Source organism: Hemicordylus capensis, chromosome 5 (genome assembly GCF_027244095.1).
Source record: "Hemicordylus capensis ecotype Gifberg chromosome 5, rHemCap1.1.pri, whole genome shotgun sequence".
In the NCBI taxonomy this organism is placed as follows: Eukaryota; Metazoa; Chordata; class Lepidosauria; order Squamata; family Cordylidae; genus Hemicordylus; species Hemicordylus capensis.
This window is the reverse complement of record NC_069661.1, coordinates 121385760-121529938: the sequence shown is the minus strand read 5'-3', so window position 1 is coordinate 121529938 and position 144179 is coordinate 121385760. Positions and strand designations below refer to the sequence as shown.

The window sequence follows — 144179 nt, the reverse complement described above, 5'->3', positions numbered from 1 at the left end:
CAACATAGATATAAAACTTCATTTTTCCTTTCAGTTGTGGATGTGATAATCAATTCTTTAATTGAAAGATTCAATCTTTTGACAAGTCATAAACAAAAATTTGAGTTCCTCTCAAATTTCAATGAAATTTACAATCTAGATGATGAATCTTTAAAAGAAAAGTGCAACAATTTACAATTTGCTTTGAGTGATGGTGAAGAAATGGATATCAGTGGTCAAGAGTTATACAATGAACTAAGGATATTCAAAGATACCATTAAAGAATTGAAGGATTATGACACAGTGCAGTTATTGCAATATATATACCCAAACGATTTAATAAGTCTATTTTTAAGTTTAGCAATTTCATTAGGGATACTATTGATGCTTCCAGTATCAGTAGCAAGTGGTGAAAGATCTTTTTTGAGACTAAAACTAATTAAAACGTATCTCTGGTCTAGTATTTCTCATAAATATTAATTGGATTGTCAATGATAGCTATCGAAAGTGATATCTGCGAAAAAATTGAAATAGACAACATTCTAAATGAATTTGCATCAATCAAATCAAGAAAAGTAAAATTTAAACTTTAAAATTATAAATTCTCTCCAGGGTGATCTGTCTTCAGCTTGGCCTTTAAGGTATCTTGGTGGTGCATTCATTGTTGTCACAATTGAGTTGATCCACCTTGATGCTGTTTGTCCTCTTCTTCTCTTTCCTTCAACTTTCCCCAGCATTATGGACTTCTCAAGGGAGCTGGATCTTTGCAAAATGTGTCCGAAGTAGGATCATTTGAGCCTGATCATTTGTGTCTCTAGTGAACATTCTGGCTTGATCTGTTCTGTGATCCATTTGTTTGTTTTTCCTGGCTGTCCATGGTATCCTCAAAAGTCTTCTCCAGCACCAAAGTTCAAAAGCGTCAATGCTTTTTCTATCTTGATTCTTCAGGAGTATAATGAACCTATGGTGGTTTGTTGTGGCCATGAATATTCATTTACATGCATTTGTACTAAACAATTAGCACTCTGAAATTTACTCACTCAACTAAGTTTACTTCAAATAAGGTTGAAATCTTAGTATAATTATCCCAACCAAATCCAGTATAATTAACGCAACCTGATCCATTTATTTGTTTTCCTGGCTGTCCATGGTATCCTCAAAAATCTTCTCCAGGCCCAAATTTCAAAAGCATCAATGCTTTTTCTATCTTGCTTCTTCAAAATCCATATATTATATACATTATTATGTGATATACAATTATATAAAATCTTTGTATATTAAATTTTGAATACACACTAATTGTATTTCAAATTTTTATTTCTCACGATAACTAAGGGCGCTCAACAGAATGTTGCATCTGGGTGCCAGATCCCCCAGAGCCAGCCCTGGTTATGGCATAAGATAAAAACACAAAGAATATTATTTCGATTCACAAACAATCATAATCCCCAAAGAAGCCAATAATGACTGTATATAAATAGTATAAAAAATAATCAAACTTCCAAAAAATATATACAATGGCACATTTAATATAGATCATGTAAACACCATTGTAGTGGCATGAACAAAAAAACCAAATTGGCCCCACTAACTTCAGACTTCACCAGCTGTTACTGAGTATAAAGAGTATAAAGAGTCTGTGAGTTTAAACAAAAAGGTTGGAGGCACTGTCAGTGATCGTGTATTAACCAGCAGCCGAGTTGGAAGGCTCCCTCCTACCTCGCAGCTGTACCCAGGTTTTTAACTCAACTGCTGTTTCACACACCATCACTGCTGACGCCTCTAATTTTGTTTTTAAGTCACAGACAATCATAAATTAGGAGTGCGCACAGCTCCTGAGCTAGAGTCAGAGGCTTCTCCTACTCTATCCTCAATTGTGTGAACTGCCCTATTGTGCAGTATGTATATAGAATTTGTTAATAGACTATTGTAGGATAATGATGCAGGGGCGTAGCTAGGGGAGAGGGGGCCTGTGTTCATCCCTCTCTTTGGCAGCCCCCCAGAGTGAGGGAGATAATGAAGAAAATAGGGAGGGGTGGAGCTGGAGGGCCCTCAGGAGCTGGGGGCCTGTGTTCTTTGAACCCTTTCGCTCAGTTATCGCCACGCCCCTGTAATGATGCTTTTCTAGTATATCTTTATCAAAATGATAATTGCCATGGACAACATCCTGACTAGAAATTCCATCACTGGAAGATGTTCCATTCAAACAAAATTTTTGAGGATTCAAAAGGCAGCAGAAGGAAGAGGGAATTAGCAAGAATCACCTCTCTCCCCTTGTGTGAGCGCAATAGCTTCCACTCACGAAACTACTGGTCAAGATGCTACCCAGTGTGCAATAAATAAGGGGATGTGACTCATGAAGTGATCCACATAATAGAGATGTTATGAACATGTCCCTATTTCCATTGCTCAAATGTTTTCACATTTGCATTCTTATAGCCTTATGAGGCAAGGCTACAACACGTGGGGCCTTTTAGTTTAGAAAAAAGACGACTGTGGGGAGACATGATAGAGGTCTATAAAATCATGCACAGTGTGGAGAAAGTGGATAGAGAGAATTTTTTCTCCCTCTCACATAACACTAGAACCAGGGGTCATCCCATGAAATTGATTGCCAGGAAATTTAGGACCAACAAACGGAAGTTCTTTTCCACACAACTCATAATCAACTTGTGGAATTATCTGCCACAAGATGTGGTGACTTCATGGAGGAGAGGTCTATCAAGGGCTACTAATCTGAGGGCTATAGGCCACCTCCAGCCTCAGAGGCAAGATGCCTCTGAATACCAATTGCAGGGGAGTAACAGCAGGAGAGAGGGCATGCCTTCAACTCCTGCCTGTAGGCTTCCAGTGGCATCTGGTGGGCCACTGTGTGAAACAGTGCACTGCACTAGATGGGCCTGGGGCCTGATCCAGCAGGGCTGTTCTTATGTTCTCACCTACACTTTCTCAGTTCATCTTAGAAAAAGTAAGGAGAAGGTAGCCCATCCTGTTTTATGGCTCAAACATAGATCAGGGCATATCCTATGATGCAGTCCAAATCTTTTCCCTGTTCGCTTGGAAGTAAGTCTCAGGTTGATCTGGATAACATAGTTAACCAAGGAAGCTTTAGGAAACATTTATAAATAACATATTTAACAGCAACAAACTAACACTCTCAATATATATATGTATAACTTACTTTTCTGCTAAAGGATAGCATCAAAGCGGCAAACAATTTAAAAGCAAAATGTAATACAACCAAATACAACAGAAACAATAATTAAAATAGAACCAACAACAGTGGAGAGAACAAAACAACAACAAAAAAACCAACGAGGGAGAGCAGCAACAGAATTATAACCCTTTAACCTTCCAAAGTTCTCTGAAATTAAAGAAAGGTTTAATGTAACATAGAAGGCCAGGAGAGATGGAGGTAGAAAAACCTTCCATGGAGGTGGGGTACTTTTAAGACCTGACTGTAGAACTTTATAACAGTATGTAATGGCTGTAATGGTACAGGAAAGTTCCATACTGTATACTCACCTGCCTAATCGCTGAATGTGAGGGATACAGATGATGCAGGGATCATCTGAACCAGGATGCAGATGACAACCTTAAAAAGTAGGCAGGTTCATATGAGAAGAGACTGTCTAAGACATTTTGGTCCCATGGTGTTTAAGGTGTTAACATTTCCTACCAGTGCTTGAATTGGGCCCCAAAGCAAATTGGGAACCAATGCAGTGTGTGTTATGATCACAGTGGTGGCCTTCAATAGGAACTCTTGTACCTTCAAAATGCTTTTCAAGGCAGCCTCACAATCACATAGAGCATGAAACAGCTGTCTAACCTGAATATTACTAAGGCATACATGACGGTGGGCAGGTCAGATCTCATCGGAAAAGTGTGCAGCTGGTGTACCAGCCTAAGGCTAACAGCCTCCACTGTCTGGGACTCCAGGACTCATTCCTTCTAGACTCATTCCTTCAGGAAGAGTGCAACTACATGCTAAAAAAATTGAACACCAATACCTGGATCAATTCCATCTCCAGCCAAAGGTTTTCTATCTTTTTGTTTGTGCACACATGTAGTTCTCTAGTGACATCTAATCCTTTAGTGATGGCGAATGGTACCATATCATGTGGGAAACCCATATGCATATAGCTGTATCTGCATGGGTAATTCTTTTTAGCAATCCCAAAAAATGTCTGTAGGTCAGGAACTGGGTGCTAAACTGGTGGGTGAGTTGATCTCAGGGAAAGTGGCAATGGATGTGGGCCTACTCCTTCCTCAATAACAGCCCTGCTGGATCAGTCCCAAGGGCTTTCTAGCCCAGAATCTTGTTTCCAACAGTGGACCACCAGATGCCTCTGGGAAGTCCACAGGCAAGAGATGAAGGTGTGGCCTCTCTCTTGCTGTTGCTCTCCCTGCAACTGGTATTCAGAGGCATCCTGCCTCTGAGGCTGGAGGTGGCCTATAGCCCTCAGACTAGTATGCATGCCTGCAGGGCAACCCAATGCATTATTTCGCTCCCAAACGTGGCCATGCGGCCCTGTTCGGGACTGAAATCGGCATGTGCTTCATTGGCATGTGTGGCCAGAGTAACTCTCCCTGCCTTTTTTTACACTTTCAACAGCCGGCCAGTATGGGCATCAAGAGAGGCCTGCAGGGGGGCCTCTGTGGTCCCCCCCCGCTGCCTCCAACAACTCCCCTGGAGGGGGGAAGTAAACAACTCCCCCCTAAAAAATCCCCCTGGACCGAACTGAACTGGGGTGGGGGTCTAAGGGGGTGCCGGCCTGAACCGGCCCGGTCCAGGTCTGGTCCAGACTCGAACCAAATCAGACCAGCCAGTTCCGTGCACACGCGGCTTCCTATGTTCCTATGGTCCATCTAGCTCAATATTATCTAGGGGTGTTCATGGAACGGGCTGGTCCAGTTCGGTTTGAGTCTGGACCAGACCTGAATTGGACAGGGCCGGTTCGGTCTGCACCCCCTCGAACCCGCCCCCCAGTTTGGTTCAGTCCGGGGGGGGGTAACAAACTAAAAAAAAAAAAAATTCACTTACCCCCTCCGAGGCAGTTGTTGGAGGCGGCAGGGGGTCTGCAGAGGTTCCGCCTCCCCCTGCTTCACGCCTATAGCGGCCACTCAGCAGGCTGCCCCCTCCGGTGCTGTGGCCATTTTGGAGGCTGCTGCGCCTGCGCAATTGGCCTCTGCGTGACCCAAGCCTGCCTTGATGGTGCCTGCCTTATCAGTAATGTTGATTGTTTATTTAGAAAGAGATTATTCTGCAGATTGCATCAATTTTCTGTGTAATCATAGGTTTCTCTGTGCAGTACAGTACATGAGCTTTAAATGACTAATTAGTGCTATCTAACCCTAACCACCAGTTCATTTGGTGGCAACTCAGAGGGGAGCCTTCTCTGTAGCTGCTCCTGGGCTGTGGAATGTACTCCCGGCAGAAATCCACAATCTGAATTCTTTATTGACCTTCAGGAGAGCCCTTAAAACTTATCTGTTTGTCCTGGCCTTCCAGCGTTTTTAATTAGTGTTATTTGTTTTAATGGTATAACCAGGTTTCCAGGATTGTTTTAATTGTTTTGGTTGTTTAATTGCTTTTAATGATGTTTTAATTGTTAATTGATGTTTTATATTGTTTATATTTCTGTTTTAACTGTTATTGGTTTTAATGGTTTTGCTTTAATTGTAAACTGCCCTGAGCCACTTTGGAAGGGTGGTATAAAAATCGAATGAATGAATGAATGAATATAGACACTACTCTATAGTGTCTATAGACAGACACTAGTATATGGGTCATTTTTGGGCCAATTTGGACAATACTTCCTTGGTTCTCACAATTTAAAGGGGGTATATGCCATGCACACCCATTATGATGTCTTTTGCACATGTCCCAATGTTGGCGTGTGTGTGTGAGGTGGGCGTTCATATGAATGCCGGCTCTTCAGATGACCCATATGCTAGTTTAACTTAGTATTTTGGTCGCGTGTACAGCTGCCATTCAGATAAACAGCCCATGGCCTCTCCCCTAAACATGTTCAGACTTTTAAATTACTCCTTTATAGAAGCACTGATCATAATGATTGCACACAGTTTAATTGAGTGTCTATTTAAAATTTTTGAGGAGACATTATGCACAATCTCAAATATTTCATAGCCTGAAACCTCAATAAACTTTCTCTCTGAACAATTCCTCAGAGGCACCATTATCAGATAGTGCATTACTTAGACAATCACAGCAGTTGCTTATATACATGGAGCTTCACATGTGGAACATACAAGGACTATTTTGTTGTATGGAGTTAAAAGGTGTAATGGAGGACCCAGCATCCCATGACCTGCTAGCAGTACACAAAATGCCAGCAAATTGTTCCCTACTCTCGTACTAGAACTATTGAAGAAATAAATAGAGCTCAAAATGTTTGCTCAGATACAGACTTTATAGATAGCACTAATTGGTCATTTAAAGGTCATGTGCTTTACTGCACAGAGAAACCTATGATTACACAGAAAATTGATGCAATCTGCAGAATAATCTCTTTCTAAATAAACAATCAACATTACTGATAAGGCTGGCACCACCAAATGATACTATAAAACTTCTGTAACAAAAGGTGGAAATGAAGGGGATTTACTGCAATTTGGCAAATGACAGCAAGGAATTCATTTGCTGACCTAAAATAGCTTCATAATTTTATACAGGGTATGTAGTAGGCATGCCCCCCACCAGCAAAGCATTTTGACCATTTACATGTCAATAACTTGCCCTATGGTGCTCTTTCAAAGGAAATGTTTTATAGCGTATGTGAGAACAGTGGCACATAGACCTCTTCTAATAACTCAACTATTTATTGCTAACAACTTACTGGAAAAGCCCAGAGCTAAAAACTTAGGTTGATGGTGGGTGGGAGAAAAACATCGCATAACTTATTTGCAGATTGTTTCTAATTTCGACACCTGTTTTCAGTGCCAAAGAATATGTGAAATGGTACATAAGAATATACATAACACAAGCCCTGTTGGATCAGGTCCAAACCTGTCTAATCCACATCCTGTTTCCCACAGTGGCTCACCAGATGCCACTAAAAAGCCCATAAGTGGGAGATGAAGAAATACCCCTTCTCCCACTGTTGCTTCCCTACAACTCGTGTTTAGAGACATATTGCCTTCTTCGAATAGTTACCATCGTAACTATTGGTAGACTTGCCCTCCATTGAGTTGTTCAAAAGCCATCTGTGCTAGTGGCCATTATCACACCAAAGCCATGTGATGATGGCTCTTCTTCCTGCAGGGTGTGAAGAAGTACTTTCCAAGGGCGGAGCGACTATTGGGCCAGCGGGTCCAAAGAACCCAGGCCATGCCTAATCAGGGGCCGCGCCTCAAGGCTCCATTCCGGAGCCAGACCACATCCCCCACGTCAGATGTCAGATGCGGGGGTGGGGTCAGCAGGGCTGGTGCCACGGCCACACACAGGCTGCCAGCAGTCAGGCTCCACCAGTGGTACTTTCTTTTGCCTGTCTTGAATCTGCAGTCAGTCAGTTTCACTGGAAGATCCCAGTTGGTATAAACTATTATCATGTCTTCTCAGTCAACTTTCCCCCCTAAATTAAAAAGCCCCAGATGTTGTTGTATTTCATCCTAGGTAAGGCGCTCCCATTGCTCACCCTTCTTTTGTGTCTCTTTTCCAGCTCTACAATGTTGTTTTGGTGATAAATTGGCCAGAACTATACACAATATTCCAAGTGTGGCTGCACCACTTTGTAGAAGGGCATTACCATTTCATACCAAACTCATGTCTTTGGCAATTTACAACACACATAAAGCAAATTAAAACAGAAATTAAAACATTAAAACAGTTTAAAACCACAATCCTAGTTAAAAAGCTTGGGGGAATAAATGCATCTTAAGAGGCTTTTGAAAAACTGTCAGAGATGGGGAGGCTCTTATTTTGGCAGGGAGCTCTCCTTTTTCACAAATGCCACACCCTGGGTCATTGTTTTGGTTGAGCTATCTTTCATTACCTCAGGATCTCTTTCATGATTAGTCCCTGATACTTAGACCCACTCAGTGTATGTGTGAAGTGATGGGCAGGGCTGAGACCCCATGGGACTTGGTCAAGGCCAATCTTGGATAGACCTTTCCAGCCATGGGCATCAGATAGCAGGTATACTATGGCAGGTAACAGTGTCTAGGTATCAGAAGGCTTAGGTTCTGAAGGATCTCTTATGCAAGGCAGATCTTAATGTCAACAATGGTTGGGCCTCTGCTGAACTCTGCACCCTCCTGTGTGTCCAAGCCCAACCCTTCAACTGAGACTAACAAGAATTTAGAGGTGTAGAGTCAGACCCTGACACTTCAGAATAAGTGGAGGAAATGTGTTGTTGCCAAAACTTGCTGTTCCAGCCACATCTTATCTGCCCAAATATTCACAAATATTAAAGATGTTTAGCTATTGCCAAAGACTGAGATAACATATCAAGAGGCAATAAATAAGATTCATGCATTAAAACACAAATGGAAACAATCTTATCTCATAATGAATGGCAGAGATGGCATTACAAATTGCTTGAATAAGATGTAGATTCCATTGGTATGAATCCACAAACACCACCAGCATTCTTCCTTGTGTACTAACCTTAGAAATTTTCTTTTCTGGAAATGGGATCAACTAAAGATGCAACTAGATGAGAGAATAAGTGTGTCTTTGGATGGATGGGGGTTTGGTTTAATTCTAAAGTAGCAGTTATGGGGGGCTACAATGCAGACCAAATGATTAAATTAGGAGGTGTTTAATTCTTTACATGCATTTTGGGTGTGTGTGTGTGTGTTTTGCCCCAAATCCCATCTTTAACATACTATTTAACTGTAAAAGTGCCACTGTCGCAAATGGCATATTTGGGGTTGAATAGCTGCTTTTTAAAAGCAGCAAAATGGCGTATAAGGAAGAAGTTGAAAATTCCCTACCTCTGCACCATGGCCCAGAGACCACGGGGAACCCTGCGCTTTGTATATATTAATGTATTTTATATATACTGATCAAGGATAATAAATGACAGCTTTCTGAATATGTAATAAGTGCTTTTCCTTGAAGTTACCACAGGGGTCCAGCAATGGAGGGTAATGTGGGCTGAAGCTACCTGTCCAGGAGGCACTTGCCCTCCTCCTCATCTTCTGGTGCTGCCTATGCATGCAAGATGGACTTGTTTTCACTATATGGTTTTGCATGGATAAATGTTGGCATGAATTGGGCAGTACATGGAGACAGCTCCAGCAATCTCTGTGACAGCTATTGGAAAATGTTCAGCTGTAATAAGGGAAAATGCTGCCAACAGTCTTTGTGGATCCTCCATTTCACAATAATGTTTCCATATGTCCATGCACGAACTGGAAAGTGTACAAGTAGTAGGTGCAGAGCAGAATAGGTGAAAGGGCAGGAATCCTCAGTGTATTTTGAGCATATGATCTTTTTCAGTGTCCTATAATATAAATATACATTAAGAAGATTGACTGATTCAGATATCTCCCCAAACTGGTCCATATGATTAAAAAGATGGAACACAATGAGATTGCGCACACATTGACAACTTTTCCCAGACATCCTAGTGTTCTTCCAGTGTGTTCCTTTATTACATGGGGTGGGGGCAATTTGAACTACTATTTGGGCTATGTGTAAAGTGGTAGTTCAGAAAAACTATGCTAAAGAAACATGCTGAGAGGATGTCAGGACTCAGGATGTCCAGGAAAGACGTACCAGATCTGTGCGTTCTTGATACATTCCCTCCTTTCAATCATTTGGGCCAGTTCAGGCAGGAAAAATATTGTCCGAACCAACCCCTTTTCAACTCCTAGTATTTAACTTCTCGTAATTACGTTTTCTAAACTTGATTAGAATGCATGTGTCAGGGCTTCCTGCTGGCCACAGAGAGGCCCGAGTACACACCTGATCAGGAGGCCAAGAAGATGGAGGCAATACAGCTCCTGGGTACAGGCAAAGCCAGCTGGGACCTTACATGGTTGTCAGGGAGATCCAGGACACCCAGGAACCCACAGACTGTGGATGGGCCAGCATGGCCCAACAGGTTGCCTCCTGGTGGCAAAGAAGGGAAGGCAGGGCCTCAACAGCTGGCAAGACAGGCAGCAGCTGAAGGAGGAAGGATGCAGGCAGCTACATTGGAGAGCGCGGAGTCAGGAGAGGGTGGTTGGGATTTATTTAAGGCTTGGATGGCCGGTGATGAGGGGGGACTGGAGAGAGAGAGTGATTTGGACCTAGAGACTCCCAGTGAGGAGCAGTCTTACCCCTCTCCCTGACAGCTAGTGGAGGAATAGAGTGACAATTAACCCTCTCCAGTGGGGAAATGACGAGCAAGCCAGAGGTTACCAATTCCAATCCCCGCTGGTATGTTTCCCAGACGATGGGAAACACCTATATCGGGCAGCAGCGATATAGGAGGATGCTGAAAGGCCCTGAAAGGCGGAAAGACTTTATGAGCCCCTGGTGGCGCAGTGGTAAAACTGCCGCCCTGTAACCAGAAGGTTGCAAGTTGGATCTTGACCAGGGGCTCAAGGTTGACTCAGCCTTCCATCCTTCCGAGGTCGGTAAAATGAGTACCCAGAATGTTGGGGGGCAATATGCTAAATCATTGTAAACCGCTTAGAGAGCTTCCAGCTACAGAGAGGTATATAAATGTAAGTGCTATTGCTATTGCTATCGTCTCATACTGCACGGGAGATGGCAATGGTAAACCCCTCCTGTATTCTACCAAGGACAACCACAGGACTCTGGGCCAGGAGTCGACACCAAATCGACGGCACACTTTACCTTTACCAGCACTTTTGAGGCCATTTCCACAGCCTATGAATAGGATCAGAGGAGGGGAGGCGGTTGGAGACAGTGATCCCAGGCCAATGTGTGTCAGCATGTAACCCTTTCAAAAACCACCAGAAATCAAACCATGCAAAAGTATAGATAATGGCCAACATGATGTGCAGTTCCAATGGAGATGATTTGACTTGCTGTGCTGCTGCTTCAGACCTGAAGGCAACAGTGTCATTGCAGGGAACTGGTGGTAGTGCTACCAGCATTGCTGCAGTTTCCCCCTTCTCTGCAATGGGAATCAATACAATGATGCTGGCAGAGCTACTGCCAGTTCTCTACAGTGGCACCACTGCCTCTGGGTCTTCAACAGCAATATCACAAGTTGTACTGTCTCCATTGGAACTGCACATCATGTCAGCCTTTGGAACTAGTATATTACCTAAGTATATTGGCTGATATGAACAGTTCTCAGAGGCATATTTTTAGGTGACACAGAGGATTTCCCCAGGAAGAGGAGGGTGTCAAAAATGACCATTTCCCTGCTGCACTGGTGTAGTTTGTTGGGAAGTGCTGTTAGGCTGCTTTGTTGCATCCTTGCTCTCTATGTCAGCCAATATCTTTACAGATAAAATACAAATGGAATACAAAGCTTAACTAGCAGTTCTTTATAATGCATACAATTAAAATGTTATAAAATAAATATTACTAGTATGATTTTCCTACAATTATTATATATATCTGGTGGGCCACTGTGCGAAACAGGATGCTGGACTAAATGGGCCTTGGGCCTGATACAGCAGGGCTGTTCTTATGTTCTTAAATTAAAAAGCACCTGTCCCAGTACAGATCCCTGGGGGACACCACTTCTTACTTCTCTCCATTGTGAAAATTCTCCATTTATACCTACCCTCTGTTTCCTGTCTTTCAACCAGTTAGCAATCCACACATGTACTTGTCCCCTTATCCCATGACTGCTAAGTTTCCTCAGGAGTCTTTGATGAGGAACATTGTCAAAAGCTTTTTGGAAGTCCAGGTAGACTATGTCAACTGGATCACCTTGATCCACACACTCGTTGACACTCTCAAAGAACTCCAAAAGGTTGTTGAGGCAAGATTTACCTTTGTGGAAGCCATGCTGGTTCTCTACAATTTTATCCTTGAGGATGCTTTCCATCAATTTGCCTGGAATGGACATTAAGCTAACTGGCCTGTAATTTCCCGGATCGCCCCTGGATCCCTTTTTGAAAATCGGTGTTACATTTGCCACTCTCCAGTCCTCTGGTACAGAGCCCTATTTCAGGGATAAGTTATATATTTTGGCAAGGAGGTTGGCAATTTCACATCTGAGTTATTTGAGGACTCTTGGATGGATGCCATCCGGCCCTGGTGATTTGTTAGCTTTCAGTTTTTCCAGACAGTTTAGAACATCATCTCTTGTCACTTCTATCTGACTCAGCTCTCTAGCCTCCATCCCTAAAAAGCCTGGTTCAGGAACAAGTTTATGCTCAGTATCGTCTGCTGTGAAGACAGATGCAAAGAACTCATTCAGCTTCTCTGCAACCTCCATATCCTCCTTAATAATCCCTTTCACTCCCTCACTGTCTAATGGCCCAACCGCCTCCCTGGCAGGTTTCCTGCTTCTGATGTATTTAAAGAAGTTTTTGTTATTCCCCTTGATACTTTTGGCTAAATGTTCCTCAAACTCTCTTTTTGCCTCCCTTATTGTCACCTTGCATTTCTTTTGCCAGAGTTTGTGTTCATTTCTGTTCTCTTCATTTGGACAGGCCTTCCAATTTCAGAAGGAAGTCTTCTTCCCTTTTATGGCTTCCTTGACGGTACCCATTAGCCATGTTGGCATCCTCCTGGACTTAGTGGTACCTTTCCTCCTTTTGGGCATGCAATCTAACTGGGCTTCTAGTATTGTGGTTTTGAGTAACCTCCATGCACTCTGGAGCAAAGTGACTCTCCTGATTTTCCCTTTCAGCTTTCTTTTCACCAAACTCCTCATTTTGGAGAAGTTTCCTCTTCTGGAATTCAAAATGTCCGTGTTAGACGACCTTGGTGATTCTCTCCCTGCATGTATGCTGAATTTGATGGCACTATGGTCACTGTTCCCTAAAGGGTTGATGACACTGACATCACTCACCAGGTCCTGGGTGTCACTCAGAATTAGGTCAAAGGTCACCTTCTCTCTAGTTGGTTCCAAGACCAACTGTTCTAGGGCACAGTCATTTAGTGTATCTAGAAATCTGACCTCTTTGTCCTGACCTGACTGTGAATTTACCCAGTCTATATGTGGGTAATTGCAGTCACCCATAATTACAGCCCTGCCTCTCCTTGACGCCTCTCTGATTTCCTCCTGCAGCTCCTAGTCACTGTCGGCGTTTTGATCCGGAGGGCAATAGCACATCCCCAGTAGCACGTTCCCTTTCCGGCCTTGTATTGTCACCCACGGGGTTTCTGTGGAGGACTCCAGTCCACCTAGGTTTTCTAGCTTGTTAGATTCTATCCCTTCTTTAACATACAGTGCTACCCCTCCGCCAAGGAGGGGTAGTTTATTTATTATGGGTTTGTTTGTTTGTTTGTTTGTTTGTTTGATTTCTATACCATCCTGATCTTGTGGTAGCAAGCATGACTTGTCCCCATAGCTAAGCAGGGTCTGCCCTGGTTGCGTCTGAATGGGAGACTTGATGTGTGAGCACTGCAAGATATTCCCCTCAGGGGATGAAGCCGCTCTGGGAAGAGCAGAAGGTTCCAAGTTCCCTCTCTGGCTTCTCCAAGACAGGGCTGAGAGAGATTCCTGCCTGCAACCTTGGAGAAGCCACTGCCAGTCTGTGAAGACAATACTCAGCTAGATAGACCAATGGTCTGACTCAGTATATGGCAGTTTCCTATGTTCACCTATGTTCCAAAAATGGCTCAAGGCAGTTTACACAGAGAAATAATAAATAAACAAAATGGATCCCTGTCCCCAAAGGGCTCACAATCTGAAAAGAAACATGAATCTAAAAAGAAATCTAAAGAATCTAAAGAGAAACATGAGATAGACACCAGCAACAGTCACTGGAAGTACTGTGCTGGGGATGGATAGGGCCAGTTACTCTCCCCCTGCAAAATAAATAGAATCACCACAAAAGGTGCCTCTTTGCCCAGTTAGCAGGGGCTAGTTTAACTGCATTTAAAGCTAACCGTAACAGCGGTATGCCCGAATGCGGAAAACCGCAGTTAAGCCTCAAAAGTTAACTCCAATCTGCCCCTATGAACTCCCATTTGCACCCGAAATTGTTCCTGTTGTGTGCCACCAACAACTGTTTTGCCGCCGAAGCATAACACCTGAACCCAGACCCATCCCTAACTGCAGCTAAGCACCCAGTTCCTAACACCAATCATAGAAGTGGCAGTGCAGACCTGCCGTAGGATGCAGCTACTCCACGCTTTCTGCACTTCTCGCTGGTAGCGGCTCGTGAAATCAGCCCCGCCCCTCCTGTTAGCCCAGCGATAGGAATTCCAACATGCACTATCCTGGCCCGGCCAGCCTGTCAAGCCACTCAGCTGCTCAGGGCACACAGTCGTGGGTATCCACAAGCACAGACACCCCAAGTGGAAGCACAAGCAGGGGAACAAGAGGGGGAAGGCTGAGCAGCAGACCGAAGCAGGGAAGCTGCAGCAGCCAAGTTCTATTCTTCACACAGAAAGGGTGGGGAAGTGGGGCCAGCCCAGCCCCTTCCCTGTGGTGTGGGGGTTTGCTCCCTAGGTCTTACTCATGAGAAGAGCAGCCAGCCCAAGTCTACATAGATTGCAATCTCATATCAATGGCAGACTAAGGGGAGCGAAGAAGGATGTTCCATGCAGGCAATCTGCGGGAACGAGCACTCAGGCAAGTGCTTCCCCGGTCTCAGTGAATGCCACAAAGCCAATGCCAAACCCACAGCCCCCAATGTATGTATCAGCCATTCTGGGGTTGCAGGTTACTGGGGCTCTCTACTCCCGGGCACCATTGTGCCTCCAGATCTACATATGCAGCAACTCAGGCCCTGGCCTGATAGTTTCAGATGTCTTGAAGGGTCTGCTCTGCAGCCCACCTCCCTCACCATCCATGCAAATGGCTTGCACTGGGGTGCTATTGCCAGGGTCTGAAAGGCAGGCCCCCAGAGGGATTCCAGAGCAGCCAAGTTCTATTTTTCAACAAATTAGGGTGTTGAAGGGTGCCCCAGCCCCTTCCACTTTTGGGGGTGGGTGCCCACAGAGGCCTGCTCATGAGCAGGACAGTCTTAGGCAAGCAGAGATCCTTCTTCAAAGAAATGTCCATCCGACCCAGGGCTAAGTGTCCAGGCATGAAAGTGGCAGGCCACAGGGACAACCCCGGACAGCTCATGAGAAGGTCTGTCAAAGTGGAGAGAAGTGAGCTGGCCTGACAAATCTGCCATGATGCCAGAGAGCAAAACATCCCCTTCTCCACCTAACACCTCTGTCATGAGAGTGTCAGGCCATGGGTGCTTTGAATAGAGTGAGGATGGGTTCCGTCTCACGGGAATAGAGAGTAATATCCTGGGGGACACATTCCTGGTCTTAGTGACAATGGGTAAGCTGCCACAATCCCATGCCCCTTGCCTGCTCACATGAACATGTGCACAGGTGTGCCTTTTCCAGCACTACAAAGCAGCAGCCCCACTCTCCAGTCATGTCCAGAGAGCAGGTGTGCTTCCCTCTCCTTTGCATCTCCTTGCCCATGGAACTACATATGACAATTATTCTCTGACAATTTAAAAAAATATATTTAAAAACCCATCTTTTTACTCAGGCTTTTTCAGCTTCTTAATAATGTATAGGTTTTTAATTCTGAGATTGATTTTTAAATTGTTAGTTTTTAATTGTTTTTATGTGCTTTTATATATGTTTTAACTGTTTTATCATTGTAAACCGCCCAGAGACACGTGCGGGGCGGTATAAAAGTGTAATAAACAAACAAACAAACAAATAAATAAAATGGCAGTTGGGAGGGTTGGTAAGTGTGAGCCCTGAGGGGTGGACAGGACCCTCAAGCAGCACGGGGTGACGGGCATCTAGGATGTCCTCTGGGAGATTTCAGGCATGCACATAGGAAACATGTGTGTGGAGCTTTGGTGGGATCTGCTCAATTTTTTAGTATAAAGAAAGGGTGGGGAAGTGGGCCCAGCCACATCCCGGTCTGTTGGGGTGGGCTCACAGTGCCCCATCACTCATGAACAAGGCCAGGTCTACTCAGAGTCAGGCAAAGTATGATGATGAGTGTGGAACTGTCCATGCGGACTACGCCTGCTCATGAGAGAGACAGTCTCTGGGTATTGTAAGTTGAGCTGTGTTGGGATCCAGTGGGTGGGGTGTCTTTGAGACTGTTTTCCTGCTCCTGGTGATGGTGGCCGAGGCGCCAAGGAAGCCAGCCCCCTGCCTGGCCATCCACACCTGTGCACAGGTGCACCATCAGCAGCAGCCCCTGCAGTCGACCCAGCTGCCCGGGCTAAAGGAAGCTAAGGAAAGTACCCTCTCCCTAGATTCCCTGTGCCTGCTCATAAATTGCACAGACGGACTGAACCTGGGAACTTTTAAACTCTGTTCTGTTCTGTTGCACCTTCCCATGGCTGTGCACGTGGATGGGCTATTGATGTCCTCCGTGGGGATGTCCTCGGGGGTGAGCGCAATGCAGAGTAAGGATGAGGGGAGAGGGATTTTTTTTCCCTTATTCTGTTTTTAAACAAGGATAGTTGGGTGCCCCACAAGTGTGGGAGCCCCTTGGATTCCCTGGTGGTAAAGTGGCCAGCTCAACTTGTGAGCTTGCAGTCCACGGGTGGGAATAGTGCCTTAGTGGACACAGGCATGTTCCCAATAGACTGACCCTCTCATAAGAGTGATAGCCTACTGGGCAGCAAGCTGCTTGCAGCGGCTTTTGGATGGCTCTCGCTGAAGTGCTCTAATGGGGGGTCTTCCCTCATGACACCTTCCCTGGTCATTGTGGGGAAGACCCGCCCCAGCATGCTTTGCTCTACTCTATCTTTTTCGGAGAGCCTAGCCCTCCTCAGCAGGGGGAAGTGCATCGAAAGCCCTTTAAATGCCCCACAATACTAGCACCGCTTCTGCCTGCCATGGCACCCCCACCCCCACAAGTGGCCCTGCACCCTGAAAGCACTACTCAAACATCCATCCCTGGGGGGAGTTAAACATATAATTTGCCACTGCAATATATTTTTTTTAAAAAATAGCAGCAATATGGGGGGCAATCAAGATCAGGATCATAGTGTGGGGAGAAGAGGCATGGTCTTGATGAATATTACCCCACAAACTGCTATTTGCCTCTTGATGGAATCTGCCAGTTTCCCTGTTTACATTAACATAATAATCTATAATCTGAAAAGGATCTTTGAGAGTGTAAAGGATCTTTGTTCCTTTTTGACTGCCAAGCCAAGAAGCTTGCATGGAATGTGGCCAAGCTTTGACATTTTGACAAAACTGTTATTGTTATTGTAAGTTAATTGTTAAAGAAAGAAAGGGAGGTCAGTATCTCTCAAGAATATACCTAGTTACCGCGCAACGTTTTATAGCACAGCCACTCTGGGCTGGTCCTGGGAAAAGAGTATAAAGCAGGGATTCATCACATTTAAAGGATGACAAAGATATTGTATTGTACTGAAAACAGGCTACTGAAGTGTAGCTATAAAGTTAACCTATAAAGTCTGCTCGTTTAAAAATAAAAATGGTCACAACATATTTTTGTTCTTCTAACCTTACTGTGATATTATTGGTTCATCATCTTCTAAGATGACTCAAGAGGGCACATCGGTCAAACTAAATTGGTATCTGCCTGAGTATGTTTGATGCAATCATTTGTGTGTCATTTAGGGTCAAACTAGGTGTGTCCTTAAAGAAAAGTTTTTTTTAAAAGTGTGCATCCAATAGGAAGCATCTTTTCCCCGCCCCGTCCCCAAATCCATGGGTGGTGGTAATCAGATGCATAGAATGTGAGGAATGGGAGGTTAGTTCTCCCCGCTTGTGCCATTTCCCCCACCGACAATCACCCTCTAATGTGGCTATTTGCCCTCTATTTACCACAAAGAGCTGCTCCAGGGGTAAAGAGCTGCTTTGCGAGGGAGGTTTCAGTGAGAAAATAGCAAGAGGGGAAAGAATTAACCTCTCTTTCCCTACACATTGAAGTCTTAGGATTCCCCCCACCAGGGGTGTAACTTCAATTGACCAAGAGTGTGTGTGTGTGGGGGGGACAAATGCCCCTCGCCCCTGAGGGAAAGGGGCCCAATGGCTGAATGACAGCTTTGTCTTTGTTCTCCGCCTTGTGTCTCTCTGAAGAAAAATGTAAGGCATGAAGCCAGGGACCCATCATTACTTTTTTGTCCCAGGGCCTAATCCCACCCTCACCTGCTCTCCTACATGACTAGTTTTTGTCTATTTAGTCTCGAACTCAGTGTTAGATAAAAGGCACAGGAGACACTCTGGTGAGCCATTTTTTGTTATTCTTTCAGGCACTTTTTCCTACAGTTTCTTACCTGGCCATGCAGGGGCCCATTGTCATTACCCAGCCACACAGGGACCCATTGCGCATGTGTGGCAGCCTCCAAAATGGCTGCTGCAGTGGGGGAAAGTCCTGGAATGGGCCACACCAAACCCAGTTTTTGTCATAAGGAAGGCCGGAGGGGGAGGGGGGACCTCCGCAGACCACCCCATGGCCTCGAAGTCCCCTGGAGGGAGTAAGTACAAAACCTTACTTCCTTGACTATACTCCCTCAGCCCTGAACCAGTTCGACGTTGAGTCTGTTCAATGTTGAACTGGTTTGCACATCCCTAATGGAAGGTCAGTAGGAAGGGGAAGGAGACAGAGGAAGAGAAGCTGCTCATGAGAACAAAGTGTTCTAAGCAAACAAAAAGTTCCAGCTGCTTCCCAGAACTTCGGACACCACAACACATGGGGGAAAAAGTCATTTGGTCCCCAAAAATAGTCTCTTCTAGTGAAGCAGGAGGAGGAGGAGAAAGGCATTTGGTCCCCCAAATAGTTGCATGTTTATAAAAGTCACTAGCTGGCAACTCTCATGGTAGACAGACCCCAAAGGGCTTGATGGAACTTCAATTTTTGCTGCCATTAGAACTGCATAAAACATGGTGGTGGTTATCAAGCACCGGCAGGCCCACAACACATGGCTATGGCCATGTTTGGCTTGTGGGCCACAAGCTGCGGAGGCCCTATACTTCAGGGCTAAATGCCATGTTAAAGTAGCCCTTTAAAGGGGCTTATGGGCTTGTGTTTTCCTAAGTAAATAGCAGCCAACCTGGGACCGGTTAAATAGCAGCCAAATGTACACACCAATATGTAGGCAACAAAATGCAGACTAGGAGAGGAAACAAAGCATTAATGAAACCATTACAAGTTAGACATTGTCTATGACAACATCATTTCCAGATGGCATTATTAGGTGGAAAAAACCACAATTTCTCTCCACCCACACAGCACAGAACAAAAGCTGTAATTAAGAATGTACCCTATATCACACGCATGAGGTATGATGCCGGGAAATTACTAAAGGGACAAATGGAATCACATCAGCAAGGACACATGATCCGACTGAACAACTGGAAGAGCAAACAATCTATTGCCATTAAGTACCAAGGCAAAATCGCATGTTTTATAGGGATCACTTAATCAGGATCACTTAATCAGGATGTAGGCAATTATATGATATTTACAGGGCAGGTATAACATGGCTGGGTACTGAATGAAACTAGCTGGTGAGGCAACAAAATGCACACTTAAAAACACTGTAATAGGATTGCTAAGATGGAGAGCTGTGTTTTTACTTCAGTGAAATATTGTGCAACTGGGTGTTTCTGGCACAAGGGTCAGCTGCTGTCCGCCCCTGAGCTGCAATGTCCTGGGGTAATGCTTTCTCACTATTGTCTTTGGGTCTCTTCATTCAAGCCATCCTATCAGGAGGTTTTATACTAGATGGAAGCAATGCACCATCTAGTGGTAGGATGAGAGCCATGCATGCAAGCCTCTTCGTGTCTCTCCTGGGTGTTTTTCACACAGGGCTTTTACCTCGTATCTCCTCCGGAGTGGAGGGTGTGTGTTCACATATAGGCCAAATTTACCCCGAGGTCCCTATGAGTTATTGGGGAGCACTTCACATACGATTTGGGTTTTTCATTGCGCATTCGAGTGCAGCCTGATTTATCCAGGTTGGTAAAATCTACTGTGTGAAAAACACCCCGGGCATTAAATTAAAAGTCAAATTACACTTGATAGGAAGTTCTGTGATTTTCTCTCTCGATTCAAAGACACTCACAACAACAGATATGGAGGGCTGAAAACAGCTGAGGGATTATTTTGAGTGGAACAGATAGTTTCTCCTCTGCATCCCCAATGACAATGCTCCACTCCCAATTTCAGGCTCCTTGATGATGCTGTTTATTTTGAAAGAGAGAAATTGTCAGGAGGAAAAAATCATAGAACTTCCTATCATGCGAAGTTTGGCCCTAAAGCTAATTATCTACACCAAACTCTTTAAAAATATTTTTTCAAGGGACAGGATGACCATTACTACTGGATTAAGGTTATGAGGGGCTTTAGCCTCATCGGCGAAGGCTGCATTCAGCAGACATTGATTGATGGGTATATGCATGAAAATTATTTTTTGAGAGGGTTTTTTAAAAAAAAAACATGTCCATATTTGTACTAAGTTTGATGCTTTGGTCCTTGTAAACATTTCTTTAAAAACTTCCTGTACTCCTGTACTGAGAACAATATATGGACCAAGCAACATGATTTCAATATTTTCTTAATAAAAATACCCACTATAGGGAGAAATAGCAGCCTGAGGGGGTAATTTTTTTTTAACAAGAAAAAGGTACAAGGAGAAAGGGTGCCATTGCCCTTCCTCGTTTTCTTGTTGCAGTCCCAATAAAAATCCACCTCTTCCATGGTTGCTTTTGGTTAAATAAGAGGTTTTCCTGCTTTTAAGCATGCCTCTTAAAAACAAGCAAGCTGGAAGTTGGGCTGAACCCTTAATATGATACAATTTGCACACATTTGAGTTATTAAACCCTCTCCCCATATGCCAATTCCGTTTGCTGAATGGTCAAACTGACCAGCCAGTTCAATCTGTTTGATTGAACCAGTTCAGTGGTTCAGGTGGCTAATACCTGTAAAGGGAAATCTGGTGAGGATTCCCGTTTACAAATACAGGGGTGGAGGCCCTGGCAATACTAAGGGGCAGCTGGGCGGGGGCGGTGAGAGAGATAGAAAGCTGCTTACCTGGCTAGTGCAGCTGTTGGCATGGTTCGCCCTCTCTGGCTCGCTTGCCACTTGCTGCTCACCCTTCCTTCCTTGTTTAGTAAGCCACCCACGTGGTGGTGGAGTGGTTCCAGCCTCTGCAGATGTACAGAGGCCATTTGCATGGTGTCCGTGTATGTGCAGATGCCAGAACCTCTTGGTTGCCATGTGGGCAGATTCCTAAATAAGGAAGGGAAGGGGAGCAGCGGGCAAGCCAGGGAGGGTGAGCGGTGGTGCCGGCAGCTGCGCCAGCCTGGTATGGAGCTTTCTACTTCCCTTGCTGCCCCCTCCCACCACCCGTTGATTGCCAAACTGGTTTGCCCGAACCGGGCCTGGTTCAGCTCAATCATGGACCAAACTGCTCCCAGTCTGGTCCGTGATCAAACCTCTGAACCAGACTGGTACAAGGCGAACCGGTTTGGCAACAAACGATTTGTGCACATCCCTGCTTTCAGTACTATTGACCATAGTATTCTTCTGGAGTGTCCGAGGGGGTTGGGAGTAGGAGGCACTGCTTTGCAGTCAGGACATCCCGGTGGGTGCACACACTTCCTGTTCACGCATACAACTGCCAGGCATTATTGTTTGAACTGGCCCATTATCCTTTGAGAAAGAACTTTGTTAATAAGCATATATAAACATTCATAGTGGTAGAGGTAGGGGTGCAGTGACTAAACTGTATGCGGTAGGGCTGCATCATTGATTTTTGATTCCTTTCCTCATGATCCTTCCCATGGAGCTTGCCTTTTTCACAGTTACTGCCGAGTGGCTCAATGTTTTCATTTACATTTGAGTTCTTTAAGAATGATGGACACTCACCAGACCCAGTGATTATTTTTCACTTGTCAATAAGTCCTCTTATTAACTTAAATTAGTCTTTCCTTAAAATACAGTTTACATAAACATGTGAAGTGTGAATGTGACATACTGTGTTAAGGAAGGTGTTTACTGAACTAAGGATACAAACTCTGCCATGAAAATTCCTTGATGGGAGGCACCTCCAAAGACCTCTGATAGCCGCAAACTGTATTTGTGGGAGTGCAGCCATTGAGGATATTTTGCATTATTTGTTACACTGTAGGCTATATTTACTGTAGCATTGTACTTTTGACCCCCGAAAGAAAAGGTCTCATTTGATTAGGCACTTGAGTGGTCTTATGCTGGATAAGATGGTTATTAAATGCTTGGCAAATGACAATTCTTCTGTTGCCCCCAAATGTTGCCATGTTTACTGTGGCTGCTAGGGAATTTCATGTTTGTTCTCTGACTCAAATCACAGTGGGCCGCAAGATGATGAGCATATTTGATGTCTTGTAGTCCTCTATGTCAGCATTCCCCAAACAGTGTGTGATGGAACAGGAAAGACACTGGCTGGTGTACACCCTGGCTCACATTTAATCCATGTCCTTATACATTGATTATCGGCAAAGTCAGCTCCAAGAGGAATGGCTATGCATAAGGAAAAGATAATATAACACTAAAGAGGAAGAAAGCAAAAATGAATAAAAACTAGCTGGGCCGGTCACAGAACATCTGTACCTCCAGGTTGCCACTGCTGCTTCTCCAATTCCCCCCCACTCCACCTGCCTTCTTCCCTGCCCACCAGCCATCTTTTCCCCCCAGCTGCCCACCATCTTCTTCCCTGGACGTCGTCATTGTAGTCTTCTTTTTCTCTCCCCCCCCCAATTGTTTTCTTTGGCCAGCCAGCCACCAGTCACCACTGTTATTTTTGCCCACTGGCTGGCCAGCTAACTACCCCCACCACCATTTTCTCCCCCATCCCCGTCGCTATCCAGGCAGCTTCTCGTGAGAGCTGCCATGCATGGTATTAGCGACAGGTATACCTTAGAGAAATATATATAGAGAAGATGATGTGTAGCTTTGCTACTGCAAAAAACCCCACCAAGTGTGTCAGGGAGGTAGCATGCCTCCCCCGCCCCGCCTTCCCCCCTTCAATGCAAGTGTGCTCCAGGATGAAAAAGACTGGAACACACTGCTCTACGCTGTGCCTGTGTTTCATGTGTTATAATACGACGTGGCATTTAATAGCTTGAGGCACCCTAAATAAAAGATTTTTTATGTACAGCCTTTTCTTCTGTATCTCCTGAGATGTATATTATAATTATGTTACAATTGCTATGGCCTTTGGTTTTATGCAATTCATTAATGCCTGACTGACTAGTCCTGAAGAGGGATTTGGGACTCTGTAGCTGTTGCTAGACCTCAACTCCCATCATCTCTAGATGCAATACATTATGACTAGGGATAAAGGGAACCATAGCCCAACAGCAGTTGGAGAGCCTTAGGTTGACCACTCCTGGATTGGTGTGTGTGGAAATGTGTATCATTTTATACTTCTCAGGAAGGCATTGTATGAAATGCAGAATTTAGACAGCTGCATCATTGATAGCTAGCCACACAGTCTTAACCCTGAAGGCCAAGGTATGAAAGACAAAGTTACAAAACAATATGTATAGTGGAACTACAGATATTGGTAGTACTGTATCTTGAAATGAGCAACAAATTGATGCAAATTGCTCTTCTTTTTAAGTGGCAAGGGAGAATCTCAAGCCCGGGACTTTCACTTGGTGTATACCGGTTGCTTTTATCCAGTGGTTCCCAAACTGGGAGCCTCCAGATGTTGCTGAACTACAACTCCTCCCCGTGCTGGATTTTCCCAGCCGTGGTTTGATTATGAATGCCTTGCAGCAAAAACAGATCTTATTAACTCTTACAAACTCTATCGATCTAACTCTAACCAGGTCACTTCTCAAGATCTGATTGTTAAAAAAAGATTTTATAAAACTTTACTTGCCAAAAAAAAAAAAAAAAGGGAGGCTAAAAGGTTAGATTGGCAGTGTCTTATCTTTGCCGCACAGGGTAAAAACATGTCTTTGTTCTGGTCTCTGGTATCATTTTCTTCTAAATTTAGACCTTCCCCACCATCTTTTTATATACCTGTTACAGAATGGACTGAATATTTCCATGCTCTATATGCTAGAGAGGGAGCAACTACAACATTTTTACAAATAGAACAAGAACTGGACCCTAATTTATTACCTGAGTGGACTCCAGTAACATGTACAGAGATTGCTTCAATAGTGAATCAGTTTAAAACTGGTAAGGCCCCCGGTTCAGATAATTTGCCGGTTGAGGCCATCAAGAATAACATGGACTGGTGGCTGCCGGTATTAGCTTCTTTGTTTACAGCTATTGACCAGTCGACCTCGCCCCCTAGTGAATGGGGACTGGCAATTGTAATCCCAATATACAAGAGAGGCCAAAGACATTTACCATCTAACTATCGCCCTATCAGCCTTCTTAATGTTATTGGCAAAATGTATGCATTCCACCTACTTAATAAACTCCAGGACTGGATGGACAAAGAGCAGGTGCTGGCTGATGAGCAGGCAGGCTTTAGGGCCAATCATTCTACTACTGAGCATGCTTTAGTCTTACAACATCTAGCGGAAAAATATTCTAATCTATCCCGTTCCACTCTTTTTGCTGCCTTTGTGGATTTTAAATCGGCATTTGATTCCATATCCAGAGATTCCAGCTGGAATCCTTACTAAGGAAATCCCTACCTTTCGAGGAGTGAGGCAAGGCTGTATACTTGCTCCAGCTCTTTTCAAGTATTATATTAACCCCATTGTGGATATTATCACTAATCCATCCTTCCATCCACCTAAATTGGACAATAGACAGGTTAATATTCTGCTTTATGCAGATGATGCAGTGATTTTATCTCGGACTCCTGTTGTTCTCCGTAGAGCACTTTGCTCTCTGGCTAATTTTTGCCACAAATACACTCTGGAAATCAATTATAGCAAGACCAAAATTCTGGCCTTTGCTAAACACCCGAAGACCTTGAACTGGTCTCTGGCTGGACACAAACTAGAACAGGTTAAGACCTTTAAATATCTAGGGGTTGTTTTCCAGGCCTCTACGAAACGCCAAGCACATCTGCAATATGGTACCCAAAATGCATGTAAATCGGCATTGGCCATCCAATCATATTTCCATCAAGATGGGGCTCAATTTGTACCAGCTGCCCTTAAGCTATTTACAGCTAAAGCCTGCTCTCAGTTGCTCTATGGGTCGCAGTTGGGTCCGTATGCTAACTGAACACCTCTAGAGGTAGTTCAGACAAAGTTCTTAAGATCTATTTTACAGATCCCTAGATGTGTTTCCAATGTAATATTGAGGGTTGAAACTGGTATGCCTAAGATGGAAGCCCGGATGTGGTTTTCCATTCTCAGCTTCTGGTTAAGATTGTCTTTCTTTTCTACAGGCCTTGCTCACCTAATTTTTATTGATAAATTTAATTCTAGTTGGAAGCAGTCAATATCTCGCCAAATAAGTTTATATGGCTTTAGTCTGGATGGTTTATTAGAAATGGGTTTTTTTCACGCAAGACTGATATTAAAGCAGCGGATCTATGACATGGAAATGCAGACTGATCAATCTTTAATCTCTAAAGAAGTTTTCCTAGGTCTACAAATGTATAATACCAAACCTGTGAATTACCTGGGTAAGATCACCATTACTAAGTATCGCAGGATGTTCACACTGGCCAGATTTAATGTGCTACCTTCAGCTGAACTAGAAGGTAAATTCAGAGGGATACCAAAAGAGCAGAGACTATGCCCTTGTGGCTCTGGAGAACAGGAGTCTATCTTTCATATTTTTCTCTGCTGTCTCTTTTATAGGGACTTTCGAACTTGTTATATTTCCTCATTATTGACTGATTTCCCAGGACATACAGATGCATTTTACGTCAACTATCTGCTTTCAGATTAGAAGGAGGAAGTAACATTTAAAATTGCTAAGTTCTGTGAGGCAGCTAAGAATGCTAGAGGACAGATGGTAAACCAGATTATGCAAACAGGAAACTGCTGATTAGGATGAGTCCATGTTCCTGATTATATTATGTATATATTATTACTATATCATGTGTATTATTATGTATGTTTTAAATTTTGGTCTATGACCGTAAATAAACATGATTGATTGAACTACAACTCCCATCAGCTGCAGCCGTCAGTGGTCCCAAGCACAGTGTGGGAGAGGGAATGGCAGAATTTGCTTTCTTTCTTACCATCTGGTTACTTCTTGCCAATTACAAGCATGGAGATGCGACCTTACATTTGATACTTACAAGAGGGCCATGCCTATTTCCTACAATGCAAACTAAAGACCTGTAATTTGGGACACAAGCTATCCCTTATGGTGTGGGTAGCATGGCTGCTTTAGCCCCACCCAAGAGTCTAGAATACATCCATCCCCTCCCCCAGAAGTAAAGAACTGCCACTCTCCCTACAGAGGAAGAGTAGAATGTTGCACTTTAAACACAAAGATGGCAGTAGGATTAAAAATCTGGCCACACCGGCCAACACCAGGGAGCCCTGTTACAAGACACATAAGTGCATCACTGTTCCCTGGAGGAACCTGAAATATGAAGGCACTTCCCATGCTCCACCCACAGATAGCCCATCACAACAGGCATTTTACTTTCTAGGGAGAAAATAAAAATGCACCCAAACCCTTATAAAACTGAGCCATTCAGTTCCCAAATAAATCAAGAACTGCTTCTGCCAATGCTACCTAATCCATAGTTTCAGGGTTACAGAGTGATAATGACCCTAGTAGTTTGGAGCAATTCCCTCCCCACACCACCTCCAAGTACTAACTGTATTATATATTTATATATGCATTTTGCAACTGTAAATTCATATAGTGTTAACTAAAATCTTCTGTTTAAGCTATCAGAAAATCTAAAACCCTGAACTGAAATGACTGGAGCTTTTTGGATCTTAACAGTTTGAACAAACTGCAGAATAAAGCTGGAAGGCATAGAGGTCATGATGTGATCTCATGATCTTAGATAACAGAGTTTCTAAACTTTTAGTACAGGGGAATTACCTATAAATGTGTGCGCTTTGTTAGGATGTCAGCCACTGTCTTAAGGAAAAATTCCAAATTCTTCAAGTTGGAAGTAGAAGCAAGTGTACTGATGCAAGGTCTATACAGCCCTGAATATCACCTTTCCAGTCACTAAAAATACTGGCTATCAGGTCACACAAGTGAGGGGCAAAGCAGTGCCAAAGTTCTTTGTGGAAGCAAGGGTTTATAGAGCACAAAGTGTTTCACTGTTTCTAGAAGTGTTTAGGGTTGCTGTTCGTTGCAATGATCAGCTCAACTCACAATAATGCTTAATTTTACTTTAATTTCTGTACTGAAAAAAGGCGTTTTTATAATTACTGCAAATTCTTACATCAACATATTTCTCCTTAGGAAACAGGTATTTAAAGCAGATTAGAAGCAGCCTTTTCCTGACAGCATAACCATGATCAAATATTCTCATTTGTTCAAAAAGATAACAAAGGTATATCTGGAAAAAATGCCGTAACATTTCTCTGTAAACTTTAAATTCTGAAGAACAGCAAAGTACATCAAAACCCCACATTTCTATCTTAAAAATAACCACAAATCTGGACAGGAAATACAGAAAAAGTTTATTATTATGGATGTACCCCATTTCATTATCTGGTGAAGGAAATCCAAGCCAACGGTTTGGTGCATTACAGACAAGCAAAGTAATAATATACAGTAGCTGCACACCACTTGATTCATTTTTGGATCACAACTAGTATTCTTACTATGACTGTTAGTACAGAAATGTTCTGCAATTAGAAAAAATGAGAATTCTCTCATGCTGTACAATACCACGTGCAAGAGTGTATGTAAGTGTGTGCTAGAGAAAGAGAGAGAGAGATTAAAGAGAAGCCAAATCAGTTTTACTTCTTCTATACCGACCTGCTAGGATGCAGACTCTGGAATGTTCAGCACACAAAAGGTTTTGCAAGCTCCAGACATAATTTAAGTGCTTCTCATGTGCAAAACGTTACTGACTAAAGCTTTTCAAAGGTCGTTTAGTTACAGATATGAACACCTCTGCAAAGATATGAGAATGCGCTATAAGACCCCAGAGGTCATTACAGATTTATTCGTTGATTAAGAAAGAGAAATGCTATTGTTCACTCCAGTAGTTCTAGTCCCTGATGAGGTTCTCCCAATTGAAGGCATTTCATTTGTAGGAAATAGACCACTCTTTGACAGATGCGTCGTGTGATGTCGTTACCAAGGTATGTTCATCCAGCCATGCCAAGCTGCTCACATGATGTAATCTGTGGGCATCTGGCAAAAGGAAGGCAACAAATATGAATGGCTGCAACCATCTTACCTCGTTAAGATTTACTCTGAAGAAAAGTTCAGCACAAGTGTACCTGTCAGTCTTCAACACCCATATGTGCACTCCTCTCATCTGATCACCTAGTACACCTACACCATCATTGTACCCCAGGCACTAGAACACTGCTAGATCTTGTACTCTTATACAACTCATCCACACAACTTCCCTCCAGGTTGCCGCACTGTTTCCGTCAAGAGTTGCCTGCACACCAGAACTGAAGGAAAGAGCCAGCTAGTAGAAATAAATGTCCATTCTGTGTGGCAGCACATCAGGCGAGGTTGACTGCACAGTGGAGGAGATGTGGTTATGTCAAAGGCCTGTGGCACCCACTCTGTAACCTTTTCTTTATGTCTAGAATGAACAGAATTGTGGCTTTACATCATATCAAGGCCACAGGCAAAGAACCAGATGGCTCCAGTTACCTTGCAGCTATATTTTCAGAGCTATAATGGTTGTTCAAATCTATTTTTGTTTCTGACTCAATAAACATGATACTTTATATAGCTATAAACATGATACTTTATATACTGGAGTGAATTTTCTTTTCCAGTGAGACCAACAATACTTTTTCAAAAATAAAATTCTCCGTCACAAAGAGATAAATAATTACCTGGTAGCTTGACTCTGGTCTCTGGGTCACTCAGTGTCCAAACATACACCATCATGTCCATGCCCCCAGAAGCAAAGTGTTCATTGTCTGGTGACCAGGCAATGCAAACAATTTTTGCATGGTGTCCATAGAATATATTGTGTTCCTATTTAGAAAGGGCAAACAAAAGAAGAGTGTAAGGATGACAAGACATCATATTACAAGCTATTCTGAGTTTCAGATCTGAAAGTGATTCAGTGGTCAACATTTTATGAATCCAATTCTACAGTACACTCAGAAGCTGGAAGATTTAACAAGATCCTATGAAGGAACAACTGTAGTATAAATAAAATTGCATTTTAATGTCAATTTTGCCCCACCAATGTTATTATAACCTGGTAAACCTATTCCTGAGGAATATGCAATATGAATGCCTTGCCTTCACAACACATGTTCTAGAAACAAAAGCAGAACTCTATGTATGGAAGGAGTTGTGTGGTCCTTACCGCATAGCCATCAGCAACACTAAACACAGTGACAGCCTTGCTTGCATCTGTCACAGCAAGGAAGGCACCGTCATGAGAGTAGGCCAGGTCAGTCACAGGACCTTTTGCTTCCAAAGTCTTTTCATCTCTTTTTAAAGACGTTCCCTGGATTGCATACAGGTATACTTTTCCATCCTGGAAGTCAGAATATTACAAGGTCAAGCTCTATTCAGGGGACATGAAAAAAAAGCACCACATCTGGTGCTGCCAGCACTGAGAAATACTTCAAAGCATGTAGCCAAAAATATAGTTTGTACCTTATTACCTTGTCAGAAAGAGACTGCTTTTAGGGACAACTTATTAAAGCACATAAATCTGTTGCCTTTACAGGAGATGAAAGCAAGAACAAAAACCGAGATAACCTATGTTCTTGTCCCTTAGTCAGATTAAGAGAGCATCTGAAATTACTTCATTAGAAAGAGAATGTTTCCACATTTATTGCAATGCTGCTGCCGTAGCTGCCAAGTGCTTAAACATCAGAAAATGCTACTTTTATGAAGAATATAAAATCCTTACTGTGCTTCCAATGGCTGCCATACCACCTCCTGGATGAACTGCTACAACTTCTGGTTCAAAACCAGGATCATCAATTGTAAAGCACTTTTTCTTATCCTTCATCAAGACAATCTGTAATCAGAACATATGCAGTTCATGTTGAGCCATGGGCTAGAGAATGAAATTAAATTTGCTATGCTAGGGCTTCCTACTTTATTTGCCCCAAAGACTTGCAACTTGGGTCCCCTTACAACCATTTGGCATTCCTGCCCCAGACAGGCAAGCTAGATATGTATATGTATAAAATACATCTGAGCAAGCATGCCAACAGCCTTTATATATTATATCCATGCACAACTGCATAGGAGCCATTTCCACATGGGTAGCAACGGTCACTTCTGTCTTTCCCACTCATTTATCATCCTGTGGGGTGGGGGAAGAGGATAGGCTGGAGAAGATCCAAACAACTGGTTCAGCTCACATAGCTGTGATAACCACAAATCTATTCACAGCCATGTGAGATTAGCCAAAGAGAGGCAAAGTGCAAGTATGCACATGTGCATGCAGGAACATCTGGAAGTTCATCTTCACTAAAAGCTTTACTACTACTTATATACTGCTTTTCAGGAGAAGTTTTCAAGGCAGCTTACATAGAAAAAGTAAATAAAATAAGATGGTCCTCTGTCCCCAAAGAGCTCACAATCTAAAAAGAAATATAAGGTAGACAGCAGCAATAGCCACTGGAGGGACACTGTTTGGGGCTGGATAGGGCCAGTTGCTCTTCCCCTAAAAGATATAAGAGAATCACCACTTTTAAAAGGTGCCTCTTTGTCCAGTTAGCAGGGGATACTGCATCAATGGCTCACCAATTGGACGATGTTAGAGGCATGGTGGGTACCCAACCCACAAAACGTAATTCAGCTTATCAAGAGACATGGCCATACAAGAATAACAGAAGTCAAAACATCCCGCTATCTCAAATGTGGCCACTTCATGATCTGAGTTATGCCAATAAAAGAAGGGTCAGGACCCCGAGTTCAGTATCAAGAGCCTCAAGAGAGCTCTAGTATGACCCTAGAGCATGGTATATTTTTAGGTATGTATGAAAATGGCATGCAAAACTGGTAATCATAAATGGCTGGTTCAAATTACAGTGGATAGATATGGTACCCCACTCTCCTTCACAATTTCTTCATAAAATGCTGCTTTATGTTACGACAGCCTCTACATGAAGGCAAATTGTGTTTGTTAAGGATTGTAATGAACAGGAATTGCATTAGAAGATGTTGCAGTTCCTGCTAATGTCAATGAGGCCTGTGCAGAAGGGCTTCTCAGTGGACTGCACCTCATCTGAGAACAAATATATGCATACCATTTGGAGTGTCTGCTCCAGGCACCAACATGCCTTGGGCTGCCTGTGGCTTCAAGTGTCAAGGTTGCAGGCAACCAACTTGAGCCCCCATTTAGCCATGTTCTGAGCATGGCTAAATAAGCATGGGAATGCAATCAACATGATTTGGCCTTCATAGTGCTCCAGGAAAAGAAGAAGAAGAAGAAAGATGACTTGCCAAGGACTAAGAATGACCAGAAGGGCAGCTGATAAGGGCATTGGCATAGATTTGGCTTTCCTGCTTTAGGGAGCATCCAGATTTGACAACAATGCAAATTGCAGATGTCTCCAGGGAGTATTCAAGGTCAGCATACCTTCCTCCCTTCTTAGACGCTAAAGCACACACTAGATTGTCTGAGAATTGCCAGTTGTGAGAGGGAGAGAGAGCACTGCCTGTCTGTTCAACTAACCGAATGGAGCAATAGGGCATCACTGGCCCTAACTCAATCAAGCCTTCTGTTACCAGCTATTGAGGGCCGTTTCAACACGGGCATCCGCCTAACCCTGTGTCTAGGACAAAGAATTCCTATAAAGAATGCCCTTTTCCTCCTCATGGTGGCTGGGTAAGGATGCATGTGTGTGTATGTGTGCACACACACCAACCTGCATAATGTACATGCTTTCCCCCCAATTCCATTGACACCCACATGTTCCAAGATCAGCAAAATACTCTGGTTAGAGTTTTCACCCTTGAATCTGCTTGTTGGGGACTAGTAGCCCTAAGTTGCCTTTCCATTGCACCAGAGATTGCCAACTTCCCTCTGCACAGCTTCCACCAGGGTTGTGGTCCTCAGGTCCCCCTGAAGTGGGTCATTGTGAATACTGTGCTTTCATCTGGACTGCCCTGCCCAGGTTCCTCAAGATCTGCAGGTTACTTCATCATGGCCAGAGACCAGATGGATTTTTTTCTGAAAACCTTTCAAAATACAGTGAGGATAAATTAATATAGTGGATGGTTTTTATTTGTTTTGTTTTTACATGCCTAAGTGGGTAAACATACCAAATGAGATCATAAGCTATTTAGGGCATCAGGAAAGTTTATATAGTAGTTTATCTTAAAAAAAAAATTAATGCAAAGGGGGAAATTTGCATGGGAGAGTTTCTGAAAAATTTCTTAAATCAAAAATTTCCAGAAAACCCACAAGTCTGCTTGTGGCAAAGCCTATCCTCCTTCAAACCAGAGAAGGATTAACCACCCCACCCCATTCTCTCTACCCCTTCCATCTTTGCTGGGTTCCCCTCAAACTTGCATGTATTGCAATCCAATGCTCTGCTTAGGGACTAGCATCTTGTAGTTAGGTACTTCTTTTCAGGCCCTCCAAAATGTGGCCAACTACACCCCTCATTATCCACGGGGCTTCTCTTTCTGGCCTACAACTGTGGCTAATGAAACCTTGAGTCAATGGGAATTGGGAGACTGGCGTTAAAAAGGGGCTTAAAGAGCAGGGAGGAGGCAGAAATAAGTGAAATAAAGTACTGTACCATGTACCATGCTCTCCAGCAATGCCCCCTCAAACCCCCAATTCTTTTGCAAAACATCACAGGAGATTTTTTTTTTAAAAAAATTATAAGCCATCCTGCAAAATAGTGGCCAGAAATGACATCTGAAGTCATTTCTGGCCACCCAGGAACCACAGAGGAACGTTTTGCTATTGGGTCTACATTGCCCAACTACAAATACACAAAACCATGGGTGCTGGGACCATGAACAAGGACCAACTGTACCAATTTTTACTTGTATGCTGCTGCCTCGAATAAACTTGATGCTTGTTTTTGAAGCAGCATGGTCTTGACTCCATTACTCCTTTTGGGTATCTTCTGCCTTTACCCACATCAACTATCCCCAAAACCTATTATTGCTATAAGCATGTTTGCACCCAATATGCGCTAATTCCCCCATAGAGATCAAAAACATAGGCACAGGGCATTATAGCTACCACATGCCTGAGCAAACATGGTAACATCAGTTCTTGAATTATCATGGCTAAGAAAAAATAGTAATTAAATAAGGTTCGAGTGCAGAATTCTTTCCAATCCTTCCTTCCCCCCCCTTTTTTTTTTTTGCACTTTCATGCCTCTAGAACTGCCACATTGATTAGAAACTGCTTTGCATTTTTCAGTCAAGTAAGGATGCTTGTTTGGAAGCAAACAAGAGAAACATCACAGCACTCCAATTCACCAAATCTCTCATGTTACCAGTGAAACAGTCTGGGTGGAAAGCCAGACGATTGCTTCAAAACAAGATTTAACATTCAAAAGATTAATTAGGGATAAGAAATGCAACAGTTATTTTGCACTACTTTGCAATCACTTATTTTTATACGCACCGCTCCAATGCATATGATCACGGCATAACCACCTGGTCCAACTGCTAAACATTTTGGCTGAATATCCATTTTTACAACATCTTGGCCACTGAGAAAGGGGAAAAAAGATTTTATCATGCCACACTTGTATATCTCAGTTTTAAAGTAACCAGGTTCAGAGTTAAATTGAAGAGGTTAAAAAAAAAAAAAACATTAAAAACTGGACATCTAGCATAGCACCTGAAATAATATTTTATCTTGTTTTTAGAGTAGGCGTTTTCATAGTATACTTTGTCCGAGGCTGAAAAAGAGTGAACATAAGGAAGCCCCTGGGGTAGTTTTGAAATATTAGAAGAACCAATAGAATCTTTACTTTATTTATCAAACTTGTACACCACTCCAAACTTTCGTCTCTGCGTGGTTAACAATAGCATAAAACAAGTTTAAAACATATACAAAAACTTAAAACAGTTTAAAAATAAACCAGAGATTAAAACCCAATTTTTTTTTTAGGAAGCTGAGGAAGCTTGGACGAAAAGATGGGTTTTCAGGTGTTTTTTGAAAATTGCCAGAGATGGGGAGGATCATATCTCAGCAGGGAACGCATTCCACAATCTTGAGGCAGCGACCGAGAAGGCCCATCTCTGTGTAGCCACCAAACAGGTCGGGGGCAACTGGAGACGGATCTCCTCAGATGACCTCAATGGGCAGTGGAGCTTGTAATGAAGAAGACAATCTCTTAGATACCCAGGGCCTAAGCCGTTTAGGGCTTTGTAAGTTATAACTAGCACTTTGTATTTTGTCCAGGAACCTATTGGCAGCCAGTGTAACTCCATCAGTAAAGTAGTAACATGGTCTCTCTGAGATGACCCAGAGACCAACCTGGCTGCCACGTTCTGAACCAACTGAAGTTTCTGGAATACACACAGAGGCAGCCCCACGTAGAGCGCATTACAAAAGTCAAGTCTGGAGGTCATCAACAGATGTACCACTGTTTTGAGGTCATTGATCTCGAGAAACGGGCGCAGCTGGCATATCAGCCGGAGCGGATAGAAAGCACCCCTGACCACTGCCTTGACCTGAAAAACCTGCGAGAGGTGTGAATCCAGAAGTACTCCCAGACTGCAAACCTGTTCCTTTTGGGGAAGTGTGACCCCATCTAGAACAGGTAGATCAAAATCATCTTTAGAGTTCTGACCCCGCACAATAAGTACCTCCGTCTTATCTGGATTCACCTTCAGTTTATTCTCCTTCATCCAGCCCATTACTGCTTAACAGCATTACTGTATTTAACACAATACATCTTAATGTCACCATTAGCTTTTATGAGGAGTCTATATTGAAATCTTAGTTTGTGCTCATTCCCTCCCTTGCCTATCAAAACAGAAACTAATCTGGTCAATGTTGACAACACATCACATTGCATTGTTAGGTCATGTAAAATGCTCTGTGTTAAAGTGAACAGCAGGGCCTTTGGTTTGTTGTAGGAACATATTGCTTGATGTCAGTGGCTCACATATTGCACATGCTTCTGTTTATTTTGTGTCAAAGCATGAGCACTGTTGCACAAATGCCCAAAGATACACAAATGCAGTCGCATGATGGATGGCCACTGGAAATAATGGCTGTCTGTAGCGAATAGCGAATTTAAGCCCAGCCTTTGTCTCAAGGCAAGCTCACATAGGGGGAAGAAAAATGCTGATTCATTCCCTCCATGTTTGCTCAAAAAAGGCTGTTCCTTTTTACAACTTAAACTGCTTCCTCAGTAGCTGATTCGCTGCCACCACACCCACTTTTTAACAGAGTTTATTCCCCACCCCCGGAGTGGGTGAAATTCCAGGGAAACTCTCCTCCTTTTTTCATTGGTAAATACAGAAAACTTTCCACGTGCAGCCTACGTGTGATATGAAAGCTTGGTAGTGTGAGTTGCTGAGCAATCAAACCTGAGACGTGTTTGTACCAGAGTAAAACCCCTTTTCCTGAGTTTAAAAAAAAACCACTCAGAAGCAGGTGAAAGTACAAAGAACAAAAACAGAAAAACTTGTATTTCCAAAATACTTAAGACTGCTTCAGTCTAAGGCTCTCTCAGCTTTTAGTTACAAGTAAAAAGAAACACTCAGTATTTTACAAGATTACTTCCAAAGATCGCTTTAGCTTGTGTTTGGAGTGGCCCACTTTAAAATCGTGGTTACCCAGTTGCAAGGATAATTCAAAAAGCACCCGCCAGATGCAAGAAACCTTTAAAAGCACCTTTACAGGGTACAGAGACTTCTACAGATCCCTGGCTAGACAAAAGGGTTCAGGCTCAGTTCCTCTTAGTTATGCTACAGTTAAACACACAAATCAATTGTAAGGCGTTGCAGAAGCACAAAATCAAAAGAAATCTAATGCAGGATACCTAACACATGGTCCCCTGGTTAAATGTTACCTTTCCCTGAAGCCAAAGTCCCTCCTGAACTCACCAAATCCATGGTAGAGATGCCAGGCCCCTGTAGAGCTCCTGGTTGCCACCACTGCCTGGCCAGACAACCTCTTGTCCACCCTGCCTGGTTCCAACCAAGAACAAAGAACCCCCTTCACTTCCTGCTGCCAAGTCCTCCAGGAGCCACCTACCGTGTGCTCATTGGCTGATCCCTAGAGGTCACTGCCTGATAGACAGGACAGGGTTCACTTGTTAGGGGAGGGGAAGGGAGGGCAGATCACCACACTGTCCACCATGCAACTGTGCGTGCACAATATCATGTTTTTGACCAATTGTGCTCATGCCTCATAAGGCACATGGAAGATCGCGTAGTATGACAGCCAGAATCCTGTGGTTGCTTGGTTGCCAGTGAGCAGCAGCCTCACAGCTGAATTTCAAGGAAAAGTGTAGGATGTGATTTGCTGCTGCACCTTCACCTCAGAATTGCATATAAACAAGGCATGTCCCAATATGAACCTGACTTGTTTTCTATATGTTTTTCCTGGGGCACAATGCCGGTCTTTGCAATCTGTCCAACTGTTGTTCTATGTTAGTAGCTGAGGGTCAAGAAAGCTTATCTAAGACATTCCAAGGTCCCTTGGATACACAGTTCTATCTCCTTGCTTGGTTGCATATTATGAACCTCATGATCACTTACAGACTCCCAACTAAGATTATCGCTCATCTAAAAGGGCACCAACATTAAGGAATGTGTCTCTGTACCAAACTAGTGTGTCATTATCCCCTTTAACACAGAACACTGCTACATGGCCAACACCACAGATCACTTTCAGTGTTCTTTACACAGGCAACTTTGTATTGTCTTTCTCAAAAGAACAGGAATACCAATACAGATGTGGGTGAGCACTTTAGTTTCCTGGCCGTTCCAGCAAGGATCTCAAAGTGGCTCTCAAAACACATCAATTCAGTTGGAATGAGAAGAAGCAGAAGGGGAGGGGGGAGTTCCAGAAAGTCAGGCTTTCAAGGCCTGAAAACCAATACAAACATTAATTTGTATGAAGTATAAACCATTATAAAGAGCAATTAAAAGGAATTGCTTCAGTGAAATATTAATGCACCCTTTTAAATGCAACCCCCCCCTTAAATGCTGCTTATGTTCCTCAATCCACTTAAACAACTGACAAAGACTATGACACTCATGCTCTTAAAACAAGGTATTACAAAGACCAGTCTTATTCTCAGAAAGGTATCAAAGTAGTGTACCATTGTCTTGGCAACATGGAAAGATTTTAAATTCAGTATACACATAGCACCACCATCCATATTGAAGGACTCCATTGTGAATGTATAAAGCTATTCAACAGGAGTCTATGATCCAGAGTAGTTTATAGGCAGATGGACTTACTTTGGCTTGACGGATTCCCCCTGTGCTACACTTTTATCCTTCTAGGAAATTGCTAAGAGCATCAAAAGCAGTTCTGCAAGATGGTAGAGAACTAGGTGGGAGGTAGAAAAGGCCCCAGGGCATAGAAGTAAAAAGGTTCCACGGACTGGAGCTTAAACCTAATGTTCTAAAAGCCAAAGCATCTGATGAGATTCTTCCATCTATTTTCTTGAAAAATACAGGTTTACTATTTTTTTGAGGGGGAAATTCTAGGTCTTAGCACTTGTTTCTCTCTAGTACAGTAATTAACTTTCCCAGTCTATTCAGAGTATAACACACGTTACAAGAGACTGACAGGAAGGAGAAAGAACACAGTCACGCTGTCTAATTCAAGGATCATTCCTTTCACTGTACATACAAATGCAGCTGGATAACATTAAAAAAAAGACAGGACAGACTTTTGAGAACTACCACCTTATCGTTTTTATTTTATATTTGAATATATTTGCTATGAACCACACCGCCCAATGAGATAGAGAGGTTCGTCTGCAGTTGCCACCGGCTCGTCTGGTGGCTACTCAGGGACAGGCCTTCTCCATTGCTGCCCTGAGGCTTTGGAAAATACTTCCTGCTGAAATAAGAGCCTCCCCATCTCTTACAACTTTTAAAAAGGCAGCCAAGACACATTTGTTCACCCAGGCTTTTAATTAGATAGTGTTTTAATAGTTTTAACCCTTTAAATTTTAATTGTTGAAATGTTTTAATCTTTTTATTGGTTTTTTTGTTTTTTTATAAACCACCCAGAGAACTTGCGTTTTGGGCAGTATAAAATTGTGTTAAATAAATAAGACAAATACATGACATTTTCAAAACTGAAACTAATGTCTGTAACAAAGGAGGCAGAGAAGACTGGCCAAGCTTCTTTTTCACTCAGTATTGCATGAAAAAAGCTGCAGCTGTGCAAGCTGACCTGTCAAATACACACTGCCAGTACCCCATTTAAAATGATCAACAAAAATCAAGCAAGTGCTGATACTTAAATATCTATGTAATCATGCCTCAATATGCTGGGGCTTAGGAAAGTAACAGGGGCTGATAAAGCAACCAGGTAGATAACTTCTCAAATTACAATTATGATTCATTTAAAGCTGTGGAAGCCATTTCCTCCCATATAAAATTCCCCTCTAGATTTCCATTCCTCACTCTACCTCCCCTGCCAACCCCATGGATGAGGCCGTGGCTTTGCATGCAGCAGGTCCAAGGTCCAATCCCTGGCATCTCCAGGTAGAGCTGAAAGAGACTCCAGAAACCTTGGGTAGCCACTGCCATCTCTGTGTAGACAATACTGAGCTAATACACTGTTGTGGCTTGGTATAAGACAGCTCCCTAGGCTCCTTTGCTAAAAGGCTGCAGTTCAAATCAAAGAATAGCTGAAGAAGCTGGAGTTTTAAATTTGAAGGCTGTACTCTTATCCACCTTTTTATTCTCAACAAATATATGCACAGGATGAAACTGCAAGATGTGCTGGACCTTAAGATTTCAAACTTTCTATTCTGAAGTTGCAGGAGGGAAATTAAAAGCAACAAAATAAGAACTATGCATGCAGATGGCAACATTGTTATACTCTATTAAGAAGTAACTTGCTGGGAGTGCTTCTGGATCCAAACCTCTCGCTGGTATCCCAGGTTGAGGCGGTGGCCAGGAGGTGCTTTCTATCAGCTTCAGCTGATACATTAGCTGCATCTGTTTGAGATAAATGACCTCAGAACAGTGGCAAATATGCTGGTAACCTCCAGACATGACTACTGCAAAATGCTCTATGTGGGGCTGCCTTTGTACATGGTCCAGAACTGCAGTTAGTATTGAATGCAGAAGCCAGGTTGGTCTCTGGGTCCTCTTGGAGAGACCATAGTACTCCTATATTAAAATAACTATACTGGCTGCCAATAGGTTTTCGGGCAAAATACAAGGTGCTGGTTATAACCTATAAAGCTCTGAACAGCTTAGGCCCTGGGTATATATGAGAACATCTTCTGCACTATGAATATGAGCCCCATTGCCCATTGAAATCATCCAGAGAGTTTATCTGCAGTTGCCACCAGCTCATCTATTGCTACGCCAAGGCTCTGGAACGTACTTCCTAAAGAAACAACAGCCTTCCCCATCTCTGACGGCTTTTTAAAAAGTCCTTAAAGATTTTTTTTCCCCACCCAAGCTTTTTAACTTGATTGTGGTATTAAATGCAAAATCAAATCCAGATTAATATTTGGAACTAAGAGAAAGGCATAGTTTGACATAAGAACAAAGGAGAGAGCATGTTCCCACCCTCTAGAACCTTTTAAGAGCAATTTAACCATTTACTATTATTTCGATGACCTATTAATGTTTTATTCTCAATTGGTTTAAGATGCTCTGGATCTCTATTTCATTTCTAGTTTTTCCTTTGCACTCAAGTTTCAGCAAACTATATAAAAGTATACAAAGAAGATGGTTCGCATGCAACTAAATAGCCAATGTAGCACTTGCATGTTTCATATTAATAATATAACAGAATTAACTTGTCTAAAGAGTTATATAAGGTCATTTTAATTTCAGATTGATACTACATGATTTGGGAAAAGATTTAACAAACATACCTGTAGTCTTTTTTGCTAAGACTGGTGTAACGTACAGTATCATCCATGCTACAGCTGACCAGCTGCTCCGATTCATCCACAGCCATTCGTGAAACCTGGTTTGTGTGCCCTTTCCCAGAAAAGCTATCGTTTTCCCCAGTCTCAGAATCCCAGTAATGTGAGCAAAATATTAAGGAAATTCTTTATGAACAGGAAGATTCAGTACTTATTTCATTTAATAATCAAATTGTCTCAATTCCAAGTAGTAGTATTAGTAGAAGTAACAGTGGTAAAAGAAGAAGAAAATGAACCATCTGTGGTTAACGTCCTAGTCCCAAACACAGATATTTGCAGTTAAGTCTCACAGATTGCAAACTGAATATAATTTCAAGTAAACATGCTTGGAACTAGCCTGTTGGAGAGCAAAGGTAAGATACTTGGGGCCAATCTAAACAAGGTGCCAGAAGATGTATGAAGAGTCTCCCAACACCTTAGAAAACACATGTAAGTGTATTTGCTGGCATTTGTGAACCTGATTGGATCACTACAGGGGGAGTATTTAGTCCCCCACCCCACCCTCGGCCATTTTTCTACTCAAAATTGCTTCTCTCCCCCCCCCCCCGCCGCCTTTAAAAAAAATTGTCAAATTTATATACTGTCTCATTTAAAAATCCCAAGGTGGTTGTTTTTCCATTCACAAAAGGAAGCAGTAGTGTACTGGGGGGGAGGGTGTAAGTATTTTAAATAAAGCATCCCTTGCCCGCACTGCTCTGATCAGACACAAAGTTCAAGTGGCAGCATTTCAGTAAACCCAACACACACTGCTGGAAGACTGATTATACCTCTCTGGCATCCAGTCGAGTCCTCAGTGTGGATTGCAAAACACAGACTATAATTACAATTTTGGCTTTCAAAGTAAATCAAAGTGATTTTATAGGCAGAGATGTTACTAGAAGGTTACGAAGCTGCACTTCGATTTGGAACTTAGCAAGCCCTCAAGCACATCAAAATACCCAGTGCAGAATCTTTGTTGATGATTAAGCCACCTGAAACAGATTACTACTAAAAGCAGCATATTCCAGAAGACGATAGGAAAGATAGGAGAGACTTGTACAGGACTTGAAGTTTTTATCTGCAAAAATGGCTATTTGGGTACCCAAAGGATATTAATATGCCCATCATGGCTCCCAGAGTAGATATAGGATTTCCCCCCGTTTTTATGCACTGTAAGACACTGTATTGATTTACTGTGACCCTAAAAAAACAAAGACACAAAGTTATTGAAAACCATTACGTACGTCAAATAAACTAGGGTATGCATGTCTGTCGATCTCTATCTCCACAAGCACACAAATAATATATATCTCAACATAGGCTTAAATCTATCATACCGTAGCATGAGGTTGTTTCCCTAATATAGTAGCATGAAGTTTTGGGGGCTTTTCTGAACCTCTTGTCTAGCAGAAGCCTACCATGCCTGCTGAAAAGTACCTTCTGAAGATTAGGGACTTGGCTTTGCAGGGGCAAAACAGGCTACAGCCAGAGGGAAAAACTGGCACAATCCATCTGTAAGTGCTTACTGCATAGGGGGTAGAGTAGGGGCTGGATCTAGTGTTCTAATTTTTTTCATCTGTGTGTGGAATGAGTTTTGTTCTGAGCAGCAGCATCAAGACAGTGTGTGTGCCGTGCATGTGCCTTCAATGTGGGGCCTTCCTGATTCAGCCAGAGCAGGATCGAAAATTAACTGAGCGAACAAAAAACCGTGCGAGCACTTGCGCGCGCACACACACACACACACACACACCACTTAGAGGGAACACTGGTTGAATCCAAGCCACCATCGTATTTCCGTCTATAAACTGTTTAACTAAATGTTACACTAACAGCTGTAGGTCTGCTTTTTGCCATTGAAACTTCACAATACAAGCAAATAACCTGAAAAGCCAGAAGCACTTCCAAGTTCCTTTTATAAAGCATGGACTTATTTCATTTCACTTAAAGAAAAAAAGTTTTGCTTTGCTAAGCTACTGCCCCTTTAAGGTGATAGCTGTACTGTTCTGTTTTTTTATCATTACCGGAGTTATCAATAGCCTATTTCAAGCAGCCTTTAAGTTAGCAAATTAATATTCCAAGCCACACTATCAGAAGATCCTGATAATACCAAAAATATCAATGAACTAGAAACCTCATGCTCAATGAGCCAACAGACCTTTATCACGCGAAGGGGTTTATCTGGGTTGTTCTTATCCAGATAGTTGATGTAGCCAGAAAGAGAAAGAGTCAACAAGTGGTCCTTTTGCCACAGGCAGCCCAACTGTTGATCCAGAACATCTGATCCCATGTTAAATGTATTCACTATGCTATTGGCACCAACGTCCCAAATCTTCGCCGTTTTATCTCCAGAAGCAGAAAGTAAGTGACTGCCATCTGGACTCCAACTAATCTGTTAAGAGAGAACAAGTGACTTAGAAGTCCAGGCCTATTCCATATATAAGGAAATGTAACTTCAGAAGTTTCCTTCCTGGTGCTTACTGTCCCTGGGTTTTACAAATACATGCATTTGTATTTAAATGCAAGTATTTAAGTGTGATTTAAATTTAAATACAAACTTAAAAAAAGAATTGGGACAATTTTCACCAATAATGTCTTAATCTGTAAATCTGATTAACACAGATAAAATGCTGCAGCCCTAAAAAGGAAACCAAGCTTTTAAGAAGCCTAGAGCATCGCCCAGGAATCAGATCTTGTACAGTTCAAGGCATTCTGCAGGCAACGAAACTCAGCTGCAGTCCCCAACAGCACGACTGCAACAGCTCTAGACGCAGCTGAAGGTAGATACGTTTATCCCAGAAGCAATAAGATATTGATATAGGCCACTTTAATTCTTCCTGCAGCAATATCTTTCATGCCTGACAAGCCACTGAACAGCTCTGCCACACTTGCCCAAGCACAATGTGCAGTTTTACCTGCTATGGAGCAAAGCACTATTTGTGCTGTTGTAACAGAGGCAGATTTATAGGACGGAGACATCTACAAATTAATACAGCGTTATAATCTATGGGGGATGGGGAAGGAATCATACTTACTGCATAAATGCCCCCATCATGAGCCTTGTTTCCACCTAGACAACCAACTTTCTCTCCAGTTTTCCCATCATAAATAAGAATCTTAAAAAACAAAAACAAACACCACCTGTTGAAACATCACAAGTAAACTCCAAGGTCATTCACACAAAAACTGTTGTACTACCAATTTTTGGTTGTGTGGAAGCAAGGTAGAAGGAAAAGCTGCCCAGGTTTTCCTCTTACCTTGCTTCCACATAACTGAAAATTGGGAGCACACACAGCTCACAAACCAGGGAAGAACACAGTTTGATTGTGTGAATGACCTCACTGAATAATTTAAAGGAACTGCTAAGATTTCCATATGCGGGGAAAAGCCAAGTATCAATAGAGATGTTGACAATGCATCCTTGACCAGATAAACCTTTAACACACATTACTTTAATAAAAAGCAGTGGTTTTTCTAAACATTTGAAATATAGAAAGGTTATCATTGGGTGTAAGAGGTTATATTTGTAACTCTTGCTGCAGTAGGAATTGCCACCTTCCCATAATCACAGCAACCCACTACACCTGAGATTAGACACCACATCTCTTAATTCAAGGAAGCAGCTTACAATCATGTCTGCTGTTTTGGCTAACAAAAGCACTGATGCCAGACCAGTCAAAGAGTTGTGCCTTTAAAGGTCCATTTTGAAAAAATGGCTATCACCTTGCTATTAGCAATGTTGAGAGGCATTATCATTGCCCTCTAGTGTGATCAGCAGGGAGAAAATCTCAGCCAAGACCAAGTTCTATAACACAAATGGCTCCAGCCACTGTATTGGGCAACCATCTCATCCCATGTCTTTTGGAGAGCACCAAATTGAATGTAGCAGTAGTGAACCTACTGATCTCCAAAGATCAGCAGCAAGAGGTGCCACCCCTCTTTTCAAATCTCATTTTTTCAGCAAGAGCTTTAGTTTAACCCTTTAGTCACCATTCACAACAGTAATCAAGCTCAAATAAGTGTAACTGAATATGGTCTCATTCATCCCTTTTCTCTTCCACCGTTCCCTTTGTATTCTTCCTCACTGTCAACTTTAGACCACTGGTTCTTTGGAGGCAGGGATTCATTTTTGTTTTACTTAGAAAAAAGTCCCAGACAACACAATAACCATCTAAGCTACCACAAGAACATATACAGTTGCCTTATTCAGTGTCAGACCATTGGTTCATCTGACCTAGTATATTCTTCTATGACAGGCAGCAACTTCTGAGATCTGGTCCTCCCCAGCCCTCAGATCCTTTAAAATGAAGATCCTAGAAACTGAACTTGAGATTCCCTGCATCCAAAGTATGTGCTCCACAACTGAATGACAGACCTTTCTTTCACCATTCCACTCTTGTGCATTTTGTTAGAAATACGAAAAAAGCTCAGTTTTACCTGGCCATCTGCACTGGCTGTAGCAAACCTATTTCCATCAGGAGAAAAACGAACACAGTTGACAAAACGGCCATGGTCCTGCAGAAAAGAAGTACACCAGAACTTTAGTTCTCAAAGCCAACTCCAGATGATCTCCATTGCCAGTCTGTCGTTCTGCCCCTTGCATTTGACAGTATTAAGAACATACTGAGGGCTTAGAAGGCATCTCACAGAGTTGCACGAGAGAAAACCCAATGTAATTAGCAGCAAGCTAGGCTATACAGTAGGCCAGGAGATTGCGGGGAGGGGGTCTAAGAGCAGCACCCTACATTTCTGTAGTATACATATAAACAAAGTGGATACAGTTGAAAACATAGCACTCAACTCCACCTAGAGTTGAGCTGGCAGGAGGATACAGATAAATAACTAGTTGTCAACTGCTTACACGTCCAACATGGTTAAGTAGCCTGCATCCATCTTCTGTCTCAGACATCACTTGCAAAAAGACTGCATGGTCTGAAGGCCATGTGTTACTCTTCTGGTGCTATACATGAATGTTTCTCTCTTTCTAACATGAATGAGATAGATTTTCCAGGAATACCATCACGTATCTGCTCCAAGTTCTCAAAAACATGCAGATATAGGCCATCTGTAGATAAAGTTACTGTAAGTACATCGTCTTTTGCAAATGTGGCTTGGGCCTCTGCATAGCAGGGCCTCCAAATTGAATCTGCTTGCTCCATCCCTGGGCCTGCCTAACACCCACACAGTGAAATTCACACTGGAACAGGGCCCTAAAGCAGTTGGGAGCGCTGCTTGTGGAACTTCATGCGAACCGGACTTCCAGGGCACAAATCCCAAGTGGGTCTGGGCAGACAGAAACATCTAACACAGACTTTACACAGTTTAGAGCCACATCTGGTTTAGTCAGCTATAGGAGTCCAAGTAACCATAAAGTCATCTTTGATGGTGCAAGTTCTGTTGACGTGAGCAGCTGAAGTGGTCCAAATTTAAATTTAATAAGTTCCAGACAAACACAGAAGTTCTGAGCATCAAAATGCACTGCAACATCACTACTTGCAAGGATGAAAATCCTTCTCATTAACTTACCAAATAATCTTGATTTAACTGTAATAAGAGGCAGAATCCAAAGACTTTAGATCTGTACAATGCTTAGGTGGGTTCCAAACTGGCAAGGGCAGTCTTGCTTCTGCTTGGGGATTTTCAAACCCTCATTTTTAACAGCAGCCAGCCCATACTTGCTCTCCCCTCTCCTCTGATGCAGCACACCATGAGAGGCAAAGGGCTGCCACTGGAAGGAAGTGTCACTCCTTCCCATATGTGCATGAGAAAATTGGTTTCGGCTTGTTCATGGGAGTGCGTGGAGGAAGAAAATATTCCAGCCAATAAAGCTTGCATGCAGGTAACAAAGAATACCAACTCACGCTTATTGTAAACTTGAATTTGAATGGTGGTCCCTCAAAGAAAGCAGCACAATTATCATCACTGCCGGTTGCTAGGCGGTAGGGTCTTGTCTGTTTAATATCCACACTATTAATCACTTTGTTATGGCCAGTGATCTCGCCTACTGAAGAACCAGTATCCCACAGAAACACTGCTCCAAATCTATTTAAAAGATAAACAAATGCAAGTCATCTAAAGTGAAGGTGATGTGCACGCGCACGAATGCATCTTAACTCCTTCAGCATGGTCAGCATGTTGAGCATACTTAGACAATAGAAATTAGGTCACCCAGTTAATCTCATGCGATTTCAGCCTTGCTCCCTAGGGCAGTCGAATGCTCTGTCCATTAGGTAGAAACTACACTAATGAAGTAGGATACTTTCTCCAGAGATGAATGAGCAGTGTCTGTAATATTTTCAATATTACACCAATATTTTTCTCTAGCTACTAGCCACTGAAATCTGTCCTGCCATTTCAACATCCACTCCCACCTGCTGCCACAGAACACAGAAGTGTCAAGAGGTGAACAAGCAGCAAGCATTTTATTTAGTCCTAAATAAGCAAGAAACACTTCAGGATTCACTTTCAAGGGCTTAGTCAGCAAAAGGAAAACAAATTTTCTGTCGCTATATTAACTGATGTAACTACTTTAAAAAAAAAAACCTCTCAGGTCAACATTCATAACATTCATGGAACTGTATCACTTGTGAAAGCATATTGTTAGGAAAACACGCATTGTACTTCATCCCAAAAGGCTCCACAGAAGGCGAGCAAAGAAACATACAAGGCATAGAACAAAACACAAAACATAGAACAAAACACAAGGCATAGAACAAACATGTTCTGCAGTGTAACATGGGTGGTTTCAAGCCATCTATATTGCTGTGAGCTTCTAAGGAATGGCCGGCAGTCTTGTGCAAGCGCACACATTCATAAAGTAGTGTGCCCACACCCCAGGAAAGCTGTTTAGATTGTTTTAGCACTCATGTTACACTGCAATGCATGTCTGTCAGTATTAAAAATAAATGTACCTCAGACCATTTATCTGAGCTGCAACTGACCTGACTTTCAGATATTTCACTTTCTGAAATGGCACAGGTTCTAAAATGATCTTGTCAAACAGCAGCATTTAAAGATCATATATGGCTTAAAATGAGGTGGCAAATTTAAAGACAACAGAGTCAATTCAGAGGTACACACTCCTGACTCCCATCTGCAAATGCCATGTTATTTGGAATAATTTCCTCCTTGGAACACTCCCCCCCACCGCTTTGAAGAGTTCTTTAAAAGCCATTTAGTTTGTGGTACAGAAGTGTTAACAACATGGAACATATGCCCCAAGTAAAGGTTATCTTAAGTATTCTTTTAACAACCTTTTCCCAGTCCCTCACCCCTCTCTGCATTTTAAGCTCGAGGAAAAATTTTTAAAGCACTTGGGGAGCTCAGATGGACACACTACTTCAAGGGCATCTCTTAGGTTGTGGACCCCTTTACCAAGATAAATACTAGAAGACCATCATTAGACATGCAAACACTTGCTATCACGGCTTGATGCCATTAAAGAACATGTGCTTTGCCTACACAGTCTGAGCTTCCCCAAGATGTATGCTATTACAAGATCTCCAGCTGTTAAACAATCAGCTGTCAACTGTGAATCCAGAAATTAACACAGAAGAAAGAGTTGTCTTGCAAGAATTTAAGATACTGTTAATCATGCCTGTGTTTCGTACTCACTTCTCCCTTCCTTCCCCAACAGCAGCAAGCCTCTTGCTGTCTTCAGTCCATGCGATGTCTTTTATTCTTCCTGCAAATGGCTGATATTCATACTTCAATAGATGTTCCTTCTGTGTGGTATCCCAGATTCTAAGTTTTCCAGAGACATCTGTCATAGCACAGCAATACATACAGACACTGTTTCAGCAAGATCCATGACCAGTCTCCAGCATGCTAGCTCTAAGAAGCTTACTATCATGCCAGTCAGGGATGATTGTATCACCCATTGTTTGCTAGAATAGCAAATTATGCTAACAGATGTTAAGATGCTAACAGATCCAGAAACCTCAATATTACAACAATGTACATGGTACAGTTAATCACACATTACAAGCAATTTGCCACTCCACAACCACAGAATATGCATCAAGTTTTGAACAGGCTCTCAGATACACAAAATACCTTGGAAAAGACCAAGTGGAGTATTTAGAGGTGACTCTTTGTAGATGTTAGATCATGTGGCCAAAGCAAAAAGACAGAGAGGAGATTCTCACGATCGGCAAAAAGCGGGCTAAGGGAGCCTAGCTCGCTTTTTGCCGACTGTCTGCAGCCATGGGAGCCGTGTGGCTCCCGGCAGCAAACCTCCCAAAGTACCCCTCCACTTAGCCGAGGTTAACAGAGTGAGTGCTCTGTTAACCTTGTCTTTCTGATTACGTATTGCTGCGGCGAGGCTGAAACAAGCCTCCTGGCCCTGGGGGTGTGTGTGTCTCCCCAGGATGCCCCACGCACTTGCGGCAGTCATGTGCGCAGCCAGTAGTAGTGTGGAGCTGGCACTCGTGTGGGCGGCTGATCCGGCCGCCCAGGGCTGCCAGCGTACTCGTCTGCGGGGGAGAGTGGGCTAAGCCACTCTCCCCACTAACCCGATTCAGGCGATCATGAGACTCACCTCATAGACTACTGGCTAAGTTCGAACACAACATGAAACCATCGTTTGGCTAAACACAGTGGGGCTGTTTACATGACTGCTTGCACGTGGGGTGGGGGGGAGGGTTTAATCTACCTTCCTCCAGGTGACCACTTGCAGCCCTGAAGGCACACAAGCAGTGTGCCCATATGACCAGTGCTGCCAGGAGCAGCATGGATGAGTCTCCACGCTGCCCTTGGCAGCACAGAGGCCAGGACTCATTGTCTGGCCTCCAGGGAGATCCCACAACGCACCGCTCAACACATTTGGAGATTCCCCCGGGAGACAGGCGCTATAGGTGCCTGTCTCTGTGCATGGCCAGACTGGAAGCAGCCTGGCTTGCACACAAGCAAGTAGCCTGGGTTAAGGGAGCACTTGCTCCCTTAACATCAGCTAGCAGCCAAGCTAAAAAACAGGGCTGGGTGGTGCTGGCCTGATCCCAGCCGTTCTCAAGTGCAGCCTAACGCAGGCTGGGTGTCCTTAGCCTTGGTTAGACTGTGCGTGAGAACAGCCTCAGTCTCTTATGTCTCAGCCCAAACCTGCCAACTGTGGCTTGTTTGCCACCAAAAGGCTAGGATCTAAAGAGCTAGGACACTATGCTCTGTGAGGTCTGCATATGTCCATGAATTGTGGGATCTCCCTGGAGGCCAGTACAATGAGTCCTGGCCTCTGTGCTGCCAAGGGCAGCATGGAGACTCATCCATGCTGCTCCTGGCAACACTGGTCATATGGGCACACTGCTTGTGTGCCTTCAGGGCTGCAAGTGGTCACCTGGAGGAAGGTAGATTGAACCCTCCCCCCCCACCCCACGTGCAAGCAGTCATGTAAACAGCCCCACTGTGTTTAGCCAAACAATGGTTTCATGTTGTGTTTGAACTTAGCCAGTAGTCTATGAGGTGAGTCTCATGATCGCCTGAATCAGGTTAGTGGGGAGAGTGGCTTAGCCCACTCTCCCCGCAGACGAGCACGCTGGTAGCCCTGGTCGGCCGGATCAGCCGCCCACACGACTGCCAGCCCCACACTACTACTGGCCGCGCACATGACTGCCGCAAGTGCGCGGGGCATCCTGGGGAGACACACCCCCCCCCCAGGGCCAGGAGGCTTGTTTCAGCCTCGCCGCAGCAATACACAATCAGAAAGATAAGGTTAACAGTGCGCTCACTCTGTTAACCTCGGCTAAGTGGAGGGGTACTTTGGGAGGTTTGCTGCCGGGAGCCACGTGTCCAGGAATGCCCCCAGAGGATGAAATGCTTCCCCATATTATGGGGGAAAGTCCATTCCCCCCCAGAAATGACCCATAAAATGGCTCCTTTAGACAAAATGGCTGGTGGAAGTGAGCTCCATGGTCACTTCCGGCCCTCTAGGAACCACAGGTTTTAACCCTTCCGTATCCATGGATACTGGAAATGGGAGTATATTAGACATCCTGCGGATACGCAGAACCTCAAATAGTGGTTGCTAATAACGAGGTTCTCCTGTATCTCTTTCTCTAGGAAGACACTAATGCTAGTTTGATAGCCTGGCTTGTTTCGAGTGCTGAAACCAGTTTCCTGGTTCAAATGTCACAGGAAACTGTGGTTTAAGAAACTAGAAAATGATGAGATTCAGCTAGAACATGGGTAAGAGGAAGAATGTAGTATGTGGGCTTCTTAGCACATTCACAATCCATGATTTGCTGGAGCATCTCAACAGGGTCAAATGGCTCAGCAAGTAGTAGAAAGAACAAGCCCAGATAGCCCTTATTTCAATGTGTTAAATTAGACATACAATCTATGTATTAGTCTGGGTGTAGGGCCCAGTAAGAGATTTTGAAAAATTTGAACAGTTGGTAAGAATGAAGGAACAGGGAACCCATCAGCAAAAAATATTGCATACTGCTGACCCCACCCCTCCATGCCCAAGCTAACAGTTTTCAAAATAAGTCACTGAAAATCATTCCTCCCCTCTGTATGTAGATATGTTCTCCACATAACTCTTACTCAATATGATGGGCAGCAATCTGCAGCAGAATTTTGAAAGTTTCAATATCAAATATTATTTAAGACCTCAGCGTATCTCTAACTTACATGCTGATAGTAGCTGGCATTGTAAATCCCTTTGTGGCAATTTCAGGCATGTTTTCTAGAAGTGTGTTAAGATTAAATTCTTTAAAGTGTTTGATTTTGAAGTACATCGGAAGTGACAAGATTTGCCAGCAAATCTATTATATATTTTCAAGAATTTGTGGGTGTCTTTGTGTGACAGAGTCATACCTCCCAATTACCTACCGATACCAAATTCACACAATCCTGCCACTGGAAATAGCTGAATGAACTACTTTTTACACTCGAATATACTGAGGAAAGCTTTTAATTTTAAAAGGTTTTTGTTAAACTTCCTTCTCCATTTTCCTGATCTATTTAAACTTAGTCTACTTGAATGGAGGCTGTGGCAAATTACTTGTTTGTGAAACCTAGGCTATCATTACCATAACACTGAGCAGTTTGAAGTCTCATAAGGAGCTGGTCACTCCTTAAGGAGCTTGCAAGGATACTGTATAAACACAGTGGTATCAGTTCTACTTCTGTCTCTCCTATTTGGCACTCAGTCTGGAAAACCAAGTGCCAAGAACACCCACATCCACTACGAGTCTGTCTCTAACTTTTGGCGCATAGGTTCATGCTATCAAAGAACAATCCTTTGTGTTCTAAAGCATTCTAGTCAAAGATGTACTGTAATTAACAGGAGATTAGTAGACTACCTAGATGTCCAGCACCCTTGAAATTACTCCATTTTTTTAAGTTCAAATGTTTTTATTGGCACCAGCTATTCCCTAGAAGTGCAAAATAAATGTGGTGTTGGTTGTATAGAACAGCTTCAGAGGGTTCTCTGAACCCTGAAAAGAATTTTTCTAGTCCTCACGGTTGCATATCTCGACTATATCTGGTTGCATAACAGAAGCCAGAAGGGTGGCAAATTAAACAGCACCAATTGGAAGGTCAGTTGCAGTTTGACAGCAAATACACAGCCTCCAACAGTGATGCAGACCACAATACAAAACAAAGACAGGCACACTGAAGGTTATATTTTAACAGGGTGAGTATATATAACTATGCAAAGGATTTCAGCCACAGGTTGTAACTACTAGACTCTACCCTAATTCACATGTCAGTAATTCACACATTAATGCAGACACAGTAGCATACTTTCTATCTGTACCATGCACCGAGAGAGACCTTCACTAAGGTTCACTTTGAGAATGAATGTATATACAGTCATTCACACAAAAACATACGTGCAGAGACATCTACACGCACATATAGCACAATGTCTGAATAAAACTATTAGTTTTGGTAAAACAATAAATAGCAATATTGCATTAAGCCATGTTATAAAAACATGCATACTGGTATTATACTATACCTCCAGATGCAATGTAGAAGCCACTGGGAGCATATTTGGCAACCACAACTTGATGGGCATGTTCAGTGTAGATGTCGGCAATTGCTGGATTCTATGGAAGAATTTTAATTTTAAAATGCAGTCTTGCAAATAAATATTCAGGGCTGTTTCCCCATCTGCTGCCCACAGCCCTTCCTAGCAGGCAGAGCTAGTGAGAAGTTCTGTGTCACTACCATTTCTCGGATAAGTTGAAATAAGATGGACTTTTGGAGAAATACACATGTAGAAATCCCAAGGAAACTTTGGCAGTTAACTTTTCACCCTTTGGAAGCAACCTGCCAAGCAGAAGCCAAATTATTGGTGTATAGTTCTACAGATGGCTGCCAGGATCTTTAGCCATGTAGTTTTGAATGGTACCAAAGATTGCCTGAAGAGATCATGTGTGCAATACTACTTCTACTATGGGTCTCTTGGTCAATGCTTAAGTCTCAGTGCCATACAGAAACTAAAAGCAACTGGCAAGTCTGGAAGATCATCATCATATGGGTGTGTCTGAAACATCTATGAACTACAGGTCACCTTTCTAGAATTAGAAATCTGACAGAGTACTGTGTACAATTCTGGTCGCCACATCTAAAAAAGGACATTGTAGAACTGGAAAGGGTGCAGAGGAGAGCAACCAAGATGATCAGGGGCCTAGAGCACCTTCCTTATGAGACAAGGCTACAACACCTGGAGCTATTTAGTTTAGGGGGAAAAAGACGACTGCGGGGAGACATGATAGAGGTCTATAAAATCATGCATGGTGTGGAGAATGTGGAGAGAGAGAAATTTTTCTCCCTCTAACATAACACTAGGACCAGGGGTCATCCCATGAAATTGATTGCCAGGAAATTTAGGATTAACAAACGGAAGTACTTTTTCACACAACACATTATCAACTTGTGGAATTATCTGCCACAAGATGTGGTGACAGCCAACAACCTGCATGGCTTTAAGAGGGGTTTGGATGACTTCATGGAGGAGAGATCAACAGCTCTATCAACGGCTAGTAGTTGGAGGGCTATAGGCTACCTCCAGCCCAGAGGCAGGATGCCTCTGAATACCAGTTGCAGCAAGCCTATATCACAGAATGTAGACGTACACAAGCATCTGCATCAGGTACAAAATATTTGCACAGTTGAGTCTCACTGTGAAAAGATTTTCTAATTGTAATAGATCTATTGTTTTCATTGTCAAAGTTATTTTGGTATAGTACCTAACTTTTTGAAATCCCCACAAACAGAAATAGAGAAGTAGCTCTAGCCAGACAGAGGTCACATGAAGAGGTCACACCTAGAACAGAGTCACCACTGAGATAACTCCAAGATATTCACATTCCTGAAGTTTAGCAGAACTGATTCTGAAACTTGATGAATCAGCAGTACAAATACTAAGGCTCCCAACACCCACACATTATGACAAATGTAATGTACTCAACAGTTAAGTCAAGAAAGATTCATCAGTTTAGGCAAAGGGGACAAGTATTATGATGATACAAAATGACAGTCACATGTATTGCTACTACCATGCCAATAAAGGCCGTTTGATTTTGTCATTAAATCACACAAAACAGCCAATGTTGTTTCCCCCCATATAAGAATGCTTAACCAAGAGACGATGCAATGGTAAACCCCTCCTGTATTCTACCAAAGACAACCAGAGGGCTCTGTGGTTGCCAGGAGTTGACAGCGACTCGACGGAACTACTTAAAAAAAAACCCCAAACCTGAAACTTACCGTGTGGGCGTGCTGCTGCGCGCCCCCACCAGAGAGGTTCCCCCTCCCCCAACCAGCCTCCCCTGGAACCTCCAGATATCCCCCGTGAGGCCACACCCCCGGAGGCAGAAAGTTTAAGTAAAAATAAAATAATGTTTTAAAAGAGGGTAGAACCCCCGAACTGGCGCCATTATGTAACTGAAGGGAGGGGCAGAAACAACCACCTAGGAGAGAACCAGTTTGAGAAGGCAGCAGCAAAGCACAGTGATGGGGTTAGGAAAGGATTAGAACAGGGGATATTCTAGACAATTGAGGGTAGGGGCAAAAGGCCAGAGGGGAGAGCCTAACGGGGGTAGGGACAGTGGAAATACAATGAGCAGAGAAGAGAAGTGCAATCACATGTAAGTTGCCCCCAAAAAAGTAACAAAGGCTTAAAGTCATTTAGACCTCAGGATCTAGTTATGCTTGACCCAAGTAGCAGGCATTGCTATTATGTAATAGACTGAATATTTGTGAACTGGTTGATGTGCTCCCAACCTTGGTTAGTCATCCTATTGCTCATTACAGAGTGACTCCATCTCAGGCATTTTCCATTCAGTTAGGTCATGGAATGCCCAGCCAGTTCTTTTGCAGAAGAAAGCACTGTATTTTGCTTCTGCTGTAGGACCTAACCCTAACACTAAAATGACTTTCTTGCAAGTGAGCCTCAAGTAAATCAATGAGAGCGACTTCTGAATATGCATATTGAGAATCAGTCTCTGTAGATGGGGGATTAAAGAATACTTAACTATCCTTGTTGCTACCAGAAGAAGAAGAGAATTATAGCCAATTAAGTCAAGAATTCCACTGAAAGGTCAGACACCTTCTTTGCTGTTTAAGTCATACACCTTTTAAAAGACTGAAGGTTAACACTGGAATGCAAAGCATACAATCGTTTCTATTTCAATACTATATACTATAGCTCCTTTCTGAGCAAGTGGCAAGCAAACAAGGTAATCTCACTTTTGAAAGAGTCAGTGAAGCCAAAAGACTATAGGAAAATTCTGAAGAAAACCTAATTTTAGAGACTTTCAAAACACACACACTCATGTTTTTCTCCAATTTACAGTGTCCTTTCCGAGCACTGAAACTAGAGATACTTGCAACAGCTTGCAACTGACTAACACTGCACTGGTTGAGGGAGACACAAAGGTAAAATATTCATGCAACTGGGTAATCCAGCCTTACAGATGGCCTTATGGTGCTTTCTAGAACTTTACCGTTATGCATAGCAGTGGTGCTTCTTTGACTGCCAATAACGGATAGCAAGAGGTCAGCAGCATGATGTACTTAAGGAATACATTCAAGGCTGAAAAATTGCAGCATTTTTATGGCACCTAATAATCTATGCCCCCCCCCATGGATTGCTCATGATTCAAAGGTTTCATGAATGGTTTACTTTATGGTCCTACATTAGTTTGTATTACATGACTCTGGCAGAGGAAATGGCTGTTTGCTGGGAAGCATTTCCAGACAGATGCTTTTGTTGGGATCACATAGTAATAAGAATATTTATAAAGACTACACTCTTACAAACAGTCGATTCTGCATAACTGGTTCACATTCACTCTTGAAGTCATCCCCCCACCCATGAAGTGTCTGGGAAAGGTATATCACATTGTCATATGTAATTAAGACTTTTGCACCCTGTGTAGCCTTCTTTCTGGACATTGTCTAGCTTCCGAAAGCCTACTACCATATTGGGGCACATTTTTGGGTGAGGCAGGTTGACAGTACTGGACATATTCTTCCCCAAAGGCGCTGGAAATCTTGTTTAGGAATTGCAGATCCAGATCATGAGGTTCTGGAAGTTAGGCTGCTTTCCCTCCAGCCCCTAAACCTAAACTACAGTTTACAAGCATGGGGCATGATTAAGAAGTTGCTTGGAATTCCCAAACTAAAATTATAGACCCCAGATCCAGAGGAGCTCCTCCATTTGGACAAGCCCTTGCACAATACTTTGCATAAACTTTTCTCAAAGCCTTTTTACAGCCTACTGGAGTAGGCTGTAAATGTATGCTAAAGCTATATGCCACAACTAGGGATGTGCATGAAGGTTCGAAGGCAGGGGTGGGGGTGTCTGCCTTAAAGGGCGGTGGAGGGTGCATGCGCAGGCACGTCGAGTACTTCCAGTTACATCTGGTAAGAGGGGCAATCGGGAGACAGAGAGGTACGCTGCCACCCTGATGGACTTTGAGGAAACCAAGCACCAGTGGGGGGAAAGCGGAAGGAGGGGTAAGTGTACCTTCTTCCAGCCTTAAAGGCAGACAGACAGACAGACAGACACACACACGCGCGCCTTCAAACGGGGCCTGCCCAGTTCCACACACATCCCTAGCTACAATGTGTGTTTTCTCTTTCCCCCATGTTTTGCATACTCTAGTGCAGTCCATGATAACATTGTGGTTCTGAACAGAGAAGCCTTCCACTAGTGTTTGAATAAGAGCACCAAGTCATTTTTTCCTTCCGCTCACTTCTTTGGACTGAAGCCATTGTTTCAAAGCATGGTGAGCCTTCCTGGTTTTAGTCCACTGATCTAGAGAATAGATCACAGTGCACGTCTAGAGAAAGGAACAGAGGTCCTGTGGACCTAACTATTCCACAGCCAGGCTCACAGGCCTTCCTGCTCCTGTACAAGCATACCAGAACAAGTCTTTATTACAGTTAGTTACCAGTAACCAGAAAAATATAACATACATACTTCACTACACTAAGACAGACACTAAACATCTGACTATCATTCTAAGAATTGTTGCAACTGTGAGGTCCTGCCAAATTTTATGCACTGCCACACAAAATTTGGTGACATTCTATGTAATATTGGAATTCTTATCAGATAGCAAGAGGGAGATAATTGACCTGACTGCCCTGGCAACTTTGCTAAAAAGGAATAATAAGGGCATTACGTAGATCATCATAAAATCTGCAATATAGCAGAACATGCCCTGTTGTCTCAACAGCACCCATATTGCAAGGACATTTCACTCTGAAAGGGGGTTTTCTCTAACCCTTCCTTCTACTGGGCATACCAGAAGCTTCTGCTACCAGAGTTATAGGCCAGTCACCCATACATTATATAGCTGACACCCAGGTCCACAGTTTTTAGCTTGCCATGATAGCTAGAGTAGCTACTCTGTGGATAATCAAGTCTCAAGTGTCACATCAAGCTTTTGAGGCCCTCAAAGTGCTTCCAAAGCACAGCCCAATTTTCTCCCCAATGATATAGTGAGGAGGAAAGCTGGGGCTTGTCAGGGTCATACAATAAGGAGGAATGCTTGCCCTTAAATCAGTGATTCTCAAACTTGGGTCCTCAGGTGTTATTGGACTTCAACTCCCATAATCCCCAACCAAAGGCCACTGAGGCTGGGGATTATGGGAGTTGAAGTCCAATAACACCTGAGGACCCAAGTTTGAGAATCCCTGCCTTAAATGCACATTTTAGAACCAGGTTTTCCAGATTTGCATGATGGTTTTGCAAGACTATTTGAGCTACTCCAGATATTCTAGTTTCTATGTAACATCTAAAGTAAAAGGCAAAGTGTGCCATCAAGTCAGTGTTGACTCCTGGAGACCACAGAGCCCTGTGATTGTCTTTGGTAGAATACAGGAAGGATTTGCCATTATGCATTTCAGCATCTTCCTGTATCACTGCTGCCCAATATAGGTGTTTCCCATAGCCTTTCCATAGTCTGGGAAATATACCAGCGGGGATTTGAACCGGTAACCTCTGACTTGCTAGTCAAGTCATTTTCCTGCTGAGCCATTAGGCGGCTTCATGTAGCATCTAGTTCTATTTAAACAATATCACCAGCACTACAACATTCCTATAACCAGCACTTAAGAAGTGATAGAGTACATGTTTTTATGCCAACCCCCCCCTACACACCCAGACAAATTACAACACATATGGTTTTCAGGAGTAATTTCAAATAAAAGCATTTCAATTTCACCTCTTTCAAGATAGATGCCACACACACGTAAAGACATGTACCTTTTACATATCTCAGTAGACCAACAAGTTCTAAGGAAAGCTTATAATTATTACTATCAATACCAAATTATAGATCCCCCCACTATCACACCATAGGTTTAAGGCAACCAGAACTACCGACTATATTCCCATGGCATGAAACAAGAAAAAGTGAGAATCTTTGGTAACTACAACCCTTGAGCCACTGTGCAATAAGGGGAAAATTATTTATGACTACTAATTAGGATTCAGATATGAGAATATACCAGATTGACTCTAAAATACAGATGTTGCTATAAAACAGGAGAAACACACTGGACTCCAGCTGTGCTGTTTACAAGATTAGACAAAACACAGCAGAAGAAAGGAAGGAAAACTGCTTTAATTGTTGTAGGATGACTTATTAACTTAATACTGTTCCATATCTCCCTGAGGCTTTAAGTATTTACAGCAGCATTGAAATATGCCCATAAATAGCCATTTTTTATCTCACTGAGCAATTCTTTATATTTCTGCCTGCAATCTCATCCACTCATTAGTCTCAGCTCTTGCAAGTCATTCATTGGAATGTTTTCAACCGAATGCTCTCCAAAACTGTCACAGATCTGTGACCTCAATACTGTAGTAAAAAAGCAGCCATTAATGCATGAGACTTAACATTTAAAAAGCATCACGGTTAAAAAGAAAAAGATGATACATTACATCAATATTTCGAATGATGACGCATTTCCCGTTTGTATAGAGAAAGTTGTTGCCCTTTGGGTCTCCCCCAATTATTTTGGATACACCTCTTTCAACCTGTGGGAGGCTGGCAAACACTTTTTCTACAAAAGAAAAAAAACATATCAGCAATGCATTAACATCAGCCTCTGTAGGGATAAAAACATAGGCAACACAGCTGTGTATGTGTTTTTAAACTTGTTGCTGGCAAGAAATGGAAGGCAACCCAGAATACTTCAGACAGTCACATTGCTGATCTTTCCACTCTCCGATTAAGAAGAAGAGCAGATTCGAAGAAGTGGACAAATAAAACCAATAAAATAAAACCTCTTTTGGCAATTGCGACATGCAAATAGGAAGAGGAAGTCCTTGCTGCAATCTTTCAGCTCCCCAAACGTGCACACCTTAAGAAGAGTGGCTAGAGGAGTTTAACTCTTTCAAGACGATGGGCGCATTACAGCTATCTTTCTCTACAATAAACTCTCCCGCCTCCCCAAGCCCCACAAAACCCACGAGCAACCCCCATCTATGCTAGACTGGGGTGGGGAGGGGAGGGAAAGGGCACGGCAACGTTCCCTAGAATGACAGCAGCAGCACGAGCAAAGCATCAATGTGGCAACTGCAATGGGCGACGCTTCTCTTCCTCCTCCACCTTTTTCTTGTAATGGAAGAAGCTGCAGTGCTACATACATGCAACCAGGTTTCTCCCCCACCCTCCGGTCCTTCACCAGCAAAACACCACTAGGCATACTTACTCAGCTCATAAGGCATCTTCACCTCCACTTGTTACTACTACTGCTGCTGCTGCTGCTGAGCTATTCGTCCTGCGAAAGGGACTGCCGTGGAGTGGAGAGGGAGGTGGGGAGGAAACAATCCAACAGACAGGGTTACAAATCCCCTCCCGCCGCAGCAGCAGCGACGTCGACTCCCAACTGCACAAACCAGGAAGCGCCCGCTCGCACCGCTTTTCCTTCTCTCCCCCTGGCTTTGACCATATATAGTCAACTCTGCTCGAGCCGCGCGCGCAGAACGAGCACCTTCGAGGCCAGTGAGAGTAGCGCTGTCTCTTAGAGCGACTAGAACCCGCCCGTCCCGGAAATGCCGCCAAGTAGAAGAGCAAAGCTAAGGAAGCCCCGCCTCCGAATACAAACAGGGAAAGGTTGTGGTGGGACGCGCGCGCGCTACAGCAACCCACCCCTGCCTGTCGGCACGCGCTTCTACGTGCGCGCATTCCCTGGGCGGGTAAGGAAGAGAGGCCGGTGTAGTCTGCGTGCTCGCCTTGTTGCCGCTAGGGGCGCATGCGCACGTGCTCAATAGTATAAGCTTTGGCAGTTCGGCTTGCCGAAGCTGCTTCCCTTGCCGGCGCTTGTAGGGGAAGCTGAGTTTTGAAAATCTGTTTTTAAAAAAGCAGCACTTAAAGCAAAAAAAGATTTGATTCAGTGGTCGTTTCATATTTACGTGAGTAAATCAACGCACGAGAGAGCAGAGCTTTAAAGAACAAGAAATGGATGAGAGTGAGGACTCGGAGCTAGTTTTGTTAAATGACAGTCACTCAGGGCAGAGCCAAGTCTTGCAGAGGAACTGGGCTGGGCACTCCTATGCGTCAGTCAAGCCAGCAGTCTGGATCTTATACCAGTCCAGCGCAGGAAGAGAAGACAAGACACCCGCAAAAGCCAGATAGATGCATGCAGTCTTGCCAGCCACTCCCCCAGCATCCATGGCAACACCACCAACACACTCCAGTCACCAGTGGCATGCTGTTGGTGCTCCCACGTGGGCCAGGCATGGAAGGAGCCAGTCCATGCATAGGGACATGCCTGTATGACGTCAGCACACCCAGAAGTGCTCTTACCCCTGGACTTCAGGGCTGAAGTCCAGGCCCTCCACAGCCCCTGGAGCTCCCCAAATCCTCTTTATTCTGTCCTGGGTCACTGGGTGATGTGGTTGCTGGGTGGAGCATGATGAAGCTTAATTTGCAGAGGAGGGGGGCCTCTCCAAAGGCTCTTAGGTCCAGGCTCCAAAGTTATCTAGGTGCACCTCAGAGTACACCACACACACACACAACACACCTGACAAAAGGAAGCTAAAGCACCTTCCACTGCATGTAGTGCCGGCAGCAAGAGGTCAAAAACAGAGCTTGCAAGACCCCAGCACAGGGAGGGACATTCAGATCGGCCTATACCATACGCACACTGCTGGCGACCATCTTTTTGACCACCCAACACAAAGGGAAGGAAGATACCTTCCTTGGGAGAAGGAAAGCAGGCATATGATGTGTTTGTGTAACAAGTACATAGGCCTCCCAAGAGCAAGAGTCAAGGCTCTCTAGGACAGAGTTGCCATGTCCCCCGAAATTCTGGGTTTCACCTGGATTTTAAGCATCTCACCCAGCTTGCATAGCCCACCCAGATTCTCCCAGATTTCAGCTTTCTTTCTTTTCTTTTTTTTAAAGCAAAATAAACAAATTTTTAAAAAGCTAAGTTCTAGCCCTTGTGGAAGCGGAGTTATGGAGCAAAACGTGCAGTCACTATTCTCAGAAATTATTTTCCAGCTAATTTACATAATATGCAAATTAGGCACCTGGATTTGGAAAGCCAGAATATGGTAACCATGCAGAGAAATGCTCGACTAACAAGCAGAAGGTTGCCGGTTCAAATCCCCGCTGGTACCATATCAGGCAGCAGCGATATAGGAAGGTGCTGAAAGGCATCATCTCATACTGCATGGGAGGAGGCAATGGTATACCCCTCCTGTATTATACCAAAGAAAACCACAGGGCTCTATGGGTACCAGGAGTCAAAATCAACTTGACAGCACACTTTAGGGCAGGGCTGCTCAAATTAGGCCTTCCTGCAGCTGTTGGCCTACAACTCCCATAATCCCTGGCTATTGGCCACTGTGACTAGGGTTTATGGGAGTTGTAGTCCAAAAACAGATGGGACTAAGTTGAGCAAGCCTGCTCTAGGGGAACAAATGCTCATTTGCAGGAAAGCCTTTTCTCCCCCATCCCTTAATTTAAAAAAACAAAACAAACAAACAAACAAACAAAAAACACCAGAGGAGGAACTGAGACAAGCCACAAGGGGAGCCCCAACTGCACTCAAACAGGTGAGAATGTTGCCAGCTTGCTCCGCATAGAGACCCTGGATGGGAACCAAGCAAGTGAGGTTTGAGCCTAGCCCAGGGGATGGAAAAACCAAGGCCAGACAACTGTTGTATGACTTGGCCAGAAACACCCATATCAGAAACAGACACCTACCTCAGACTCACATGGCCTGATCCACAGAGCAGTTGCTTAACCATCAGGCTGTAAAATACATATCTTGGGCATATGTCATTACCTTGAAGCCTGTCCCCCACATGACCTAGCTGTATGCACCAAAAGCCACAACAGAGATCCCTGAAACAGGGGATTCCCAGATGTTGTTGACTACAACTCTCATCATTGCCAGCTCTCAGCCAATCAGAGGGAGCACTGGAGGGGCTGGTCAGGGGAGTCTAACCAGACACTGCAAAATCTCAGCCAATCAGAGGGAGCACTGGAGTGGCTAATCAGCTGGCTCTCATAAGAGTTGCCTTTTGCTTCAGCCATCCCATCTAACCACACACACACCCAGCATCCCTCATCATCTCTCCACTCATTTCCACAATTGTTTGACTGACTCATTTATCATGGTAGTAGTCAAATTGGCTGCTTGTGAGCCCAGAGTAGCCTGCTCTGTCCCACCACAAGAGCTGTGGAATTTGTGATGTCAGATAGTGGAGAAGTTGCAGACCCCCTGAGCCCTGATAGCAGAGGGAGCCCTGAGCTTTCCCCTTCAGAGTCCTATCCTGAGGCCAACGGAGGTTAAAAACAAACAAACAATGGGGAGTGGGGATAGGATACCTATCTGTTCCCTGTGGTAGCAGCAGCTGTGACAAACCTAAAATTTAGCTCCTCATTCTTCCATTTCTTTTCCTTTAAAGCAATGTTTCCCTAACATATTATTAAATATAAAACAGCCATTGAACAAATCAAGTCTCTTTTGCTTTAGGTACTTAAAAACATTTTAAAAGAGCAAGCTTGCTGGAGTGGGTGTGTGAGCAAGCCATGGCTCACTTCCTTTTACCCCCAACAGTTGGTGTATTTAGAGAAAGCTTTAGACAAAAGCTGTGACAAAAGCAGTTGTGACAAAGAATGCTTTTATTGGACAGCACTGGAGATGGAACAACATCTGAAATGTGTGGAGTTGCCATCTCAGCAGGGCTCCTGTGCTTACAAGCTGTATGATAAACAGCAGAGTAGCAGATGTTGGTTTGATCTGGTTGCATCAGTTATATATCTGGCTGCCATTAAGCTTGCAAAGCTGTGAGGTCTGTGTGGCACAAACAGCCTGACAACCCCACAGCAAAGCAGCTAGAATCACAGTGAGCCTCACTGCTGAGCTTCCCTGCTGATCAGCACAGCCTAGGGAAGGTCTCATCCTTTGTACCTGTCGGGGAGCTGCCTGTGGAGAATATAAATAGAAATAAGCAATAATTGGTAGCACATGGTCTCTTGAATGCATGGTCCATGTTTGTCCATGTCTGTGAGTGAGTGATTGCACAAGAGCAGTGGCCGACATGATGCACAGTCTCCCATTGACGGTAAGGAACCACTGGAGCTGCTGTGCAGCTTAAAAGGCAGCCTTTCGTGCAAATGAAACTGGGTTTTTAAGCATGTGTTTCAGGGCCATGCGACTGAACAGTCCCCATACGTGATTGAAGGAAGCCCCAGCAACATATCAAAACATCCTTCAATGACCCCTGCTAACTTGGCAAAGAGGCACCTTTTAATGTGATTCTCTTTATTGAGCAGGGGGAGAGCAACGGGCCCTATCCACCCCCAGCACAGCATCCCTCCAGTGACTGTTGCTGGTGTCTATCTTATGTTTCTTTTTAGATTGTGAGCCCTTTGGGGACAGGGGTCCATCTTATTTGTTATTTCTCTGTGTAAACTGCCCTGAGCCATTTTTGGAAGGATGGTATAGGAATCGAATGAATGAATGGACATCAAGGTCGGAGTGTTCTCAGTGTGTCACTGCCCTCATTGCATGATTCTAAGATCTGTACAATATCTTGGACACTCACAGTTCAAATATCCATACACTATTTATGGCATTCCAAATCACTCCAGTTCTTTAAAAAGGGGGTTTAACCAAAATGGTCAGCACTTCCAAGACATGAAGGGGGAAATACCATGTATTTTTCTACAAGGCATTGGCCCATTCGCAGATGCAGGGGAGTAACGGCAGGAGAGAGGGCATGCCCTCACTTGTTGCCTGTGGGCTTCTCAGAGGCATCTGGTGGGCCACTGTATAAAAAAGGATGTTGGACTAGATAAGCTTTGGGCCTAATCGAGCAGGGCTGTTCTTATGTTCATTTGGACTGATATTTTATTAACATTTTGATTTTTAGTTTTTCACTTCTCTCTTGCCTGGAGAGAGACAGTGGGAGGTGCCAGCTAGGGCTGAGGAGTCACAGCTGGTGGGAGGGGCCACATTCCTGTTGAACATGTTGAGCCTGTTTACTTCAGTTTGAAGCCTACTCTCCAAATAAGAGGCGATGGCCAGGCAGCTTAGTGAACATAATTTAGCTAACAGGGATTAGCAAATGGTCATTGGAGTTTGGCATGGATCTTAGCAGAGAAGTGTGTGGGGAGCTTGAAAGGAGGCCCCTAGATCACAAGGAGACCAGTGGGGAGAGAAGGTCACTACTACTCCCTCTTTCATATTCTCAGGAAAGAAAGTTTGAACTGCTGAGAACTTCAGCTGAGACCTGACTTTCAAATAAACAATCTCCAGTATTCTAAACAGCCAACAAAACCAGACATGGAGATAGAAAGCCAATGAGGAGGAGGCACTTCCCAATATATTGCATGGAGTGCTGCATGTATGACTATCTGCTTGATGGGCAGAAGTCATGGGTGTGTGATTGCTTCAAGGAACTCCTGGCTCTCAGGGGAAAGGTTCATTCCCTCAAAGGCAAGGTGGCTGACCTGGAGAAGCTCAGAGAGTTGGAGAGGTATGTGGACAAGACCTTCAGCGGTGTTATAGAGGCATTCCACTCCCAGACTGATGGCTCCTCAGTAGGATTATACATTTTGTATTTTTTCTGTTTCGATTTGTACCAAATCCTAATCAACCCCATTTTGTATTTTGTCCGAAATTAAGCCTTCCGAATCACCCCAGTTTTGTTTTGTATCTGAATAAATCTGAATCCGAATTAATTCAGATTAAAAAATGGGTCACATGGTCAAAAGAGTGGGTGGGGGTTATAGTGCCCAATGAGTGGAAGCTACCACAAAGATTTCAAAGGAATTTGGCAAACTGCTGGTTTTTGAATTTTTGAAGTTTGTGCATCTTTCAGATTTTCCCCATAGGGTATGATGGAGGTTTCAGGCAAAGTATAGCTTCACCTGGGGGGTGGGGGGAGGGGTGGCCCAGAGTGGAGTGTGGTTGGTGGTAGTGCCCAGTTGGTACAAGAAAGCTACCACTATTTTTTCAGAGGAATTTGGCAAAGGGCTGATTTTTAAAGAATTAATAAAGTTAAGCGTCTTTCAGATTTTCCTCGTAGGGTATAATGGAGGTTTCTGCAGTCCCATAACTCCACTTGAGGGGCACTGGGGTGGCCCAGAGCAAGTGGTGGTGTAGTGCACATAGGGTACTAACCACTCACATGGGTTGCCAACCCATGAAGTACAGGGTTTTGTTGTTCTAGAGGTGTTCTGAGAGTAGATACTCTAGTAGCATATGAGAGTGGTTTCATGGTTTTTCATTAAAAAATCTCATTTGCTACCAGAGAATCTAAACTCAACACCTCAGAAACAACAAAGCCCAGTACCCCAATGGGTTAGCAATCCAGGGGGGTGGTTGGCACCCTCTGTGCACTACACCACCGCTCACTTCGGGCCCTCCCAGTGCCCCCCAGGTGGAGTTATGGGGCTGCTGAAACCGCCATTATTCCCTATGGGGAAAAATCTTAAAGATACGTAAACCTCAAAAATTCCTAAGAAATCATCTCTTTGCCCTATTTGGAACCTGGGTGCACCACCCTTGGGGCACTGCCACCCAACCCACTGTTTTGCCCTGGAAGCCCCACATAAACAAGTTGAAAGAGTGAAGAGAATGATGAACAACAATGACATTTAATTTTTTGGCAGTTATTTGAGAATTTTGCAGCGTGTGGGAGCCTGTTCCTGTGGCACTAGCACAGCAGCACAACCCATTTGTGGATTCAAGCAGTCTTTCAATAAAAACACTCCCTCCCCATGGAACAGTGACCACAGGTCATTTGAGATAGCAAGATAAACCAATGAACTGCCTTGGTACTATGGAACAGCTTCAAATGTTCATTTAACTGAAGTGGAGTGAGCCGTAGCCCAAACAAATCAGCCTACTGTTCAGAATTGTTGAGATTTATCATTACTGCATTTAAGAAAGTGCAAAACCATGGATCATGGTTACAAGAAAGAGAGAAGCAACTAAGATTCCTGGGGATGTCAATAGACTGACAGGGGTATTCCCCACCCCCTCCTTTTGTCTCCTGTAGTCCCATGTGGATGACCTGTCCCTGCAATGGCAAAAGTTGTGAACCCCTGGCTTAGACATCATGTCCTACCAAATTACATTGTGGCTTAAATTACATTAGACTGCTCAACAATTCTGAACAGTAGGCTGATTTGTTTGGGCTATAGCTCTTCAAAAGACCCCTGAACAAGTCAAGAGATTCTTTCTAAACCTTTAGAAAGAAAAACTTGTGTAATTTCAGAACTTTCCTAACCAGTTTCTCGAAAAGCTTCTCCACACAATTTATACCATGGCTTTTAGCAAGAGCTTTGGAATTGCATTGAGCTCCCAAAGATATTTGGGTATTTCTGTCTCAAAATGCTGTCTTCCAAATCCCTTTGCAAGGTCAGTTTGCATTTCAATCACACTGAATACAACACATACTTAACTAAACCATTCATGCCCAACAGCTTTTTGCATATCTCATCTTCTGCTAATCACTCAGTGCCTCAGCTGGAGTGGAGAGAGTCAGAGTCAATTTCAATTGCAATGCTTTTCCGAAGAACAAAGCATTCTGTCTGAAACACAGTCATTTCGATTTGGAAACAAAAATCTCTGTTTTTTAATTCTTGATTTTGTTTTGGTTACAAAACCTCAGAAATTGCCATTTTCAGGCACAAAACGTTTTGTACCCGAATTGAAATGCACACACCTACTCAGCTGTCAGGGAGAATGAATGTCTTGGGGGAGGAGGACATCTTTCTTTCTTTCTTTGCCTCTGAGTACCAGTTGCAGGGGAGTAGCAGCAGGAGAAAGGGCATGTCCTCAACTCCTGCCTGTGGCTTCCAGCAGCATCTGGTGGGCCACTGTGTGAAACAGGATGCTAGACCAGATGGGCCTTGGGCCTGATCCAGCCCGGCTGTTCTTATGTTCTTATGTCTGAGGAAGAGGGAAATGCTACAGGGGTTTATATTTTTTAGGCACTGGGATACATTTTTGAAGAAGATGAGCCTGTATAAAAGGGATGGGTTCCACTTGAACCAAAATGGAACCAGACTGCTGGTGCTTAAAATAAAAAAAGTTGCAGAGAAGCTTCTAAAATGATTGCTGGGGGACAGCCGACAGGTGCTGTGCAGTATCCGGTTCAGAAAATGCCATCTCTTAAGGTGCAAGGGTGTACATGATTCAGATAAAACAGAAAGGGCCCTATCCACCACCAGCACAGTACCTCCAGTGACTGTTGCTGGTGTCTATCATGTTTCTTTTTGGATTGTGAGCCCTTTGGGGACAGGGATCCATCTTATTTATTTATTATTTCTCTGTGAAAACTGCCCTGAGCCATTTTTGGAAAGGTGGTATAGAAATCAAATAAATAATAATAATAACAACCTAGAGGACTCTCCTGGCAGCTTACAAATACTTTAAGTTATAATGGAAATGAACAATAATCAAAGCCAGTTTAAATAAAAAAATACATTAACTAAAATCAATCCCAAGAAGCATTCTCATCAGCTCAACTTAGATAATGAGAGGTGGGACCAGGACAAGCACCTGAACTTTCCTTGGAAAACACCAGAGGGAGCCAAATATAGGTCATGTGCACTAACAATAATACAGAGACTTTGTCCTTAACAATAATATGAACACAGACAAGTATCTACCCTCCACATCAGGGATGATTCCACTTTTATTATTGTATTTGTGGATGTGTGACTGCATGGCATAACAGTGGCCATCCAAACTGAGAGGCAGCCTGAAGCATTTCAGAACCAGGTAATTAGCTAAATATTGTACACCATTATTGGATCTGGCACTGCACTCTTCTGGGTTTGTCAGTGACACAATGGCTACATTTGCATGTAATGCGGAACTGCAGGTTCAATGTACCCACGGTTATGCTCCCCCTCACCCACTCTCCTGTCCACATTTGGACGTAATGGACAGGATACCCTCTGCATTCAGGGAGAGTGCAGAGAGGAGGGGGAACTGGCTGCGTTGGCTTCCTGCTGGACTGAAGGATAGCCCTGGCAGCCAATTGCAACTGGTGCAAGGGGAGAGCTTCCTCCTTCAACTTCAGTTGCAGCACAGTGGGATTGCTGTGCAGCATTCAGATGTAACACTGGCACCATTGAACTGCAGGTAAAGTAAGGTAAAGTTGTGCCGTTGAGTCGGTGTCAACTCCTGGCGACCACAGAGCCATGTGGTTTTCTTTTGGTAGAATACAGGAGGGTGGTGAAACCTACTACAAACTGAAGGTTCAAATCAGAGTCTGGGGAAGGAAACCTCAGGTCCCTTTTGGGACTAAACCACGGTTGTACGTGTTTGGATGTACAAAAAGTTCAACTTCAGTCCCCTTCAACTCCGGTTTCGCATTACATGAGAATGGGGTGAGAGTCTTGTTGACTAGTCTTGGTATCCAATATACATGGACCAACAGCACTCATTGTATCATGCTTCAAAGTATTGTCACATGCTTTCCAGCAGCCATTGTTCTGAATGCTACTTGATAATCAGTGTATGTCACCTGAATCCCCCCCCCCGCCTTTTAAATCCTTAACATAACAGGCTTTGCAACAGCAGTCAACCTCTTGGTAGAGTAAATAACATTCTAGTCCTTCTGCAGTGGTCTCTGTCATTAGTACACCCACTTTGTTTTTAATGTTGGTTCCTAACACTGTTGCTAACGACTCTAGATTCACTCACTTTGGATTGGGTACTCAAATCATACAAAGGGTGATTCTAAATTTTTGTCCTTTGGGGGGATAGTCCACTTAATGCTAAATATATTGCCCTAATAGCCAGGATTTTGTGATGGTGATATATCAACCAGCTCTACCAATTATACTGCCAACAACTTGGTCATTATGACTCCTTTCAATCTGGAATGCCTGCTCTGGCGGTATTACCAGTGTTTTCAGTTCTAGTCCACACTATGAAGGATGCCTGGGATGGACCTCTTTTGAGTCCCTTGAGATCTCAGGAAACTAGGTAATATAAGTATGAGATATGAGAAAGTTGTATAGGATTTTTCAACACCTTACTCCAAAATTTCTAGTGGTTGAAGCTGCAAATAGAAAGGAACCACATTTTGTACCCTAATCCAGGGGCGTAGCAAGGTTGGAGTGGGCCCAGAGACAAGATTTAAAAATGCTCCCCCCCTCACTGAAGCTCAGCTCACGAAGTAAAGAAATCTTAAATGAGGCTGAGTAGTGGTAACAAAAAGCATAGTGAAATCTATCTACCTACCTGTCTGTCTGCCTGTCTGTCTTTCTATCTCCTATGTGCCACAATAGAACATCATCCTAAATTATTTTTTACAAGGGTTTGTAAATTGTGGACGGTGCAAGTCATTTAATGGTAATCGAGAAAGACATGCCCTTTCTGGTAGCTCCAGGTCTTAACACTCAAATCAACTTCGGAGGATGAATACAACTGAAGGAAGCCTGGGCGGGTGCACGGCTGGGGGAGTCAGTCATGTGACTTGTCTCTGGGGGGCCCCCAAGGCAGTGGGCCCCCAGACAACTGTCTCCCCTTGCCCCATGATAGTTACGCCCCTGCCCTAATCAGATGATGGATGGCCCTCCAGAGGAATACAATGCCTTGCTCAGTAAAATTGTTCTTATGCCAACAACCCTGTCCCAGCATCCTCATGAGTTCTTTTCTTAGTATTTCATAAGAGAGGTGATGTTTTTCGTCCTATTCTTTATTTCCAATAGTGAACAAGATTTTACACTCTGGTTTATCGTAAGTGATATTCTCTTAAGGAATCTTGTCCTCTGTTTTCATAAAGTACTGTTTGTGGACATACTGAGGCTAGTCACATGCACATGCAAAACCAGGCTAAGGAAGCCCAGCCCAGTTTTGCATGCACATGTGTACTGCTGGGATCGAGCCCGATCCTGGCAGCACCACAGAGGTAAACCTGCCTATGGAGCCTCTTTCTAAAATGAGGTTAAGGGAGCAAGTACTCCCTTAACCTTGTTTTTTCGATCGTCTGTCAGCCGCGGCTGCAAGCAGTGGCTAGCAGACTGTGGCACTCTTGGAGGCGGGGGATCCCCAAAATGCACTGCACACTCGCACGGTGCATTATTAAAACTCCGGGGGGCAGGGTGATGCAGGGTGACATGTCCTGACACCCCAATGCTCAGAGCTCCCAGCAGCTCCCAGTGCTCGTCTGGGTGGGCTATCTGCCCACCCAAGGAAAGGAGACTGCTCATCTACAGGATGGTTAGCTCTTCAGGGCTTCCTCCCCACTATATCTGTAAAGGATGCTAATTTCTCAATAGCAACATGCCGCAACACAGTTACTTCCTTTGCATTATTTCAAGCTAATTCCAGTACTGCATCCTACCTTTGGCTATTTCTGTTCTGAAAGTCTTCACTATATTTGCAGCATCAGTCAGTAATTTCCCCTGCCAGCTAGGAATAATGGTTTTGCCCCACCTGGTTAATGAGATTGTTGTTGCAAACCTGAGAGTACTTAGACTCCATTCTTTGGGACTATTCTCATGAACAGGAGAAATCAGGCTAAGGGAGCCTAGCCTGGTTTCTCCCAGTCATGTGCTGCAACAGGAGCCATGTGGCTCCCGGCAGCAAGCCTCCGAAAATATCCCTCCCCTTAGATGAGGTTAGCAGAGCGCACACTCCGCGAACCTTGTTTACTGATTGTTAGGCGCCATGGCACGGCTCCATTGCACAGTGACTGATGAAGATCCCTGCTGGGAGGCTAAAACAGGCCTCCCAACCTCAGGGGTCTCCCCAGGATGCCCTGGGCACTAGTGTGAGGAATCCTGGGACCTCCAGGGGCCAGGTGGCCCCCAGTCCCTGCCACCCCTACTGGCTCTGTCACGTGTGGGCAGCTGATCTGGCCACCCAGGGACGGCTCCCTGCTCATCTGCGGGGAGAGCGGGCTAAGCCCACTCTCTCTGCAGAGCCAGTTTCTGAACCAATTTCAACCTATCGGTTCTAGTCCTGCCCCCAGGAGCAACAGACAAGTCTTCTCCGTCTTCTATGTGACAACCTTTCAGATATTTGAAAACTGTTATCAGATCTTCCCTAAACTCTTCTTATCTGCAGGATAAACATAGCCAGCTTCTTCCATTTTTCCTCCTAGGATGGCTTCCAGACCCTTCACCATCTCTTCTGAATCTGTTCCAGTTTATCAATGCGTTCTTAAAATGCTGTACCCAGAACTGGATACAGGATTTTAGGTGAGGTCTGACGAGTACAGAATGATCACATCACATCTTGTGATCTGGACATGATGCCTCTGTTAATGCAGCCCAAGATTGCATTAGTTTTTTCTTAGCAGCTGTTTTACCCTGCTTGCTTGCTTATATTCAGCTTGTGGTCCACTAAGCCACCTAGATCCTTTTCACATAGACTGCTGCCAAGCCAGGTTTCCCTCATCCTATACTTGTGTATTAATTTCCATTGAATTTCATCTTGTTTGGTCTGGCCCAATGTTTGAGCCTCTCAATATAATTTTGAATCTCAATTCTCTCTAAGATGTTAGTGACTTCCTCCATCTCTATGTCATCTGCACATTTGATAAGTATCTCCTCTACTCTCTCAACCAAGTCATTTATAAAAATGTTGAACAGCTCAGGGCCCAGCTCTGTGACACTTCACTTGATACATACCTCCAGGCTCTGAGTCATTAATTAGCACTGATGAATGAAGATACGCTATGTCCACAACATTCCCATGACCTGTTTGGTGTGACCCTCACCCTGAGCAGTAGCTCAGAGTTCAACCCTGAAGAAGGGGGAGCAGTCATGCTGGAAGAGCCAGCCCCAGCCCCAGGCTCTGATATCAGGCAGGAGACACCAGAGCCAGAAACCTCAGCATTGGAGACCCCAGAGTCACTGCCCACTGAGTTCAAGCTCCTTGATGAACTGGCTTCTTCTACTGCAAGTATTTCATGCATCTCCAACCCTGCACACTAGTGCCAACAATGGGCCAGGAGGGGTGTGATGGAATGGAGGAGGAGTGTATGACTCTAGGCCAGAGGGCAGCCCTGTTATATTTTTCTGCTCTCTGGGCAGAAAGGTCTGGCTTTGGAGGGATAATCTGAACCTGGAGGTATTTGAGATCTCATTCCTCCTCTGGCCCTTTTTGGAACAAGTTGCTCACACAGATTTTGGTTTGCCTCCAGTTGAACTGCATGGGTTCTTGCATACAGGATGAGAGATGGAACTGCTCAGCTAATAATTTTATCAAGAAAAGAAATATGATAGACATTACTTGTTTTTCACAAGCCCAAGTAAGCACCATTTTCATAGTAAACTGGCTCCTGGTGAGCACCATATTCTTTTCTAAATGTTCACAGATTGAATGCTTAATCTGTTTTACGATCTTGCCAGGTATTGCACCAAGTAGGGATGTACAAATTGATTTGAGATCAAATTGATTCGACTCCAATCTGGTCAATTCGAGTTATTTGACTTCAAAATAAATCTGCCCAGTCACACCTGGCCAAATTCTAGCTCAAATCAAATCCCCAGAATTGGTTTGAATCGATTCAAGTTTCCTTATTCATTTCCTCTGATGAATAACACACCAAAGAGTCTAAACACTTCAAACTTTCCTAAAAAATGAACTGAGTACACCACTACCTTGCGGGTGTGTGTGTGTGTGTGGAATTAGTGGCATCCCATGTGCCAACTAACTCCAAACTCACAAGCCAGTGGACTACTCATTTCATTTTTTAGGAATTTTTGAAGTGTTCAAAAGACTCTTTGGTTTATAATGGATCCTCATAGGGATTCAATATGAGAAAAGGTCATTACACACTCAAGAGTCTAAACACTTAAAAAAATAGTGACCACACATTTTGCTCCATAACTCCACTTCTATAAAGGCTAGAGTTTAGCTTAACAAATAAATTAATTAAAGCTGGGATCTGGGTTAGGGTCAGGGCTGCTTTATATGCCCATTATTCCCTACAGTGGAAATATACAAAATCATTAAGAACTAAAAAATTATTAAAAATCAACCAAGTGCCCCATCGCCTTGAAATCTGGGCAATAAGTGGCACCCATAGGGCCCTATGCGCCCTCCCACTTTGGTGGCCCCTGGATCTTTAAAAGTGGGTCAAATAGATTCAAATCCAAATGAATCTAATCCAACTTGCAGGCTTGAGTTTGAATAGAACCTGGCTGATTCGATTCAACCTTGAATTGAATCACAAAAATCAGTTCCTGCACATCCCTAGCACCAAGCTGACTGGTTTAGAGCTTCCCAGATCCTCCTCCCACACTTATGAAAATAGGGACAAAATGTGTTCGTTTTTTGTCTTGTGACTCCTATCCCATTCTGCAGGAGTTGTCAGAGATGCTGGGCAGAGGCTCTGAGATCACACCTTCAGTACCAGGGGATGTCATTCATCTAGTCCTGAAGATTTGACATTAATATATATAGCGAAGTGTTAACCATCTATTTGCCTATCACACCACATTTTCCTTCTTTCTGTTTAATGTACTTTTTATTTTTTATTTTTTGCAGAAATGTACAAAAGAAAATAAAATTACAAAAAACAATGTTACCAGATCAGGCTGCATTTGCTTTGTGGGAGAAGACAGATATAGAAGTGAAGTAGCTCTGCATTAATGTTATCCATTACCATCTTCTCCAACAGATCTACTGTTTCCTTAACCTCGTTGCCTCTTGTTTTGAATATAGCTGTTTTTGGCATCCTCACAAGCTTCACTTCATTCTGAGTTTTAGCTTTCCAGATATCCTCCCTACAGGTTCAGGCTATATGTTTCTCCTTCCAAAGCTAAAAGCTTTCTTTGCAGACACACTAGTTAACTTTAGAAACCTTACATGGTCTTTTCTGTGAACCTCAAACCCACAGCAAGGTCTATGGAAGCCATGTCAGCCAGGTTGACTGAAGCGAAGGCAGGACTAACTCAGGGCACTAGGACCAACCTACTGTTGGCAGGGATACCTCGACTCTGTACACCTGAGCCTTACTCAGGGGATAATGTTGACAGCCAGAACAAGCCAAGGGAAAGCCTACTTTAGACCTGAGTGCAGAGGGAGGCTGGTGAACACAGACTTGCTTGTAGAGTCCAGCTGAAGGAAGCAATAGGACCACTTCCTGTTAGGACAAATTGTTGATATGGGAGAGGCCATGGTGTATTGAGCCTGAATCTGCCTGTCCAATAGAGCAGGTGCAACTTTATCTTACAGCATTACCATTCAGGAGAAAATAAACATTACTGCATTTCTGTGCTTTCTGGAGACTTGGGATTGCCTACCTCAGTCTTGTATAAGGTGGAGCTGCCTCCTTGGGAAGAAGGACCTGATACCTTTACAGTGGAATTGTTTGTGACTGCATCTTCAGCATAACAACTTTCAGAATCCCCCATCCCTTTTGGACTTCTTTTCTCCTTTAGGATTTGTAGCCATGGGATCTTACTTAATTATTCTCTGAGCTCATTAAAACCAACTTTCCTGAAACTCAGGGTACATTAGATACATCCACCTCTGACTCTGTCATCAACATAGAGTCTAAGTTGACATGAATGTGTGTGATTTTATCACAAAATGTTTTACAGATTGGTCAACGATCATGATCATATCTGAGATCAGCTCTAGCAGGGAGACTTTTATACAGTTATGTGGGCAGTAAACTAATCCTGTCTTGGAGGTCCAACACTATCAACTGAGAATTGCTTGAGGGACATGGAATCCTGATGGACCACAGCCACTCATCAACCAAGCTGAGGCTGATGATGAATCCGGACACACCTGGGAGAGGCTTGCACCTTCTTCTTCATTCAGCTAGGTTTCTGTATGCAAACCAGGAATGTTCATTCAGGACTAATCCTTGGATGGCAGGTGTCTTACCATTCACCTGGTATTTAGCAATAGCATCTTCAGGCTTGATGGGCTGCTGATATAGTTTCAGATTGCCCCAGGTGGAGAGGGCAATGGGCACTGCAGTGTAGTCTTATATTGTTCCTTGTGTATGGTGACATGAGGTGAGGTCCTCAGTGTGGTGTATTAGTTAAGAGTTGTTAGGACCAGGGAGACCAGACCTGAGTTCAGATGAAACTCACTGGGTGACTTTGGGCCAGTCACTTTTTTCTCAGCCTAACCTACCTCACAGGGTTGCTGTAAGAATGAACATGACCATGTACATTGTTTCTGGGCTCCTTGGAAAAAGAGAGGGATATAAATGTATAAATAAATAAAAATAAAATGTTTTTTATTTGGGGGGAAGTCTCCTTGCCACCACATGTATATTGGCTCCTTTTGTACCTGGTTGCTAAGGGGATATGCTGCTGGAAGTTTATTGTGTTGCCATGGACACTGGTAGAATCGCTTATTGGGGTTGCTCCATTCTGGTTTTTGTAATGCTGTTTTTCTTCTTTTTAACATTTCTGCTGCGAATGTATAGGATTTTGACTACAGTTCGTTCACTGACATTATGCTAGTGTAAACTATGTACTTGTAAACTATGTCAGCTTGGTGGGACCATAGAATAATTGCCAGTTCCATTGTTATGTAATTGAAAACAAAAGTATGTGATGATAAACTATATTGCACATTGTAATTCTGAAAACCAGATAGCAGTCTTAGAGGTGACTAACACTATAATTCACCACTATATTGATTGTTTTGGTACATTTAGGTCTTTTTTTTTTTGACAACCCACAGGTTTCCCAAATCAACAAGTATCCTGCACAATACGGCAATCCTATTCATCTCATCAATATTTAAACTTTTGGAATGCCCCACTCCTCAATGCATTTATCTGGAAACTAAATTAATTCAGTAGAATTTACTTGCAAATGTTAAGAGCTGTAGCATTCAACTGGATAGAATCAATCCCACATAAACGGATGTGATAGCATGAGAAAGGTGTTAAAAGAAGAGCCAGAGGACAAAACTGGCTGTTGGGCACTGATGCTTCTGTTGGAACATGTCCTGGATCCATTCCCAGCAATAATCCCAGATTCCAATATGATCCCATGTCCTCTTAACATTCTACTGATGAAAATGGAGGCATGCCTGTGATTGTTGTTGTTGTTGGTGATTACAAGCATGCCAAATGGAAAGCAGGTAATAAAGTGCATGCAGAATACTTTATTCCAGATTACCAGAGCGGATGACCCACACCTACCTCTACTTCCCAACATTTCCCCAGTGAACACAGGGATACACTTGTCAACCCATTTTGATACAAAAGTTGCTGCCCAAGCCCTGCCCTCCATTCACGATGACACCCAACTGTAAGACTAGATTCCACATACTCTAGGACGGGTTGTGTACTGCACAGTGCCTTAGTGTTGTGTTGTGCACCTATTGAGCAGGTGTACCAGGAACCCACCCAGTACATCTACACACCCACTTGGAAATCTAATTTCTAGAGACTCTGGGGAGGGAGCTGAATCCTGAAGAATGACAACCTTAGCAAGTTGCAGGGAAACAAACAAGCCTGAACAAGTTATCCCCAAGAGGCAAAAAAAGAGAGTGGTTTAACAGGGACAGATTCCAGAAAATAGGGGCAGCCGAAGCCTATGTGATCCGGTTTCCTAGAAGGTAAATCCCACTGAGTTCAATGATGGGAATGTAAACGTAAGTTTAATTTGCACCAACCCGGTCTGCGACTGGCTCTCAGCGACTTTGCAAGCCACGCATACAGTAGAGCTCTACTCCGTCCGTCTGTCTCCTTCGTCCTGGCGCGCACGCGCCTCGGGGATGGCGGAGGAGCTCCAGGCAGCGGCGGTAACCAATGGGACGGAGCTGAGGTCAGTTCCGTCATTGTTGAGGAGCAGTATCAAGACGCGCGGCGCTGTCTGGCTGGGCGGCTCCTCTTGTGCCTGCGGGTAAGTATCGGCTAGCTGTAGCGAAGCTGCTCCTACTTGATGGTCGATGCAGCTAGAGCTCCTCTGAGCGGGTTTACGCTACTCTCTCTTTGAGGGAGGGAGCTCTGCTTTGGTAGTCTTCCCTCTGGCTTATTCTGCCTATTCCCCGTCTGTCCGGGCGTACCGCGTCCCCCTTTCTCCTTTTTCTTCACCGCGCTACATAGCGGCAGAGTGCAAAGCTTCAGCAACATCTGGCAAAAGCAGCGACTTGGGGAGGGGGGTGGGGGTGCATTTTGTGCTGCCATCTCCTGGCCGCTCTGAGCGTTGCGGGGATCTGCAAGGATGACCTTCCCCACCAAAAAGTAAACGTCCCCTCTCCTTGAAGAAAGGCAAATATGAGCAAGACAGAAAAGAGGAGTTCAGGAAGGAGGGATGCACGTGTGTTTTGCAATGCTTAGGCACTTAGAGATGTCTTGCTTTATGTACTATTGCTTGCAGGTCACTTCGAGCTCAGACCTTTACACAGGTCTGTCCCCAGGGAGGTAAGGGGCTGGCTGGGGGTGAATTAGCATTAATTTGCATTCAATTAACCAACTCATGGGAGTTGGTTTGAGGGAGAGTGCATGTGCAACCCGCTGGGGCATGTCTCCGCAGGACAGGTGATGGTAGGGCATCCGTTTGGGGGACAGCGAGAAAGTGCATGCAGCCACAGATGGGTGGGTGGGTGGCAGAGGCGTAGCCAGCCCGCCGGTGGCCCATGTGTGGCCGCGGCAGGCACCCTGACGTCTGACGTCAGACGCAGGGGATAGCCATGCCACTGCATCTGACGTCAAATGCGGGGGGCGTGGTCTGGCTCCCGAACAGAGCCTTGAGGCTCCGTTCAGGAGTTGAGAAGCAGCTTAACTGCTGAAGGGGCCGCGTGGCCCCTTCGGCAGTTAGACAAAGGCTGGCGCTGCGTTTGCAGCGCGGCCCAGGAGCGGCTCTTCCCTGCAGGGAAGAGCCACTCCTGTGCTGCGTTGCGAACGCAGCACCAGTCTTAGCTCCTGAAGGGGCCGCGCAGCCCCTTCAGGAGCTAGTTAGGCTGGCACTGCATTTGCAGCGAGCAGCCAGGAGCGATTCTTCCCTGCCTTTGCAGGGAAGAGCCGCTTCTGGCTGGCCCTGCGAATGCAGCGTGGCCCCCGCTCAGGAGCTAAACTACTGACCCCGCGTCTGACATCAGATGCTGGGGGCGTGTCGGGGCCGCTCTCGCAGCCCCAGATTGGCCACTGGCCCGGGTTCTCTGAACCCGTTGGCCCAATGGTGGCTCCGCCCCTGGTGGGTGGGCGGGCGGAGTCTCCTCTGACCCAAGGTTCAGGAGCACTCCAGGTGAAGCCCACCTGGGTGCCTCCAACTGCACCATTCCCTTCCCCAGGCACTTTCCCGGCCATAGCGGGCAGGAGAGTTGGTGTCAGCTAGGTGATGGGGAGCACATTCCTGCCCTCCTTGCCACTGCCTCTACCCAGTAGTGGCTGGTGTGGGCACCATGGGTGGGGGCAGTGAGGAGGCACCTTTAAGGGTAAATTAATAGGTGCTTACCTTCACTCTGGCTGCAGCTGAACGCTTCTCGGAGGGCTCAAAGCTTGCCTCAGTGGAGCCGATCCCCTGCCGCTGGTCAGGTGAGTGGTGGAGGTGATCTCCCCATCACAGGGGGTGCTGGGTGGCACACTGCTGCTCCAAGCAGTTTTCAGGTGCAGCCAGAGCAGAGGTAAGCACCTATTAATTTACCCTTAAAGGTGCTTCTCGCTGCTTCCCCCAGAGGTGCCCACATGCTACTGCTGTGCGGTTGAGGAAGCGGCAAGGTAAGTGACGGGGAACACTCACCTGCTCACCTACCCTCCTCACCGCCGTCACGTTCTCCTCGCACGGGGTGTACCCTCCTGCCTGCTGTGGCTGCGAGTCGGGGGTTGTGTGGAGAGAGTGGTGGGGCTGCAGGGATGGGGTGGAGGAGGGCAACAACCCTGGGACCCATGTGACCTAGGCTGATGCTGCCCCTGTGAGCTTTGCGCCCTAGGAGGGCGCTTAGCTCTTTAATAGGTGGCTGGCCCTGACAATACTGCAGATATCTTCAGAGCTACGCAGCTGGATACCATCATGCAGGGCTGTCCTTATGGGGGCATGAGGCAGGGAATGAATCAGCATGTGTGGGGCCTCATGCAGAGGTGGTTGTGGAGGATAGTAGCTGAGGGAGCAGACTCCTCTCCAGGGCCAGCTCAAGGATCAGGGGTACCCCAGGTGAAGCCCACCTGGGTGCCCCCGACCTGCCCCTGTTTTCTTGCCCAGGTGCCCGCCACCCAGGCACCCTCCTGGCCACAGCAGGTAGCAGGCTGGAGGGCACCAGGAGGGCGCTGGGGAGTGCACACCTGTGCTACTTGCCACCACTTCTACAGGCAGCCTCTCGGCTCCGAGTCCTGGCCTGGCCTGCATGCCCCCCTGCATGCCCCCTCCAAGTGGCAGCCACTCAGGGGACAGGGTCTTGGGGTGGGGTCCACCAGGCCCTGTGTGTGCCCTTTCCTGCCCACCCCAACCACTGCTCATTGTCCAGCGCCCAGCAGTGTGAGTGCAGCTGCTACTTGAAGGAGGTGTGCGGGCCAGACCAGAACTTTCAGGAACTTTCAGTACCCTCTTCTGGAGAAAAGAGTGCTCAGGGTTCCTCTGAGGCTCGGCCCTCACACGCCTCTTCCAAGCGGCAACCGCTTGGGGAACAGAGTCAAAGGAGATAGTGTACGTAGCCGCAGGTGGGAGGAGAAGGAGAGAACGCATGTGCAGCCCGCATGAGGCCTGCTGGCTGCACGCCGCCTCCACGCCGCAGATGCTCTGCTGCTGCTAGACTGCGAGGGCAAGGGCGGGCAGGAGAGTGTGTGTGTGCAGGGCCTGAGAACACGGGGCTGAGGACAGGTGCCCTGCTCAAAGGATCGGTGTGGCTGTACATCTGTGCTGAGAATACTCACTGATATAGTTTGGGTTTGCTTCCAGGTAAATGTGCATGGGAATGGGCTGTATAATTAAACTTGAAATAATATATAAATTAATAACCTTAGATCTTTTAAAAATTTGGTTACTGGTATAGATAGTCAAATTGGCCGCCCAGAGACGTAAGTTTGGGCGGGGTATAAATTTGATTGATTGCTAAATTAATTAATTAATTAATTAATTAATTAATTAAAATTATATTAAATGGCTCTGATCAACAAAGTGGTGGCCAGAAATGATCTCAGAGGTCATTTCCGGTCACCTAGGAACTGTGGGATTTTAACTTTTTCAGTCCATGGATAACATGGCTGGGTGCACATGGCCTAACTGCAGATACACGAAACCACAGGTGCCAGGACTGCGGTGATGAGGGCCACCTGCAATAGGTATTCTGACTAAGTGTAGACGTTTATAAAAGCAAATAGTGGGAAATTGTACTACATATAGATATACAGAGGTAGAGATAGATTAATATTAATCTGTATGACATTGTTAGAATGAGAATATATAAATTAATGACATTTGATCTTTTTGTTCGTTTGTTTATTATTGGTACAGAGGTATGTTTCCCAGACTATGGGGAACACCTATATTGGACAGCAGCGATATAGGAAGATGCTGAAAGGCATCATCTCATCCTGCACGGGAGGAGGCAATGGTGAATCCCGCCTGTATTCTACCAACCGGAGGACTCTGTGGGCTCCAGGAGTCGAGACTGACTCGATGGCATACTTTACCTTTTACTTTACTGATATTAAAAGTATATTTCAGTTTCTATTTATTTCCCTCTCATTTTCTTACAATCTTGGTAAAGAACCATATTTTAGTCTAAAATAATTGTAGACAGTGATCCACAGACACTTACTTAGGAAAATTCTGTTGAAATCCTTGGGACTTATTCCACATAGAGTGTTTAGGAGTGAAATATTAGTATTGCAGTTTGGGTGTGTTGAGCCCAAATATTTAAAATAATGAGTTTGCTAACCCTGAGACTATTTTTCTTCATTTGCAGCAGCTTTGCACTGAACAACATACATCTGTGGTATCTGCTACTGCTTAATTGGTGCAAGATCACTCTCTGAAATGCAGCTGAAGAAAATGAGGGAGATCATACCAACGGTATATGCCAGCAAAGCAAGCAAGGGATACAGCTCATTGACTGCATCACCAAAGCAAGCAAGTGTTGATAAAGCAATTTCAACAAAAGCAAGTGATGGAAATCAAAAGACTGAAGAAATCAAATCTCATCTGATAAGGTGTATTAAATGCAGATGTGGGCAAGAGACATCTATGGTGGAATTGCAGAAACTGAAATGTCAACAGGGTGAAGATACTCACTCTATGTGTAGCAAGTGTGTGCTGAGTGTGCCATCAATTGTCAATTTTGTGACTGATCACAGTGTGTATAACATGGAAAACAGCAAGAAAACAACCTCTTTTAAAACTCTAAGAACATTCAAAGTAAAAAACTTTCAGCCAGACAAATATTACTGTGACAAGTGTCGATTTTCCACAAAGGATCCTCTGCAGCATAAGAGGCACATAGCTCAGCATGAAGAGATCAGATTTGTTTGTTCCTACTGCAGCTGTGTGTCTTACACCAAAGGAGAATTCCAACGACATTTGGTGAAACATACTGGAACATTTCCATACCAGTGCAAATACTGCGACTATGGAGCTGTTAGACATGATTATGTAGTCAAACATACAAGGAGATTACATGGAACAGTTGCAGATAAGCAGGTCAAGCTCAGTGTTGCAAAAGCTGTGCAAAAAAGAAATTGTTTGCCAAAGCAATGTACTGAAAAGATTAGACTTGCCCAGGAAGGCCCACTCCAAAATGAATCTTCAAATACATCTTTAAATATGGGGATTAATGAAATGCAAGATGAAATATTGGAAGTTGCTTGTTCATCAGGTGATGCAGCAAACAGGAGAGGAGCAGCATGCATGCAAGACAAAAACATACTTGAACCATCTGATGTCAGAAATGAAAATGCAGTTGTTGAAGTTGAAGTTTATTCTCCCCAAAAAGGGCCTGTCATGCCCGAAATGCCATTAACAGTGGTTGCACCAGCCACATTTGTCGCTCCACCTAACTGTTTGGCAGAGATCATAGACATTAAAAAGGTTAATGGTGTACAGCAGTTGATTCTTAAACTCATTCCTTTGGGTGAAACTGCCTCCAGACTGGCGAAGTCTAAACAAGCAGAATCTGCAAACTGGTGTACCGAACAAGAACTGACAATAGATGGACACATGTTACCGACTCTTGATGAGTCTTGTGTTTTAGATAAATACTACATGAATGCTGAATGTCCAAGTTCCTCTATTTCTACAACTTTGAATTGCAGCTTGAAAAGCCAATACAGGGAAAATGTTATTTGTAAAGAAAATGCAGAGAGAGAAAATAATTTTATATCCACTGCAGGAGAGATTTCACCGGATGAAATAAAGTGTCCAGAATCCTTTCAAAGGGAGAAATGTGCAAAAAACAGACATGGAAACAGTAATTTGGATGCACCCAGGTGCTTGTCTTCAACCTTTTCTGAAGACAAAAATGAGCCCCCAAATGGTGGTTTGGATTCCATTCAGAAAAACAATAGTATACTGCCTTCTGTATGTGATACAAAGTGCCTCACTTTAAGTGACACTGAAAGAGAACATATGGATGAGTTAACAGCCACGAAAGCACGTTTATTTGATTCCAATTTGTCTTACCCTTCTGAAAGCACTGAGGAGTTACAGCAGAATAAGACTGCAAATGTGGATAGTTCAAGAAATGTCTTGGAAGCAAGAAATGTAAATAGAAAGAACACAAAATGTAAGGAAGATAATGCTTGTACTGATTCTTTGGAGTTACAGAATGTAAAAAATGAAGATAGCTCTTTAGAGGGTCCAGTGATCTCATCTGTATTTTCCCTTAGCTCTGGTGCTGTAAACATCCCAGAAGGCATCAAGTGGGATGATACATCACACAAGAAAAGATCCACATCGTTGTTGTGTAGAAAGATTGCTCAGCTGATGGCTGCAGCTGAGTCAAGCACGAAATCTCAGTTAGCTGCTTCGTTAAGGCATGGTAAAAATAATGCTTCTAAAGAGAAGATGCTCTCATCTTCAGAAACTTCTGGAAAACATGAAAGAAATGGCTTGGCTACTGCATCAGAACAAGAGTCTGTCCCTTCTCCCGTAAGACCAAATTATACCAATCCTCCTAATGAACATTCTAGTAAACAAGAACAAATGCAACCATCAGAAATTCCAAGAGCTACAACTAAAACCAGGGTGACTAATACAATGCACGTTGTTTCTCCAGTGTTCATTCCTCAAGGGACTGTTCTGAGAGTGCTAGAACGCACTAGCACTGAGGGCCCAACTGGAGAAGAAAAAAGGGATCAAATGTTGCTATCCCCACATTGTAACAAGTTTCTTCCAAGACCAGTTCCTTGCTGTGCTTCTGCAAAACTTGGTCAAGATCCGTCTTCTTTGCCTACTGAGAACAATGTTGATGAGACTTTCAGAAATCAAAATGCACAGATGGACAGAACAAAAGGACAGTATATTATGAAAAGTAGTTGCCAGCAGAATAGAGCGCTACCATACCCCAAAGGTAATGTCTTACATAAGCCAAATAAAGGGGTCATGAAGGGTGAAGAGACAAAAAACAAAGGTAAGCAATTAACTGCTAAAGGGGATTCGTCCAAAAAGAGATCAAATCCTCAAGAGGATTGTTTCCTTAAGATAGTGCCCATCCTAGCAAGACACCTCAGGCTCATACCATTTAAAAATGATCAGTTGATAAAGTGCCCTCATCGTAACCAGCCTGTAGTTGTCTTAAACCATCCTGATGTTGATTCCCCAGAAATAATTAATGTAATGAAGGTTATTAATAGGTATAAAGGCAATGTCCTGAAAGCAGTCTTATCGGAAAGAACTATTAGCTGTCTTGGTGTGAAACGGTATCATAAAAGACTGACATTTCAGAACTTTGAGAAAGCAACTCAGATTAAAAAACTGGACACATTAAAAATGAAGCTAAAGAAGATTAACAAAAATAACTACAAAGTGGTGAATTCATCACTGGAAGAAGCATCAAAACAAACTTTTAAATGTTGGTTTTGTGGGAGGATGTATGTTGACCAAGAAGAATGGATAAGTCACGGACAGAAGCATTTCATGGAAGCCACGAGAGGGTGGGAAGTTCTTTCTTTTTCACTCGAAAGTGACAAATGAGAAACCGTCTCTGTGTTATACATTCTGATTACTGTTCCCTGTTTTTTTAAAAAATAGAGCAGAGAGTGATTTAGTACACCAACCTAGTAGAGCTATGTCGGAGTCCTGTGTACTGTAATTCTGTTGGTGTTAAGTCAGTATGGTAGACTTAGAAAGGAGGTAGGTGGTTGTTCTAGTATGAGGCTAATTTTGACAGTAGAAGTGTGTCAGTGCCATAGTAAGTAGTCCTGTGATATTTGAAATAAACTACCAACAATGCACATGATCCAAGTGAGGAGGAGTTCCAAATTTACAACTGTTGTAACGCTTTACAACACTTGCCATGGGGAGTGGGATGTTCTGCTAGACAGCTGCTGTGATTTGGGCTGGAGGAGGAGGCAACAATTTATTATTATTTATTCAATTTTTATACCGCCCTTCCAAAATGGCTCAGGGTGGTTTAGAATTAAAACAAAACCATTAAAATCAATTAACAGTTAAAACAGAGATTATAAAACACCATAAAACATCAATTAAACAATCAAAGCAGTTTAAAACCCCTGAAAAACAACCAGGGTACAACATTAAAACCATTTACAACAATTTAAAAACCCTGGAAGGCCACGCCAAACTGGTAAGTCTTGAGGGCTCTCCTGAAAGCCAATAAGGAATTCAAATTACGGATTTCTGCAGGGAGTGCATTCCACAGCCCAGGAGTGGCAACAGAGAAGGCCCGCCTCTGAGTTGCCACCAGACGTACTGGGGATAACTGGAGACGGACCTCTTCAGATGACCTTAATGTGTGGTGGAGATCATGCAGAAGAAGGCGCTCTCTAAGGTAACCTGGACGTAAGCCATTCAGGGCTTTAAAGGTAATAACTAGCACTAACTTGTATTTTGCCTGGAAACATATCAGCAATCAGTGCACCTGTTTCAAAACAGGCATGCTACTGTCTCTCCGGGTTGCCCCAGACCAATCTGGCTGCCGCACTGGCAATTTTAGGCTCACATTGGCGGTTTAGGCTCTCATTGTCATTGAGACGGGTAGTCATGCTGGCAGCTGCTGCAGCATCTGAAGCTGTGGAGAGATTGGCTGACTTGCCCGTCCAAGGGACACTCTGCCAGCACCACTGCTGCAGCATAGAATTCTGCTTCTTTTCCTCCAGGAGTTGTGCTGTAATAGCGAGAGGCAGGCAGCCTGGCCCATTTTCAGCCCACATGCTGCTTCCTGCCCATCCCTCTATCCTGCCCTAACTGTTGCCCAGGCGGAGGAAGAAATGGAGATGAGCTACCTGGTTGCCGTCTTTCCTTCCATGGAAAAGTGAAAAAGAGCCAGGAAGGGACTAGGAAAGGATCAGGTAGCAAGGGTGAGCACCTTCTGATTCTCCCTATCAATTTCCCTGCAAGACATCTGCACATCTTGTCTCTGGAACTCATCATCATCAACTTTGACAGCAGCAGAAGTCGGGAAAGGGACCTGACCATGGTTCAGGAAACAAACTCCCATTTATAACATTATTTATTTCCAATGGGAAAAGGAGTTCAGGTTGTGAGGTTTCAACTTAAGATGGAGTTTATGACACAATTGTGTCCTACGTCTGAAGAGTTCCAGTACAGCATAAAGACAGGTCTGGTAGTAAAGAACCGAAAAAGTATGCTGGCAGCATAGACATTTAGTATTTCCACCTACAGTTCTTGGAAGCTGAAGGTTCTTCAGTGTTGAGCCTAGTGGACAACTGTGCTCCAGTCTAAAGGAGCCAAGGTCTGCTACTGCCAAACTTACAATGTAAAGGTATTCATATGGGATGGCTTTCAGAACCATTTGGCCCATTGGGAAGGACTATGGTCAGGCAATGTATGTACCAGTGCTTCAGCCTGTTTAGGGAAATGAGTGGATATCAGGTTTACCTTGCCAATATCCCTTCAGATTTCATGTTTTAAAGGCAAATTATGTGTTTGTGCATTTGGTGTGTTAATCGACCAAGAGAGTTCAATGCAAATCCTGCTGAGAGTGAATGGGTGCTGTGCAAGAACACTTCATTTCACTGTGGTTTGCACTAAAGAACCTCCCAACCATTTTACCTTAACAATAAGGTGACTTGCACAGATGCTACTGAATCAATGAAGTTAACAAAGGCCTGATTATGGGTGCATTTGTAAGCAATGTAAGGGGTTAGTAATTGAGAATGAGAAATAGATCCTTAATAGGACTAGGGGTCCTAGTCTTTTACTTAAAAAAAAAAGGTCACAATGCATAAACTATGTTTAAATCTCAACATTGATTCTATTAAGCAAACATTCATATTACAGCAATCAGACTGCTTTTACTTGAGTGTGGGGGGAAATAAACTGTATTTTATGTGGGATGAATGTGTGTGTATGTAATGTATCTGCCAATTTAAATGTGTGATGTGTTTGCTATTTTGACAACTTTTCTAGTGTACTTAAGTCTGGGAATATTTTTGTGTTCTTCTTATACTCCTAGACATTAAATATCACAGTATATATTGTATCTTTTGACATTTAGATTACAAAGCACATATTGTGACTTGACCTTTTTGAATTAAACTTTTTTACAACACAATACGAGTGTTAATTAAATGTTTGATGCATTTAGGTTATTCATTAACTTCTGGAGTATAATTTCTCTACACAACTATTCCCTTCTTCAACCCCACCCCCTGCCCCCTCTCTCAGCTATGGTTAAAACAGCCATTTTATGGGCCAGTGCTGATGACCATCTTGCACATGGTAACTACCATTACAACAAGAAAAGGTGGTTCTGCATAGGCTGATGGCATGGCTGATGGAGAGCCAGCGTCGTGTAGTGGTTAGAGTGCTGGACTAGGACCGAGGAGACCCGAGTTCAAATCCCCATTCAGCCATGATACTAGCTGGGTGACTGGGCCAGTCACTTCTCTCTCAGCCTAACCTACATCACAGGGTTGCTGTGAGGAGAAACTCACGTATGTAGTACACTGCTCTGGGCTCCTTAGAGGAAGAGCGGGATATAAATGTAAAATAATAATAATGTATAAACCATATGTATGGAACAGGTTCATGATATGCACACAGCCAAATTTACCAACGCCACTTCAAGCACCTGAAAAGCCTTACTTACCATTCTGCTTTAGAACTCAGTGCACACACAAGCTATTGGACTGCATGTAACCATCTCTCAGTCCAGATTCTCTGTATGTGGTTGGTTAGAGATACTAGAATGTTTCTGCAGTAGTAGCATCCATGTTATGTCATACATGGGGCATAATGGGCATGGCAGCTGTAGGACACCATAATGTATACTGAGACATGTATAAATAATTCCACCCCCATGTGGAGGAACAAGATATTCTTTTGGTTTTCTGTTAATGTTTTTCTTCCCTGTTGCAGAAGCACAGACAGTAAAAGTGAACATACTTTGAATGTTTCTCTTTTTGCAGATAGAAAGAATTTAAGGGATTAAAAGGTGTGAAGTACTTTTAACCCCTTTTAAAAGGTCTACTTGTTCCTGCAGTGGGGAAAAAAATTAATATAAAATCAGACGGATGTCCTTTTTCCTCCACATGGTGGTGGAATTATGGTCCAAGGAGGGGCTTCATATCAGAACTTTTTGTAAAGTTCTGGCTTGAAACAAGCCAGATCTCACGTTTTCCAGCCATTTAAAAAAAGAAAAATGTTAAAAATCCAAAAATCAGAGGATTGGCCCATAGCTTTGATTTTTTTTTTTTTAAATTACAGTGTCCTGCCAATGTGCCAGATTTCATAACTGTATTCCCATTCATTCCAGAAATATAAGGCGGGGGCACAATAGGGTCATGCTGTTACCCCTTTTCATGAAGGCAAAGGGCAGATTCATTCAAATGCTTGGTGGAATGATAGTTCAAGGAGGATCTTCAGTTTCAGATGTTTTTGTTCCTTCAGTTGTATTCATCCTCCGAAATTGATGTGAGTGTTAAGACCTGGAGCTACCAGAACAGCATCTCTTTCTCTAGGACCATTAAATCACTTGCATCGTCCACCATTTACAAAACCTTTTAGCTGGAGGTGGTTGGAGTTGCATCTTGGGCTTGATGGATGAATTTCAAGTGCTCAACTGCTATGCCCCCCTATCTCTTAAATACCCCAGAAGAAGCATCCTATTCTGCATGCCACTGAAGAATGGAAACTCTGCGTCTAAGACATTTCATCCCACTGCGTAAAAAGCTGAGGGGAGCACTCAGAGCTGCAGTGGAAGACAGGACAACTCTTGTGCATTGGATTATTACACAGTATGAGGGAATTTGGCATGTACAGCATGCAGTCATAAATTGTGATGAATATTGACACCATGTGATGCACTTCCCCTCCCATGGAGCCATTCTGGATACAGTGGTCCTGCCACTTGGTGTACCAGGACACACTAAATAAAGCCTTGTGACAGGGATGGGCAATCAGTATTGTGGGTGTGAACTATTACATTAAAGAGATCTTGGTTCTGCTGTATACAGCATGTCCAGTCCTGCAATTCATAGGAGATGAAGCACCATTTGATGCTACAATTAGACACCCACCCCATGAAGTGCCACTGGAGGGGATGGGAAATGGGAAGTGCTGTGCAGAATTTGACAGTTGCCTGTGATATTAATCAGAGGCATGTACTGGGAATTCCCGGGGAACAGTTGACTCTTTCTGCCATCATTTATTGGACCATGCATTGCATTAGGGACATGACTTGAGATATCAGGGACTCTCTTCCACATGGAGTTTCTTCTGGTGGGTGTGGCTTCCACTGCCTTCAGGATTATGGTGACCACTCAGCCTTTATCTCTGCAGGACTATAGCAACACCTACTGTCATGCTCCAACAATAGACTGCCTCTCCAGTCCCGATTCCCAGGCCATGCCCCTACCTTGGTTTAGCAGTACAAGCTCATTGTGCAGGATTACTGTACTGCAAAAGGTAGATAGGTCACCCTCATGGTAGCCACCCTCTTCAGAGTGAGGAACACATGGGAATGTCCTCTCCTGGCCTGTACAGGGAATATTTCCTAGCCAATATATTTGGTGGTTGGCTATATTGGTGCCAAGGTACTAGATTCGCCTCCCTGGCTGTGTTATCAGGGAAGAGGTGCTTATTGCCAGTGCATTCCATTCACACTGTGAACTGCACATGAACTAGTCATGTGTTCACTAGCCCTGCCATTCACACAACTGCACATCACACTGTCCCCAAGTGCTGCATGGAGGCTCAGCCTGACAGGTACATGTTCCCTTTGAGGTTCCTGTATATGTGCCAGGAAAGTAGGACTTGAGGGTCAGCATATCCCCTAACTGGAGAAGGTATGAATCAGTAGCCTAACATATGGTTATTCTGTGCTAGGTGTTTATGGCTCTCTGCAGCATTGCCCTTACATTGAGAAAAGGAGGACTGAAAAGTGATCTTCCACCCTCATCCAGCTGTAGCAGGGTCTTTGTGCCCTATAAAGTTCCATTTTCAGATGTGGATGTGCATTGTTTGCACATGCAGAGCTAATTCTGACTAGTGTTCCTTTTTGAAGGAACGCTAGTCCTAATGAAGACAAGTATCTTCAGTCAACACCGCCAAGAGATGCACATCTCAGGCGGTATATAAATATGATACATGAATAAATATCAGACCGGCATGAGGCCACTGGAGGAGTATTTTGTAGTGGTTACACGTTCTGTGGAATTATCTTTCCCTTGCCACATGTTGCAGCACAACATTCATCCAGTCATCAGCACCTGGTGGACATAAAACTATTCTGTCTGCATTGCATCAAACTGAAAATAGAGCATTAATTAGTCATGAGAGAAAGTATCATGCAGTTGAGAGAGTCTGTAACCTTATCTCATGTTTTTGTCTCTTTAAGAAGATCTATCTTTAGCTATTGGCTGCTCCTTCAAGAGATTTGGGGTTGCCAGGAGAAACCTATTGTGCCTTTGAAATGTGCAAAGGAATTCAGGCCATTGGCTCACACATAGCAGGCTATCTGTGATACACTCCACTGCAACATATTTTGGCAGATCCACACATCTCAGGAGGTATTTTGCATTATTACTGAGATAACAGTAACAAAACACTTTTCTAGACTCAGTGAAGGGAAGATATATATAAATCATATCTTACTTAAGAACCTGTAGTATTCCTTTTGTAATTTAGATGGTTTGATGACGCTGTAAGTTCACTGTCTCTAGATAAAACTGCTAAGGATCTTAAGAACTGGAGAACATCCAGGAAAGCAAACAAGAGAGAATGTGGGAGGAACCCCTAGGGAAAAATTGCAGCTGCCCGATGATAGTTCTTTGTTGGAAAGGGAGTTAAAGTGGAGTTAGAGCATTGGATACCTGTAGAGTTAAATGAGGAGTTTGATCTCATGCCACTGCTGTGAAAACATCTGAACTGCAGGTGCACTTGACTTTGATGACAATAAAGGCTATTTTCCCAGGAGTATTGGTATCATTAGAGTTCTCTTACAATCCAGATACCTAGAGTGTGTGGTTGTTGTTAATAAATGAATAGCTTGTGTGTGGGTTTCCTTCCAAATAAGTAACTTTTGTTTTTTATTTTCTATAATGAAGTCATATCTGTCTCCATAGGTTGTTCTCCCCATTAGGTTTTTAGAGCTGGACTAATTATACTGGCACAATTGTGCCAGTATAATTAAGCTGGAGAGTGTTTTCAATGTTCCACTATTATAGGCCCCGAACATTCTATTACTTATAAAATCAAAACCATTTGTCCGATCTGCCTGGCTATCAGCACACATTCCCAAGGCGACAAGAGACACTTCCTCTGCAAATTTGGTGAAGATCCGTTGGACAATGGCTTAGAGCAGTTCAAAGTTTTTCTCTTTTGAACAGAGGTTTAAAGGGTTGGTGACATTTTTTTCAGACTGAGGAAGTGCTATTTAAATGATTTTGTAGTCTGTTTGCATAGCTTCAGCCATGGCATGCCAGAAGAGTGCCTTTTGTATATCCCCCTGGGACCCAACCGATTGCTATTTTACAGTTGATCCTCAACACTGGGCTTTAATAGGCAGAAAAAAATGCATTTTTAGTGCTGAGTCTGTGCAGTAGCAAGTTTGATGTTACAGTGCCCACAGTGCTGCCCACAATAAACCACTCTGTCATTCTAGCTGCTCCAACTCTTCTCCTACGGCCTGATAGCCAATCAATACCTTCAGGGCCACAACACCATGCTCCAGCGCTGGCCCAGTACAGCTGTGGCCTCCTTGTCCTTGCTGCTCTGCCCCTCTAGCTGCCCTGCTCCAGGCACTCAGATGGCACCCCATATGTGGATAATGGCCAGCTTTCCTGCCAGCCACTGCCGGCTGCAGCAGTTCCTGTCCACCACTCCTGCCTGCCACTCCCTTCTAGTATGTATGCACCTCGCCCCAACCCCTGGCCTCAGCAAGCTGGCATTCTCTGCCGGTTGCCCCAGCCTCCACCCCCAGGGCTCAGATGGCCTCTGCACATGTGCGAGCTCTGCACATGTGTGGAGGCCAATCTGAGCCCTGGGGGTGGAGCAGCTGGCAGGGAATGCCAGCTTACTGGGGCCAGGAACCTGGGCCAGGAGCGTGCCAGAACGGGTGAGGATGTGTGTCCGTGTGCATGCGTGTGTGTGTGCCTGTGTCTGTGCATGTGAATGAGTGCAGTGTGTGGGTCTGTCTCTGTGTCTCTGTGTGAGAATGGCTGTGAGTCTGTGTCTTTCTCTGTGTGTGAATGGCTGCAGTGTGTCTGTCTGTTTCTGTGTCTGTGAATGGCTGCATCACTTGTGTACAACATTTACCCTATTTTGCTGATAACACCATCCTGAAGGAAATCAAATCAAGCAGGAGAACTGTGAGGCTTATGGGAAATTTCTGAGAAGATAATCTATAGTTTTGGACATGATTGTTAAAGCATTTGTTATTTTTAACTATCATAGTTGTTTGTGTATGTGTGGTTTTTTAAGAAAAATGAAAAAATGAAATACAGATTTAAAGTGAACACAAATTACCTGCTTCTTGTTGTGTTCTCATTAACTGCTGAATAGTCATGAGGTGGGATCAAACTGTCACTATTAGTGAATCCACTAATTTAATTTACTTGTGTTTTTTCAGGAGGTTTTTTACACCATGCTGTTAAAGCCCTTTAACTCGCATCTCCTCTGGAATGGAGGGGGTGCATTCACATATCGGCCAGATTTACCCTGAAGTCCCTGTGAGTTATCAGGAAGCAGTTTACACACAATCTGGGTTTTTCACTGCACATTAGAGTGTAGCCCGATTTATATCCAGGGTAAAAAAAAACCCACTATTGTGTCAGGTTTTTTGGGACAACTTTGAGTTCACAGTAAAGCCTCCCTGTAAACTTGCGGTACAGCCTGCTGTGTGTAAAAGTCCCAAGTGGGGGAGTGTGACTTTATCTTAGTTGAAGGTTTTACAAAGCTTTTGGTGTTCAGTATCAGGAAGTTGTGAGACGCTGTGGTGTGTCTCTGTGCCACAGTGACTCACGCGTAGACCCCCAACTGGAAGGCTCCATCAAGCCTCCTGGCCTCAGGGGTCTCTCCAGCATGCCCTGTGCACTCACGCAAGGCATGCCGGGACTTATGGGGGCCGGGTGGCCCCCGATCCCCTCTGCCCCTACTGGCTCCATGTCGGAGCTGGTAGTTGTGTAGGCGGAGCGCTCTGCTCATGTGCAGGGAGAGTGGGCTACACTAACCTTCCTGACGCTTCACACTAATTGTGTGAAGTGCCTCAGGGGCTACTGCTGTGTAAAGGTCTCTCTACAGTCATATGAGTATCTTTTTGAATATCATGGTTGAATAAGATGCCAGAGCTTCCTCTTTTAATTCTTTTGTATTCTCTACTGTGTGACTCTAGCAGAAGCTGTGTGGTAGCTTGGAAGAGTTCCTCCATGTGTGCAAATACTCTTTAAAACTGTAATTTTTTTTAAAAAAGTCATTGGAATCAAATTCCTTGTGATTGGTGGGCACTTAAAATATCCCCCGGGGAAGGCAGAAAAGGTGGGTGTAAAATGGCCATCAGGTGAAGGTCAGACATGGCAGGCATAGAATTGCTGCCCTCAAAGTACTGCAACAAAAGCAGTAACCCTGCAGTTGTAGAGCAGCAGAGCCCCACAAAACATAGAGCTCCTTCCCAATCACCTGAATGACACTCAACAGTGAAGCTGCCAAAGCAACCGTCCGACCCTCACCTGAAGAAAACAACCTAAAGATGTATGTTAGGGTAGAAAGCCTGGCAACTGATGAGGGTTTGTAGGCTTGGGCAAGTGTGCATTCATGCAAATACGGCATCTTTTTTTTTCTTCCCTCAAAGAGAGGGAAAACAAGGCAGGGGTGCCTATGGAAGAACCCAGAGGAAGCCACCCGCTAATCCCAAAAACAAAACCACAGGGTTTTATGCTTGTGCAGGTACAATTAGGCCCATATATGGCATGCAATTATTTTTTTTAAAAAATAAAAGAGTGAAAAAAGGTGAGTCTGAGGGAAAACACCAGCAAGCCAGCGAAGTGAATATCTGTATGGGGTCAGGTTGTGTGCCATGGGAAAGAGATGGACCTTGGTGTGTGGAACTGAGAGGCTTGCCAGGTGTAGCCAACCCTTCCAAAGTCAACCCCGCATCAGATTGCCACATCTCCAGCTCATGCTTAACTGTTGTGAACCGCCCAGAGATGTGAGTTTTGGGTGGTATAAAAATATAGATAGTAAGTAAGTAAGTAAGTAAGTAAGTAAGTAAGTAAGTAAATAAAATAATTGTTCCACATGGTTGCTCCTAACTCCTACAATAGTCCACACTGCCTTTCCCAGGGCAATTTAAAAATTCTGCTTTTAAAAAATGGTTATTTAATGCGTGGAAGGGCCAATTATCAGGAAAAAAACCACTGGGAACAGCCATTCACCATCTGAACACCCTAGAACGGAGACCTAGTCAGGCTGCTATAAATCACCATCAGGAAAACCTCTAGATGGGTGAATATTTGTAAGATGGGTAAAGAACTCATAATCTGCCACTTTGATCTCTTCCGGGTGTGTCTGTCACATGATGGTGTGGTGCTCCCAGAAATTGGATTTCATTATGTTTTATCTCTCTGCTTCTCTCTCTTCATTATTCTCTTCTCAAATGTTGTGTGACCAGAATCTTAAAGAAGTCTGCTACCTAAGCCCGTCATCTTTTCACGGAACAATAACAGTGTTCATGACTTCAGAATTAATGTTTACATCAGTTCATACAGATTTCTGCAAGGACTGACTTTGTTAGAAATGATATTAGGAAGTGTTGCTCATGCATTTTAACAAAACTATCTGTCTATCTATAATATTTCTATATCACCCGATATGTACATCTCTAGGTGGTGTACAAAATTTAAAATATTTAAAAGTCACAGATTAAAATACATGACAATAAAAACAATAGAATAAAATAGTTATTAAAACAAGTTCTAAAAATTATTAAAAATTAATTCTAATTAAAAGCCTGCAAAAACAGGAGAGTCTTGAGGGTCTTCCTGAAAACAAACAGAGAAGGAGATGCTCTTATTTCAGCAGGGAGCATATTCCAAAGCCCCGGGGCAGCCACAGAGAAAGTCCAGTCATGGGTCGCCAATGAACAAGCTGGTGGCATCCGTAAATGGATCTCTCCAGAAGATCGTAACAGGCAGCAGGGTTTATGACAAAGGAGGCGCTCTCTTAAATAGCCTGGACCTAAGCCATTAAGGGCTTTATAGGTAAGAACCAGCACTTTGCATTTCACCCAGAAACATATTGGCAGGCAGTGCAGTTCTTTCAAAACTGGTGTTATGTGGTCCCTTCATGTTGTCCCAGAGACCATTCTGGCTGCCGTATTCTGTACCAATTGTAGTTTCCAGACTACATATAAAGGCAGCCCCACGTAGAGCACATTACAGTAGTTAAGCCTGGAGGTTACCAGCATATGTACCACTGTTTTAAGGTCACTTGCTTCTATCACGCCCTCGAGCTCTGACAGTGAGGAGGAAGGGGAAGCTGTCAACTTTCCAGCCGATTCAGGAGTGTCTGAGGGGCAGAGCCCGGCTTTCAGCGTTCATGAAACGGCTGTGGTAGACCCAACTAATGATTTAGAGCAGGCACGGCAACCTGAGTCAGCAGAAGGCGTGGGGGACCAATGCGAAGAAGGGCTATGTAATGAAACACCAATGACTCCACAACAGCGCAGGATTACGAGACGTAAAACGCAATTAGAGGTTGTTAGGAGGAGCAAACGCCTATTGCTGAGGGCTGACAAGCCGTGAATTCCTACCAGCTGGGAGCTCTTGGCTTGCTCTATATATCACAGCTCCAGCCTCCTACTCATTGCTGAGAATCAAGGTTCGTCAACATTCCTTGCCGACAGCGTTCAGCCAAGCCATATCCGATTTCAGCAGCTCTGCTTGCTTCGTGAACTTCCCTAGCAGCTGGCCAGACCTTGACAGCCTCTAGAAATGGACATAGCTGACATATCAGCTGAAGCTGATAAAAAGCACTCCTGGCCAACCCCTCAACCTGTGAAACCAGGGAGAGCTTTCGGTCCAGGGGCACTCACAAGCTACAAACCTGATGTCTTAGGGGGAGTGTAACCCCATCCAGAATAGTCATATCTAAACTATCTCTCAGGTCCTGCCCTCTGGCCCAGTCAGTACCTCCATCTTATTTGGATTCAATTTCAGTTTGTTATCCTTCATCCAGCCCATTATTGACTCCAGGTAGTCATTTAGGGAAGATATGCCATTTCCTGATGAGGTCCACATGGAGAAGTAGATCTGGGTGTCATCAGCATATTGATAACACCCAGCACCAAGCCTCCTGATGATCTCTTCCAGTGGTCTCATGTAGATGTTTAAAAGCATTGGAGACAGTATGGAGCCTTGTGGAAGTCCACACTTCAGCTCTCACTTAGCAGAACAGCAGTTTCTAAAAGACACCATCTGGAATCTGCCAGAGAGGTAGGAGCAGAGACACTGTAAAACAGTGCCACCCAATCCCACTTCTCTCTGGCGGTCCAGAAGGATACCATGGCTGACGGTATTGAAAGCTACAGAGATATCCAAAAGGATCAGCAGTGTCACACTACCTCTGTTGATAGCCAGTTGGAGATCATCCATCAGGCCGACCAAGACAGTCTCAATCCCTTAGCCCACATGAAAGCCAGTTTGAAATGGGTCTAGATAATCTGCATCATCCAAAACTGCTTGGAGCTGAGAGGCCACCACCCACTCAACCACCTTGCCCAACCATGGAAGATTAGAAACAGTTCTGTAATTAGCTAACTCTGAGGGATCGAGGGGACTTCTGGTTGGACTGCTAACGAGGTTGCATGCTTCCCGACAGGGGAGACTGAGGAGGAGTTATTTTGGGGGGTTTTGAGCCTTCATAACCCCCCCTCACCACTCTGGATTAAAGGGTTTGGATCAAGATTGACCACTGCATCCCCCCGGAGCCTGCTCCTTATCTCAAGGCTGCACTGGAAAGTACAGCTTTGATTTAAGTCAAGCGGTGGGGGCTGGGATTCGTCAAGCTACACTCCTTCATCGGAAATCCAATGGACAGAAGCCGGTTTGGCATCCAATTTCTTTCGGTTTGGATTATAATTAATGGTTAAAGTTCAAGAAGCTCACCTCTCCGCGTGATTAGTGATAAATTGCTGGAATTCTACCTGCTTTTGCTGCAAAGATTGGACAGATCACAAGCCGATGCTGTGAAGTTGTCGTAAGCCTTCCAACTATAAATTAAGGATGGGTATTCAATCTGTGTACTAAATGCTGGAATTTAAAAATTGAACTGATAGCTAAAAGTTCTAAAACTTAAAAAAGCAAAGCTGTTGGAATTATTATTTCCCCCCCAGTACCTTCTGAGAGAGTTTAATTCAACGAATAAGTGATTTGCCGTTTGCTGTTGAATATGTTTATCATGAAGTGCACCAATTAGAGCAAGAAGGCGGATTATTGAACTGTGGGAAAAATTTAACTGGTGGTGATGAGATAGAAAGGTTGCGGTCTGGAGCTGAGTTTATTTGGAAAATAATTGCAGGCCTCTACTTTCTTGGACAACAAGGAGGCTAAATCTTGCTGTAAGACCTGCGTTGCTGGAGGAGTTGTAAATAATGCAAAAGGCAAAGCAGCAGAACCAAACACAGACCCAAACACAAACTAGGAGACTTTCTGTTCCAAACCCAGGCCTGGGTGAAGGGAAAATGTCTTCAGAGTTAAATGAGACACTAGTTGCTAAGCTAATACTAGTACCCTCTAACAAGTAAGTCAGGATATACAAACACTTAATAAGAGAACATCAAATATTGAGGAGACAGTGAAAAAATTGGCAGAAGACAACAAAAACACGGGTGGAAAGCCTGGAGCAAGATGTGGGATTACTAAGTGATGATAGGGAAACATTATTAGATCAGATGGCTTTGTTGGAACTGAGGCAAAAAGAGCATTTCCTGAGGTTTAGAGGAATCCCAGAAAAAACTGGTCAAGATATCTTAGGGAGGAACTTGCACTACTTTTGGGAATTTCAAGTGAAGACATGGAACAACAGATAGATGCATTTTTCCGTGTGAATTCTGAATATGCCACAAGAAATAAATTATTTAGGGACTGCATGGTTCAATTCAACTCCAAATCAATTACAGAGCAGATTCTGCAAGCACATTTTGTCAAAGCCCTTACCAGTGAAGCTCAACAGATAAAAGTTCTGAAAGAAATACCATCCAGGATTTTAAGGAAACGTACGGATTACCAATTTTTAACAGATGCTTTAAACGCCAATGGAATACGTTTTAGATGGGAAATACCTGAAAGGGTCTCCTTTTTTTTACAAGGGGAAGAGGAATAGATTCACAGAGCTCCTCAAAGCGCAAGAATTTTGGCGGAAATACAAAAAAACTTTAACTTCTGAGCACCCAGTGCCCTCAACACATAATTTTAACTAGCCAAGATGGATTATAAAATAGCTTCATGGAACGTGAATGGGTTAAATAGCAAAACCAAAAGGCTAAAAGTTTTTCATTTTCTTAAAAAACAAAGCTTGGACATTGTATGCTTACAAGAGACACATATTAGAAAACAAGATAGAAAATATTTGGTTAATAAGGCCTTGGGACAAGAATTCGTTTCCTCTGACAAGAAAAAAAAAGAGGGGTAGTGTTTTATGTGAAACAACAATTTGAACCCAAGTTGATTTTTAAAGATGAAGAAGGTAGCGTGCTAGCTTTGGAAATCTTAGTTTCCGGAATCAAAATGGTGATAATTGGAATTTATGCACCCAATGAAATAAAAAGTAGAATTTTATAAATATTTAGAACAGAAGATGGCTGAGGTATCGAATGTCAATTTAGTTTTACTGGGAGATTTTAATGGGGTTGTTTCTACATCCTTTGATAGAAAATCTGATACGTCTGAAAGGAATCTGCAAGGCAGGCTACCTAAAGCTTTTTTTGATTTAGTAGAACATATGGATCTCTACAACTTGTGGAGAATCAAAAACTCAAATGCAAAGGAGTATACTTATTTCTCTGAAAGATATAAATCTCATTCAAGGATAGATAAGGTCTGGACATCTAAATCTATTACACCACGTATGAAAAGAATGGATATCTTGCCCAGAACCTTTTCAGATCATAATGCAATTTGTTTTACATGGAAGAAGGGAATAGTTTCCTTTCGCTGGAGACTGCATGAATACTTGCTGAAAAAAGAGGAAGTTGTGGAGAAAGCGAAAAGGAAGTTAAAGGACTATTTTGAACTGAATTTAAACCAAGGAATGGACAATAAGATAGTTTGGGATGCAGGAAAAGCGCTTATGAGAGGTTTTTTTTAATACAACAAAATGCATACTTTAAAAAACAAAGGGGATTGGAAAAAGAGGGATTATTGATGGAGATTTCTAAAAAAGAAAGAGAACTTCTATGGGCTAAGGACAAAAAGAAGATTACTCAGTCATTAAAGTGCTTCAGCAGCAGCTCTCTATGTTACTATTAAATGAAATTGAACAGAACTTAAAATATGCGAAGCAAAAGTCATTTGCATTTGCAAACAAACCAGGCAAGCTGCTGCCTTGGAAAATTAGAAGTGAGAAAAAGAATAAGTACATATCAAAGATATCAACAAAAAATGGGCTTTCCTATGATGAAAGGGAAATAAAAAGGGAATTTTAAAGATATTATTCTGAATTATATGAAGGAAATAAAGTAGAAGATATAAAAATTGACAAATTTCTCAAGACACAAAATATTCCAAAACTTTCTAAGGACCATATAGAAATTATGAATGCACCTATATCAATAATGGAAATAACAGAAGTAATAAATCAAAGCAAAGCTAATAAGGCACCAGGGCCCGATGGGCTACCAGCTTCGTACTACAAATCTTTTAAAGATCAAATATTACAGCCTTTGCAATGGATGATGAATGATATTTTGCAAAGAGGAATTATGCCGGAGTCCTGGAAGTATGCTAATATTGCAGTAATTCCAAAACCGGATCAAGATTTAACGCAAGTCAAGAATTACAGGCCAATCTCACTCTTAAATAATGATTATAAACTTTTTGCTGCCATTTTGGCAAGGAGAATGAAGGTTGTATTAAGACTTTTTATTCACGAAGCTCAAGCAGGTGTTTTGCCAAAACGGCAATTAAGAGATAATGTGAGAACAGTTCTGAATGTATTGGAGTATTACGAAAAACACAATGATAAACAGATAGCTATGATTTTTCTGGATGCAGAGAAAGCATTTGACAATGTCTCCTGGCAGTTTATGTGGAGGCTATTGGATGTAATGGGAGTTGGTAATAATTTTATTAGGGCTATCAAGACAATATATTCGGAGCAATACGCTAAAATTATTATAAATGGGGAATTATTAGATAATTGTAAAATACAAAAAGGAACGAGACAAGGCTGTCCACTTTCCCCATTACTTTTTATATTAGTACTGGAAGTGCTTTGCAGAAATATTAGAGAAGATGATCAAATACAAGGCCCGAAAGTTGGGAAACAAGAGTATAAACTCAGAGCCTTTGTGGATGATGTGGTGTTTTTTCTAGAAAATCCATTAGAGAAGATCGGAAGACTTTTGCAAAAAAATACAACAATTTGGCCAATTGGCCAGGTTTTATATAAATAAGACTAAAACCAAGGTGCTGACAAAAAATATGGACCAGAAATCTAATGATAGATTTTTTTAAATAAGTGAACTGAAAGTGGAGAAGAAAATTAAATATTTGGGCGTCTGGTTGACAAACAAAAACTCTTTGTTGTTTTCAGATAATTATATCAAGATATGGAATACAGTAAAAACTGACTTGCAAAGATGGACTAGAATGAACTTATCTTTAATGGGAAGAATTTCCATTGTGAAGATGAATGTTTTACCTAAAATGCTGTTTCTTTTTCAGACTATTCCTATAATTAACACCTTAACTTGTTTCAAGCAATGGCAAAAGGACATAACCAAATTTGTTTGGCAAGGGAAAAGACCAAGAATTAAATTTAAAAATTTAACAGATGCTAAAGAAAGAGGTGGTCTTACCCTGCCAAATTTAAGGTTGTATTTTGATGCTGTTTGTTTGACGTGGTTAAAAGAATGGATAACATTAAGAAATCCCAGAATACTTGATCTGGAAGGATTCGATAGAAGGTTTGGATGGCATTCATATGTGTGGTATGATAAAAGTAAAGTACATAAAGATTTTCTTAATCACTATGTAAGAAGGAGTCTAATGAGAGTGTGGGTAAAATATAAAAAATGGTTGGAATCTAAAACTCCATTATGGCTGTCCCCGATTGAAGCTTTAGCACGTAAAGAGGTAAATGCAACCTGAATGGGGTACCTACAGGGATTTGTTATGTTTCCAAGAACAGGGCTGTAAATTAAAAAACCTAATTGAAGTACAAAATTTGGTTAGTAACTGGTTTCAGTACCATCAGTTAAATGAAATCTATAAGAAGGATCTTAAAGTTGGATTTGAGGAGATTTGAGAAGATTTGAGAAGGAGCTGTGTGAAAATGACGAAAAATTAGTTTCTAAGATGTATAAGCTGTTGCTTTTGGAGGAGACAAGAGATGAAGTGGTTAAAACAACTATGATAAAATGGGCTCAAGATGTGGGTCATAATATAGATATGGCAGCTTGGGAAAAATTATGGAAAATTGATTTAAAGTTCACTGCATGTTATACTTTAAAAGAAAATTATTACAAGATGATGTATAGGTGGTATTTGACACCCAAAAAATTAGCATTAATGTACAAAAATGTTCCAAACAAATGTTGGAAATGTGGACATTGTGAAGGAAAATTTTTTCATATGTGGTGGTCTTGCGGGAAGGCAAACGCTTTTTGGGATATGATATATAATGAGTTGAAGAAAATTTTTAAAAATGACATTTCCTAAGAGGCCAGAATCCTTCCTGCTGGGAATAATGCAAGGAGAGTTTTCGAGCAGAAACTTAACATTTTTTATGTATGCAACCACGGCGGCCAGAATAGTATATGTGTATATGTATATGTGCAGAAATGGAAGGACAACGAAATGCCCTCAAAATAAGATTGGTTGATAAAATTTTTGGAATATGCTGAGATGGCAAAACGTACAGTATTGATAAGGGATGAAAACTTGGAATGTTCTAAAGAAGATTGGAAACCATTCTTACTATTCTTAAAGAACTATTTTGCTAATATCGACTTTTCAGCAGGGTTTGAAATTTAGTAATAATAGCAGGTTGGGTAGAGTAAAATTGAGTTTGCAATGTGTAGGATATATGTTTTGAATTACTATAGCAATGGTTGCTTGTATAGTTAATGAATCGTGCTGATTGGTGAGCGGGAAGTCAATATTTACTTAATTAGATGTAACGGGATTGTTAAGATATTGTAAAAACCAATAAAATTTTAAAAAGCAAAAAACTCTGAGGGATCCAGTGTCACGTTCTTCAAAAGTGGTCTAATAATAACGTCCTTAAGGCAAGGAGGAATCCTGCCCTCCCTCAGAGAAGCATTTATAATATTTACCAGACCCTCTCTGATAAGATAATTATCAGATGAGATAACCCAAGTTGGACAAGGGTCAAGAGAACAGGTTGTAGGACGCACAGTCCGAAGCAATTTGTCAATTTCCTCAAGAGTCACAAACTGAAAATGACCCAAACTAATCTGATAAGAGGAGTTACTGGACACCTCCACAATAGACTCTGCAGTAACTGGAATCTAGCTCAGCCCGAATATGAGAGATTCTATCTGCAAAAAAAGTCCTACTTTTTTAAATATTTAAAAAACTGATTTTAGCAGAGTGCTATTCAGTTCAATGGATTAAGAAATGGAGACAGGTTCTGTTTTCAAATGTTCTTATCTAGCTAGACAGTATATATGAAAGTACAGAAGCCTGCAACTGACTTGCCATTTAAAAAGCAGCCACAGGCCATTATCACAGAATTCAATTTTCCAAATTGCTACAGGTATGAGCAAGAGGCATGCTTTAAAGTGGCGTTTCTCTTATATCTAGCAGGAAGGGGAATGCAACCGCCCCCATCCAACTCCGGCACAGCATTCCTCCAGTGGTTGTTGCTGGTGTCTGCCTAAGTTTCCTTTTAGATTGCTAACGCTTTAGGGACAGAGGGCCATCTTATTTATTATTTATTTTTGTATGTAAACCACTTTGAACACTTTTGTTGAAAAGCAGTATATAAATATTCAGAGAAGGAGGAGGAGCATCTTGAACAAACAATCCCCAGAATTCCATAATTGCACCTCCCAAAGCTTCTGTCTTCCTCCAAAATGTTATCCCAGGAGAGGGTTAAAACAAAACAAATCAGTCAACCAGCCAAAAAAGGCTTCCTCCTAATTCCAGATCAGTCTGGAATGCATGGAAAAGAGTTGGCAGATCCGCTTTCTTCAGGGAAGGGCACAGGTGGTGCACAAACTGAGGCTTGGTAAAAAGTACTCCTGGCTTCATCCGTTACCAGGTCACCCAGAAACAAAGCTAGGTCCTGGAGCACTTCCAACTGTGAACTTATTCTTTCCATGGCAACCAATCCCATTGGAAAGAGACTAAACACCTAACCATGGTTCTACTGTTCAACTAACCAAAAGTCTTTCCATTGTGTCTTAGCTGGTTACCACACATGCAGTCCATCACAATGGCAGATTTACAATTGTGTGGTGGCATGGGGCAGGAGAGCTCCACATTGCTGCTGTCCAGCTGCTGCTCAGAGAGGCGGCTGCTCAGAGCCACAGAATTGCTGTGTGGGAATGGCTCAGGAGTCAAGAGACTGCCTCTCAGTCTAGCAAGTACTCTCGCCTCCCTTGCCCACTTTCCCTCCCCAAGAGGGTGTGTGTGTGGTGGGGGGAGCGGAAGAGTTGTAGAGAGGAGAGACCTTAGGAGGAGGAGTTTGGTGGTGAGTGTTTTAGTGTGGAGGACTGGGAGTAAGCATGCCAAGGTGGGGTGCCATCATTGCTGATGAAGGTTGCTTCTGAAACTTTCAGCAGCTTCCTCCACCCTCTGTCAGCAAAGACAGTGGTGTGGCTGTTTGCTCAGCAGCTGCTGTATACAGCCTTTCCAGCAGCAGCAAGAGCCTGCTTGACAAATGTGAGGGAGAGATTCTGAGTGTGAGAGTATGCTTTGCTGGTGGGCTGATGGATGCACCCACCCCATACCTAGCCTGCCTGACTAATGTCTCTGTTTTGCCCTCTCTGGTTGGTCATGTGCACATAAGATGAGTGAGCAAGGGAGAGCTGGCTGGATGAGTTCCTTGAGAGCAGCAGCCGCTGCTACCAGGTTTAACTTGGAGGGAGAGGAAGGCAAAAAGAAGCCCCTTTTCACATACGCTGTGTGTGTGTGTGTGTGTGCGCGCGCGCGTGTGTGCGTGTGCGTGTGAGGGTCTGGCCTGTGGCAGCGGAGGTAAGGTACTCAGTGTGGGGAAGGGAGGGAGGGGAGGGGGGGAGGGCAAGAGGGAGGGGGGAGGGCAGGCGGGAGAGAGTGGGCTAGGAGGGGAAAGGAAGGGCAGGAGAGAATTGGGTTGGAGGGAGGGGAGAGAATTGGGTGGGAGGGGGAGGGAGGGAGGGTGGGAGAGAATTGGGTGGGAGGGGGAGGGAGGGAGGGCAGGAGAGAATTGGGTTGGAGGGGGGAGGGAGAATGGGGCAGGAAGGAGGGGAAAACAGCCGGCCCCAAAGAGCACACAGATGCTCTGTGTGGGTCGGCTAGTTATTATTATTAATATACAATAATCAAGTTCAAGTGGCTTGCAAAGCAAAAGGAGTGGTTGCAGGACTCTGACTGAAGACTCTGACTCCTTTCTGGATATTTCCCCTACCCCCAATACTTTTCACCACATCTTTAGGCTTGATTTCAATAGGCAACTGGAGTTTGAGGCCAACTTTCTTCAGAGAAAGTTATTTTTATTTTAACATTTTCCATTCATGCACCAGAAATTTTCAAGTGGTCTGTAGAAAGAAACACAGGAATACAGGAAACTGTCTTCTACTGAGTCAGACCATTGGTCTATCTAGCTCAGTATTGTCTACTACACAGACTGGCAGTGGTTTCTCCAAAGTTGCAGGTAGGAGTCTCTCTCAGCCCTGTCTTGGAGATGCCAGGGAGGGAACTTGGATCCTTCTGCATGCAAACAAACAGATGCGCTTCCCAGAGCAGCCCCATCCCCTGAGGGGATATCTTAGGGTGCTCACATGTACTCCCATTCAAATGCAAACCAGGGTGGACCCTGCTTAGCAAAGGGGACAATTCATGCTTGTTGCCCCAAGACAGGCTCTCCTGGTCTTGTGGTAGGACTACCTAAGTAACACTACCTAAACAATCACGGTTGATAGCTCACTTTTATTTAGATACCTCACTGTATTTGGAACCAGCCAAGGGAGACTAGGTTCAGGGGGAGGGGAGGGACAAAAATGAAGCTAAGCACAGGGTCACACTAACTCTAAATCCACCTCTGCTCCATCTAGGACACTGATTCAAGACCTCCACCTCCTCCCTGGAGTCTGATGAGAATGAGAGAGGTTCAGAGTTGATGACGCCACGTCCTACATTTCCAGCCAGTCTTCCCATGCAGATGTTAAATAGTGTGTGGAACAAAGTAGAAATCTGTGGACTAAGCAAATAGACATATTCCATTATTATTGTATGCCAACAACATAGTTGTATTATCACAAACCTTAATAGGGCTAAGGTGTGCCCTCACCTTATTGGGTTCTTATTGCACAAATGATACCTTAGAGATTAATTACACAAAAATGAAGGTGATGGTGTTTGCGAAGCGCCCAAAGACCTTCGCATGGTCCACGAACGGGCAAAATATTGAACAGGTGAAGGTTTTCAAATACCTTGGCGTAGAATGGAGGCCGTAAAACCCATCTTAATTTTGCTTTACACAATGCGCAGCAATCGGCGAATGTTATTAGATCCTTTCATTTTTCGAGGGGTGCCTCTTTTATCCCAGCAGCTATTAAACTTTTTAGAGCAAAAGCATACTCTCAACTTTTATATGGCGCACAGCTCAGTCCCTATGACAACTTCTCTTCATTAGAAGTAATCCAGACAAAATTCTTGAGGGCCATTCTTCAAGTTTCCTGCTGTGCCCCTAACGCTGCCATCCGAAGAGAGGCTGGGGTTACCATGATAAAGTTGGGAATTTGGTTGTCCATAATCAAATTTTGGTTGAAGCTGGTTTTCTTCCCTGTTGGCCTGGCTCTTTTAACGTTAGCAGATAGCTTTGTTTCGAAGTGGAAAATGGTGTTAAAATTGAAGCTACAACAACTTGGCACATCTCAGGAAGAATCATTGGGTTGGGATTTGACCAGGCTATTCAGTTCATTAAACAACGACCCTTGGACATAGAGTGGCAGGAGGATTCTGCACTTCTGCCAAGGGGGCTATATATATAGGTCCCCAGCTTATGAGTTCCAAAGCCTCTGATTACCTAGATAAAATTCTTATACTCAAATTTAGGAGAGCATTGACCCTCACCCATCTCAGCGTACTCCCTACCGCGGTCACAGAAGGGAAATATAAGAGAATACCCTATGCAGATTGTTTTTGTCCCTGTGGTTCGGGTGATATAGAGACCACTGGCCATGTAATTCTTTATTGTACCCTTTATAGGGATAGTCGTACTAAGTATATTTTACCTTTGTTAAAGAAATATCCTGGTCACACAGATCACTTTCTCCTGGAGCTTTTGCTGTCTAAATTTAAAGATACGATTTCTGTCAATGTGGCCTAGTTTTGTTTTATCATTTGCAAATTTTATAATGTTTTTGTTGCTCACCTGAATACTGTAAAATTTTAATTTTGATCTTGCTGGTCTGTGACAGTAATAAAATTCTGATCTGATCAAAACAAAACAGAAACAGAAAATAACATCCTTTTGAGATCCCTTATGATCCCTTCCTATACTATGAATTTGGTTAGTATCAGACTGTACACGCAAAAACGATTAGAGGGACACGGACACACACATGGACACAGTGATCTCATTAGCCTTCTTCTCTTTGGAAAGTAGCCTAATAAGCTTGACATAGATTTGTTGCAGACTAAGCCTTGTGCATTTGCTGGCCATTTAACCACACTGGCAACAATAAGTTGGTCTTGAAAGTGCAACAAGACTCTCTGTTCTGATTCAGTGAGTGTTTGGATCATCTTAGGAAGGAAGGGTCATGGGGTGCAATAACAAGTCACCATACTAAAAGTTTCCAATTAATCATTTTCATAAGTTAAATATGCCCCAGCAGATATTAGAAGCACTTTATTGTAATATGCAGAATATCCGGGGGGGGGGGGGAGTAGCATTGCTTCAATGGGAGAAAGTTAAGGATATTTATTTATTTATTTATTTGCCATATTTGTATACCACCCCAAACTCAAGTCTCTGGGTGGTTTACAATAAAGCAACACAACTTGAAAACAAAGTTAAAACATTAAAACAATTTAAAACAGTGACAGATTCTATAAATCTTATTAAAAGCCTGGGTGAATAAATGAGGCGGATCTCACGATCAGCGAGACCTGCTTTTGCCGGTTTAGTGGGGAGAGTGGGCTAAGCCCGCTCTCCCCGCATATGAGCAGGGCGGGAGCCCTGGGCGGCTGAATTGGCCGCCCACACGAATGCTGGCTCCGTGATGGAGCCAGCAGGGGCTGGGGAGTTCGGGGGCTGCATGGTCCCCGGAAGCTCCAGTATGCCCTGCGCGAGCACGCAGGGCATACTGGAGAGACCCCCGAGCCGGGACGCTGCTCTTCAGCCATCTGCTGGGGGTCTACTTGTGAGTAGCCACAGCGCGGAGCCACGCCGCAGTTACCATCCCCAAAACTGGATTTGTGGAGCACTTGCTCTGCAAACCCGGTTCAAGGGGTGGGTTACTTGAGTGGGTTACCTGCTCAGGAACCACCAAGCTTGCAGCCGAGCCCGGTGGTTCCCATGATGGGACAAAATCGGGCTAGCGGAGGCTAACCCGATTTCATCCAATTGTGTGAATAGCCTCCACGTGTCTTAAACTCTTTTAAAAGGGCTGGATATGTTGAACTTCTGCATTAAACATAGGAACATAGGAAGCTGCCATATACTGAGTCAGACCATTGGTCTATCTAGCTCAGTATTGTCTTCACAGACTGGCAGCAGCTTCTCCAAGGTTGCAGGCAGGAATCTCTCTCAGCCCTATCTTGGAGAAGCCAGGGAGGGAACTTGAAACCTTCTGCTCTTCCCAGAGCGGCTCCATCCCCTGAGGGGAATATCTTGCAGTGCTCACACATCAAGTCTCCCATTCAGATGCAACCAGGGCAGACCCTGCTTAGCTATGGGGACAAGTCATGCTTGCTACCACAAGACCAGCTCTCCTCTCCTCAAATTGACAGGTGATTTACAACTGCCAACCGCTCCTGTTCATTCTAGCAATAAGGGCCTTTTAAGCTGGCCATTTTCCTTCTGAAAATCCCATGCAGTATCTTTCCACCTAATGGTGCAGTGGGAAATGACTTGATTAGCAAGCCAGAGGTTGCCGGTTCAAATCCCTGCTGGTATGTTTCTCAGACTATGGGAAACTCGTATATCGGGCAGCAGTGATATAGGAAAGATGCTGAAAGGCATCATCTCATACTGCGCAGGAAGAGGCAATGGTAAACCCCTCCTATAGTCTACCAAAGACAACCACAGGGCTCTGTGGTCACCAGGAGTCGACACCGACTTCAAGGCACACTTTATCTTTATCTTTCCAGTAAGAAAGAGCTCAGAATGTAACTACTTCAAGGCCCAGCAGATGGTGCTCTGTGTCCATTTATAGCACAGCAGTACTACCATTGTCTTTGTACATACTGCTGTTTGCAAGGAAGACAGAGAGTATTTGAGTGCAATCTCAACTCGATGTACTCTACTTTTGAAAGAAAGAGAGAGAAAAAGCTTTACTGAAGTCAGTGGGCACAATCCAGCAAAGGCTAGTGTGTCATTACTATATTCAAAGCCAAATTACATCACGTTAGATGTATCTGCGTTGTAGCTCAGATTTTTCCAGACATGTTGGTTTTGAATGTGTAGGAAGGTGTGTTCTCATAAGGGAATATTTTCAAACATATAGTCTTCCACTTGCTATCTGAATTGGTACAATCCAGCATCAGGCACATCACCTGGGATTACTGATAGTGTATTCTGCCCAGGTCTGAACTCTCCACTAGGCAGACCTAGCTGATTACCTAGGGCACCCATAGTTGGGGAGCTCATAATCTTAAGTGACAGCATCTTATTTATGTATTATTTGTTTTTCTGTGTAAACCACTTTGATAACTTTGGTTGAAGAATTCAACCAAAATTATATAAAATTCCGTAGTGGCTGTTGTAGGGCTCCACCTTAAGTGGCACTGTGGGGAAATGCAAGCAGAAGTTTGCTGGTTTGAATCCCCATTGCTACTATATTGGGCAGCAGCGATATAGGAAGATGCTGAAAGGCATCATCTCATACTGTGCAAGAGGAGGCAATGATAAATCCTTCCTGTATTCTACCAAAGAAAACAACAGGGCTCTGTGGGTGCCAGGAGTCGAAATCAACTTGACGGCACACTGTTTCGCTGTTGTAGAATATAGCACTGCCAATAATTCTTTCTTTCCCTCTTCTATTACATCCCAGAAGTACCGCAAAGTGGTATAAGAATGTAAAAAATAATTCTGTATACCCTGCTGCCCAAAGGGCCTGCACATTCTACACTCCAAAATACACAGCCTTCTTTGCTCACTGCTCCTCAGCCCCCAATAAACAGCTCATCTCATAAGCTGCACACCCTCTCTTGAATATTTATTTATTTTACACTTATATCCTGCTATTCCTCCGAGGAGCTCAGAGCGGTGTACATGGTTATTTTTATCCTCACATCAACCCTGTGAGGTAGGTTAGACTGAGAGATACATGACAGGCCCAGAGTCACCCAGTGAGTTTCATGGTTGAATGGGGATTCAAACTCGGGTCTTCCTGGTCCTAGTCCAACACACTAAGAATTTCCTGCATCAGCATTCATTTCCAAAAAGAAATGCTTTCAGACTACATTTCCAAATTAACCGCAGCATCTTTTCATCTTTGAAGTGTTAGTTCCCCAGTATTCCCAGTCCCTTTCCCAATAGACTAGGATCTATCTCCCACTGTTAGGGGTCTGAATGGAACTGATTTTGCTGGTTCAGTTTGAATCCAAACCAGATTCGAAATGACCCAACCGGGTCCGGTTCTGGGTCCGGCCAAACAGGGTCTTGTCTGGTTCGACCATTGGACCAAGCTGAACCAGTTTGTGGGATATACTTGTAAAGGGGAATCCAACGAGGATTTCCCTTTACAAGTACATGGGTGGGGGACTCTAAGAGGAGGCTGGGCAGGGGTGTCGAGAGAGGAAAAAAGCTGCTTACCCAGTCTGGTGCAGCTGCCGCACCGGGCTGGGTAAGCAGCTTTCCCCCTCCCTTGTCACCCCTGCCCAGCTGCCCATTACTGTGCAGACCCGATTCACCTGAACCAGACCTGATTCGGTTTGATCACGGACCAAATCGCCCTGGTTCAGTCTGTGATCAAACTGTCAAACCGACCCCAGTTTGAGGCAAACTGGTTCTGCACGAACCATTCATGCACACCCCTACCCACTGTATCCTCCGACCAGCACAGGTTGGTCATTTGACCCTGAGAAAGAGCAGCCTGAGGGACTCAAGTTCAAGCCAGGGCTTTACACTCCTCAGCTGGTGGGGAGGGGGCTCCAAAACTAAATTTTGCCTAGGAGGCCAAAAGCCCTAGGAGCAGCTCTAGTTTTGTCCCTTGCAGTGCATTCTATACATATTTACCCAGAAGCAAATTCCATTGAGCTCAGTGGCGCTTATGGGAGTAAGTCCCATTGAACTCAGTTGAACTTGCTTCTGAGTAAACATGCTTCGGATTGAGTTGCATCGCTGCAATCCTAGTTAACCTTACTGAGAAGCAAGTCTCCCTTCCTCCTGAGCAAATTTGCAGAGGACTAGATTGTAAATTGTACTCTGTAATGCCTTAATGGGCCTCAGCCGTGACAAACTTTTGCCAAAGTGTGTCCTTTGAGGAGCTGTAGCTCAACAACAGAGCACCTACTTGACACCCAGAAAGTCCCAGATTCAACCCCTGGTCTCTCCAGATAAGGCTGGGTCAACCTCTGCCTGCAGCCCTGGAGAGTCCTTGCCAACCAAATGTCGATAATACTAAAGTAGATTGACTCAGTATAAGGCAGCTTCATATGTTCTGTTATAGAACTCTTTAGCTGAAAAGCAAGCAATCAATCAATCAATCAATCAATCAATCAATCACACAGACAGCCCTCACAGCTATGCAATGATGAAAATACACCAGGGTTGTGAAATAAAATGCTATTTAAAGTAAGTCCATGTTATGGGAATATGCATGCACATATGAACACTTGTACAGATGGGGGGGCAAAGGAAAGAGAGGCAGAACAACATGGATATTTTCCCGACCCATTCCCAACTCCCCAGACCCATGGAGCTGGCTCCAAACAGAGCTACAAGAGCCCCACGGCTCCTGCTAGAAAGTACCAGGATGGAGCAAAGCAAAGGGGCTGTGATAGGTCTCCCCAGGCTCAGCCTCTCTGCTCCAGCTGCTTGGCTAGCAAAAATGCAAGATGTAGGAGAAGGTGCCTCCCAGCCTCCATGATTGCTTGTAAGCTGAAGCGTATGTGTGATTTTGCTTTCCCACCTTTTTGGCCCTGAAGCTCAGCTTGGGCTCAGAAGGTAAACACGGCAAGCTAGGTTCATCCTTTGGTAAAGAGCCAATGCTGAACAGCTTGTTTACTCTCCTTTTCTTCTGGTAAAAGGGAAGGGGTGAAGTTAGCCTCAAAGGTGATGGATGTTGTGCTTAGCTTTTGCTCTGGATTTACTAAGTTCCAGTCATTTATTCACCTAAGAGGCAACTGTGGAATGCAAATATACTCACATTTAAAATTTAAAAGTAGGTGCCTATATATAACTTATATCCAAGGTAAAAAAATTCTACTTTTTGCATCAGTCTTTTTGGGCATATTTGAACTAGCAGTAAAGCTTCGCAGTAAACCAGCAGTAAAACCTGCTGTCTGGAAATGCTCCAGCTGAGCAACAGCTTGCTCTTCACTCCCTCCCTCCTGTCTAACTGAAGAAGAAAGTGGAGAGTAGGGGTGTGTGGTGTTTTTGGTTAATCCATTCCATAATCCAGGCCAGCTTTTGCATGGGGCTTTAGTTACTTGTATTCCAGTCCTGGAGAGGCGGGGCTAACAAACAGTCAGCAGCAAGAGCACAGGAAAAGCAGTCTGCAGCACTTGCCTCTCTGTACATAATATCTATTTCATTAATCTATTAATTTTCCTGATTCCACTCCACTGCCTTGTCCTTGCATGCTACAACTCTTTCCCTTGGATTCTACAGGGGGCAGGGCAGGAGTCCACCTTTACTTTTTGTCCTGGGGCCCACTCCAACCTTGCTGCACCCCAGCATTCACAACTCCTATGATTGTGGCAGCAGCAATGTTTTGAACTGCTACCGAATATACTACTGATAGTGGTGTGCATGGTTCGGTTCGGAGGCCATTGTCAAGGCCTCCGAACTGGTCCGGAATTCTGGGGGTTCAGTTCGGCCCGGGGAGGGAAAGTGTGTGTCTTTAAGGGGGGGTGATAGTACTTACCCCCCCGCCGCTCTTCCCCCTCCGGCACTGGCGCTTTTCCAAACGTTCTTGGGGCGGCAGAGTTCCTCCCTGCCCCCATCATTGTCCTTGCTAGCTTAAAAGCAGGAAGAGCTGGTGGCACGCATGCGCCCTTTGCGGCGCGTGCGCTCATCTCCACCGCTGGCGCACGCGCGCAGCATGACATATGAGGCGCGCACGCGATAGCGGCGAAGACGAGCACGCATGCCGCGAAGGGCGCATGCGCGCCACCAGCTCTTCCTGCTTTTAAGCTAGCAAGGACGACGACGGGGGCAGGGGCGGCAGGGAGGAACTCTGCCGCCCCAAGAACATTTGGAAAAGTGCCAGCACCGCAGGGGGAAGAGTGGCGGGTGGGAAGTACTACCACCCCCCCTTAAAGCGACACACACACCCATGCCGAACCGCCCCACCGCGTTTCTGTGCACATCCCTATATACCGGCAATTCTGAATATGTCTGCAGATTTGATGTAGCTTTTGAGCTCAGGGTAGTTCAAGATGAGTTCCTCACTTCACATGTGTTCTCAAGAATATTGGATCAATTCAGTTCTCACATGATTACTCAGCACTTGATTATTTGTGACTGAATTTATGAACTGTGTGGGGGGGTGGGGGTGGGGTGGGAGGGTTGGTTGTATTTGAGGCCTACCTATAAAAAGCCTGTATATGATGTGAGAGCTGTGATATTTTTATTTCATTTTTATCCCAACCTCAAGGTGGGGTATATCTCTCTCCTTTCCAGTGGTGTAGTCGCAAATTCAGAAGTGCAGGTGCTCTCCATGACAGCCTCCATGTTCATGCCTACCCTGAAGTCAGAGAAGCTGAGAAGTACCAACGCTCTTGTTCCTGCACATTCCCCCTCCACTACACCCAGTGGCGCTCTTACCCCTGGACTTCGGGGCTGACGTCCTGGGCCTCCACACCCCCTAGGTGCCCCCAAACCCTCTTTAGTCTGTCCTGGGTGATGTGGTCACTGCTGGCCTGCACTTTGCTGGGCAGCCAAGTGTGATTATAACCTTTGCCTAGTGCTTTAGAGACAGAGCTGGGGAGTGGAGAAATAAATATGTGGGATGGGAATATGTTGTGTGTTGAAATGTTTCTGCTAATTATGCATATTTGCATAAATATACCTGTTTCATATTCTTACATTCTTGGGAGTTTGGTTGCTGTTTGTACCCTCTCAAGAAGAGATTGTGAGTCCTTTGGGGACAGGGATCCATCTTATTTATTTATTATTTGTCTGTGTAAACCACCCTGAGCCATTTTTGGAAGGGTGGTATAAAAATTGAATAAATAACAACAACAACAACAACAACAACCTCTCAAGTTTAAATTACCATTTGTCATGGTGTGTGTGTGTGTGCTGGAAAATGATTAACTTGCAGTGGGGGGCCCTCCAAAGGCCTTTAGGTCCAGGCTCCAAAATTACCTAGCTGGACCGCTGACTACACCCGTGCTCCCTTCCCCTTTGTCCTCACAACGACTCTGTGAGAAAGGTAGGTTAGACTAAAAGGCAGTGGCTTATATGTTGTGCAAAGCAATGCGGGCAATTAAAGCTTCGCCACAGTCACTGCATCTGCGTAAACACCGCTGATGGTGTTGCACAACAGGGCAGTTCCACACCACTGTAAAGTTCTGCAGATGCAGTTGTGCAATGTCCATGGGAGACATTTTATTTATTATGTATTTAATTTCTACACCGCCTGACTCCAAAGGCTCCAGGCGGTTAAATAAAGGGCATCATGCCTCAGAACTCTGTTTGCACACCTTGATGGTGGGGAACTGTGCTGTTGTGCAGCACCGTTGGCAGTGTTTACCCAGACACCCGTGTGGCCTCGCGCAGTATGTAAGTTGCTGACTGGCCCAAGGGCATTCAGTGAGCTTCATGGCTGAGTGGGAGGATTTGAACTCAGGTCTCTCTGGTCCAATGTGCTTCGGATAAAATCCTTTGTCAAGAGCACTTTCAAAAATAAGACCATAAAAAGAGGCTAAAGCAATCTCACCACAACTCTGCTACTGTTCAAAAGGCAACTTGGCATTCACCTTTTAAAAAAAATGCATTATACATTTTGAGTGTGCCCTTGACAAAATATTTTTATCTGAAATGTGTTGGGTCTATTTAATGAGGCAGCTGAGGCCCCCTTCTTTTTTGTCTCCTTGGTAGTTCTTCCACCCTCTACTTTCCCTTCTCCCTGGTCAAAGTCCAGCACTCTATCCACCTTACCACATGGGAATGAAAGCTCATCCACACATGCAAGTTATCACTCAGTGCTGCAGACTTGCATGTATTAAACAGCCCACTGGCAGGAAGAGGGAAAAGAATAAACGGATCTCTCAGCTGCCCTCATTTCAAATGACATCTGTCATGTGTTCCCGAAGCAACACAAATATAGCACAAATTAATGAAGCTGCATGACTGCTATATGAAGATTTCAGAAATGCCAAACAGAGGCTCTTCCTTAGCAGCTTTCCACAGAGCGCCTGGTGATGAATTGCATTAACAATGAATAATTCTACTGAGGATGAGCAAAGCTACAAGTGCTATTTTTATACCCGAGACACAAAAGATTAGACAAAATCAAAGCCAGCAATATAAGGGAAACAGCTCACTCCGTGTATGAGGTATGAATCCCGCTCTGCTAGGCCAGTGACAATACAGGTATTCAAATCTGACAATTAGGAGACTACAGTGTACCCTTGTATCTTAACCACAGCCTAATCTTCTGATTTGGAATACTTGCAATGAATCCAAACTTGGCTCTTTCTTTCTTTCTTTTTTTTGGTAAGGAAGTAGGAGATAATTTTTTAAAAGCTTTTTCCATGGCAGAGGAAGAAGAAGTGATAAGGTTTGCTCATACATGAGGTGCTTTGTCTTGCTGTAGCAAGTAGGCAGATTCTGCTTCAAGTCCCTTGTGCATTTTCAAATGCATTCTGAAACTTACACTGTGTTCACAGATACACTGAACAGAGATTATATTAGATTTCTTTTCCTCAAAATGTTACTTTTAAATCTCTGCAAAGAGTCTTGCCATCGGAGAACATAAAACGAAAGGCAAATATATTCAGCCGGGAAGAAAATGTTTCTAGATACTGTTTAGATACAGCTTATTGAAGCTTTGGTTTCTGCCAGAGGCAGAGAACGAACATCAGGCTGAAATTAATGCAGGGCTCAGAATATCCATGCAAGTAATTTCAATAATTGTTACACTTGAGAATATGAACAGGTAATAACTCTGAAATAACATGGGCCCGAGCCAGTTGCACCCGTTTGAACACTGAGAGGTACACACAGCTTGTGGGCAGGCTGCCAATGGTGGGAGCGCATGCTCAGGGAGAAACCCTTTTATACATGGAGCAGCATGCACCGGAGGCCTTGGGACAATGTATATAATTCTTAGATACGTGGTTGGTTCCCATCCTGGGTGCCTCCAGAAGTTGCTGAACTACAACTCCCTACAGTTGTAGCTACAGTTTATTATGTCTAGGGATGATGGGAGTTGTAGGTCAGCAACATCTGGAGGTCCCCAGGATGGGAACCACTGCCTTAGATTATCAGTGTCAGTTTTTCTGAACTTGCATCTTTAACATATTCCCATTTAATGTGGTTTATTGGATGACCTGAGCAGTAACCCGAAATTTGCTTTTCCTTCCACCAGATCCTCACACTCATTTGCCAACAGTCATATGATGAAGCTACAACTAACAAGCCCTTAATGATAGGCCTGGCAAACCTACAGTTTGATCAAGTCATCAAGCCAGCTTACACCAGTTTACTGCTTACAACAAAGAGAGCCAGCATGGTGTAGTGGTTAGAGTGCTGGACTAAGACTGGGGAGACCCGAGTTCAAATCCCCATTCAGCCATGATACTAGCTGGGTGACGCTGGGCCAGTCACTTCTCTCTCAGCCTAACCTACTTCACAGGGTTGTTGTGAGGAGAAACTCAAGCATGTAGTGCACCGCTCTGGGCTCCTTGGAGGAAGAGTGGGATATAAATGTAAAAATAAATAAAATAACAACTTAGCAGAGATCCTACAGTCTCATAGCAGCAGCAAAGGTGGGAAAGTAACAATAGCATAAAAATTACAGCGAAGATCACAACTCTGCTCCTCCAGCACGGTCAACACACGCCCTGCTAACTGAGCAAAGAGGCACCTTTTTAAAGTGGTGATTCTTTTTATTGAGCAGGGGGAGATCAACTGGCCCCATCCATTCCCTGTACAGCATCCTTCCAGTGGCTGTTGCTGGTGTCTATCTTATGTTTCTTTTTGAAATTGTGAGCCCTTTGGAGACAGGGAGGCTCTCGCAAGAGTTTGCAAGCAGCTGCCAGATAGCAGCGGGGACAGGCAGACCATGGTGGGGGCGGGGGGGGGGGGAGAAACTGCTGCCCAAGTGAATGGCCAAGCAGGTGGTAGAGAAGGTGGCACAGCCTCCCTCTCTGGCCCACCTGCTTGGCCAAATGTAAGGACGGTCTGCACTGGGGCCGAATGAGAACGGCCAAGTAGGTGGCGGAGAGGGAGGTGAAGCCTCCTTCTCTGGGGCCTCCTGCTGGCCAAAATGGCAAGTGCAGAGAGGCTTCATTTGGCCCCAGTTTGGGGAGGAGAAAGCGGCAGTCAGAGAGAAAAAAACATTGCAGGGGGGAAGAGGGAAGAGGAGGGGGAAGGGCTGAGAGCGAGGGGCCAGGAATGAGGGAGGGGGCACGATAATGAGGGAGAACTAGAGGTGCAGATGCTCTGCACCTGGGCCAGCTAGTTCTATCTAATCTAATCTAATCTAATCTAATCTAATCTAATCTAATCTATCTAAACTGCTTTGAGAACTTTTGTTGAAAAGTGTTATATAAATTTGTCATAAATATTCATCATATGGAGCAGCATGCCAATACCACATGCCCCTTGTTGGTCACATACCGTGCCAATTCACACTTGGTGATGGAGAAACACCCTGTCCCACCACAGTCCGAGCAACCTGCTCTTCCAGTGTGTGTTCTGCACCTAAGCTGCTTGTGCAAAGTGCTCCCCCTTTAAAACACGGCCCTTTCTTTATTGTTCCCCCCACCAGACTTCCCCCTTGTGTGATCTAAGTTTTGCTGGCATCAGGCCAGAAAGACATAATCCCATGCTATGCATCCTATCGTTTGAGTTATGGGTTCCTTTTTGGGGTGTTCGTGTGCTGTGATTGACTGTAGAGTTAGCATGAGTTCCAACTTTGTCACAAGGCAGCTTCAGACCTTATAAAAACACCCTGCTGTAGGGTGCGAGGGTGGATTGATCGAGTCTTGCAGTCACAGGAGTGCCCACCATCATAGGTGGGGCTCTGCCCTCTTCGGACAAGCTCGCTGTAAGTGTGAACAGTAGGGCACGTGGGTGGCTCATGTATCAGGGACAGAATCCCCTGCCCAGTCGCCTCACTGTATGCAGCTACAGAGGGGCATTTTTGTAATGTCGAAGTGGGCAACAGACATCTGGGAAAAGTGGCAGGGGGCAATGCATTGTGATGCTCCTGGAAAGGGTAGGTGTTGGCAGCATTGGAGACTACTCCGTGTCTCTAGCCAGGCCTCAGAGATCTCCTGGCCCTCTTCTTCTTGGCACTCTCCCAGCCTGTTACTTCACAGGACCCTTACAGTGCTACAGGCTGGCGGGGCTCTGGGCCAGACAGGTAACAGGGCTCTTGCTCGCCGGGAACAATCCCTTTTGTGGCAGTCTCTCATCATTGGCCAGCTCTCTTTTATACAGCACCTGGCAGCAGGGACAGGCCTCGCGAGATCATGGGTCCAACCGAAGTCTCACAGTGAGATCCCGCAAGACCCGCCCACACTCTTGTGAGACGCTCCTGAACTCTCGCAAGCTCCCCTCTGCTTCAGGGAGGGTCTCACAAGAGCCCTCGCTTGGCCAGCCACATTCCTGCTGGTCGGCAGGGGCCGTGGCGTCACCACCAACCAAGGTAAGTGGCACCGTTGGGTGCCCCCTGTTACAGCTGACCTCCTCGGCTTGCCCACCCCCTGGGCCCATCAGAGAGATTCCCCGGTATGTATTTTGAGTTCAGTGGGAGTGTTTTGAGTTTCACCATCTTCTTTGTTGGCATAGCATTATGGTGGCATCAGGGCCAGTCAGACCCAGCTGCCAGTCAATTTTAGTGAGGTGGCGACCTCAGGCAGTGGAATGAATGAGGCAGAGGCAGTGTTCTGGCTGGCCACCTGGCCACCACTGCTCCGCCATGTCTCCCTGCCTATGCTGTCCCCACTAATTCTGCTCCTCCTCCTACCATATTCAAAGGCAGGGGGCAGGGAATGAAGCAATAGGAAGTGTGAGTCCACATTTTCTGTTGCTCAGCTTTTCAAAAGGCAGGGAGAGCAGAGGAGGCGTGCCAGTGGTGCTTCTTGCCACCATCTGCACAAAGGAGGGGAAGGGGTGGGGGGAGAAAGGGTGGGGCAGCAGGGTAGAACATTCTAGGTGGAGAGAAGAAAAGTAGAGAAGGAACTGAGTGTTGTGGGGATGAGAAGGGAAGTCCAGGTTGTGTTCAGAGAGGAGGAGGGGGAGGAGAGTATGGGTGGATGGAGAATAGTCTGTGTGGGCAGGAAGGAGGGAAATTACTCCAAGGTGCCCATTTGTGCCATGAGGTTGAGGATGGTGGCAGTGGTTCACCAAAGCACCTTAGAAGGGCTTGGGCCAGGAGTAAGATCTGAGTCAGGATAGGAGTCAGCTTAAGCCTACTCCTTCCCAAGCATGCCCCTGAAACACCCTAGACTTATTCACATTGTTGAGGGATGTGAAGAAAAACATTAAAGTCCTCACATAGCAGAGTATGTTCTGGTGGTAAAGATGCTTAGCCCAAGAGATTATCTGGAGACATTAGGTTGAGTTCAAAAAACCCAAATATTTATTAGGCAACTAAAACATCTGTGTGTGTGTGTGTGTGTGTGTGTGTGTGTGTGTGTGTGTTTATCCATCCTATTTCTATATAGCCTGATATGTGCATCCCTAGGCAGGATGTCTCTCTCACATACTGAGAGAGACATACAACAACAAACACATACAGGCACAAGCAGGGGCGTAGCTAGGGGAGAGAGAGCCCGTGTTCATCCCTCTCTCTGGCAGCCCCCCAGAGTGAGGGAGATAATGAAGAAAATAGGGAGGACTGGAACTGGAGGGCCCTCAAGAGCTGGGGGCCCGTGTTCTTTGAACCCTTTTGCTCAATTATAGCTATGCCCCTGGGCACAAGCCTTCAAAACATCAGCTGAACAGTTCTGAGGGACTCTTAACTGACCAAGAGAGACCTATAAACATAACTCTCCATGCCTCTAGTGGTCAGAACAGGTTATTGTGGTGCTAAGAGCAATGCTTTAGAATTTGCACCTTAAGCAGGAGCACCCAGCAAGGGTAGGAGAACTATGTGTGCTCCCAATCCACAGATGTGTATGAAAAGCAAGATATGATGTGGGAGGGTGATCGGAAGTGTGGGAGGCAGGATCTGGGGAGGATGCTTTTTGTTAACCCTTGGTAAACTCCTTGGGAAAGAATGTGGCAGGGTGCATTCTCCTTGGGAAAGAATGTGGACAGTCCAGTTCCTGCCTCCCACACAATACTCCCACCCTCCCATCCTCATAACTTGCCTTCAGAGCTCTCATAGCTGCAAACTGGGAGCATGCATGGCTTTCCTACCCTGGCTGGGTGCTCCTCCAACCCTGCTTATAGTCATGTGAATGAGTCCGCTGTTTTGGTCAATCTGCTGGTGGAGGAGTTGTGGCAGTAGTGAGGATACTCCATAGTAAGAGTATGCCAGCATACCTGTGAGATTATGCCAGGCTAGGGCCCTCAGCAGCAGTCTGTTTAAGAACGAGAACAGCACTGCTGGATCAGGCCCAAGGCCCATCTAGTCCAGCATCTTGTTTCACATAGTGGTCCACCAGATGCCTCTGAGAAGCCCACAGGTAAGAGGTGAGGGCATGCCCTCTCTCTTGCTGTTGCTCCCCTGAAACTGGTATTTAGAGGCATCTTGCTTCTTAGGCTGGAGGTGGCCTAAAGCCAACAGAATAGTAGCCATTGATAGACCTGTCCTCCATGAATTTGTCTTAGCCCCTTTTAAAACCATCCAAGCTAGTGGCCATCATCACATTCTGTGGCTGAGAATTCAATAGATTAATTATGTGCTGTGTGAAAAGGCACTTCTTTTGATCTTAAAATTCCCGTCCTTCATTTTCAGGGGATGACCCCTGGTTCTAGTGTTGTGAGAGAGGGAGAAAAATTTCTCTCTGTCCAGTCTATGTATAATTATATACACCATGTGTCCCCATAGTTGCCTCCTTTCCAAACTAAGAAGCCCCAAATGCTGTAGCCTTGCCATAAGGAAGGTATTCCAGGCTCCTTATCATCTTGGTTGCCCTCTTCTGCACCTTTTTCAGTTCTATAATGTCCTTCTTAAGATAGCTTAAGGTGTAAATTTCCTTTTAGGTAACATATAACCCTTTTGTTGCATTCCAGTCCTTCTGACTTGGTGCTGAGACATTCCTGCATACGATCCCGTTTGCAGCTGTAATGTTGGGTTGTTTGACAATGTACAACAGTTTCCCAATTATTCCTCTATATTGTTGGTTGTTTGGCAACAACATACCCTGTTCCTTGCTCTCCTTTCAGTAACTAGTTTTCATGGGAGTACTTACTGCCTTTGCATCTTCCATCACAAAGTTCTCTATTATTTCTTCTATTTTGCAGTTTTGACTGAGAAGGTAGCTCACATCATATTCTCTTTCTATCTGTATTCCCAAGTAATGTGTTATGTTTCCCAGATCTCTCATTTCAAATTGTCGAGTTAATGCTTTCATTCTTCCACTGCCATCTCCTTCTGGTTCAAAACACATCAGTAGGTAATCCACATAGACCAGAATAAAGATCCATCGGTTGTCCGCTTTCTTTGAATATAGGCAAGGATCTGCTTTACTTTTGGTGAAGTTTTCATTTATGAGCACTTCATTAATTTTTGCATTCCAAGCCCTTGCGGCCTGTTTAAGTCCATATATAATCTTGCATAACTTACATACAAAGTCAGGTCATTCTGTATCTTTGAAACTAGGTGGCTGTTCTATATAGATTTCTTCTTTAAGCTCACCATGCAAAAAGGCTATTTTTACATCTAAATATTTGATATGCATTCCTCCCTATCCACTTTCTCCGCACTTTGCATGATTTTATAGACCTCTATCATGGCTCCCCCGCAGTCTTTTTTCTAAACTAAATAGACTCAGGAGTTGGAGCCTTGTCTCATAAGAAAAGTGCTCTAGGCCCCTGATCATATTTGTTGCCCTCTTCTGCACCTTTTCCAATTCTACAATGCCCTTTTTGAGATATGGTGACCAGAATTGTACGCAGTACTCCAGGTGTATGTAGCCACTGCATAGCCACTCCATAGTTTTGTATAAGGGCATTATAATATTAGCAGTTTTATGTTCAGTCCCCTTTCTAATAATCCCTAGCATGGAATTGGCCTTTTTCATAGCTGCCGCACATTGAGTCAACACTTTCAATGAGTTGTCCACCACAACCCCAAGATCCCTCTCCTGGTCAGTCACCAACAGCTCAGATCCCATCAATGTATACTTGAAGTTGGGGTTCTTCATCCCAATGTGCATCACTTTACACTTGCCAACACTGAACCACATTTACCACTTTGTCGCCCACTCACCCAGTTTGGAGAGATCCTTTTGGAGCTCTTCACAATCCGTTTTGGATTTCACTACCCAAAATAGTTTCGTATCATCTGCAAATCTGGCCATCTTGCTGCTTACCCCTACTTATAGATCATTTATGAATAGATTAAAAAGCACTGGTTCCAGTACAGATCCCTGGGGGACCCCACTTCTTACTTCCCTCCATTGTGAAAACTCTCCATGTATCCCTACCCTCTGTTTCCTGTCCTTCAACCAGTTAGCAATCCACACATGTACTTGTCCCCTTATCTCATGACTGCTAAGTTTCCTCAGGAATCTTTGATGAGGCACTTTGTTGAAAGCTTTTTGGAAGTCCAGGTATACTATGTCAACTGGATCATCTTGATCCACACAAGTGTTGTTGACACTCTCAAAGAACTCCAAAAGTTTTGTGAGGAAGGTTTTACCTTTTGCAGAAGCCATGCTGTTACTCTCCCAGCAGGGCCTGTTCTATGTGCTTTACAATTTTATCTTTGAGTATGCTTTCCATCACTTTGCCTGGAATGGACGTTAAGCTAACTGGCCTGTAATTTCCCGGATCGCGCCTGGATCCCTTTTCGAAAATTGGTGTTACATTTGCTACTTTCCAGTCCTCCGGTACTGAGCCTGATTGCAGGGATAAGTTATATATTTTAGCAAGGAGGTCAGCAATTTCACATTGGAGTTCTTTGAGGACTCTTGGATGGATGCCATCTGGCCCTGGTAATCTGTTAGTTTTCAGTTTTTCCAGACAGTTTAGAACATCATCTCTTGTCACTTCTATCTGACTCAGTTCTTTAGCCTCCATCCCTAAAAAGCCTATATGGTATATGCTCAGTATTCTCTGCTGTGAAGACGGATGCAAAGAACTCATTTAGCTTCTCTGTAACCTCCATATTCTCCTTAATAATTCCTTTTACTCCCTCATTGTCTAAGGGTCCAACCCCCTCTCTGGCAGGTTTCTGCTTCTGATGTTTTTAAAGAAGTTTTTGTTATTCCCCTTGATGCTTTTAAATGTTCCTAAAACTCTCTTTTCGCCTCCCTTAGAACCTTTGGTCAGAGAATGGCATTAAAAACTGTTACGAGTAAGGAACTTAGTGAGCTAATGCTTCAGCTGTTGAGAACGGGTGTTGGGATAAGCAACAGCTGCAGCCTAGTTTGCTTTATAGTTTGCATGCAATCTTCTATAATGCCAGAGGGGGCACTATAATTTCCTCTGTATTGGTTTGGCTAGCTAGGCGTTTCTATTCTCCTTCCTATTCCTGTCCTTTGTGTATTTGTCAGCAAGTTCTGTACTAACCTCTTAATGCCTTTGTCTCACAAGTAAAGTTCTGTTAAAAACCTTTCTCAGGTATTCGCTTTGTACGCCATTCAGACAGAACACACTCTGCAACATGCCATACAGAGTATTGCCATGTATATGTATGCCTCATATACAGAGTATGAGGCTTGTATCTGTAAGTTGTACGGCTGTTAATGCTAACCATATCAGACATGATACCATCTTATCATTAAAATTATTCCATTAAATTGGTTTTTTAAAAAAGATCTACATTCACATAGATCAAAATGCCTGAACATAGCACTACACTTTGCCTTATAATAATCTTTTGTTTGAAATACATTTATATTTATTTCTAGCTTACAACTTCTTTTCCAAAGTGGCTGGATGGAGCTTCCGAATAACCAGCAGATCCTTGAAAACAATGATCTTTTGATCAAGGCTTTCCTTTCCCCCCCTTTAGGTGCACACTCATTAATAGACATAAATGGGAAATTGTTTTCATAGAGGAAAGATACCTATAGAGGTGCTGGAAAACAACAGCTGTTAATTAGCTGTGAGCATTACAGAGCATATTGATATTTCAATCCAAAATTTATAAAACTCAAAATTATCATGGATATAACAGTTCTTAATATGAGAATTGGAAAGAGATCATCATATATAGAAATACTATAACTGCAGTTTAAAGCTCCATGTGTTCTCTGTTGTATACATGAAGTTCCTGCACAGTCTGATTTCCCCATTCATTTCAATGGATGGACCAACTCCATGGTTGAAGAGAGAGGTGCACATGGAATCCCTCTTACTCACTGAATAGGGACTCCTCGTGTGCTTGAAAGCTCAATGCATGTAAGACCTGTTGACCTGAAATTTATACCTTTCATTTCTACACTGTGTGTACCGTTCATATGCTCTGCTTGTACCACCTAGACAAGGACAGAATTGCTACTAGGTCCACTTTTGCTGGTGGATCCCAAATATATGTTAGCATAACACCAGGGTTGAATTAATTAATTAATGCCTGGCTAGTACAAGACAACAAAACAGGAAGAGGTGGGGTGGGGTGTGTCTGACAGAGAAGTGAAACTTTGAATCCTATGGTTCCTCACAAGTCAATCTCACCCTTGAGAATAGCATCATGTTGGTTAGACCAACAAAAAAAGAGGTGGTGGAAATTAAAATGCTTCCACTGAACTCAGTGGAGGTTCTCAAACACTCAACCCACCTCCTTGATCTCTACTCATCATCATCAATTTTATTACAGCCATTGGCCAGCAGAAATAGAAATAACAAACACATTGAATCTCTACGAACTCATCCCCAATGGAGGACAGGATGTTGACTAATTGTTGTCAGTCAGAGCACAGGACCAGCCACATTTCGGACAACTGGGCATGACCATGGGGCTATATCACTTTTGTCTTCATATCTAGAGAAGTTAGAGTGCACAAACAGGAACTTTTGTAATGGCAACTCTGGTCTGGGAGTGCTTTGCAGAACATGGGAGCACTTTGCAGAAAAACAACAACAACCAAACTGCTGAGGCTAACAAGAAAGAAGGAAGGGGATTGCCCCAATCTTGTCTTCACAGAGCCCTTACAGGTAACCCGCCTCAAGACTCCAGATAAAAACACTCAATGGGAACTTCACGGCTGCTACTACTGAAGATGCAGAAACTCTGCATATATAGGGGAGGCCACCAAGAGGATGACCCCACAAATCCAAGCAGGACTCATGCACACCCACTTCTGAACATTTCTCCCATCCCCTCATGATATGGGGAAATGTTTAAGCAGAGGCTTCACATTCCTCTGGTATTCAATAACTAGTAGCTGTGTCTTTCACATGGGCTACACAGAGTAATTATGTAATATACAGAAAAGGAAATTTTTCTGGACAAGAACCCCTAAATGCAAATAAGCTTCCAGAATGCACCAATGAAAGCAACAGGAGCACAGTTACCTTTGTATGTGCACATCAAGCATTCCACTCCAACAACTGAGTTTCCATTGGGTGTTTTTCATTGCAGGATCAGAGCAAGGGAAAGGAGTAAACTACACTATATTTGGTGTAAACTACACCATATAGACTGTGATCTAGCGTAGCTCCTTAAATGGGAGAGCTGAGTATTGTTTTACTTTATAACATTATAGGCAAGTTCACAATATGGAACTTGAGGTTCATGTGGCCTCCTCAGCCCTGGGAGTGTGTGCATCCCCTGCATCCCCTCATGAGGGCCTCGTTCCAGGTTAGAATAGGCTGAGATTGGTCATGATGTCTGAATCCACCAATTTTGGCATATCCTAACTTGCTTGTGCCAGATAAACTAACTTCAACCTTGGGTTCAAATCTCGGGTTCCCTGAATAAAGTAGATTAGGATATTCTCAGATTGGTGGGTTCAGATAGCATGATCATGCTCGGCATATCCTAGTCTACAATCTTAGCATATCCTAGCCTACAAAGGAAATAGACATTCATGTAGGAATGGGACAGGGGAAGAGGTGAGCCTGGGGCTAAGAGAGAGCTTGCACACAAAAACCTCAGGTTCCGCATTAAATGTGAACATGCTCTATGTATCATCAACATGTGAACCACCAAATGTAGATATCAAAGTCACCATCAGCGAAGAAGAAGATTTAAAGAGCATCTAGATGGTAGACCTCCTTGACAATCACTCACTGATAGAGGCGCTTCACATGATTGCTGTGAAATGTCTCAATGTGGTCTATGGGGAGAGTGGGATTACCCCGTTCTACCAGCGGACAATTGATGGTGGAGCCCTGGGTGGCTGGACTTGCTGCTCACACAACTGCTGGCTCTGTTATGGAGCCGGTGGGGGCTGAGGGGATTGTGGGCCGCGAGGCCCCCGGAAGTCCCGCACGAGTGCATGGAGCATCCTGGAGAGACTCCAGAGTCCGGCTGGGGGTCTACTTTTGTGTCACCGCACACCGCGGCGACACATGAGCAACGAAATGTGGTTAATGGAGCACTTGCTCCCTTAACCTCACTTAAGGGGAGGGTGTTCTAGGCGGGCTAACCTTCTTGGGAGCACCGGGCTCGCCTGTGAGCCTGGTGGTTCCCACGCTCCACGGAAAGTGGGCTATGCTCCCTTCGCCTGCTTTCTGTTGATCATGGAAATAGCCTCATCAACTCCTATTATACCTAGGCAAATACACTTCCTGTTGCAGATTCTGATATAATTATCCTAAACTACTGTTGTCTGTACAGGGACTATCCTCCAAGAGGTACAGGAGGACGGATATTCCCCACTCCTAGTTAAGCAGTATAATGCTTAATTGCACCGTCAAATATTAGAGCATACAGAGAATATCTGCATTCGTTGATATTAAAGTTTGAAAGTCTGAATATTAAAGTCTGAAACTAGCTGATATTAAAGTTTGAGGGGAAGCAAATGTATCTTAGCTCTAGTGAGGGTAGATAAGAAACCATGATCCATCCTGAGGAGGACAAGTGTGTTCCAGTATTGCAAATGTGGAGACTCACTGTTAGAGCCACACAGAATGGCAGATAATGATGCCCCAAATGTAGACTTAGACAACTGTATTTTGCAGACGCATTCAGAAAACAGATGCTCTGAAAACTTGTTTTTGTGTTAAAAATGAAATGGAACGACACTGTCGTCTTAAAAAATATGGAAGAGATACTGCTTTTGTTCTGTGGAGCTGAACAGATTTTAAAAAGAAGAAGCTTTGATAACAAAAGGATTGGTTTTATATGGAAATAAAGGTTCCATTGCCTCTTTGGCAAGTAAGAATCCTTCCTATCTTTGAATATATATAATAGCATCATTCTCATCTTTATAACAACCATTCTTTATGATCCCCAGTAACGTAAGGGCATACATAAGACTTCGCAAGTCTGATGCTAGGGGAATGTGAGAGATGGTGTAGCATGGTAGCCAATATTATGAATGACCTGAAAAGTGCCTAGTTTGAATCATGCCCCAGCTATAAGTGCACACAGTAGCCTTAGGTAAGCCACCTTCTCGCAGTATGTATATTGCAAAGGATTGGTTAAGGATTAATGAGCACTTGGAGACAGGCAGGAGATACCTTTGGCAGCTTTATGACAGGCAGAAGTTGTCCAGGTGAAGTTACTTTGCAGAGTAGGAAAGCTGCAGCTACTACATTTATTTTCTTATGTCCATCAATGGCTACTAGTTGGAGGGCTGTGGGCCACCTTCAGTCTCAAAGGCAGGATGGCTCTGAGAACCAGTTGCAAGTGAGTAATGGCAGGAGAGAGGGCATGCCCTCAACTCCTGCCTGTGGCTTCCAGCAGCATCTGGTGGGCCACTGTGAGAAACAGGATGCTGGACTAGATGGGCCTTGGGCCTGATCCAGCAGGGCTGTTCTTATGTTCTTATGAATAACTAGCTTAACCCGTGCAGAGCATCTGCGCACTAGTACTAGATTGCTCCCCTCACCCCTGCCACAGCCCCCCTCACCTCAGAGATCTCCCCACCCTCACCTGAGCCACACTCCTCCTCTTCCATCTGGTTGGTTCCATCCCCCTCACCCCTCTTGGTTGCAGCTACAGCGTTGCTGGTGCCTATTGGCCAAGCTGCAGCCCCCTATCCCCAGAGACTTCCCCACCCTCACCCAAGCCCTGCTCCTGCTCCTCCCCACAGGAGCAGCAGCACCACCACCACCACCAGCAGCGGTTGACTGGGCCCTTCCTTGTTGTAGCCACTGCCATGGCCACTTGTTCCCCTCAGGCCACTGACAGGCCGGGCCCATCCCTTGCCTGACTGCCTCCCTCCGCCAATGGCCTTGGTAGTCCCAAACAGCAGCTGTGGTTGACTGGGCCCTTCCTTGCTGTAGCCACTGCCATGGCCACTTGTTCCCCTCAGGCCACTGACAGGCCGGGCCCATCCCTTGCCTGACTGCCTCCCTCCGCCAATGGCCTTGGTAGTCCCAAACAGCAGCTGTGGTTGACTGGGCCCTTCCTTGCTGCCAATAGGTGCTGCCATGGACGCTTGTTCCCCTCAGGCCACTGACAGGCTCAGGCCCATCCCTCACCCTTCTTCCTTTCTCTCTTCCCCTCCATACTCTCTCTCTCTCTCTCTCTCTCTCTCAGTCTCTCTCCCACCCCTTCCAGAGTTAACAGATCTTGTTCATCTTGTTTTCTCATCTAATTCACACAATGGCAGCCTCCTTCTCCTGAAGGGGCTCTTTCCTCCTCACAACCCTCTCTTTGCACACTCCTGCCCACTATCCATAGATGATAGATAGATAGATAGATAGATAGATAGATAGATAGATAGATAGATTCCTCTCCTCTACAATCAAAAACATCTTCCAACCAGTAACAGTTGCATTCCAACTGACCTTAACCATCACAGACTCTTCCTCTCTATCTGCATATAGAATCTCCCTTGCCCAATCACCATGGTGCCACAGGCTCCTCCTCCCTATCTGCATGTGGAATCCCCACTGCCCAATCACCATGGTGTGTCTGCTCTCATAGGCTCTTCCTTCCGATTTGTATGTGGAATCCCCCCTGCCCAATCACCATGGTGCTTCTGCTCGTGAACTCTCATGAGAGCTGCCACGCACGGGATTAGCCACAGGTATGCCTTAAAGAATTTATATATATATATATATATATATATATATATATATATATATATATACATACACACACACACACACACACTGCATTTATGAATAATATTATACAGTGGTTAAAACACAGTGGATCTATCAAATTTAAAAGGTGAAAACTCTACTGGTATTGCTTTGCAAAATAATTTTTGTAAAACAATTTTAAACATGGGGAGGTGGCTTCTACGTTACAAAATAGCTGCAGTTGACAGGCAGTGGCAGTTATTCAGAAGCCACTTGAGATGGACTTTGCTTGGTTTAAGGAAACCATCAAAGCCACTCAACTTAACTACAGCATTACATTTATCCCATGGTTTTCTTTTACAATATAAGAGAGCATTTAAAAAAAAAAAAAACAAATGGTGAGGAGAGAATGTTTCCTAGGAGATAATTTTGCCTTTACAAAGTGGTTTGAAAGAGCTTTATAGGAAAAGACAAATTGCTTTACTATTCCATCATGAAATCAGACACTCTTTCTTGTTGGTCTGTTTCATGAGCTGAGAACAACTTCAGATTTTCTAGGCTGTTAAAATTAGTGCTTGAAGTCACCATTGGCTGGAGGCAGGGAAGCTGAACTGAAATAACCAGAAAGCAACTATCAAACTGATGAGTTGTACACTTTATAAGGAGAGAATGCAGCTCTGAAATTCTCTTCATGTTCATGAAATCTGCAGAGGGAATGTGTCACGCCATATACTGGGGATCAGCAGCGTCGGCACAGCTGCTGCAAGAAGAAGCTTCGGCAGTACCTGGCTCTGCTTGCTTGTGCATATGAGCTCGCCATCCCCGACTGATGACACAGTGAAAGATGTGATGGCCGGTCAGTCGGCCAGTCCAACTCGGAGAGAGGGGGCAGCAGGAAGGCGACAACTCACAGTTCCTCCAGGTGTGGCAGGAGCCACTATGAGGATTGTAGGTTAGTCTGTAAAAACTAGGTAGCTGATGATGAGGAGCCAGTGATGGGGGAGGGTATGGTACAAGCCCTGAGACTCCCAGTTCTGGTGGAGGTTCCTTAAGGCCAAGGGAGTGAGGGCCCAGGTGAATGAAGCCTTCTCCTTTCTCCAGTAAAACCCTGAGGCTTACAGGAAACCCTCGTTCCTGTAGGAAGGCAACCTGATCCCTGACACCATATATATTTGCCGTTTGCTGCTTTCCTTAAGCAACCACCCTTCCAGACAAACCTAGTTTGTTAGTAAAATTGTTGACTGGTCACATTAAAGTTCAGATTTATGAACAGCAAGTGGATTAAACAGTGAAGAACTGAGCAAATGATTGAGGAGAGTCCTCAAAACCTATCTGTTTGGCCTTGCCTTCCAGGGTTTTAAAACTGATGTTTTAATTGTTAATGGTTTTATGATGTTTTAAAATTGTTCTGAAATGATGGTTTTTAAAAAGGATTGATTTGTGGGTTTTATTTTTTATTGTTGTGCACTGCCCAGAGCCGTTTGGATGGGGCAGCATATAAATGTAATAGATACACACACACACACAGAGGTTAAGATCACGAAAGATATGAAAGCGTTCTTCAAAGAGATTGAATAGTTTTGTGCATTTTTTGATCCTGATCTCTGGAAATTCTCAAAAAACTTCTGAAAACCCATCTTTTCACCCAAGCTTTCTCAGCCTCCTAATATTTTTGGGTTTTAATTCCTAGTTTATTTTTAAATTGTTTAATTGTTTTAAAGTTTTTGTATATGTTTTTAACTGGTTTTATGTTATTGTAAACCACCCAGAGACAAAAGTTTGGGGCAGTCTACAAATTTGATAAATAAATAAAATAAATAAAATTTTCAAGTTGTACAGTATGCAGCTTAGTTCACTTGCTTAAGAGATCTGAACTGTCTTAAACTAAGGGTTCCATCCCGGGCTCAAAGTCTGGGCAGCTTTGCATTTAGTGATAGCCCACAGATGCTAGCAGAAAATGTCAAACTACAGCTCCACAACTGGATTGCACTATAAGACCTGAAGTATTCACTGGACAGGGCTTTTTCTGTCGTTGTCCCCTCAGACTCTGAAATGCTCTCTCAGTAAACATTCGCTCTGTGACCACTGTGGCTGTTTTTAAAAAACTAAAGACTTTTTAATTTATTCAGGCTTTTACTTCGTAAAGGCTCCGGGTTTCTCGGCTTTCTTGCGTTTGCTTCTTTTTAATTGTTCCTTGGCATTTTATGGTTTTGATGTTTGATTGATTTTGAGGTTTTAAATGTAACTTTTATAGAAATGTATTTTAACTTTTGTAAACCGCCTTGAGACCCATTATGAAAGGTGGAATAACAACTGAACAATAAATAAACCAATAAACCAACAAACGACGTGTTTGTTGGTTATGAGTAAATTATGCATTTTAATTGTATGCTTTATTGTTTTACTTTGTAAGCTGCCCAGAGAACAATTTGTTTTGAGTTGGTCAACAAATAAAGTTGTTATTATTTTGCTATTATTATTACTGATATCCTGTTGTCATGCCCAAGTATGTATGTATCTATCCAGAGGTGCATCTCGGTAATTTGGGAGCCCCACCCCACTCACACCGTGACACATGCAGTATTTTTAACATGTGGGTTCTTGCGGGCACAAACAACAACTGAATTCACAAGAATGTAAGAACATAAAACACCTATATTTATGCAAATATGCATCAGCAGACACACAACTTAATATATTCCCATCCCACATATTTCTTTCCCCACTCCCCCTTCTGTCTCTAAAGTAGAGGTCAGGCTTGGCCACCCAGCGTAGGTCACAGTTACAGAGACCACACCACCCAGGACAGACTAAATAGGATTGGGGGACCTCCAGGAAGTGTGGAGGCCCTGGAATTCAGCCCGGAAGTCCTGGGGTAAGAGCACCTCTGTATCTATCTATTAATATATGTACTGTATATTGTTAGCATAAGATACACCGATGATGAATAAGAACAATTATTTTTACCTATTTGCAATGAAAATCCTTTAATAAACCTTGAGGTCATTCACACAATCGAAAACTGTGTTCTACCCAGGTTTGGGAGCTGTGTGTACTCCCAATTTTTGATTGTGTGGAAGCAAGGTTAGAGGAAAACCTGGGTAGAAGTGATTGTGTGGAAGCAAGGTAGGAGGAAAAGCTACCCAGGTTTTCCTCTAACCTTGCTTCCACACCATCACTTCTACCCAGGTTTTCCTCTAACCTTGCTTCCACACAATCAAAAATTGGGAGTACACACAACTCCCAAACCCTGGTAGAACACAGTTTTCGATTGTGTGAATGACCTCCTTCTATAGGATTAAATACATCTTGTGAAAATATGATAGATTTATTCATGAATTTATTGAGGATATATCCTAGTTGAGTATAAGAGAACATGGCTGGCACGTCCCTCAGCATAATGGGTGATTCTGAGTCACCTGCACCATTGCAGGTGTCTAAAGCAATACACCCACATTGGTACTTTTCTGCTACTGTGTACCACTATGCAATCACACATTGTGATAAGACATGCCCTTGGAATAATGTCATCTTTGCAGCTGGCTAAAAACAAAAAGCGTCACTTGCTGAAATTCCCTCATAATGCACACTGTTAAAGGTACATAATACACACTAAGCCTGATCTCATGATCATATAGGGCTGGGCTAGAGGGGAGGCATGTTTCCTACATACTGGGTAACCACAATTTTTAAAGTGTGCCACACCATCATCATTCAGGGTTCTTTTTGAAGTATTATTGTAACCTACTGAGAATTTTAACCTGTAACTAAAAGCTGAGAAAGCAGAAGCAGTCTGTACCATTTGAATAAAAGTGGTTTTTTCCCCTTTTTGCTCTTTTCTTTTACAAGCCTCTCTGAGTGGGTTTTTTAACTCAGGAGAAGGGGGGGCTGGAAGGGGGGTCTTACTTTGGTGCAAACACGTCCTCAGACATTCAACAACTACCAGTTTCCTCACCATGTGTAGGCTTGCACGTGGAAGATTTTTGTACTTTTCCAATAGCAAAATAAAGAGTTTTCCCTGGAAATTCCACCCCAAGGACAGCGAGGTTCAAGCTCTGTAATAGAGAAGAGTGGTGGCGGCAGCCATTTTTGAACCTACCAGAAATACAGAAGAGTTTTAGGAAGTAGCCTTTGCCAGAAAGCTCAGCAAGGGTGATTCAGCATTTCTTTCCCTCACGTGAGCTTGCTCTGAGACAAAGAGGCTGTTCTCATGACCACTGGAAAGCGGGCTTTCCAGTGGCTGAGTGCTGCAACACGGGCCGCGTGGCTCCCGGCAGCAAACCTTACTAAATACCCGCCCCATTAGCAGAGTGAGTGCTCCGCTAATCCTCTTTCCCTGATCATGAGTTGCCATGGCGCAGCTCTGTGTCAAGGTGACTCACAAGGAGATGCCCCAACTGGGTGGCTCCAACAAGCCTCCCAGCATGGGGGTCTGGGGCATCCTGGGACTTCCAAGGGGCAGGCAGCCCCTGATCCCCACCGCTCCACTCGGCTCTGTGATGGAGCCAGGGCTGCACAATCATCTGTGAGAAGAGCAGGCTTGACCTGCTCTCCTCGCCAAACCCCATCCAGCTCTCCACACTGCTCGTGTGGAGAGTCTCAAAAGCTTTAATCTGCCCCAGCCTCCCAGGTGATTCAAGTCCCCGGTTGGGTTTACTTACCCAATCTCCACACAACTGGGCTGCTGTGCATTCTGGGAGGGAAGAAAAACCTGACCCTACAATGCATTGTATGAGCAGTGGAGAGGCAGCCTTTAGTACAGCAACAGCTCTCCTCTCCCTTGCACTGTTTTCCACCCGACTCTATCTTTAACATGGCCTCTGGCAGCCTGGGAACAGTTTAAAACATGCTGGTGCTGCAGATGACCAAAACAAAAGGTAGGGTGGGCTCTGTTTTTGTACTACATCACTTTAAACCTGGGTAGTGGATCTTCTGGGTTGGGAGGACTCCCACTGCCCCAAATGCACACAGGATCCTGGGTGAACTCTCTCCTATCCAGGAATTTATAGTCATGAGAACAGGCTCACTGTTTTGCATTTGATAACCCTAGGAGGCACAGAGGCCTGGTGTAATCCAAATTACATAGCAGGGGATGGATCCACACTCAGATTTCTGAATCATTTGGTGTAGGCACTGGCACATTTCCCATGCTTATTTCTGAAACAATGAGGTCATCCTGCTAACCTCTGCTAACTGAGCAAATCATAACCCCTGTTAATTGAGCAAAGAGGCACTTTATAAAGTGGTGATTCTCTTATATTTAGCAGGGGGAGAGCAATTTGACACAGCATTCCTCCAGTGGGTTTCTGGTGTCAACCTTATGTTTCTTTTTAGATTGTGAGCCCTTTGGGGACAGGGGACCATCTTATTTATGTATTGTTTATTTTTCTATGTTCTCTTTGAGAACTTTGGTTGAAGAGTGATATATAAAAAATTCATAGTAATAGTCTAAAAAATTCAGTTTTTAATTAGTTAAATTGATTTTATGGAAGTCTTGCAACTTAAGGATGCAATTCTGTGGATATTTAATTGGGAGTAAGTCCCACTGAAATCACTGAGAATTACTACTGAGAATTTCTGAGGAAACACAGATAGGCATGACTTGTATGGGTCTTTGGACATCTTTTCTCTCTCTTTTGCAATTGCTCTTGGCTGAAAACTTAGAACAAGCATGTTTGAAATAAGGTGCAGTCAGGTTGATGCCACTGAAAAGATCATTTTAAAAACTAATAATTCATTTTGAAGCCCCAGTTTTGCTTGACAATGGGAGCATGAACCATTGTAAAATTCACATATTTCTCTATCTACTTCTACGTTTTAAAAAATTGATCCCAGAGCACCTGGTCTCACCCAAGGCTGCCACTTTTCATTGCCAGTTATGATGTCTCTGACTTTGAAATACTGTCAGCTGGGGATGAGGTTGCTCTCGATAGACGAAAAAGCCCACCATCGAAAATAAAGGCCTTAAAAACGATGAGCAGCTTAGCTGGAAGTTTATTTAGGGCCCTCTTTCCCCATTGCACCTGCTTCAAATACAGGTGTTACTGTATATCTTTGAAATACCTCAGAACTGTTTCTTGACACATCAAGGAAGCAGCAGTTGAGGAGAACTAGTGCTTCAATCTGCTTAAAGATGGGTGAGGACAGGGGGTTTAGGGGTTTAACACGGAGTTGCTTTCACCAGGCAAAATTTCAGTTAACATGTTCTGCCTACATTTGGTAATGTTCAAAGCATCCCTTGCTTTAGAGCAAGCCTGTGTCTCCCACTTAAAAGGTATTCCCCACCCCCACCCAGCACAAGATGAATGAGGAATCCGGGATCAGACTCTGTGTTTATAACCAGCAGGTTTCCAAGATCCAGCTGTGAGTGCTTCAAAGTAGAGGAGCACAGCTGGAATTGCAGCAAGTGCTGTTTTTGTCTTATATACTATAGATTTATTTTTTTTAGGATCTTGTGGCCTCAAATGCTATCAAAAGGATTTTAACCAGGTTTAAATGAATGTGTAAAAAGAGCTGTCTATTCCTTGTGCATATACTCAGTCTAGAGACGTAAGCAGAGTTACTAAAAAAAACCCACCACACGCCTGAAGCCAAACTAGATGCGACACATAGACATAGTCGTATATATATATATTTTCTCTGATTTCTTTACAGCTCAAAAACCACTTTGGAAAGCTGTTAGATTAAGTGGAGGAATGCTGAACTCTTTCCCCACAGGCCTTTCTTTCTCTCAGCCTGCTCTATTGGCTGCATTTTTTCCCATGGCAGAAAAGATATGTCCATATCTTGTCCCTACTGGGTTGAAAAGCACCTTTGGGGGGCAATTCTGAGTGAAATAACAGTTAGAAGGGACCAGTTAAGCAGACCATAGGAACATAGGAAGCTGCCTTATACTGAGTCAGACCATAGGTCCATCTAGCTCAGTATACAGACTGGCAGCGGCTTCTCCAAGGTTGCAGGCAGGAGTCTCTCTCAGCCCTATCTTGGAGATGCTGCCAGGGAGGGAACTTGGAACCTTTTGCTCTTCTCAGAGTGGCTCCATCCCCTGAGGGGAATATCTTATAGTGTTCACACTTCTAGTCTCCCTTTCATATGCAGACCCTTGCTTAGCTAAGGGGACAAGTCATGCTTGCTATCACAAGACCAGCTTTCCTCTCCTAAAGCTTAGAATAAACCTGGCATTGACTGGCAGCAGGTCTCTAGGGTTTCAGAGAGGGTTTTTTCTCAATCCTTCCTAGAGGAGACATGAATCGAACCTGGGACCTCCTGCATGCAAGGCATATGCATATAGCATGTGCTCTTCCACTGAGCTACAGCTTCATCCCCTTTCCATCCTTTCCACTATTCCTGTCAGGAGTTGTCCAAGATATTTTGCTGCCTGAGATGAAGGACAATATGGCTCCCTTCATCTGAAGATGGGCACACCTGTGGTGGCAGAAAGGGACAACACTGGCCAACTCTGTTCCCTGCATCACACGCACACCTGAGGTGACCTTTTCACCCTGCCTCATGGAAAGGCTGTCTCCATCCCTCCACTCAAATTCACATCTTCCTGAAGTTTCTTTTAATATATATTTTTAACAAGAGGACAGGGGAGAAAGTTACATGTTAGTAAGTCACAACTATTTTGGCCTTCAAAGCATGGACTTTGGGGTTTGCTGAAAAATGCAATGTTCCTGAGAATGCCTTCAATCCGAGGTCCTAATCGCCTTGGCCTTCTAATTGAGATAAGCATCTCTGGCTAGTGAGGAGCAAGGATATAGATTGTCTGGTCCAGGAACATGAAAATGATGCTATGGATTCACCATTGGGCTGCATTGCTACTTAAGCTAGTGTCGCAGAATCTCGCAGGATATCTGCCTTTTGTTTTTATATGAAATATTATATTCTCAAGCTCTTGTTCACCAAAACTAGGATGGATTAAAATGTACTGTTTTGAAAATGAGACTTGGCACTGCTGCCTAACCTCCCTGCTCCAGAGATGGTGTTTTGAGAAACGAAACACTACAGCTAGCAATTATGCTTAGGTTAGTCGGTGGGAACTATCTAAACTGGATCCAGTTCTGTTTTTAGAAGCTCAGGTGGAGACGGTGGCTGGAGTGCCTTTGCAAGGCTTCAGCTAGTGTGCTAGCTGTGCCCAGCGTTCCCTCTAACAGAGTTTTCCCAGATGTTTCCTACAACTCCCAGAACCCCCAGCTACAATGGCTTTTGCTTGGGGATTCTGGGAGTTGTAGTCAACAACAGCTGGAAATCCCTGTTAGAGGGAATACTGGCTGAGTCACTTTCTTGATAAGGCAGATCTGGCCACTGTTATCCATGCCTTAGTCATGTCATGGCTGGATTTCTGTAATACGCTCTGTGTGGAGCAGAAATGGCAGCTAGTGCAAAATACGGCAGCTAGGATAGGAGAATGCTTTCCTGGTGGGCTTCTGCTCACAAGTCTCCATCACAGTTTTTAGAAAACAAGTAAAATCTTGGCCTTTTACCCAGGCTTTTAAATCAGTGTTTTGTTTCCTGCTTGTATCCTATGGTTATATTGTACATGCTTTTTAAACTTTTCATTAGATTTGTATTTTTATATTCCATTTTAATTCTTATTGTGTAGTTATTGTGGCTTTATATAGTTTTAAATGTTTTGTAAACTGCCTTGAAATTGTTTTAATGAAAGGCAGTATAAAAATTTAACAGTAAATAAATAATAAATGAATAAATAAATTCAAAAAGCCAGTATCATAGATTTTGCCAAGGAGAACCTCAAGTTTACTAGATAAAATTCCACCAAGGAGCAAGAATGATCAAACACAATTTCTCCTCTCTCCCTGTTTTCTAGAGTCATGAGCAGTTTTGACATTGATAGCAGCAGGAACCTGATTAAGCAATTAATTTACCAGAAGAAAAAAATATTATGCTGTGTTATATTGATAACGTCTTAATTTTAACTATGCACAGAATTTTAGAATGCATAAAGCAAAATTTATGTTAGATTTTAAAGGTTCTAATATCATCAGCACACAATAAATAAAGGCTCTTGAGAGCAACTCATCTCGTTGGGTCTAAGTATGTAGTTATTTTTGTTTTCCACATTGGTTTAAAATAGTAACAGACACCACAACATTGCTGTCTGTGATAGCTGGTACCCAGTTCCATTCTGCTGTAGATGGTGTACAGCAAGCAATGTGCATCACCCTAGTTTTTCATTGTTTACCCAGTTTTCCAGGATCCAAAGTATATTTAAATTATCTTGGAGAAAACAATGCTCTTCTTATGATAAATGGGTGGGTTTGGGATTTTTCTCATAAGCTGAGATCAGCTCTTTCTTTGGAAACCCCATCTCAAAAAGACAGTATAGTTGTTCAACAGTGATAATAATAATAATAATAATAATAATAATAATAATCCCCCAGTGAGGCACTACCTCGGCGTGGTTGTGGGGCTTGCATGCTCTGAGGAAGGTGAGAGCTATGCCAGAGGTCCAACCATACTGGACAGGTCTCACCAGAGGAGCCAGAGAAAGAGTGCCTCTCCCATCAACAATATGGTGAGACATAACTTTGATACAGAGGCGTAACTAGGGAAAACGGCGCCTGGGGCAAGCACTGAAATCGTGCCCCCCCCGCTGCCCCCCCCCAACATACATGGCTGCTTTCTCGCCATCCTCCCTCAGGTTTCTGTCGATCATCTTACTCCTTTCCACCGGCACCTTGTCCTCTGCGCTCAGGGTGCAGCCCAGCCCATCCTGGGGGCTTTTGATGATGGATGGAGTTTTTTTAAAATATCAGAACTGTAGAGAGGAGGACTGCGCTTATTGTTTCCTCAAAATATTTCACTACAGTTGTTAAAAGAGTGTATGTATGGGAACTGGGGGGAGGATAACTCACCCCACCAAAAAGGAGGGATGCGTGTGTATGCGTTAAAAGTACCTAGTTGTCAGCAGCCAAGGACTTAAGGGGGGGGGTAAATATGCCGCTCTGCAGATACACTAAGGCAAGCTAGTCCTCAAAAAGAGATAAGCGCTCGCTCGCCCGCCCACCCTGCGCACGCTTATTGTTACTATCTCCCCTGGTCATGTGTAACGGTTCTCACTCGGTCTCTGAGAGAAAGGGGAGGGGGTGCATGTGAAGCGCATGTGCAAAAAGAAGAAGGCAGAAGCTGGCAGGGGGATGGTTAGCATTTGGGACAATAGTAGAAAGTGAGGGGAGGGGGGAAGAGAAGGGAGAAGAACCCCGGATGAAAATGTTTAAAGGCGGTTACTATTACGCCCACTGACTGGCTTGATTCCATCCTGCCTTCATCAGAAACTATGCTCACGTGACATCAGCGCGTGCATTATTTAAACCTATAAATAAATAAATGGGCGGGGGAGGAGAGGAGAGAGCGAAACCTTTGTGGGGGGAATGAAATGTAAATGGTTGTCTCCTACTGGGTAGCGGGAGGGGGCAGTGAGATAAATGGGTACGAGGCGAGTCAAAGAATGTTGGCAGTGAATGGGCGGGGAAGGGACTGCTCGTGGGGGAGGGGGCGCCGACGCGCTCCCTTGACTGCTGCTGCTGAGCCGGAGAAATTTTTATTAAATTTTTTTTAAAAAAAAATTGGGATCGGTGGGGGTCATGGCGGCACCCCCCACCTGACCCACAAATATGGCGCCCGGGGCACGTGCCCCTGCCCCCCCATCGTTACCCCTCTGCTTTGATAAATCTATACCGGATCGGTCGTCGCCCGGGTCAACAAGGACCGAGCCAGGTGCTATAGTCCCTGGACATCTGGTGGCAAGTGGGCAACAAGACTCAGGATCTTCAGTTGAGCAACCAGGGCTGAAGACAGCGAAGTTACTGGAAGAAACGTCGCTTAACCGAAAAAAAAAATACGAAAAATGCCAACAAGGAAATAATGATCTGCTATTACAAGTCTAGTCCAACTAGAAGAGGTTATTTAAAAAGAATGTACCAAATTTGGAAAGAGAAGCATCCAGAGACAGAAATAACAGAACAAAGGCTAGCAGACCAGAGAAGATTCATAATAAGAAATAAAGTATTCACAGGAGTTGAGCTGGAAGAACTGCAAAGAGCAACACAGGCTCAAGATATGGAAGAAGAATTACCACCAACTGAAGAAGTTGCTCAGGCGCAGGTGGAGGAGGTGTTGGAAATCGAGGATGCCACTGTTGCTGAACTGTTTCAAAATCAAAACCAGGCAACCGCCCCTTTGCCTTCACCTCAAAAACCCAAATGCCATTTAACAGAAAAGCAACAACAACTAAAGCAAAAAATAACTGAGCACATGAACCAAACAAGCACAAGAGTTTGACTTCCACCTCTAAAAACAGTTGCCAAAAAACAACTTACTCGGGCATTAAAAGATGTCAATGATGCACTTGCAGAAATAACAACCAATAATTTGCAAGAAACAAACCAACTAATGTACAGTGCAGCAACAATAACAACACAAGAGCTCGGATATAAGATCAGTGGACCTGTCAAAAAAGAAAGCAGTACATCACCTAAATGGAAGATTCGATTAGAAAATAAAATCTCCAGGCTTAGATCAGATGCTAGTAAATTGAAAGATATGAAAGACAAGAAGCTGAAGAATGAAAACACCAAACAGTATCTGATCCAAAAATACCACCTAGATTCAAGGAAAATTCGAGAAGTCCTGGAAATAATAAAGCAGCAAATAACAGCAGTGTCAAAGAAGATTAGCAGATATGAAGCCAGAATTACACAACACAGGCAGAATCTCCAATTCCAATCGAATCAGAGACGTTTCTACCAAAGTATAGAAGGAGAAACTGCAAGAAACCTAGAAACATCAAATAAAGAAGAAACAGTGCAATTCTGGGGGAAATTATGGGACAATCCAATAGATTATAATAAAAAAGCAGGCTGGATGAAAGAGGTCAAAAAATGTAACCAACAAATGCAAGATCTAATAATAACACCAGAATTAATAAGTGAAAGAGCAAAGAAAATTAAAAATTGGACTGCGCCAGGCGATGATGAACTGCATGGCTTTTGGCTTAAGCACCTAACAAGCCTTCATAAACAACTATCAAAAGAGTTCAATCACATTTTGCAAGGCGGTGATGTTGAACAATGGCTAACAACTGGGAAAACTCATCTCATAATGAAAGACGCAGCAAAAGGTGCAGTTCCAAGTAATTATAGACCGATCACCTGCCTGCCAACCATATTCAAATTATTAACTGGAATAATAGCAGATGAAGTGATGCAGCACATATTAACTAACAGCTTCCAATTGAACAGAAAGGAAATTGCCCGAACACTAGAGGCACAAAAGACCAGCTGCTGATTGACAAAATGGTTTTAGAAAACTGAAAGAGAAGAAAAACCAATCTAAATGTTGCATAGACTGACTACAAGAAAGCCTTTGATTCATTACCTCACACATGGATACTAAAATGTTTAGAAACAACTGGTGTCAGCAAAAACATTCAGATATTTATTTAAAAAAAGCAATGAGCATATGGAGTACACAGTTAACAATCAATGGTGAGACAATTGGACAGGTTAGCATTAGAAGAGGCATTTTCCAAGGGGACTCACTATCCCCTTTGTTGTTTGTAATCGCCATGACCCCACTTTCACAAATACTAAACAAAACAGGCCTCGGATACCAAACATCTAAAACATCAAGTCAAATCAACCATCTGCTGTACATGGACGATCTGAAGTTGTATGGAAAGTCCCAGTCAGAAATCGAATCACTGCTAAACACTGTCCGTATATTCAGTAGCGATATAGCAATGGAGTTTGGACTAGACAAGTGTGCTGCATTAATAATGAACAGAGGGAAAATAACAAAAACAGAAGGAACAGAACTGCCCAATGGAAGCAAGATCAAGAACCTGGAAGAGAAAGAACATTACAAATATCTGGGCATTCTCCAGGCTGATAACATTGCACACACTGAAGTTAAAAGAAAAATTGGAAGTGAATACATCAGGAGAGTTAGAAAAATCCTCAAGTCCAAACTCAATGGCGGGAACACCATACAAGCCATAAACACCTGGGCTATACCTGTTATCAGATACACTGCAGGAATAATAGACTGGACCCAGGCAGAGCTAGAGACGCTGGATCGTAAGACCAGGAAAATCATGACCATCAATCATGCTCTGCACCCCCGCAGTGATGTAGATAGGCTCTACCTCCCTCGCAGCTCAGGTGGAAGAGGAATGCTGCAAGTCCATCAAACAGTAGAGGAGGAGAAAAGAGGCCTTGAAGAATATATCAAGGACAGTGAAGAAGATGCACTTAAAATGGTCAATAATGCAAAACTATTGAACACCAATGAAACAAAGCAGGCCTACAAGAAAGAACAAGTCAAGAACCGAGAAGAAAAATGGAAAAATAAGCCCCTGCATGGTCAATATTAGCACAATATAAGTGGAAAATCAGACATCACCAAGACCTGGCAATGGCTTAAGAATGGCAACTTGAAGAAAGAAACAGAGGGTTTAATACTGGCTGCACAAGAACAGGCACTAAGAACAAATGCAATAAGAGCAAAAGTTGAAAAATCCACCACAAACAGCAAGTGCCGCCTTTGTAAAGAAGCAGATGAAACAGTGGACAACCTAATCAGCTGTTGTAAAAAGATCGCACAGACTGACTACAAACAAAGGCATGACAAGGTAGCAGGGATGATACACTGGAACATCTGCAAAAAATACAAGCTACCTGTAGCCAAACTTTGGTGGGACCATCAAATTGAAAAAGTTGAAGAAAATGAAGATGTAAAAATATTATGGGACTTCCGACTACAAACAGACAAACATCTGCCACACAATACACCAGATATCACTTTAGTCGAGAAGAAAGAAAAACAAGTTAAAATAATCGACATAGCAATACCAGGGGATAGCAGAATAGAAGAAGAAGAAATAGAAAAAATCACCAAATACAAAGATCTACAAATTGAAATTGAAAGGCTGTGGCAGAAAAAGACCAAAATAACCCCAGTGGTAATTGGTGCCCTGAGTGCAGTTCCAAAAAACCTTGAAGAGCACCTCAACACCATAGGGGGTACAGAAATCACCATCAGCCAATTACAAAAAGCAGCTTTACTGGGAACAGCCTATATTTTGCGACGATATCTATAATAACCAACAGTATTGATGATAAAATTCTGGCATCCCAGGTCCTTGGGAAGGACTTGAAGTCTGGATAAAACAAACCAGTCAATAACACCTGTCTGACTGTGTAAATAAATAATAATAATAAATATATAGTCACATTGATCACAAGTATGCAAGGTTACATATGCAATGAAATAATAAGTGAATACTGACTCACCTGCAGAGCTGTTCATTATTGAAGTCAAATATAGCATTGGCTTATCTGTTAATGAGGACTCTCGCTGCAACTGTATCAAAATGAATGAGGCATCATTTAAAGAACAGAATGCATAGATTTTCAGATAAATAGTGGCTTTGCTAGTTTGCCCCCAAATGCATAAACTAAACAAAAAGAAGGACAAAATCTAAGGTAGTTTCAGGGGGCAGTTTTGCAACCTCATTTGTTCAACCTAGCTATTGGCTGAATGAACTCTGGCTTTCTAATATTAAAATAAAACTTAAGTAATCAGTAGCTTCAACTTTTGAGGTGTTATGGTTTTGAAAACTGTCCACCTACCCAGTCCAGGTCCAGCCTTTGGTGGGAAGGGATGCAGAGAAGAGGGAGGTAACACGATCACTATGTTAGAGTGAGAGTGGTATGAACCAGCCAGAGCTCCAAATTAGGCTTCAGAGGCCTTGCTTGTGGTCCTGCTTTTAACTATGATATGTCTGGCAGGTACTAGAGGATTTTTTCAGTGGCAATGCCACAAAAACAGGGAGGAGTCGTCACTATATATTCTGACATAAGCCCCACTCCCACAGGCAAGATCTGTGGGCTATAGGCCGCCTCCAGCCTCAGAGGCAGGATGTCTCAAAATACCAGTTGCAGGGGAGTAACAGCAGGATAGAGGACATGTTCTCGGCTCCTGCCTGTGGGCTTCCCAGAGGCATCCTGTTTGGGCCTGATCCCAGGGGTGTAACTAGGGTGGGGCAGGCAGGGCACGTGCCCCGGGCGCCACTTGAAGGGGGGCGCCATTTTGTAAAATTAAAAATAAAATTAAAAATGGCTGCCGAAAACAAAATGGCCACCATACATGCTCAAATGGCCTCTGTGAGGCCCTAGGTCATGCCAGGCCTTGCAGATGCCATTTGAGCATGCGCGGTGGCCATTTTTTTTCAGTGGCTTTTTTTTTTTAAAAAAAGATTATTTTTAAAATTGGCC

General features: G+C 43.8%; 2 protein-coding genes and 1 long non-coding RNA gene across 6 annotated transcripts; 1 reads left to right on the top strand and 2 right to left on the bottom strand.

Annotated features, from left to right (window-relative positions):
• Positions 1 to 27307: 27307 nt before the first annotated feature.
• On the bottom strand, positions 27308 to 76892 carry WDR1 (WD repeat domain 1). 2 transcript variants are annotated; one of them, XM_053255544.1, is made up of 15 exons: positions 76712 to 76892; positions 58557 to 58678; positions 52110 to 52200; positions 47765 to 47912; positions 46012 to 46192; positions 44588 to 44665; positions 43186 to 43266; positions 42309 to 42542; positions 41262 to 41354; positions 40121 to 40272; positions 33700 to 33787; positions 30004 to 30114; positions 29449 to 29622; positions 28964 to 29108; positions 27308 to 28298 (listed from the first exon to the last, which is right to left on the bottom strand). In XM_053255544.1, exons 1-15 carry the CDS (start codon positions 76875 to 76877, stop codon positions 28189 to 28191), a joined length of 1974 nt encoding a protein of 657 aa, XP_053111519.1. In that variant the 5' UTR covers positions 76878 to 76892; the 3' UTR covers positions 27308 to 28188. The 2 variants fall into 2 exon arrangements, with proteins under 2 accessions (XP_053111519.1, XP_053111520.1); XM_053255545.1 differs by lacking the exon at positions 76712 to 76892 and adding an exon at positions 59330 to 59678.
• Positions 76854 to 86725, top strand: ZNF518B (zinc finger protein 518B). 3 transcript variants are annotated; one of them, XM_053255541.1, is made up of 2 exons: positions 76854 to 76941; positions 80942 to 86725. In XM_053255541.1, exon 2 carries the CDS (start codon positions 81013 to 81015, stop codon positions 84160 to 84162), a length of 3150 nt encoding a protein of 1049 aa, XP_053111516.1. In that variant the 5' UTR covers positions 76854 to 76941; positions 80942 to 81012; the 3' UTR covers positions 84163 to 86725. The 3 variants fall into 3 exon arrangements, with proteins under 3 accessions (XP_053111516.1, XP_053111518.1, XP_053111517.1); XM_053255543.1 differs by having other exon boundaries at positions 76887 to 76941; positions 80945 to 86725; XM_053255542.1 differs by lacking the exon at positions 76854 to 76941 and adding an exon at positions 79642 to 79932.
• Positions 86726 to 105077: 18352 nt separating this feature from the next.
• LOC128326076 (uncharacterized) lies at positions 105078 to 106491 on the bottom strand. The gene is made up of 3 exons (XR_008307837.1): positions 106429 to 106491; positions 106289 to 106345; positions 105078 to 105252 (listed from the first exon to the last, which is right to left on the bottom strand). It is a non-coding gene; the product is annotated as an uncharacterized LOC128326076 (long non-coding RNA).
• Positions 106492 to 144179: the final 37688 nt, after the last annotated feature.

Excerpts from the sequence above, each read along its gene's own strand:
- WDR1 (XM_053255544.1), bottom strand. The coding sequence starts at position 76,877 with ATGACGGAACTGACCTCAGCTCCGTCCCATTGGTTACCGCCGCTGCCT. Across the intron at positions 44,666-46,011 it reads AATTCAAGTTTACAATAAGC|GACCATGGCCGTTTTGTCAA; the intron begins GTGAGTTGGTAT and ends TCTTTTCTGCAG. Across the intron at positions 42,543-43,185 it reads ATGATGGGGGCATTTATGCA|ATTAGTTGGAGTCCAGATGG; the intron begins GTAAGTATGATT and ends CTCTCTTAACAG.
- ZNF518B (XM_053255541.1), top strand. The coding sequence starts at position 81,013 with ATGCAGCTGAAGAAAATGAGGGAGATCATACCAACGGTATATGCCAGC.